Below are 144,179 nucleotides of genomic sequence, written 5' to 3'. Positions count from 1 at the left end.
GCATACCAGGATGGGGAAATTTACCAGTGGCTGCTGCATTTCCCACCTTAGGCTCATACTCGAGTCAATAAGCTTTCCCAGTTTTTTGTGGTAAAATTAGGTACCTTGGCTTATACTTGGGTCGGCTTTTACTCAAGTATATACGGTACTTAGCGTACAGATTGGCCAATATATGAGTGCTCAACAGCCAACGTCAAGGCATCCTTCATTGTTGGGTCCCTGTCCTTCTCTTTCTCTCTTGGGCAGAAATGCAAGCCTGCAATTTATGGGTCAGGACTGAACCAGATAACTACTTAAAATCACCTGAGACTGAAGGGTATGGGAGTGCACATTTCAAAAGAGTTAGGCCTGGACTTAACCACTGGAGGTGAGTGAGACAGAGATCAGATTAAGTGATAAGAAACCTGTGGAGATATTTGTAGGACACTTGAAGAGCATTTTAAGGACCCATCGAACAAGGCTTAGAGAAAGTCAATGAAGCCAATGGTAGAATCACTTGGAGAAATGCTGCCAGTTTACAATAGTGTGTTGGGAATGTCTTGGAGGAAAACTGATTATTTTACACATGCTCGTGTGCACCGGCCTAAGGCTAGTTTAACGTCAGTTTTTTCTTTTTTTTCTTAAACTTGAAAAATAGTTTGTGTTTTTTTTTTAATGTGCTGGACTCATGTTTGGTCCATGTGTCAGTTGTTACAACTCTTGTTGCATTCATTTTTCTCTTTAAAAAAAAACTCTCTTATCTTCTTCTTTTATCCGTCCTGGGCTCCTATGTTCCTCCATCTCAGGTCCCTATGTTTCTCTGTCCTGGGCCCCTATGTTCCTCTGTCCCAGATCCCTATGTTTCTCTGTCCCGGGCCCCTATGTTGCCCCATCCTGTGCCACTATGTCACCTGTCCTAGACCCCTATGTTGCCCCATCCCCGGCCCCTATGTTTTTCCGACCCAGGCCCCTATGTCCCCTCCATCCTGGGCTTTCATGTCACTTGTCCGAGGCCCCTTTGTTCCCCCATCCTGAGCCCCTATCCTGCCCATTCACAGACGAGAGAAAAAAAAAAAATTCTCCTCACCTTCCTGCACTCCCTTGGCGTCCTCTTGTGGTTTCATATCTGGTGCTGTCGTTAAAATGGCCGCCAACCCATCAACCCAACCCTTTGATAGGCAGGCTGACATTTAATGTCACTGCTATGTGCCAGCATGATGTGCCCGGCCTCTAGCAGACCCGTAGTCATACTAACGACCGCTGTTACTGGCGGGCCCCCTCTATGTCCAGCACGGGTGCCCCAGGAGGACCCGAGGCTCACCGGTGGATCTGTCTTTACATTTTGCTGCTCTCAGATTAGGTGGCAAAAACCTGGTGACAGATTCCTTTTTAGCAGTAAATTACAGACAGCAGGCGGATGATATACAGTAGGTGCGCTATCCATTTATTTTCATGGGGTCATTGAATTGCATGGGAAATTTTGATCTACAAAACAGATCAGAGTAGGACATATCTCTAATTTTTATTTATTTTTTTTGTGGGCGAAAATAGACATTTGAAGGTTATGTGCACATCTTTTTCAGGCAGCAAAAGCGCCCACTAAAATGAACATAATATACTGTGCACATGTTCCATCTTATGTCATTTCTTTCTGTTCAAGTTGTGTTTTGGAACATTGAAGTTTTCTGCATCAGAGTAGATCTGTGACCATTTCTGTAGAGAGAAACTCTCAACCACAGCATGTTACTGTAATGAGGAGAAAGACTTGGGCAGAACTGTAGCCATAGCAGTCATAGCAGTGACTTTACCTGACTTTGCTCTGGGGTCCTGTGCTGGTGCTGTGCGGGTCTCCACCTATCCCGAACTACATCAATAGATACCAAAGGGGAGAATCAAACTTCTAACTGGACCTGGAATGGTCCACAGCTACTTTGCCCTTCCGTCCTGACATGATGGTCTGATGCTCTGAAGCCTGGCTAGATTTTGCTAATTCTGATGTTCTCCTGCCCCCTTTCCTACTTGTCCTCCAGTCATCACCACTAACAAGGATTTCACAATGAAAGAATGAGTTTCTTCTAATACCTTTTATTTCATTTTCCAGTCACCCTCAATTATGCAGGTATTCCTGGTTACAATTCCTGTAGATCCTTTGATGATGTCATATGTTTATGATGTCATTAAAAACTGTAAGCTGAATCACCAGACTGGTTTCAGTGATACATTCTCAATGAATGTCTTGTGGCACTCCATTCCTGCAAGGTGAAGAGTAACGTGTCCTTTGAATCGTCCACAATCAGCTGATTGCTTTGATCTGATCATAAATAATATGTCTCTAATACCTGACACATTGGCAGTCGCTGGAGATACAGATGGACATTTAACACACAATTTACCTCTTAAAGGGAATAGTCACAAAAAATGTGTGAAGTTAAAAACAATTAGGCTACTTTGCCACGATGAGATTTTGGTGCATTATTAAAGCTGCGTATATTTTCTTAGTCTAAAATGTGGCGTCTTAAAGCTCCAGCAAAGTGGATGGGATTTATAGAAATCTCATGCCCGCTCTGCTTTTTTTTTACTCAGTGTAAACTGACCTGCGGTGCGTGTTTCAAATCCACAACATGTCAATTTCTATTGTGGGTATACAGAGTTTTCTGTGTAGATTTTCCCCATAGACTTGCATTAGAAGCACAAATCCGAAGGTAAAAAACGCAAATGCGTTTTTGGTGCGTATCCAAGATGGAAAAGCATCAAAAACGTATATAATCCGCTCATAAGTATATATATATAAAGTTTTGTCAAAGCCAAATACCAGGAAGTATGAAAAACCAAATAGCTTTATTTAAAGCATAATGTAACATGCAGAAGTAGTGCTGTTGCTTTAAAAGCATTCAGCAACACAAGCACAGGAGACAGGAAGTGGGGTTAACACAGTCATAGGAGAAGGGGAGTGTTTTAGCAGAGCCCCAGGGGGATTGTGGGGAAGTTGTTTACTGTCTGGCTGGAGACCAAGAGAAAGATGGTGTGTGTGATCTGCATCTCACAGAAGCGCCCCTGCAAGTGAAAAAGATTCAAGTCTGGAGTGGAGCTAAGCACAGGTCAGGTAGAGTTCCTGAACTAGCAGTGCAGAGTATTGTCAGGCAGAAAGATAAGGATTGGAAGAAATGGTGTCACAGGGATCATCTCCCTCAGCAAACCTTCCCCCCTTCCTCCATCTCACTGTGCTGTAAAGAAGGCTGTGTTCATTAATGTCCCTTTGCATTAGAACTGTGCTGTCCTGTACTACTGGGAAGACTGTGAACTGCTGTGCTGCTAAGGAAACTGTACTGTTTGTCACTGGAGCCTGTTGCTCATAAAACTTAACTTGCACTGGCTGTGCTGCTTCTTATTAAATGCTACTGTTCTACCGTTTATGAGGACTCTTGTCAAATGTGTCTGGTCAGCAAGTGAAACAACCTACGTGTCTGTGCCTGAGAGTCAATACCCCTGTGTGCCTGAGAGAAGCTGCAGCACATGGTCTATGGTCGCCCCGAATAACGGTTCCCCCAGGATTCCAAAGAATTAATGTAACCTGTCTCGCCCCTATCTGAACCTAGCAGCGTGCGTGTAACAATAATACACCAGAGACAAAAACCGCAGCGTCAAAAATGCAATAAAAAAACGCAAGTAACCTAATTTAAATAATAGATGCAGAAATTCTGCAGGGTCAAAAACTCACCAAAAGCTCAGTGTGATAACATAGCCTCACCTCTCAGTGGGTCCCTAGCCTAAAAGGTTCAGTTTTGTGCGCAAACCACCATCGCAGCAACAATGCACCAGGAGGGCGGGCGACCTGGTGCCTCACAGCAGCCATGTTGTGAGGCTGAGTCCCCATGACTCCAGGCCACACCGCCCCACAGTCACAAAACCACAGCAACAATGGCTGCCACACAGCACCAACACCTGGTGAACAGATGTAAAATACTTACCTTGTAGGCTAGGAACCCACTGAGAGGGTCACTGTGACACAGTAGTGGGCTTTATACAGTTTGATCTAAATGTTAAACTAAGAACCTCATGTTCAGTTTTGTACAATTTTGTCAAGCGGCATTAGATCAACGTATGATTTTTGGATGCGCGGTCCATGTCTTTTTCTACAGTTCTAGCGTTCTCAAGAAAACAGCAGCAGTAAGAGCTACAGTATAAGGCCAGGTCCACACTGTGCCTGTCGGCCGCATACACTCTGGAGGTGACCACTGTCAGGATAGATGCCGAGGCATCCGTCTAATGGAGGGACTCATATTAGAAAAAATAATGTATGCAAGGAGGCATCTGCGGAAAAATGTCTCCAAACCTCATGGTCCCGAAAGACATCCATTGTTAGAGGCTGTCTTTTTCAAGAGTTACCCGGCTTGTATACTTTATGTGGACTGCTGTTGCTTCTATTTTTGTTCTACTCTTCAGTAAAACTCATTTTTTTAACCTAACCTGTCCTTTCTGCATGTTTCCACTTCTGTGTCTTGTCCAGTGGTGGTTGGGATTCAGCCTTCCTTACCTCGGCCATCTCGATCTTGTACTTCTGAGCCTCCAGGTAGATTGCAGCTCTGGAATATGACAGCACTGGAGGATAATGGCTTCCTAGTCGCTTCACATTTGATTCTTCTTTGTTGGCTGCGGATTAATCTCTGTACTGTGCTCAGCCGTTCAACAGTGAATATATGTTTATTCAGGAACAAAGATAACACAGCTTACAACTGGTATTTCTTATAGCTTAGGATCTTAGCATCTTGTCTGTCAGCTTCCAAAGTGAAAGTAAAACTATGCTCTACACACAGTGAGCAGGAACTTACTGTTTTATTTTGGGGGTTTTTTTGTTTTTTTTTTAACAATGCTTTACTGGCAATATAACACTATTGCTGGAGATAGAAACTCATATGCTGTTAAACAGTAGTAAATAGTAGTTGATGCAGTATATACAATAATAAGCATTATTCCAACATTCTCAAATCTTTGGCAGTTAATGTGCATCTTTTTTTCTCAACACTTTTTAGTGACCTTGTTGACTATTTGGAACAAAACTTTTGATGGCTCTGTGGTCACGCCCTAATATTTTAGCAATTTAAATTTTTTTCAATTTTAGAAATTTGTTGCTTCCCTCTGTAAGAATTTTTGACTTTTCAGAGTCAGTTAAATCTCTTTTTTGGCCCATTTTGCTTGAAGAAAACAAGCTGTCTTATAATTCTGCACATCTTGATAAAGAGGGTTGTATTCTTAAGACGCACCCTCCTCATTACACAAATATACATCACCTGATCTGCTTCATCCAATAAGCATTCAAGTTTATACAGCTTGTGTGGCACCCTGCTGTTCACAGGTACCACAGGACCCAGGGTGCATGGATGGACTTCTCCACAAGAGGCCCTCACTACATACAAACACCTCCACCCTTCCACCTCATACCACCAGAGGGAGCCTGTTAGGGATACATATATGGAGGGTGGAGCCAGGCAGTTCAGATCAGTCAGACAGAGTCAGAGAATCTGAGAGCGTGCTGACACTGAGAGCAGCTGCTGAGTTCTGAGGGCCCCGAGTGTGGCCGAAGGCAAGAGGAGAAAGGAGAGAGGAATTGAAAGGGGCAGAGGAGCATCATAAGGCTCACCCCGAAGATACAAACCGAACACCGGGTCCGCGCCTACAGGGTCCTTTATACCCAGTAGGGATCACCGGCATACCAGGAGGACTACAAGTCCCTGGCCGACCTGAAGCTAGACCCATTACAGGACCAGGAACCACAAAGGCCCCGGCGACCAGGGATAGTCGTTGCCAGCAGAAGGTCCTACTACCGAGCGACAGGTGAAGGAACAGCACGACACATAAGCTAGGCCCAGTTGCAGGCTGGCCAGGAGCATACAGAGAGGCAGACACGGACCAGGAAGCCTTATACCCCCTCACTGGGGAGAAGTCCTGAAGTGCACCCATCCTACTGAGTACCCTGGACCGTACCTGACATCCGCACCAGTAAAGGTATTGAAGCGAATCCCCTATCTCTGTAAGATACTCCTGCTGCGCCATTGTGACGGCCCTCCCTGGGAAATGGGGTTACTTGGAGCCGGGTCGGTGTAAGGGTAGCGGGGGATGCAGTCGTGGCCTGGACCCGGTCTGTGCCCAGGGCGGTCACATAAAAGGGGGGGTTTAATGGGTGTAGCATACCTGGCGGCGTTCTTGCATGGTGTTCCATCTCTCATCATGCAAGATCGCAAACTTCATCTCCCGCCCAGCTTCCTGGTCTGGCTTCTTTCCTTGTGCTCTGCTCTGCTCCACTTTGGCTGCATAGGGCGACGCCCGCTGAACTTCCTGTTTCTTGTACCTGCTGCGGACACGCCCCTGTTGCACCTTCAGCCTATTGCTGTCCATCTTTGGGTATTTATACCACCTTCTTCCTCAAGATGGCGCCTGAGCATTGTTTCTTGTCAGTTGGCTTTTTGTCTCTGACATGCCAGGTTCTATCCTGTTTTCCTGCCTGTTTTCCAGTTCTGTGTCTGAACTGTGGTCTGTTCTTGTGAACACGCTTCTTGCCTGTTCTTTCGCCTTCTAGGGGCCGTATTCCTAGATCTGCCTGTCTGTGCCTTGCGGTATCTGTTCCCGTCTGAACAGAGTCCTGTTTGTGTCTCTGCCTTGCGGTATCTGTTCCCGTCTGAACAGAGTTCTGTTTGTGTCCCTGCCTTGCGGTATCTGTTCCCGTCTGAACAGAGTCCTGTTTGTGTTCCTGCCTTGCGGTATCTGTTCCCGTCTGAACAGAGTCCTGTTTGTGTTCCTGCCTTGCTGTCTCTGTTCCCGTTCCTCTGTTCCCTGTTGTCTGTGCCTCGTTTCTACTTTAACCTTGTCTCCCTTTTCCCTCTATGTCTGTTTTCCGCATCTTTCTGCAGAGTCTGAACCCGCTCCTAAATTCCTTCTCGTCGTCTCTGTACCTCTGTTGTGAATTTAGTGTACGCTCACTACTTCTATGTAAGTACTGTGCGTGCTTCTGGTTCTGCCTTTCCTTCTCCGTCTGTTCTTTGTGAACAGAGTCCTATCCCCTTGCCTTGTTTACCGCTCTGCGGTGTCCGCTCTGCTCCTGCTTAGCTTGCCGCTCTTGCGGTTTCTGCTCTGCTCCTGCCTTGTTTACCGCTCTGCGGTGTCCGCTCTGCTCCTGCTTAGCTTGCCGCTCTTGCGGTTTCTGCTCTGCTCCTGCCTTGTTTACCGCTCTGCGGTGTCCGCTCTGCTCCTGCTTAGCTTGCCGCTCTTGCGGTTTCTGCTCTGCTCCTGCCTTGTTTAACGCTCTGCGGTGTCCGCTCTGCTCCTGTTTAGCTTGCCGCTCTTGCGGTTTCTACTCTGCTCCTGCCTTGTTTACCGCTCTGCGGTGTCCGCTCTGCTCCTGCTTAGCTTGCCGCTCTTGCAGTTTCTGCTCTGCTCCTGCCTTGTTTACCGCTCTGTGGTGTCCGCTCTGCTCCTGCTTAGCTTGCCGCTCCTGCGGTTTCTGCTCTGCTCTTATCTTGCTTACTGCTTCTGCGGTTTCCGCCCTGCCCTGCTTCTGCCCGCTGCTCCGGCAGTCCTGTCCTGCCCTGCTTGTGCTCGCTGCTCCTGCAGCCCCGTCCTGCTCTGTTCTTGCCCACCGCTTCGGGCGTTCCCTCTCTGCTGTGGTTGTCTACCGCATCTGCGGTTCTGTGACCCAGTCTGTACTGGGTCTTAACCTCTCTGTGCTCCAGCCCGTCCTTTCGGCCAGTACCTCCCTGCCTGCATACTCGCCTGTATCCACCCATCTGCATACCTGCCGTGTTTGCTTACATCCACCAGTCTGTGCCAGCCTAACCTGCCTGTTCCAGTAATCCCAGTGTGGGTCAACCCCCGTGTCCGGAGTTTGACCTGGAGTAGCACCTGGTCCCTCTGCCCGGTTTCTCCCTGGTGCACTGGCGTCGTATGCCGTCGTGCCACCTTGGTCGGATCGGCCAGATACTTAGTCACGCCCCTCCAGGCACTCTCCGGTCCATGGTCCAGTGGAACCACAACACCCGCACACGCCAGTCAGTCCGGGCGTGTGCATAACAGCATGCTCAGGCCATGGTTCCCGTTGAGCCCCACGGCCTTCGCTCTCTGAGACGTTTTCCAGCTAATACGTGCATTAAAAATAAATAATTTTTTTTTTTTTTTTCTCTAGCTGAGTTCCAGGCTAATTTCGCACCCGTCCAGATGGAGCTTTCTGCACCCGTTCCTGCGGATCCGCCCCAGTACTATGGGGATCCAAAACAAAGTCGTGCATTTGTGGAGCAATGCATGCTGCACTTCAAGTTCTACCCTCTTTCTTTTCCTTCTGATTGGTCTAAAGTGGCATTTATAATTGACTACCTAGCGGGGGATGCCTTGAAGTGGGTCACCCCCCTATGGGAAGCTTGGGATCCTATCGTCCTTGACCTGCAGGCCTTCCTGGTGGCCTTCCTAATGGTCTTCGATGACCCCAACCCTGGAGTCCCTGCTGAAGCTGCACCTGCACCTGCTCCCGCGGATCCACCACGGTACTACGGGGATCCAAAACAATGCCGTGCGTTTGTGTGGCAATACTTGCTGCAGTTCCGGTTCTATGCTAATGCTTATTCTTCTGATCGGGTTAAGGTGGGATTTATAATGTCCAACCTAGCGGGTGATGCCTTGGAATGGATCAACCCCCTATGGGAAGCACAGGATCCTATCGTTCTTGACCTACAGGCCTTCCTGGTGGCCTTCCTTTTGGCTTTCGATGATCCTAACCCTGAAGCCCCTGCTGAAGCTTCACTTCCCTGTATCCCGGAGCAGCCCCGACGGGTAATGTGAATAGGTAAAGCACAAGTTCTCCTGCCCGAAAAGACTGTTGCTTGCCCTGAATCCACTCAGGATGACTACACTCTCCGGAATACTGCTCCCAACCTCAAGAGGCAGTCCAGACGTGCTAGACGCAGAGGCAAGCCGTCACGCCAGGGTCTGTCCTCCCTGAGACCTCCTGACCCCAACCTTGAAGTCCCTACTGAAGCTTCATCTTCCTGTATCCCGGAGAAGCCCCAGCGGGTGATGTGCGTGGGTGGTGCACCAGTTCTCCAGCCAGAAGAGACTGCTACCCATCCAGAGTCCACACAGGAGAGCTTCCTGCACCTGGCATCAGATTCTACACCCACTTTAACCAGTGTGCATGTCCAAGGATGCTCCGAAGCTGTGTTTACCTCCGAGTCTGTACACCTCTACTACCTGGCGGAGGACCCCTTGTTGCCTCCTGAATCCTCCGGGATACCACTCGATGACAATTGGAGAGAGACTTCCCTACACCCGGTACCCGATACTTCGTCCGCTCAGTCCTGTGGGCCTGACAATGGGTGCCTCAAAGTGGTAGTTACTCCCGAGTCTCTACACCCCTCTGACCAGGCGGAAGACCTCCAGTTGTCTCCAGAACCCTTCGGGGTGCTACCTGGTAGCGAAAGGACAGAGACTCTCCTATTCTCTGTACCTGATACCTCGCCCGCTTCTTCCAGTGAGTCCGACCTAGTGTACTCCGAAGCAGAGGTTACCCCCGAGTCTCTACACCCCTCCGACCAGGCGGAGGACCTCCAGTCATCTCCTGAACCCTTCGGGGTGCTACCTGATAGCGAATGGACTGAGACTCTCCTTTACTCGGTACCTGATACCTCGCCCGCTTCTTCCAGTGAGTCCGACCTAGTGTATTCCGAAGCAGAGGTTACCCCCGAGTTTCTACACCCCTCCGACCAGGCGGAGGACCTCCAGTCGTCTCCTGAACCCTCCGGGGTGCTACCTGATAGCGAATGGACAGAGACTCTCCTTTACTCGGTACCTGATACCTCGCCCGCTTCTTCCAGTGAGTCTGACCTTGTGTACTCCGAAGCAGAGGTTACCCTCGAGTCTCGGTATCCCTCCAACCTGGCGGAGGACCCCCAGTTGTTTCCTGAATCCTCCGGGGTACCACCACATAACAAAGAGGCAGTGTCTTCTCTACACCTTGTACCTGATACTTTGCCCATTTCATCCTGTGAGCTTGACAAGATGTACCCCGAAGCAGAGGCTACCCCCGAGTCTCTGCACCCCTCCAACCCGGCAGAGGACCTCCAGTTGTCTCCTGAACTTTTTGGGGTGCTGCCTAAAAATAAATGTAGAGAGACTTTTTTGTGTGCTGTTTCTGGTACTTCACCCGTTTCATCTGTTGCTGAAGATGGCTGGATGGGAAGTCGCATCCTAGCCATCCAGATTATGAGACCAGTTTTGTCTCCTCCTGTGGACAATAGAAGTAATCTCCTTGAAGAGAGGGATTGGCCCCCAAATTCCCTGCGGAAGATCCTTGCAGGCCTGAAGAAGAGGGGGCGTAAGGGGGGGGTACTGTAGCATACCTGGCGGCGTTCTTGCATGGTGTTCCATCTCTCATCATGCAAGATCGCAAACTTCATCTCCCGCCCAGCTTCCTGGTCTGGCTTCTTTCCTTGTTCTCTGCTCTGCTCCACTTTGGCTGCATAGGGCGACGCCCGCTGAACTTCCTGTTTCTTGTACCTGCTGCGGACACGCCCCTGTTGCACCTTCAGCCTATTGCTGTCCATCTTTGGGTATTTATACCACCTTCTTCCTCAAGATGGCGCCTGAGCATTGTTTCTTGTCAGTTGGCTTTTTGTCTCTGACATGCCAGGTCCTATCCTGTTTTCCTGCCTGTTTTCCAGTTCTGTGTCTGAACTGTGGTCTGTTCTTGTGAACACGCTTCTTGCCTGTTCTTTCGCCTTCTAGGGGCCGTATTCCTAGATCTGCCTGTCTGTGCCTTGCGGTATCTGTTCCCGTCTGAACAGAGTCCTGTTTGTGTCTCTGCCTTGCGGTATCTGTTCCCGTCTGAACAGAGTCCTGTTTGTGTCCCTGCCTTGCGGTATCTGTTCCCGTCTGAACAGAGTCCTGTTTGTGTTCCTGCCTTGCGGTATCTGTTCCCGTCTGAACAGAGTCCTGTTTGTGTTCCTGCCTTGCTGTCTCTGTTCCCGTTCCTCTGTTCCCTGTTGTCTGTGCCTCGTTTCTACTTTAACCTTGTTTCCCTTTTCCCTCTATGTCTGTTTTCCGCATCTTTCTGCAGAGTCTGAACCCGCTCCTAAATTCCTTCTCGTCGTCTCTGTACCTCTGTTGTGAATTTAGTGTATGCTCGCTACTTCTATGTAAGTACTGTGCGTGCTTCTGGTTCTGCCTTTCCTTCTCCGTCTGTTCTTTGTGAACAGAGTCCTATCCCCTTGCCTTGTTTACCGCTCTGCGGTGTCCGCTCTGCTCCTGCTTAGCTTGCCGCTCTTGCGGTTTCTGCTCTGCTCCTGCCTTGTTTACCGCTCTGCGGTGTCCGCTCTGCTCCTGCTTAGCTTGCCGCTCTTGCGGTTTCTGCTCTGCTCCTGCCTTGTTTACCGCTCTGCGGTGTCCGCTCTACTCCTGCTTAGCTTGCCGCTCTTGCGGTTTCTGCTCTGCTCCTGCCTTGTTTACCGCTCTGCGGTGTCCGCTCTGCTCCTGCTTAGCTTGCCGCTCTTGCGGTTTCTACTCTGCTCCTGCCTTGTTTACCGCTCTGCGGTGTCCGCTCTGCTCCTGCTTAGCTTGCCGCTCTTGCGGTTTCTGCTCTGCTCCTGCCTTGTTTACCGCTCTGTGGTGTCCGCTCTGCTCCTGCTTAGCTTGCCGCTCCTGCGGTTTCTGCTCTGCTCTTATCTTGCTTACTGCTTCTGCGGTTTCCACCCTGCCCTGCTTCTGCCCGCTCCTCCGGCAGTCCTGTCCTGCCCTGCTTGTGCTCGCTGCTCCTGCAGCCCCGTCCTGCTCTGTTCTTGCCCACCGCTTCGGGCGTTCCCTCTCTGCTGTGGTTGTCTACCGCATCTGCGGTTCTGTGACCCAGTCTGTACTGGGTCTTAACCTCTCTGTGCTCCAGCCCGTCCTTTCGGCCAGTACCTCCCTGCCTGCATACTCGCCTGGATCCACCCATCTGCATACCTGCCGTGTTTGCTTACATCCACCAGTCTGTGCCAGCCTAACCTGCCTGTTCCAGTAATCCCAGTGTGGGTCAACCCCCGTGTCCGGAGTTTGACCTGGAGTAGCACCTGGTCCCTCTGCCCGGTTTCTCCCTGGTGCACTGGCGTCGTATGCCGTCGTGCCACCTTGGTCGGATCGGCCAGATACTTAGTCACGCCCCTCCAGGCACTCTCCGGTCCATGGTCCAGTGGAACCACAACACCCGCACACGCCAGTCAGTCCGGGCGTGTGCATAACAATGGGCTTTCAAGTAAGAGTGGTATTTTTCGACTACGCCACCTACGGTTTCCAGTGATGAGCACCAGCGCTGCTTCAGTCCACTGAGGCCGGTGTTACCGGCAGCTAAGATGGAATGGCTCCCCGCAGGCAGAGCAGGCCTCAGGGCAGTGTGTGGAGAAATGGTGGATGCAGTGCTGCGCAGGAAATAACAGGCTGAAGTCATCCAGGGCTTTTACTCACATTCAGATGAACTTTTAGCCGCAAAGCTTCCCTCTGCTCCTCATGCCGTACTGCGGCCACCGGGAAGGGGGTCCAGCACTTTCCAGGTAGATCAGGAGCACCTGTCGAGACCCCTCTGGTGTGTGTTCCTCTCCTTGGTGAGTTCTCCCACTAAGTCTTCTCCTGACTGTTTGTGTGGTTAGAACAAGGTGTAAGGCCGGGTCCCACTGGGTGAACGCAGTGTGAGAGATACAGGTGGCGTAGGCCGCTCCGTCCGTATCTCCCTGGGAACCACTAAGCCTCCGGGCTTTTCTGACTGAGACGTGAAGTAACAAAGTCAGATATCGGGGACCGGTCACCCCTCTTGCAGCAGGAATCCCTCTGACTAGGCCAGAATAAAGAATACAGGTGGCGTAGGCCGCTCCGTCCGTATCCCCCTGGGATCCTTTTGCCTGTGGAGCCTATCTCCTCTGCTCCCCTCCAAGCCTTCTTAGGTAAGGACCTTGACCGGGTAGAGACAGTGGTTAACTCTGACCCGCTCCTCGTCTCAAGGCCAGAGTACGAGGACCGTGTATCTTCAGTCGGATGCAGACTCTAGCAAAGGACCACAATCACAGATGAAGATCACAATCAAAAGACCTTGAATTTAAGATGGCCGTAGATTAAATATGAATTAGTAAGTGTTGCCTAAAAGTGTGTCCTCCACCCTCACCCACTACATGGTTCCCCCTATCTTTGGTTCCCCCCATCTCCTCTATCCCGGGCCGGGGCAGCACCCTGGTGCATTTAGGCCCCCTACAGGACGGGAGTGGTGTAGTGTTGAATGGTGAAGTGGTGTCCCGAGAGATGCTCCATCCTTACCTGGAAGAGAAGATACCACACCTCTACTGAGGTGCAGTACCCCTGTGGCGCCTGAACCCTCAGGGGCGCCACATTCCCCCCTGGTGAAACACAGCACGTCCACGGGCTGCAATAGAGTAAAATACAGGTACAGACTTCAATTTTTTTAAAAGTTTTTGTAAACATGAAAACATTCTTCCCTTTATGGGAGGTTAGGACACTTCTAACGTTACATGATATATGTATAAATATAATATAGTATAAATGTAGAAAACATCGAAGAGACATTATGCATGTAGACAGATCAGTAGAAAATACAGCAGAAAGTGTCAGTTCAGCAGCATGAGGGACCTGTCCCAAACCCTCAACGTAGGCCCTGGGGTGGCTGCAGGGCATGAAGATCCCGAGTTGGACCTCCATTAGAGCCACTCCAGACAGGTTTTGCTTCTGAGGTCTGAGGTAGAAGTAGAAGTAGTTTTTGCATAAAACCAATAGGGAGCACCTAAATAGGTGCAAAACTATATACAAAGGAGTCAGTCTACTGCTAGTGTCCGCAGGGACAAATGTCTCTCCAAACTAAATCCGGGTGTAAACAAAAGTTAACTTCTTACATGGAGGTTCAACCTCCTGGGTCGCTTAGTCAAAGTATCCCCACCGGGGAAAAGGCTCATTGTTGCCAACAGAGCCTGACCGATCCTCTGTTGGCAAATGTGTGGGGGCATCCTCTTTAAACACCCTGTGGACATCCAGGGCGTACCACCCACGCTCCTAGTGGTGGCGGGTGTAGGACACCAGGTCACCCGGGTAGAGGTTCCGGCCAGGGTGGCCCTGCTCCAGCCGCGGCTCGGCGTCCCGCCGATTGACAAAGACGTCTCGTGGAATTGTGGGCTGCGAATGAAGCCCCATCCGGCCTCCTGGTGGAAACGCGACTGAACCCTCAGGGGCGCCACACCATCCCGCCTGCACTACAAGTCCCAGCATCACCACCCACCAAACTCCACACTGCCCCGGGGGCACGCTCCACCTGTGGGGAGCAGAAACACCTCAGCTGCCATCCCATCACCCCCCGGAGGTCTGCAGCAGCGCTGGTAAACCTTACTAGGTACCACAGGTGGCGTCATGAACTATTTACTTTATTTTTATTTTCTATCCAAGTTACAATCCCCTTTTTAGTTGACCTCCCTGGGCCACGGACCAGGCCAGCCACTGTGACATACCCCCCCCAGCATCCATAGGCCCGGCTGTCGAGTACCCCATTGCTCCGGGGGCGTGTCAACTTCAATTTGGAAAATGATGATATGATATGGTCAAAATACTCCCTGCCTAAAAATTTTGCACTCACTGTCCATTTGTATGAGGCTTCTTCATGCTGATATATATTTGCGTGTATGGTTCAATCATTGCTGGATGCTATTATATACTTACAGTGGCTTGTGAAAGTATTCACCCCCCCCCCGTCGCGCCCCCGGGGGCCTTACTGTTTGGGGACAGTATATATATATATATATATATATATATATATATATATATCACGGTGGCTGGCCCAGGGCGGACAGTGCACAAAAGGGGTAGCGATTATTAATAAAGTTCGGAGAAATTCGTGATGCCACCTGTGGTGTCTGGTGAAGGTCACCAGCGCTGCAGCAGGCAGTCTTCTGAGGCAGGTGACAAGACAGCTAAAGATGGTACAGCTCCCCACAGGTGGAGCGGGGCCTCAGGGCAGTGTAGATAAATAGTGGAATGGTGGAAGGTGCGCTGGGCATTGTTGTGCAAGTAGAGAACGCAGCAGGAGTAACAGACAGAGACAGGGGGTTTTGCTTCGTTACCTTTACTGGTACAGCTGGTGATACGGTCCAGGGTACTCTAGGTGAAGGGCGCACTTTTGGACTTCTCCCCAGGGAGCGGGTGTAAGGCCTCCTGATCCGTGTCTGCCTCTGTGTAAGCTTCTGGCCAGCCTGCAACTGTGCCTAGCTTATGTGTCTCGCTTTTTCCACTCCACCTGTTGCTCTGAAGTAGGACCTTCGATTGGTAACCACTTTCCCTGGACATCGGGGCCTTCGTGGTTCCTGGTCCTGTATGTGTCTAGCTTCAGGTTTGTCAGGGACCTGTAGTCCTCCTGGCATTCCGGTTATCCCTACTGGGTGTAAAGGGTCCCTGTAGGCTTGGACCCGGTGCCCGGTGTATATACTGGGGTGAGCCTGGTATGCTTCTCTGCCCCCTTTTTGTCACTCTTTTCTTCCTCTCGCCTTCGGCCACGCTTGGGGCCCTCACTAGGCTTCAGTACTGCTGGAGGCCTAGCTTGCCTCACACAGCAGCCTGCGTGCTCCTCTCTGAACACTGACTTTAGACTTAACTCACTGAAAACTATTCTGAAGACTGAGCTGCCTGGCTCCACCTTCCCTTTATATATCCCTAACGGGTTCCCTCTGCTGGTATGAGGTGGAAGGTGGAGGTGTTTGCATGTAGTGAGGGCCTCTTGTGGAGAAATCCATCTGTGCACCCCTCTGGGTTCTGTGGCACCATGCGCAGCAGGGCGACACATCCCCTCCCCCCTTCTTGGCTTTTTTGTTACATTACAACCTGTGTTTAAATTTTTTTGTAATCTGATTTGTGGGTGATGCATCAGCACTAAATAGTCTAAGTTAGTGAAGTGAAGTGAGAAAAATATAGGCATAAATTAAATTTATGGGATCAAATAACTAAAAATTGGCATGTGCATATGTATTCACCCCTTTTTCAATGAAGCCCCTAAAAATTCTGGTGCAAGCAATTTCCTTCATAAGTCACATGCTTAGTGAAAGTAAGTCCACCTGTGTGCAATCTAAGTGTCACAAGGTCTAAGTATATGCACACATTTTCTGACAGGCCACAGAGGCTGCAACACCATTAAGCAAGAGGCACCACTAACCAAACAACACCATGAAGACCAAGGAGCTCTCTAAACAAGTCAGGGACAAAGTTGTTGAGAAGTACAAGTCAGGGTTTGGGTTATAAAAAAATATCCAATCTCTGATGATCCCCCGGAGCACCATCAAATCCATCAAATGGAAAGAACGTGGTACCACAACAAACCTGGAAGATTCATTTAATACATAACCTTTAATTGTAAATTTAAAAACAGTATTTATACCAGACCTTAGACTTAATCCTCGTTGTAAACAGAAAAATATTACTAGGCCCACAACCAGGTTCATAGACCCGCCATCAAGGTCAAGAGGACCTGTAGGTACCGCTTGTAAAGTGTAAAGACTCTTATTTCAAACAACATATAGGAGATAATCCTGGTTACTGAATGAGGTCACCTTCACAGTAAGTACCATGCTCAGAGATGACACGGTCTAAAGCATAGGTTAGGTAACACTGGCAACACTGATGCCTGAGAGGCATAACCATTTATCCCACCCCCGGACAATATATCACGGCAACAAAGGGAGACTAAAATGAGACCACTATAGGGTGAATCTTACCCTTAGGGGTAAACAATACCTGGGTCCATCTAATAATTTAGAAATGGGCCACGATAGATATGGAGTGGGCGATTTACCAGTTTGGGATCGCTGACATGTGGCTACGGTGATCAGGCCTGAGAACCAAAAAGGGTCAAAACTTCACGTCACAAGGCTCATTGGGTGGTACGCAAATGAAGACCGGAGTTTTCTTCCAGGCTCCGTGTAGCGTCGGTGTCCCTGCCTCCTGCTAGGCAGGGACGCTGTTCCCCTCACCTCTCCGCTCCGTGCCCGGCGTCTTCCTCCCGCTCTGCTGGCAGCGCGTGCTGCTTCCCGGCCGCTGTGCTTAGGGCGCGCGCGCTCCCCCTCTCTTAAAGGGGCCGCGCGCGCTGTTCTAAGGAGTCCCCGGGCAATGGCCGGAGGACCTCACCATATATAAGGCACCTCCTCCAAAATGGAGGTGCCCGAGCAATGTTGTTGCATAGCCTATCACTCTGCTTCAGCCCTCAGGTCCCGTTACCAGATACCTGCCAGTTACCTGCCAGTTACCTGCCAGAATCCTGCTTGATACCTGCCTGTTACTTGTCTATCTACTTGCATTCCTGCGGTCCGACAGTCTGCCTACCAGCCCTGCCAGTCTGTCTATGGATCTGATTGCCCGCTCACCTGGCAGCGCTCATCTGCTACCTGCCTGCTAGCCTACCTGGAGGCTCTGCCGTCACGTGCTGTGACCACCTGCCTGTCCAGAGACTCTTACCCGCTCACCTGGGAGCGTCCGCCTGCTACCTGCCTGCTAGCCTACCTGGAGGCTCTGCCGTCACCTGCTGTGACCACCTGCCTGTCCAGAGACTCTTGCCCACTCACCTGGGAGCGTCCACCTGCTACCTGCCTGCTAGTCTACCTGGAGGCTTAGCCATCACTTGCTGTGACCACCTGCCTGTCCAGAGACTCTTGCCCGCTCACCTGGGAGTGTCCACCTGCTACCCGCCTGCTAGCCTATCTGGAGGCTTAGCCGTCACTTGCCGTGACCACCCGCCTGTCAAGAGACTGTTCCCGTCACTTGCCGTGACCTCCTGCCCTTCTACCCAGAGACTGTCCCCGTCACTTGCCGTGACCTCCTGCCCTTCTACCCAGAGACTGCCCCGGTCACTTGCCGTGACCTCCTGCCCTTCTACCCAGAGACTGTCCCCGTCACTTGCCGTGACTACCTGCCCGCCTACCCTGGGAGCCACCCGCTTCCTTACAAGGACTGCCCCTTTGTATCGTTGCTTAGAGGTTCCACCTCCCAGACCCGTTACACTCCGCACGCCGCAGAGCCTGGAAGAGCGCATTAACATAAAGGATCAAAAGATGATTTCTGAACAACAAGACCGCAGATATGAGGCATACCTGCTAACGCTCTCACACCTCTCCAGTCTGTCCTTAACTGCTGCCCGGCTAGTTCATCTCCCCCCTCTGCAAATCCCTTCCCAGGCTGCCAATTCCCCAGTGTATCCAGTTCAAACTACTAACACTGACCTACAAAGCCATCCATAACCTCTCTCCTCCATACATCTCCGAACTAATCTTCCAATATCTTCCCTCACGTAATCTCTGGTCCTCCCAATACCTCCTTCTCTCCTCCACACTTATTTGTTCCTCACCCAATCGCCTCCAAGACTTCTCCCGAATATCCCCCATCCTCTGGAATTCTGTGCCCCAACATGTGCGATTAGCCTCCACATTCGGATCCTTCAAACAGAACCTGAAAACCCATCACTTCAAGAAAGCCTACAGCCTGCCATGACCCCGCTGCCACCTCAATACCACCAGGGTTGCTGCAACCCCCAAACCTACTGTCTCCTTCCCCATTCTTGTACAATGTAAGCCCGCAAGGGCAGGGTCCTCTTCCCTCTGTACCTGTCTATCATTGTTAGTTTGTTTACTGTAAGTGATATCTGTACTTTGTATATAACCCCTTCTTATGGACAGCACCAATCAATGGTGCTATATACTGTAAATAAATAATAATACAGGTATGAATTTTTTAACCATTCTATCACCTGTATGCCCATATTAATAGGTTAAAAACGTCCCAGGGGGTGACAGATTCCTTTTAAAGGGGTCAAACTATGTCTTTTAGACACCAGAATACTCGCATAATTCATTCCAGGAAACACCGGCGGTGTTTTTCTGAAGTGTCTTTTTAGATGTCTTTTCAGATGTTTTTTGAGGTGTCTTTGACACTGGCATTTTTTTTCCTATTTTATATATTAATTGTGAGCGCCTGCCAACATACCCGTGCCTTCTTTTAATCACTTCTCGTCTTTGAAGACCTGGAGCAGTCAATAGAAGCTGGTAAAGACGGAACATATGCACAGCAAGTCAATTTGACAAAGTGCTTGTTCAGGCGGAATACGCTTGAAAAAGTTTGGGCCAGCGGTGTAAACATGCTGCTTGTCTGAATTGTCAATCATCAGGAGCTGGGAGGCAGAGGATTTTATTTTTCTGTTAATTTTATATTATTTTATTTTTATTGGAGAGGCGCCATTTAAATTTTCGGCAGCAGAATGGCCAGAATCGGGGTAAAAAGTCCAATTTCTCTGATAAGATACATTACAAAGTTACTTATTTTCATGTGAATTATTGATCTATGAAGTATAAATTCAGACAACAGTTACTCTTTAATAAAATCTGCGACTAAACAGTATCTCTGCACATGAAACCCTGGGATGGACATTCACATTGTTATGCCTTTATGGTGCCTATAGGACTTTTTTTTAATGCCTAGTGAAAGTAGGAGGCCCACGTCCACCCTTAACCATCTGTGACCAACACTTTGTCATACAATCCAGAGTTATTAATCCAATGAAGATAAACATCTGATGTTCCGTAAAAATTCTGCATATAGACAGACACATAAAAAGGATGGTATATTTTAGGGAACAGAATTTATATTCCCAATGCCCCCATATTGTATAAAGTATGGGGCCTCTAAAATTACTCACATACCTAGTAAAGCTTTTTATAGGCGCTCGAAAGAAACTTACAAACTACATATGTTTAGTCATTCCAAAATTCGCTTCTAAGCCTCCAGATATGGCATCATCAAGTCTAGAAATACGATGTAATGTGTAACACAATCCTATTACTGAACAGGCAAAGCTTGAAATAGATAATCATAGTCGTAATGTATGAATGTGCACTGAGTAGCCAGACACCCATATTTATAGCAGTATATTACGCCATTCCTCTCCCGAGACCTGTGTGTGACCCTGAAGAATTACAACGTGACAATTCCCAGCATAATGAATATTTATTCTAAATAGATCTATAGCTTCTATTATTAATATACACTCCTCAACATTGAAATTATAACACCAAGAAGGAAAAGTCGTGGAATTAGAAAAATCACAGGATCACTAGGCATGGTTAATGATATGAAAATAATGGAAAAATGGAAATAAAATGTAAAAAAAATCTCGGCTTGTTCAGTACTCAGTATAGAGTATTAATACACAAATTATACTTAACGCCTTCACGAAATCCGCTGTACATGTATGGTGCAAGTCGGAAGCGGGTGTATGGAATGGGCTCACATGTTGAGATCCCCCCATACTTGGCAGGTAATGGCTGTGTGTTACAGCCAGAGCCTGCCTCTAACAATCACGGGTAGCGTGAAGCGCCGCCCGTGTTTGTTAACCTGTGAATGCCGCTGTCAAGCTCTGACAGCGGCATTTAATACGCGCTGGCATGGAGGTGCGTCATTATCGTGACATGATCGTGGGTCGCCGATGGATTGGTATGCCAGCAGGGGGTCTGTTGAAGACTTCCATGCTTGTCATTACGGAGCTTCTTTGAAACCCAGCCTGTGGCCAGGCTTCAAAGGAGAACATGATTTTTACTATATACAGCAATACTGTGACAGCAGTGCTGTATATAGCACAAGCAATGAGGCTAGCACAGTTTCAAGTCCCCTAAGGGGACTAAAAAGCACAGTGAAAAGTAAAAATAAATGTTTTAAAAAATGTGAAAAAAAAGTTCAAATCACCCCATTAAATTCCCCCATTAAAAATAAATATAACAGAAAAGAAAAAAAATACAGATGTTTGGTATCGTCCCAAAATGATATTAATAAAAACGTTGTCTCACCCTGCAAGAAATAAGGCCTCTCTCAGTTCCATCAAACGAAAAATGAAAATGTTATGGGTCTCAGAAAATGGTGACAACCTCAAAAATTTTTTTTCAAGTTTCAGATTTTTTCTTTCACCACTAAAATAATAAAAAAAATTGACGCTTTGTATCACTGTAATTGTACTGATGAGGAAAATAATATTGCAAGATCATTTTTACCACACAATGTACACCGTAAAAACAATTCCCAAAAAACAATGTGAGAATTGCATTTTTTTTTTTTCACAATTTTGCTGCACTTGGAATTTTTTTCCCATTTTCCATTACACTATGTGGTAAAATGAATGGCATCATTCAAAAGTATAACTTGTCCCACAAAAACCAAGTCCTCATATGTCAATGTGGACAGAAAATAAAAGAGTTATGGCTCTGGGAAGAAGGGAAGGAAAAAAGCAAAAACGCAGAATCAGAAATTGGCTGCATTGTGAAGAGGTTAAAGGCTGCTATCTATGATAAATCCAAAACAGAAAAAAATATATATTTCCTCAGCTTTCGGGTATAGGAGTCGTTAATTTCCGCAACATAAATTTGACCACTAGAATGTATTGAATGCGATAAATCCACATGGTTCAGTGAACACATGCAAATTTACCTGCGTTCAATAGAATGCAACGTTTTGGATGCAGCTAAAATATGCGTCCAAAGCAGTGCTACGTCCGGATTGTGGGCAAAGAGCCTAAAATAAAAAAAAAATGGCGTGGGCTCCCGCGTCATTTTTTATAACCAGCAGAGGGAAAGCCGACCGCTGGGGGCTGATATTAGTAGCCGGGGAAGGGGCCATTAGCCAAAAATGTTCCCTGGCTATTAATATCAGCCCACAGCTGTTTGCTTAGCATTTACTGACTAGATTACAGGGGGACACAAGAAAAAAATTGACGTAGGGTCCCTCTATAAAATCTAACCAGAAAAGGCTAAATAGACAGCTGCGGGCTGATATTAATAGTCAGGGAAGGGGCCATGGATACTAGTTTCCTCGGCGGCTAATAATATCACCCCAAATCTGGCGCTTAGCCTCCGCTCTTCCCACTGCCCTGTAGCGGTGGCGAGTGGGGTAATGGGGTTGAGGGTTCACGTCAGTCTTGTATTGGTGGCTTACGTGAATCCAAGGTTAGTAATAGAGGACGTTTATAAGACGTCCCCATTACTAGCCGTGTAGTAAAGTTTACGATGCTTTTTCAATAAATACACGGCAATAATAAAGTATTTTAATGAAATAAAAAACACAGTTTTAAAACATTTTTTTATTGTGCTTCAGTCCCTGAATCCCTCTATCTTCTGTAAAAAAAAAGTAAAATAAAAAACAACCATATCCCTCACCTGTCCGTCGTCACGATGTAGTCCACTATTCAGTCACGATTGTCCCTGGGCGATCCGGGTCACTTCTACAGCAGTGACATCAGCAATCACTGATGTCACTGCTGTAGAAGACAGCAATGTACACTGACAGGGGTGTAAAATCACTCCTGTCAGTGTACCTACTGCTGCAGGAGTGAGGTCACTGGGGTTAATCAGCTGAAGATCAGCTGATCAACCACGGTGACCTCAGCACCATACTGGTGGGAACATTCTTAAGAATATTCAAATGCAGCACCGGTGCCGTAAAGTGAGGTCACGTGAGCTCCCCCCACAAATGTATCCCCCCGGGGCCCCTAAGACTTTTTGTAAATACCTTGTGTTGCTGATAATGCCTGTGAGCGGCGCTATCGGTGGCCGCTCACAGGCATCACATGACCCCGCGCTGATGTCATGACAAGTCAGGCGTGACTCAGAGCTGGGGTTCCCGCGGTGGCTGCTGGGTTGTGAGCGGGTTACCCCCCTCTTCACACCCAGCATCCACAGCGCTTTTCCAATGAATGGGGAGAGGCAGAGCGCGCGGTGGATGCCGGGTGTGACGCGGGGGGTAACCCAGCCCATTGTCTTCTGCATTCCAGGTGGATGCCAGGCTAAGACCCCCGGCTGCTGCCACGTGATGCCTGTGAGCGGCCAGTGATAGCGCTGCTCACAGGCATTATCTGCAACATAAGGTATTTACAAAAGTCTTAGGGGCCCCGGGGGAATACATTGAGGGGGTAATATAAAGTAGTGGACAACCCCTTTAATATGTCTTATGGTTCCAGTGATATGGGCCATGTTATTTAGTTCTAATTTTTATGGTCTTTACTAAGTGGGTGTGGCTCATAGGATTCTCTGGGGGCGTGTTTTAGGCTGCTCTGCATTAATACCCTTGAGGCCCGCGCCACTTGGTAAAAAGCATAAAAGTGAGCACTAAATAAAAAGGCCCATATCTCTGGAACTGTGTGGTGGATTAAAAAAATAAATAACTGAATACTCCTGTGTTACATATCCTGGGCAAAGCTGGAGCCTCACAAAACATGGAAAGCAGCACTCGCTCAATTTTCTGGGTCATGGTCTTGTCAAGGAGAGGGGTATGGTAATGCAAATAAAAATCCCCCATCTACTGGAGAAGAATTTTGAAAAGTTGGCATCCCCTGCTTCACTGTCCCCCCTTCAGACAAATCAGACATCTGGAGGACATGAGAGCTGTTGCTGCTCTTTCACTTCCTCCGGATGTCAATTACATCTGAAGGCGAGGTCAGTGAAGCAGCCGACAATTGGCTGCAGGGATTGCATGACATAACAATGACACATGATCCCTGAGAGAGCCAATGCCAACAGCACTGGAATGGCGCCGGCATCGGAGGTGAGTATAGGTGTTGTTATTTTACTGGGGGGAAACATAATGATTGAGAAGGGCTTGTCTGAGTAGTGAATAACACCTTTAAGGCTGTGTTCCCACGATACGTTTTTAAGCGTTTCCGCAGCGGCATAAAACGCTGCATAAACGCTTAAAAAACGCATGGTAGAAGGTCTGCCATGGTGCATAGCGGTAAAAAACGCAGCACTACCAATTATTTTGCAGAAGCGCTGCGTTTTCGCCGTCATTGACTTGCATTGAAACGCATGGATTACGCATCACTTCATCTGTAGATGCGCATTCCACGCGTTTCAATGTGCCGATGGTACCCGGGTCTAGAGGACAGGAGACTCTCCTCCGGACCCGGGTACCATAGTACCTGTGAAAAAAAGAATACACTGTGTGCAGAATTATTAGGCAAATGAGTATTTTGATCACATGATACTTTTTTATACATGTTGTCCTACACCAAGCTGCATAGGCTTGAGAGCCAACTACCAATTAAGTAAATCTGGTGATATGCATCTCTGTAATGAGGAGGGGTGTTGACTAATGACATCAACACCCTATATAAGGTGTGCTTAATTATTAGGCAACTTCCTTTCCTTTGGCAAAATGGGTCAGAAGAGAGATTTGACGGGCTCTGAAAAGTCCAAAATTATGAGATGTCTTGCAGAGGGATGCAGCAGTCTTGAAATTTCCAAACTTTTGAAGCGTGATCACGGAACAATCAAGTGTTTCATTGCAAATAGCCAACAGAGTCGCAAGAAGTGTGTTGGCCAAAAAAGGCGCAAAATAACTGCCCATGAATTGAGGAAAATCAAGCGTGAAGCTGCCAAGATGCCATTCGCCACCAGTTTTGCCATATTTCAGAGCTGCAACGTTACTGGAGTATCAAAAACCACAAGGTGTGCGATACTCAGGGACATGGCCAAGGTAAGGAAGGCTGAAAAACGACCACCTTTGAACAAGAAACATAAGATACAACGTCAAGAATGGGCCAAGAAATATCTTAAGACTGATTTTTCAAAGGTTTTATGGACTGATGAAATGAGAGTGACTCTTGATGGGCCAGATAGATGGGCCAGAGGCTGGATCAGTAAAGGGCAGAGAGCTCCACTCCGGCTCAGACGCCAGCAAGGTGGAGGTGGGGTACTGGTATGGGCTGGTATCATCAAAGATGAACTTGTGGGACCTTTTCGGGTTGAGGATGGAGTGAAGCTCAACTCTCAGACCTACTGCCAGTTTCTGGAAGACAACTTCTTCAAGCAGTGGTACAGGAAGAAGTCGGTATCGTTCAAGAAAAACATGATTTTCATGCAGGACAATGCTCCATCAAATGCATCAAACTATTCCACAGCGTGGCTGGCCAGTAAAGGTCTAAAAGAAGAAAAAATAATGACATGGCCCCTTGTTCACCTGATCTGAACCCCATAGAGAACCTGTGGTCCATCATAAAATGTGAGATCTACAGGGAGGGAAAACAGTACACCTCTGGGAACAGTGTCTGGGAGGCTGTGGTGGCTGCTGCACACAATGTTGATCGAAAACAGATCAAGCATCTGACAGAATCTCTGGATGGAAGGCTGTTGAGTGTCATCATAAAGAAAAGTGGCTATATAGATCACTAATTTTTTGGGTTTTTGTTTTTGCATGTCAGAAATGTTTATTTCTAAATTTTGTGCACTGATATTGGTTTACCTGGTGAAAATAAACAAGTGAGATGGGATTATATTTGGTTTTTATTAAGTTGCCTAATAATTCGGCACAGTAATAGTTACCTGTGACTAGCCCAGGGGATGGGGATGACTCAGTTACCCGGGCCTTTAGCCTTAAGGAGGTCGCGGTGGTCGGCTCCCGGGCCCGTACTCTGGGGTCACTCTTTAAAAAGGCATTGATAGATGTCAAGTTTATAAAAGTTTGTGACGCCACCTATGGTTTCTGATGATATTCACCAGCGCTGCGGCCGATGATAAGGCAGATTGATGGTATAGCTCCCCACAGGTGGAGCTGGGCCTCAGGGCAGTATAAGAACGGGGATGCAGGACAAGGAGACTCAGCCGAGTCGGAGCAAGAACAGGGACGGACACAAAAGTCACTTCAGTACCTTTTACTGATGGAAATTCAGGCACTCCCCGGAGCACTGTAGGGTGAAGGGTGTATGTCTGGATCCTCCCCAATGAGCAGGTTTTGGGCCTCCTGGTTCTTGCTGCTGCGTAATAAGTTTCTGACCTGCCTAGAGCTAGCCCTAACTTTGTCTCTGTCCTGCGCTGGCTGACCTTGTGGTAGGGCCTTTTCTTGGAGTGCACGCACCCGACCTATGGGGCCTATGTGTCTCCTGGCTCTGGTATGTATCAGCACTTTAGCGATCCTGGGACTTGTAGTTCTCCAGGGATTCCGGTTTATCTTACTGGGTCATGGAGATCCCGGTAAGCTTCGGACCCGGTGTCCGGTAACTGCTTCTTCGGGGTGAGCTAGTTAAGCTCCTCTGCCCCTATGAACTAACTCTCTACTCTTCGCCTTCGGCCTACTCGGACCCTCAATAGGCTACTCACACTAACGGCAGCAGACCGCACTTCACCGATCTTATGGCACCGGCACACCTGAAGCTCACTTCACTGAGCTACGACTCAACCAGGCTCAACTCTGTATTTAGGCTTGCACTAACTGAACTCTCCAGAGGAATTGCTGAGTCACGGAGCTCCACTGCAGACTAACCTGTTTCTGCATCTCACTCTACAGGAACTCTCAACTGCCTGGCTCCACCTTCCCTTTTATATCCCTAACGGGCTCCCTCTGGTGGTCTGAGGTGGAAGGTGATGATGTGTGAATGGATATGGGGGCCTCTTGTGGAGGAATCCTTCAATACACCCTTCTAGGATCTGTGATACCAAGCACAGCTGGGCTTCACATTCCCCCCTAGTTAAACTCAGCACTCCCGGGCTGAAGTACATTTTATAAAAACAGTAACAATAGGAAACATAAGCAATACTAGAACATTCTTCCCTTTATGGGAGGCACGAATCTTAAACGTTGCATAACAAAATAATTACGGAGTGTCCTCAGAATCCAAGTCTCCTGTGGTGAGGTTCCCTTACAGGATGTCCATCTCACAAGGTAGGGTACTTTGGTGGTTTTTGAGGGACCTGTCCTAAACCCTCTACGTAGGCCCTGGGGTGGCTGCTGGGCATGAAGATCCCGAGTTGGACCTCCAAACGAGCCACTCCAGACAGGTTTTTCTTCTGAGGTCACCTGAAAGGGGCACTCCAGGGAGCCCAATTATATACAAAAGCAGTTTTTTGGGCTGCGCAGAGTCCTCAGCCACGCAGTTCATTATGCAAATAAAGAATTAATAGGAAAAGCACAAATTAATAAACATAAGCATGCATGAAATCATACAACTATGCAATACATTACAATTTAATACTCAATACCCCAGGGGTAACTATCTACACTCTCTGAAATTTTGCTACTTTACTCAGTGTACCTAGCCGGGGGTTTACCTCTTGTGCTGCGTACTGATCTACGTAGTGCAATAGGTGGTGGGGTGTCAGTGTCTATATCCTCAGTTACTCTACCAGTTCTACGTGTAACCATGTTGTAAAACTGCCTTAACCTCTCTCTTGGACAGGCAAGTCTACTATTGGCTGAGCCCTCTTGCTCCGCTTCTGCCGGGGATCCTTCATCCGGGGATGCTTCTTGAGCTGGCTCTCCTGCAGCACTTACAGGTTCAACTTGCTGTGGAGGGTTTTCTGGCTGTGCATAGAATTGGAGTACTGGAATGATTACTGCACCTCCTACTTGAGGCCAATCCGCTGGGAAGTCTCCTAGGTCAGTGTGTATCACCGCTTCTTTAGGTTCTTCCTGGGTTGTGAGAGACAATTCTTCCTGAGTCTTTGGTAGATGTGGACACAATTTTAGATGGTCCCTGGACACTGTAGCAGATGTTCTTCCTCCATCACGACTAATTAAGCAGGTCTTTTTGTTGTCAAACCTTGACGGTAACACAGTGTAGGGGTGTTTTTCCCACTGGTCGTCGAGTTTGTGGTTGCGTCTTTTCCTTTTTAATACTGTTTCACCAGGTGTGAAAGGTTCTGCGGGTGCGTTTTTGTTGTATTGAATTTCCTGTTTTTCTCTCACCCGAGTAAGACTGTCCTTGACACAAGCTTGTACCCTTTTGTACTGCTCTTGTCTGGTGGTGTCCCAGTCCTCAGTGGTCATATCAGCTTCAGGTTCAACAACACCAAGCTCCAAATCCATGGGCAGCTTTCCTGGCCTTGCCCGCATGAGATATGCCGGAGTGCAATTGGTGGAACTGACTGGTATATGATTGTACAGATCCACTAGGTCTGGTAGTAGGTCTGGCCACTGGTTTCTCTCCTCAAGTGGTATGGTCTTTAACAGGTCGATGATGATGTTGTTCATCTTTTCGCAGAGACCGTTTGTTTGTGGGTGATAAGGCGTAGTTCTTATCTTTTTACACCCGTAGAGATGGCAGAACTCCTTGAACAATTCAGCCTCAAAGGCCGGGCCTTGGTCAGTCAATACTTGCTCAGGATATCCATGGGGTCTGCAGAAGTATGCTTGGAACGTCTTTGCTGCTGTCTCTGCTGTCAGGTCTTTGATCTCCAGAGGGCGAGTCGTCTTGATGGGTTGCAGGGGTGCCTTCTGGCTGCTGAAGTCTTTTCTTCTTAGGCCACAGGGTCCACAGTCCTGGCACCACCTGTCAATGGAGCTGCGCATTCCTACCCAGTAGGGTCTCTAGCTTTTTCCAGCCAAAGTGCCCCGCCTGATCGTGGTAAGCTTCCAATACCATCTGGATGTCTGTCTTAGGGACTACTATCTGCCATACCATCTCATGAGTTTTTGGTTTGACGTACCTCTGGCACAGCTTCTCACGGTAAATAAACAGCCGGCTTCTCTCGTTCCACAGCTGCTTTGCTTGGAGAGACGCTTCCTTCTCCAGGGAGGCACCTTCTTGGGTTATCAGCTGTTTAATGTGGCTGACAACCGGGTCGCTGTCCTGGGTTTCTTTCCAGCTGTGGTGAGGAAGGGGGTTAAACGTCTTTTCACGTGGTTTCCTGGAGGCTCGTTGCTCATGGATCATCCCACTCCGGTGAAAGGCAGGTAGCTCTATCTCTTCCAGGTCATCCACTTCTTCTTCTGTGTCTGACAGGTGAGGCATCCTAGACAGGGCATTGGCGTTGGTGTTCTTGCGGCCCGCCCGGTATTTAATTGTAAATTGGTAGTTTGACAGCCGAGCCATCCATCGTTGTTCCAGAGCCCCCAACTTAGCTGTTTCAAGATGGGTCAAGGGGTTGTTATCTGTAAAGGCAGTGAACTTGTTGGAAGCCAGATAGTGCTTGAATCTTTCAGTGATGGAACAGACTAAGGCCAGGAACTCCAACTTGAAGCTGCTATAGTTCTCTGGGTTCCTCTCAGTCGGACGGAGCTTCCTGCTTGCGTATGCGATGACTTTCTCTTGCCCATTCTGCTTCTGACTTAAGACAGCGCCCAGGCCTTCGTTGCTGGCATCCGTATACAGCAGGAACGGTTGGCTGTAGTCAGGGTAGGCTAGGATCTCATCACCTGTCAGGATCTCCTTCATCTCCTGAAACGACTCTGCTTGCTCCTTACCCCAGTGGAATGGAGGGTTTTTGCCTTTGGGGGACTGCCCTACCAGGAGGTCTTGCAGAGGAGCTGCTTTCTTTGTGTAGTCCTTTACGAACCTCCGGTAGTATCCTACTAGTCCCAAGAACTGACGCACCTCCTTGAGGTTCTTCGGCTCCGGCCACTTCTGGATGGCTGTGACTTTCTCCGGGTCTGGTGCTACGCCTTTCGGACTGACAATGTGTCCCAGGTACTGTACCTTCTTCTTCAGCAGGTGGCACTTTGAGGGCTTCAACTTCATCCCGTACCGGGACAGTGACTCAAATACCTCTGCCAGGTGTTTCAAGTGGTCCTCATACATTCTGGAGTACACAATTACATCATCCAGGTAAAGTAACACAGTCTCGAAGTTGCGGTGTCCCAGGCAGCACTCCATCAATCTCTGGAACGTTCCGGGGGCATTGCAGAGTCCAAACGGCATGCTGTTGAACTCGCAGAGTCCCATCGGGGTGGTGAAGGCCGTCTTCTCCCGATCCTCCTCAGCCACAGCGACTTGCCAGTACCCACTAGTGAGGTCAAGGGTAGAAAAGTAATTTGCAGACTTTAAGGCAGCTAGGGACTCCTCTATGCGTGGCAAAGGGTATGCATCTTTATGTGTAATGCGATTTACTTGATGGTAATCTGCACACATTCTCATGCTCCCGTCCTTTTTCCTAACCAGCACTAGGGGAGCCGCCCAGGGACTACAACTATCCCCAATTACTCCCGCCTTCCTCATGTCATGCAGCATTTCTTTTGCCTTCTGGTAGTGAGCTGGGGGTATAGGCCTATAATGTTCTTTGTTTGGGGAATGGTTGCCTGTGGGGATATGATGTTGAACCCCCTTAACCCTCCCGAAGTCAAGTGGATGTTTACTGAACACCTGCGAGTTACATTCTTAACCCCGAGTAGGTTAAGGGGGAGTCCATTTGAAGCATATACTGACAAATTTGGAGCTGGCGGACGTAGATCGTCCATGGACCAGAACCTCTTGTAGAGGACTTCAGGCATGATGGTTACCTGAGATCCTGTGTCCAGCAGGGCATGCGTCGGGATCCCGTCCAATACAATGGACAGGAAAGGTCTTCCTCCGACGAACCTGTTGTACCAGTCTGATGGGCCTGGTGAGTCTACTCCTGGGTGTCGGCCCTCGGACCCAGGGTTTTCTCGTTTAAAGGACACTTCTGGGCGAGGTGTCCGGTCTTACGGCGTCTGTAGCAGGTTGGTTCCCTCGGTGGGCGGCGCTGGTCACTGGTCCTTGGCGAGGGTGGTGTTGGCCTCCTCCTTCTCCGCATCCAGGGGACATCCTCAGGGCTGTCGGCTAGCAGGATCTTCCCTCCTTCCTCGGGCTCCGTCCGCAGCTGCAGGGCACTCAGCACGGCGGTCAGGGTTTTGCTCAACTGACGCAGCTCAGAGCGCAGACTGTCCAGTTCTTTAGGGGACGTTGCTGGAACCTTAGCTTCAGCAACCACTGGGGAAAAGGTGGGTGTAGTAGGCTCTGGGGCAGCCCCACCCTGGTAACGTTGGATGGCATTTGTCCTGCTCTCCTCTGGAGACTTCAGTCCCCGGACAAACTGTTCCTTCAGCATTCTGTTCTCATTCTCAACGCTGGTTGGACTAACCTGGTTCAGAGCCCGCAGGGCCCCTTGGAGACGCCAGGCGTAGTCCCGAACATTGTCCTCTGGTTGTTGGGAGCAGCTGTAGAACCTCATCCGGAGGTCCGCCTCAGTAAGGTCTGCAAATACAGTCTGTAGTTTTTGGAATATTGCGGACACTGACTCCTGGTCTGCGGCTGACCATGTTTCCACTTCCCGCTCCGCAGCATCGGTCAGTTGTCCTAATACAACGGCAGCTCTTTGTTTGCCGGTCAGAGAGTACATGTCCAAGATACCACATATCTTCCGTTTGAATCCAGACAGGGTATCTGGTTTGCCGTTGTACTGGGGGAGCCACTTTGCTCCAGGAATGTACGGTAAAGTCATAGGAATCACAGGTGTTACAGGCGCTGCTGGTGGAGCGGCGGCTTCTGCCTGCCCATTATCGGGCGCGGGCTGAACTTCAGGGACGTTGACTGGTAGGTCGGCGTTCTGCTGTTCGATGGACATCTTAGCGCCCCCCTAGTTAACCGTGGCCTACCTTCTGGTTTTTCTTCCGGTAGGCCGCAGCTGCACAGGTAACGGTTGTCTTCAGGACCTTGCGTCGCTTGCGTCCTATGTCAGAGCGTTCAGCGATGCTCCTTTCAGGACCTGGCGCTTCCTGCTTTGACGTCGAGGAGTGGGGCGTGTCCGGAACTTCGCGCTCTTTTGCAGGTACGCCCCTTATTTTCCCGCGGTCACGCCCTTCTTCTCGCTCGGCGACCCAACAATGGCGGCTATCTTCACCACAACTTTACGTAAACAGTTCAGAATAAAGGCGCACAGTACCCGGTGGCAACGGGCCAAACACGGCGTCGTTGCAGCGGGCACGCCATCCTGTTCGTGACGCCAGAAAGAGATGACTAGCCCAGGGGATGGGGATGACTCGGTTACCCGGGCCTTTAGCCTTAAGGAGGTCGCGGTGGTCGGCTCCCGGGCCCGTACTCTGGGGTCACTCTTTAAAAAGGCGTTGATAGATGTCAAGTTTATAAAAGTTCGTGACGCCACCTATGGTTTCTGATGATATGCACCAGCGCTGCGCAGTCCACTGAGGCCGATGATAAGGCAGCTTGATGGTATAGCTCCCCACAGGTGGAGCTGGGCCTCAGGGCAGTATAAGAATGGGGATGCAGGACAAGGAGACTCAGCCGAGTCGGAGCAAGAACAGGGACGGACACAAAAGTCACTTCAGTACCTTTTACTGATGGAAATTCAGGCACTCCCCGGAGCACTGTAGAGTGAAGGGTGTATGTCCGGATCCTCCCCAATGAGCAGGTTTTGGGCCTCCTGGTTCTTGCTGCTGCGTAATAAATTTCTGACCTGCCTGGATCTAGGCCTAACTTTGTCTCTGTCCTGCGCTGGCTGACCTTGTGGTAGGGCCTTCTCTTGGAGTGCACGCACCCGACCTACGGGGCCTATGTGTCTCCTGGCTCTGGTATGTATCAGCACTTTAGCGATCCTGGGACTTGTAGTTCTCCAGGGATTCCGGTTTATCTTACTGGGTCATGGAGATCCCGGTAAGCTTCGGACCCGGTGTCCGGTAACTGCTTCTTCGAGGTGAGCTAGTTAAGCTCCTCTGCCCCTATGAACTAACTCTCTACTCTTCGCCTTCGGCCTACTCGGACCCTCGATAGGCTACTCACACTAACGGCAGCGTGCCGCACTTCACCGATCTTATGGCGCCGGCACACCTGAAGCTCACTTCACTGAGCTACGACTCAACCAGGCTCAACTCTGTATTCAGGCTTGCACTAACTGAACTCTCCAGAGGAATTGCTGAGTCACGGAGCTCCACTGCAGACTGACCTGTTTCTGCGTCTCACTCTGCAGGAACTCTTAACTGCCTGGCTCCACCTTCCCTTTTATATCCCTAACGGGCTCCCTCTGGTGGTCTGAGGTGGAAGGTGAAGATGTGTGAATGGATATGGGGGCCTCTTGTGGAGGAATCCTTCAATACACCCTTCTAGGATCTGTGATACCAAGCACAGCTGGGCTTCACACCTGCACAAACAGATATCCTCCTAAAATAGCCAAATCTAAAAAAAAAAACACTCCAACTTCCAAAAATATTAAGCTTGGATACTTATGAGTCTTTTGGGTTGATTGAGAACATAGTTGTTGATCAATAATAAAAATAATCCTCGAAAATACAACTTGCCTAATAATTCTGAACACAGTGTAAAATAAAAAATCTACTATATAATCAGCTTATCCCGTCTGTCTGTCTGTCCAGGAAATGCCACGTCGCTGATTGGTCCGGCTGCGGCCAATCAGCGACGCGGGATTTCAGAACAAGAAGGCAGCCGTTAGCGGCTCATCTGCCGCACGAAGATCAGCGGCGATGCAGCCGGGAGATGAACGGCACTAGCCAGACATCTCCCCGCTGCTCGAAGCAGAAGTACCCTGACCGGCGGCCTAGGCGGCGCCGCTCCCCGGTCCTCCCTTTACACTTGCCATCGGGAGATCAGCGACCCTAGCCGCTGATCTCCCGACGGTAGCCACATGGAGGTCAGCGGCGATGCAGTGGAAGTACCCGCACAGGCAGCGCTGCTCCCCAGTCCTCACTAACACGGTTCGCTGATTGGTGCGAAATTTAAAACACCGCTGTCCTGATTGGTCGCAGCCGGCGGCCGCCACCAACCAGCAATGAGCGCATTCCGGCCGCGAATTGGCGCCGGATTTGAAACACGCTTCGCTGATTGGTCGTGGCCGGGCGGGTGCGACCAATCAGCGATATTGGCGTGAAATTTAAAACACCGCTTCTCTGATTGGTCGCGGCCAGCCGGCTGCGACCAATCAGCGACTGGCGCAGCCCGGCCGCGAATTGGCGCCAGATTTGAAACACACAGGCCACCATCAGGAGATCAGCGGCGACGAAGTCAGGAGATGACCGGTGCTAGACGGTCATCTCCCGGCTGCTAACAGCAGAAGTACCCCGACCGGCGGCCTCGCTCCACAGTCCTCCCTTCACACTTCGTCGGGAGATCAGCGGCCGTAGACGCATGGAGGTCAGTGGCGATGCAGCCGGAAGTACCCGCACAGGCAGCGCCGCTCCCCGGTCCTCACTAACACGGTTCGCTGATTGGTCGTGGCCGGGCGGGTGCGACCAATCAGCGATATTGGCGTGAAATTTAAAACACCGCTTCTCTGATTGGTCGCGGCCAGCCGGCTGCGACCAATCAGCGACTGGCGCAGCCCGGCCGCGAATTGGCGCCAGATTTGAAACACACAGGCCACCATCAGGAGATCAGCGGCGACGAAGTCGGGAGATGACCGGTGCTAGACGGTCATCTCCCGGCTGCTAACAGCAGAAGTACCCCGACCGGCGGCCTCGCTCCCCAGTCCTCCCTTCACACTTCGTCGGGAGATCAGCGGCCGTAGACGCATGGAGGTCAGTGGCGATGCAGCCGGAAGTACCCGCACAGGCAGCGCCGCTCCCCGGTCCTCACTAACACGGTTCGCTGATTGGTCGCGGCCTCCGGCCGCGACCAATCAGCGTTATTGGCGCCAAATTTACAGAGCGCGCGGTGGATGCTGGGTGTGACACGATGGGGGATAACCCCGCCTACAGCCCGTCATTCACCGTGGTACATGGAACAGGAGACCCCTGGCTGCAGCCACAAATAGTCGTGATGTAAGCGGAAGCAAGAGCTGGCTGCAGCCGGGGGAATTATGTGCTGGCTGTGCGTGGCCAGCGATGTTGTCACAAGCAGTATTGACAACATGACGTAATTACAAAATTCATTAGGGGCCCCGGGGGGGATACATTGGGGGGTTAATTTAAAATAGTGCACAACCCATTTAAATACTGCTTCGCTGATTAGTCGCGCTCGGTCGGCCGCATACATATTCTAGAATAACCGATGCGTTAGAATCGGGCAACCATCTAATAAATGTTATACTTACCTTCTGATGGCCCCCGCTGCGCTCGTCCTCCCTTGCCGGCAGATCGCGGTGGACTGAAGGACTTGCGCTGACGTTATTTAGTCATGTGAAGGCAGGTCTTTCAGTGTAGTGTACCGCGAGCTGCCGGCACGCCAGGACGGAGGGAAGCAAGACTCCGGGGGCCATCGGAAGGTAAGTATAGATTTATTTTTTTATTTTTAACCATTCTTTAAGGTCACACTATATAAATCCATTCCGTTTGCATGGATTTATATAGTGTGACCAAGTTGTCAAGCACTTGACAAGTGATGCTAAAATCGCTTGGAAAGCGCTTGTCAACCCGCCTGCGGAAATGCAAGTGAAGAACGCTTCACATCCGATTGTCCCTGGAAGGAAAAATGCATGTACAATCCGCATGTACAATCCGCATGTACAATCCGCATGCGTTTTTTTCTGCCAGGGAGATGCAGAAACGCTCAGGAAAAATCCGGAGCATTTCTGCATCGTGGGCACATAGCCTTAAGGGAATTTGTCAGCAGAATTTCACAGCATAAAAGTATTGATATGTGCATGTAGCTCTGTCAAAGACAAGTCCGTTAATACCTTTACATGGCCAGTCCATTCCTCCGTTACTGAGAAATTAGAGTCCTAATTGATATGCAAATGAGGCTGAAGAACTATGGTAGATCTGAATCCTCTGTCACTCCAGCTCTATTCCCCACCCAGCACCACCTTTGCATTTTCCCTTACATTTACCTGCAGACTGAGATATGAACTTACTTTATAGCCTATAGCCAAGCAGCTGTCTAGAATATCGGTCTTGGTGGAACCTCAGGGGATAAGGTGACAGGGTTTTCCCTGCTCTCTGGGACCAGGATGAAACAGAGGGTAATGCACCTATTTTTAGCATTGAGCTAAGGATAGATCTGAACGCTCCATCACCCCAGCCAAGGAATTCACACACAAATACCGATACTGGGACATGGGTTCATACTTGCATTGATAAACAATGCCATTCATACAGAAAACCGTGCAGGTGTGTGGGTTACCAAAGAATAAAAGGGAACGGATTGGGGATTCCATTAACTGAGAAATAAAGTTTTTATGGGACAAGGTGGAGAGAGGAAAAAGTGTGAACCTGATACAGAAGCGCAGAAGATGTTGGTGTGTTCGGAGCACATCATGGGAAGATTGGTCAGTTTTTTACATCAGTATTTGTAAGCCTAAATCAGGAGTGGAACAACAGTAGAAAAGTATAATAGAAAAATATAATACAAATACAATACAATACAGAATAATACAAACATGTCACCACTTCTGCTTTTCTCACCCACTCCTGGTTTTTGCTTATAAATACTGATGTAAAATACTGACCGAATACTGAACATGTAAATATGGCCTTATTCTCCAATGTGACATACAGTGGCATGTAAAAGTTGGGGCACCCCTGGTCAAAATTACTGTAATTGTGAAACAGTTAAAAAAGTGTGACAGAGGGGAGGTATGTGTCACGCAGGTTGCTGGCCTGTGTGAATTGAAACCAATAGATTTTCTGCCAGCATATTATATGCTGGGGGTTACCTCTTTAAAAGAGTGTGGTTTTATGGGACTGAGGTAGAGATGGGAGGGAAGTCATTCCCCATACCTCCCCTCAAGGTGTGGCTGAACAGTGTTCAGTCAGTTTGTTTTCTGGGTGGAGTGTGTGGTGTGGAGATTGAGGTCTCCAGGCTGTGTGTGGCTGACACCAGAGAGCAACACTGGAGGACTGGTGTTGCAGACACTTCACAGGACTACCTGCAGCTGGCAAAGGCCTTGCTGGCTAAGAGGACTCTGTTATATTTTCATCTTTTGTTTCCCCGTTAACCCCAAGAGGGACTGTTTATTTTATTGGGACGCTGCTGTAGTTCATGCCGCACAATAAACCCACAGGAAGCTTACCCAAACCGTGTGTCCTGTGTCTGCCTCCGGAGAGCCGAGGGAGTCGTCTTGCCACCCAAGTTGAAAATAAAATGATCTCTAAAAGGTCTAAAGTTAAAGATGACACATTTCCTTAGTATTTTAGGCAAATATATATATATATATATATATATTTATAGTCTTTTTTTTTTTCATTTTAAAAATTACAAAAAGGAAAATGGGCTAATGCAAAAGTTTGGGCACCCTTGGAGATTGTGTGCTCAGATAGCTTTGACCAATGTTTCAGACCTTAATTAGCCTGGTAGGGTTATGGCTTGTTCACTATTATTGTTAGGAAAGGCCAGGTGATGCAAATTTCCCAGCTTTATAAAAACCCAGCCTCCTGTAACCAGCTGCCTAGCACTCTGAAAATGAAAATGGTGGAAGCAGGAGAAGGCTATAAAAAGATAGCAAAGCGTTTTCAAGTTGCCCTTTTCTCAGTTCAAAACGCAATTAAAAAATGGCAGTTAACAGTAACAGTGTAGGTCAAGATAAGGTCTGGAAGACCAAGCAAAATTTCAGTGAGAGCTGCTCCTAGACTTGCTAGAGAGGCAAATCAGAACCCCCTTTTTTATTGAAAAAGACCTTCAGAAAGATTTAGCAGACTCTAGAGTTGTGGTACATTGTTCTACTGTTCAGAGACACCTGCACAAATATGGGACTCATGGGAGAGTCATCAAAAGAAAACCTCTCCTGACTCCTCACCATAAAATTCAGCGTCAGAAGTATGCAAAAGAACATCTAAACAAGCCTGATGCATTTTGGAAACAAGTCCTGTGGACCGATAAGGTTAAAATAGGATCAAAGGTATGTGTGGACAAAAAAGGGCAAATAAGTTCAGGAAAAGAACATCTCGCCAAACATTAAGCATGGGGTGGATCAATCATGCTTTGGGGTTGTATTGCAGCCAATGGCACTGGAAACATTTCACGGGTAGAGGGAAGAATAGATTCAATGAAATTTAGAAAAATTGTTGATGCAAACATAACACCATCTGTAAAAAAGCTGAAGTTGAAAAGAGGATGGCTTCTAGACTACCTCAAAAGGCGCAAACTGAATGTTTTACAGTGGCCCTCACAGTCCCCTGATCTGAACATCATGGAAAATCTGTGGCTAGACCTCAAAATAGCAGTGTATGCAAGAGGACCCAAGAATCTCACAGAACTGAAAGAATTTGTCCAAGGAAGAATCAATGAAAATTCCTCAAACAAGAATTGAAAGACTCTTGGCTGGCTACAAATAGCGTTTATAAGGTGTGATACTTTTAAAAGAGGGTGCTACTAGATACTAACCATGCAACAAGAAATCCCAAAGGCATATTGCCCTATAGCACACAATACAAACCACAGGTTGTGTTCAGTTCCAAGTACTAGACTCCAAAGACATATATACCACAAAAAGAGAGAATGGAGCTTTTGTTTAGAGATAAAAAATGTATAAATTTTATTAACACAGAATATGAGACAAGACAAGACACATAATAAAAAGACATGTGCAAGAGGGCTGGAATCAAATAGCAGCAGGTACTGGCAGTACTAGGGGGGATGGGGATTACAGGGGGATACATGCCAAAATAGTAATCACGCATCAATAAATATAGCTTGCACCCATGAATCCCCTGAACCCCTCACTGTGGCAATAAAACTCCACTGAGTAAAGTTCTGCAAATAGACTGTGGACTATGGCAGTATTCAAATTATTCAATCACTAGTAGGTACTTCGGCCATAAAGGTCCAATAGACAGCAGAGAAAAAAAAAAAAAAAAACATTGGGGCATATAGAAAAAACCACAGTAGAGGAGGATGGCAAGTGACAGTGCTTACCCTAGGTCAGTATATCAGCAGATAGAAGGGATAAGCCGCTTCCCAACGCGCGTTTCGCGTGTAAACTGATCGGCTTTCTCAAGGGAAGGTATGTTAGTGTGGCAGCAGGACCTTAAAATACATCAGGTGGGAGGTCAGGTGGTGCACCACGTGACCATCAAGCAGCCAATAACATCCGTGATACTAACCATGCAGGGTGCCCAAACTTTTGCATCAGCCCATTTTGTAATTTTTAAAATGTAAAAGATGAAAATATTTTTTTTTGGGACAAAAATACAAAGCAAATGTGTCATCTTGAACTTTAGCCCTTTTAGAGATCATTTCATTTTCAACTTGCTTAACTGTTCACAACAACAGTAATTTTGACTAGGGGTGCCCAAAATTCTATATGCCATTGTATATATTGTACATCGTGTATCCATTACAAAAGCTACACAGAAAATAAAACCAGTCGTCCCAAGTCTATTACTTGTGAACAGCTTGCTTAACGGTGGTCTTCCTGCTTTAAATGACGCATGCAATGTTTTGTAGTTCTTGGAAATGTCATTGGCTGGCACATTTACTGCGAGGGTTTCCCGACTTCCTACTTGGATTTATTGACTTTTTAGTCTGTATAGTTGTTTTTTTGCATAGACAAATTTTTCCATGTTACATCACTTTTCAGGAGCATAAATGCAAATTTTCCACAAATGACAGCTAGTTAACATTTTAGAAGGGAAATATTTTTGAATTAATGTTTTAAGTATCTAATAAGATCAGTAGCTGAACTGCGGCTAAAGGGGTTTTTGGGAGAACATGACCAAAATAGGCTTTTTCCAGAACTAGCACCATGGCCGTCCTTGAGCTAAATGGGGTATTGCAGTTCTGCCCCATTAACTTGAATAGCTGCATGGGCAAGTTTATGGGCAGACATGGAATGCTTTCTGAAAAAAAAAAAGAAGCTGAACATAACTAAGGGACTTTCCCAGTTATGGAAAAACAGTACTCATTTGATTAGAGACCGTCTCATTATTGTAGCTCTTGTCTCATCCTGATTAGTTGAACTTCAGCTTGTCTATTTTTCTTGGCTACATTTTTAGTATCCAAATATCATGTTAATGTTGTCGGACAACCAGGGACCAGGGGCTCCTACCCTGTCCCTAACACTAGGGGAGCCCTATCTACCCCTGCTCCCCAGGTTACTTTTCATGGTGAAGATGCTGGGGCCACGTACCTTGCTGTTCTCCTGAATCTGCCCTTATTTGTCCCCTCCAAACCAGGGAAGTGAGGAGGAATAGTGTATGTAAATACACCAACCAGACAAACAAGGAAGGACGTGCAGGGATAAAATAAAATGCCAAAACACACAAAATATGCACTCACAAACAACAGAGGGAGACACCAAAGGGATTAGGAAGGTAAACAAAAATAGAAGAGGATGGGACTATGCACACAACCAAAACACATCTACCGAACACCAAATCCTCAACTCCTCTCCTCAACAGGAAGTATAAGACTTAACACTGGCAAACCAGATAGGCAGAGCAGATAATATATAGGAGAGGAGAGTGGCTGATGCTTCACAGCTGAGAACTTCCAGAAGGAAGCTACAGAGACTCAAAGCTGAGCAGATTATCTCCTGCACTGCTGAAAAAAACTAGCACCATGTAATAAGAGGGAGAAGTTCTTATATGCAATGCAGGAGTACGTGAACTCAGACACTGCGGTCTTCTGACTCCTATCTGTCGCGTTAAACCCGTGACACCAAATCTGTCATTATCCCCAACTTTATGGTTCTGAATCAGTTGGCTGCCACATATTCCATCAATTAGTTCCACTGGCCAGTATCTACTCCATGGACACAACATGAGCCTATGTAGCATAGGGTCTATGTACAAGAGTGAAAAGATTAATACCAGAGTGAGGAGTAGCTAGCACCAAATATGTCATGGTAGCCTGTTTATCCAACTGGGCATGGTCCTGAAGAAAGTGCTACAGAGAAGAGTTAAGGGCTATGCCCATTTGACTAAAAGGACTAGATTTATATACTGTATGAGGAAAAGGGGACCATATCTCAGTAATGAAGAATTGTAAGAAAAAAAGAAAAACATTGACAAATTCAGAAGGATTTTACACCAGGTGAATAAAACTTATGTATTTAAGAAAATTGGTGACCACAAAATTCAAACAACTTATCTTTACTGAACAGCACGTGCAGTGGCACATAATGAGTTTTAATTACTGTCACTTTAACAGGCACAAAATGCATATGGGGTTTTAACTCTCAAATAGACCAAACAGGATAAACACAGATCAATAGATTCAATCCCCCTTTTTAAGTCTTTGTTCTTTTCAGAGGCTACACCAACAATGGGTGCTTCACATAGTCTTACACCATGTTCTCAGGTTTCCGTTATGTGTCAGGTGTCAGTCTCTTACTTTCAAAGGCTTTGCCTTCCTCTGTCACCCTTCCCCACATATCATGGGTTCAGTCCATAAGGGCTTTGTCTTTCGGTCATGGTTTATTTCATAACCTAGGATAAAAAGAAAATGAGCAAATGCCCTGCAATAAGTAAGTAAGGCTTCGTTCCCACTATGCATTTTTCAAGCGTTTTTGCCGTGGAATTTCCGCAGCGAAAACGCTTAAAAAACGCTTGGTAATACGTGCCCCGTGGTCCCCAATGATAATCCGCATGTGCTGTGCACATGCTGCGGAAATTTCCGCTGCAGATTATCATTGCGGAAAAATACGCAGCATGTCCATTAATTTTGCGGACATGCAGCGTAATTGCCGCCATTGACTTGAATTGAAACGCTTAATATCCGCATCACTACATGTGCACATGCGGATATTATTATTCGATGTGCGGATGGTACCCAGGTCTGGAGAAGAGGAGACTCTCCTCCAGACCCAGGTACCATGGTACCTGTAAAAAAAAAGAATTTTAAATAAAAAATAAAGATTATACTTACCTTCCAATGGCTGCCAGCCTACTCAGCGATGCGTCCAGTGTGTTGGGCAGCTCGCGATGGTCTAAAAGGACCTTCCATGATGTAATTTAGTCATGTGACAGGCAACGCGACCGCTGATGTCTGACCTCGTAAACCAGGTTAACCAGATGGACCTTCTTCACTACTCGATAGGGTATAGCTTCCCAACGATCCAGCTTGCTCCCGGGCCGCTTGACCCGCAATAGCACATGGTCCCTTGGCTGGAGTTGTCCACCCGAGGTTGGGGACCGACTTGAATGTTCCACTTCCCGAAAACTTCTGATCAACCAATCTCCTCACTGTGTGAAATCGGTGTTGGTGCTCCTGAATCCAGGTACTTGGGCTACTGCCCGGACAGGGGTCTTCTGAGTCCAGGTCCAGTTCAGTGATTTCTTGTCCATTCCGCCCAAACAGCAGCATGTGGGGTGTGTAGCTGGTAGTCGCATGGACTCTATTATTATACACCCACACCAACTCAGACACAAATTCGGGCCACTTCATCTTTTTGTCCTCTTCCAGGGTTCGCAACATTTGCAACAAAGTTCGTTTAAAGTGCTCACAGGCTCAGTTCCCCTGGGGATGATAGGGCGTCATTCGAGATTTATCGATCCCATAGATATGATACAACTCGTCCATCACTCGTCCCTGGAAGCAGGCCCCCTGATCTGAGTGTATTCGCTTCGAGCACCCACATATTCGGATGAAATTCTGACAGATGGCCCTAGCTGCAGCTTTTGGTCTGGTCTCTGGTGGGGGGTCACCACCATGAACTTGGTGAAGTGGTCAGTGATCACCAAGCAATACCCGTTGCCATTGTATGAAGTCCCAATCGTCAGGTAGTCAATCATCAGGACCTCCAAGGGCGCAGAAGTTCGGATGGTCAGAACAGGAGCTCTCTGTTCCGGGGGTTTATTTAGATCACACTGGCTGCATTTTCGGCAGGCTCCTTCAAGTTCTTGCCGCAGTTGTGGCCAATACACCAGCCGTTGTAACCACCAAAAGGTTTTCTCTACACCAAAGTGGGCCGCTTCTCCTTAGCTAGTTGCACTACTAGCGCTTTTGGAGCCACCACTTGCCAAGTAACATTGAACTCCCGAGGTAGTTGAATCCTGCGGCCATCTTTCAGGAAGAGCCTTTCCCACTGGCCCAGGACTTGCAGGGTAGTTGGGAGTGAAGCAACCCTGGCCTCCTGGTCAGGACTTTGCCCCAGGGCGACCCATTTTCTCAGTTTCGCTAGTTCTGGGTCGGACTGTTGCAGATGTACCCACTCGTCTCTTGGGCAGCCCAGAATCTGGGTGGCTCTGGGCTCTTCTCCAGACTTCTGGGTAGCTCTTACAGCAGAGGCAAACTGTCTAAAATCTGGGATCTCATCACCTTCGAGCTCTTTGTCTATGCCTCTCTTCAGCCCAGCTTAGGTAACTCGGGACAGGGCATCTGCATGGGTGTTCAGGGCCTTAGTCCGATAGGAGATCTTGTACTGATACTTGGACATCCTTGCGACCCACCGCTGCTCTAACATGCCCAGCTTCGCTTTCTCTAAGTGGGCCAAGGAATTGCTGTCTGTTCGCACCTGTACTTCTGATCCCAACAAGAACTCCTCGAATTTCTCGGTCATGGCCCATACCAGTGCCAGTAACTCCAGTTTGAACGAACTGTAGTTGCCTGGATTCTTCTCTGTATTCCGCAGTGACCGACTGGCATACGCGATCACCAGCTCTCTCAGCGTAAGTCAGCGTAAGCCAGGATTGGGGCATCCGTCAGTGCCATCTTCAATGCTTGGAAGTTGGAATGCTTCCTCTTGCCTTGGGCCCCACTGAATAGGTTGCTGCTTGGCTCCTCCTGCCGTTCCTCTCAGCAACTCACTGAGCGGTACTGCAATCTTAGTGAAGTCTTCTATGAATCTACGGTAGTATCCGGCGAGCCCTAGGAATGCTCTCAGTTCTCTCAGGTTGGTAGGTGTGGGCCACTTCTGTACTGCAGCTACTTTCTCCGCGGTGGGGTGCACTCCTGCACTGGACACAGTGTGTCCCAGAAATTCAATCTCCCGTTTAAACAGATGACACTTGCGAGGCTTGATTTCTAACCTGTGTCTTTGGAGCCGCTCCAACACTTGCTCCAGTCGGCGGAGGTGATCTTCAAACGTAGCGGAATAAATGATTATATCATCCAAGTATATCAAAGTGGCTTCAAAGTTGAGATCCCCCAAGCATCTTTCCATCAGCCGTTGAAAGATCCTTAGTGCATTTGTCAGTCCGAATAGCATCCGGTTGAACTCGAACAAGCCCATAGGGAGGAAAACGGCTGTCTTCGGACGGTCCTTCTCAGCTACCGGGACTTGCCAATAGCCACTAGCTAGGTCAAGGGAAGAGAAGAATTTAGCGCTCCCCAATGCAGATAGGGACTCTTCAATTCTAGGTAAGGGATAGGAGTCCCGTACAGTACACGCATTAAGCCTCTGGTAGTCCACACAAAACCTCAAGGTACCGTCCTTCTTCCGAACCAACATGATAGGGGCCGCCCAGGCACTCTGACTCTCGCAGATCACGCCATTCCGCAACATGTGGGCCAACAGTTTTTTCACCTCCTGATACATTTGAGGTGGGATCTGCCGATACCTTTCTCGAGTGGGAGCAGTAGTTCATGAAGGTATTTCATTCTGAATGTCCTGGGTGCACTGAAAGTCGTCTTCATGCTGTGCAAACACCCCTTGATACCGCTGTAGTAGTTGCTCCACCTGTCTGACTTGGCTTGGGGAAAACTCGGTAAGGTTAGCCTCCATCTGTTCTAAGAGATGACTTCCAGTCAGTGGTTCTCTTCCATTCTCTTGACTGTTGAGCGACACCTCTAGGGTCCATGGTTCTCTTTTCACAAGTGTCAGTCCTATAACGTCAGCTCTGGTAAGATCTTCTGGCATTATACAAACTCGAGCTACCTCTTCTCGGGGCAACAAATGTAGACTCACTCCACTTAGATTGATGCAGCGCATGGGTACCCGCCCCTGCCGCATGGTGGCTAAGGTCGAGCAACCAAAAGTCTGGAGGGCGGCTCCTCTCCCTCCATTGGCTCAATCTGGATGTCCACGCCCTCTAAGGATACATGTGCCAGTACTGGTATAGTGAGTACAGTCTGTTCCACTGGCAGTGTCACTGTGGCTTCGGGTGGTATTGATACCTTACAAAGATACTGGGAGGCAGCGGGTAACTTTTGGATTTGGCTGACTTGTACAAGATGCTGAAATACTCTCTTACTGGCCAGGTCACGAGTAGCGTGGGTCCAATTGTTTTTCTCAGAGCCCTCAGCCAAGAACTGTCTGACTTCTTTTAGCACTTTCAGGCCCAGGGTTACAATGGGTCGTCCGCCTCCAGACCCCGTGGTCAGTACTATTCATTTTCGGTAGTTGATTAGCTGCCACCAGTCAGACAGTGGATTCTTTCCAGGACTGAGCAACTTCAGGAAAGTGACTTTGGAAGTATGCCTCAGACATAGTGGTCACCTGACACCCCGTGTCCTTTAAACCGCGAATCCTTTGTCCATTAAATTCAGCCCAGATGATGGGCCTCTCAGAGACAATATCCTCAGAGTTCCCCCTTCCACCCTCTGAGGCTCGAAACCCCACGGTATGCTCCACAACTGTGGGACGCATTCATTTAACGGCTGCCCCCATCTTCTCTTTTCTCGACTCGGGCAGTCTTTGGAGATATGTCCTCTACCACCGCAGGTCCAACACTCTGGCCCTCGTTCCACCGATGGGCTGCGTATACGATGTGGTGGAGCTCGACAGGGGCGCCTCTCTCACGCGCTGACCTCCGTCCACATGGGGCTGTGCGGTCCGCCAGAGAGATGGCAGCAGGGGTCCCCTTAATATTGCACTGCTCACTTCGAATATCCCAGATCGCTTGACATATCTCCTGCACCCAGTCAGGCTCATTGTGGATTGATTCAGGAGTGGCCACTTCATGGCTCCGGACTGTGGCCTTGAGAACAGGGACCTCTTTCTCCAAGACTCTAGCTTCGGCCCTGACTGCCAAGAAGCCCAGATCAGGACTCAAGTGCAGTCGCCCCTTTAAGATCTGTTTCAGGGAGGGATCCTTCAGGCCAGCAATCAGTTGATCACGTAGCACTTCGTCTAATGGTCCCAGTTCTCGGTTCTCATCTCAAGCCTTCTTAACAATATGGGCCGTCACTTTCTGCAATGCATTAACATATTGATTTATGGTCTCATTTTCCCCTTGAACCTGCTGAAACAACCGCAGGAGTAAGTGCCCCAGGTCCGTGGTATCACCGTGCATGTCCTCCAAGATTTTTATCACTTTGTCCACTGTCACGGTCCCCAGGTGGGCAGTACATCATGGTCTGTCGGGCCTCCCTATCAAGGGTTAGGAGGGCCAGCTCGGCCTGGGCGGAATGGGTCAGGGGACACATGCGTAGCATACTTCTCAGTCTCTCTACCCAGTCCCACAGTGACACGCTGCTCCACGTGAACTTGGGAAGGTTGCTGAGCATTGCCCCCAAGGGTATATGTTCCTTGCCGGGCTTGGCCACAGACTGGTTCACCATCTCTGTGTCTGAAGATTGCATCCTGCCAACTACGCCAAATGTTGGAATGAAACGCACAGAGACAGCGAGGCAGGAACAATCAGGGGTTGATATAACCACTTTATAGGTATAACAATTATTCTAAAAGGGGTTAGTAACAATGGTAACGAACAGTAACTTGGAATTACAATAAGAAGTCTTCTCAATAAGTAACAGCAAAGTTCTTTGCAAAAATATGATTCACCCAGACGTGGGAGTCATCACTTAAGTTCTCTTTCTATATATATATGGCCCTAGCGGGGGTCACCGGTTCTTCCCGCTAGGCCGCAAGTCTCTTCTGGATATAGTCAATCAGGTCCCTTTTAGCTTCCCACGCACCAACCGGCCCCTCCCAACCTGAAGTCCTAATCCCAACTGTCCCCGATACCGTAGGTAAAAGTTGGAAGTGACGGCCCTGTTCACTGGTGCTGTTCCTCCACAACTGCTGGCGTGTCTCTCCTATCACAGTCCTCTCTGTAACATACCTGGCGGCGTTCTTGCATAGTGGTCCATCTCCCACTGTGCAAGAGCGCGCACTTGATCTCCTGTCCAGAATGTCTCTCAGGCTTCCCTCCTTGCTGTCTGTTTGTCTGTTTTGGCTGCATAGGGCGACGCCCGCTGAACTTCCTGTTTCTTGTACCTGCTGCGGACACGCCCCTGTTGCACCTTCAGCCTATTGCTGTCCATCTTTGGGTATTTATACCACCTTCTTCCTCAAGATGGCGCCTGAGCATTGTTTCTTGTCAGTTGGCTTTTTGTCTCTGACATGCCAGGTCCTATCCTGTTTTCCTGCCTGTTTTCCAGTTCTGTGTCTGAACTGTGGTCTGTTCTTGTGAACACGCTTCTTGCCTGTTCTTTCGCCTTCTAGGGGCCGTATTCCTAGATCTGCCTGTCTGTGCCTTGCGGTATCTGTTCCCGTCTGAACAGAGTCCTGTTTGTGTCTCTGCCTTGCGGTATCTGTTCCCGTCTGAACAGAGTCCTGTTTGTGTCCCTGCCTTGCGGTATCTGTTCCCGTCTGAACAGAGTCCTGTTTGTGTCCCTGCCTTGCGGTATCTGTTCCCGTCTGAACAGAGTCCTGTTTGTGTTCCTGCCTTGCGGTATCTGTTCCCGTCTGAACAGAGTCCTGTTTGTGTTCCTGCCTTGCGGTATCTGTTCCCGTCTGAACAGAGTCCTGTTTGTGTTCCTGCCTTGCTGTCTCTGTTCCCGTTCCTCTGTTCCCTGTTGTCTGTGCCTCGTTTCTACTTTAACCTTGTCTCCCTTTTCCCTCTATGTCTGTTTTCTGCGTCTTTCTGCAGAGTCTGAACCCGCTCCTAAATTCCTTCTCGTCGTCTCTGTACCTCTGTTGTGAATTTAGTGTACGCTCGCTACTTCTATGTAAGTACTGTGCGTGCTTCTGGTTCTGCCTTTCCTTCTCCGTCTGTTCTTTGTGAACAGAGTCCTATCCCCTTGCCTTGTTTACCGCTCTGCGGTGTCCGCTCTGCTCCTGCTTAGCTTGCCGCTCTTGCGGTTTCTGCTCTGCTCCTGCCTTGTTTACCGCTCTGCGGTGTCCGCTCTGCTCCTGCTTAGCTTGCCGCTCTTGCGGTTTCTGCTCTGCTCCTGCCTTGTTTACCGCTCTGCGGTGTCCGCTCTGCTCCTGCTTAGCTTGCCGCTCTTGCGGTTTCTGCTCTGCTCCTGCCTTGTTTACCGCTCTGCGGTGTCCGCTCTGCTCCTGCTTAGCTTGCCGCTCTTGCGGTTTCTGCTCTGCTCCTGCCTTGTTTACCGCTCTGCGGTGTCCGCTCTGCTCCTGCTTAGCTTGCCGCTCTTGCGGTTTCTGCTCTGCTCCTGCCTTGTTTACCGCTCTGCGGTGTCCGCTCTGCTCCTGCTTAGCTTGCCGCTCCTGCGGTTTCTGCTCTGCTCTTATCTTGCTTACTGCTTCTGCGGTTTCCGCCCTGCCCTGCTTCTGCCTGCTGCTCCGGCAGTCCTGTCCTGCCCTGCTTGTGCTCGCTGCTCCTGCAGCCCCGTCCTGCTCTGTTCTTGCCCACCGCTTCGGGCGTTCCCTCTCTGCTGTGGTTGTCTACCACATCTGTGGTTCTGTGACCCAGTCTGTACTGGGTCTTAACCTCTCTGTGCTCCAGCCCGTCCTTTCGGCCAGTACCTCCCTGCCTGCATACTCGCCTGTATCCACCCATCTGCATACCTGCCGTGTTTGCTTACATCCACCAGTCTGTGCCAGCCTAACCTGCCTGTTCCAGTAATCCCAGTGTAGGTCAACCCCCGTGTCCGGAGTTTGACCTGGAGTAGCACCTGGTCCCTCTGCCCGGTTTCTCCCTGGTGCACTGGCGTCGTATGCCGTCGTGCCACCTTGGTCGGATCGGCCAGATACTTAGTCACGCCCCTCCAGGCACTCTCCGGTCCATGGTCCAGTGGAACCACAACACCCGCACACGCCAGTCAGTCCGGGCGTGTGCATAACAGCATGCTCAGGCCATGGTTCCCGTTCAGCCCCACGGCCTTCGCTCTCTGAGAAGTTTTCCAGCGAATACATGCATTAAAATAAATAAATAAATTTTTTTTTCCCTTTAGCTGAGTTCCAGGCGAATTATGCACCCATCCAGATGGATCTATCTGCTCTCGTTCCTGCGGATCCGCTACGTTATTATGGGGATGCAAGACAAAGTCGTGCATTTGTGGAGCAATGCATGCTACACTTCAAGTTCTACCCTCTATGTTTTCCCACCGATCGGGTTAAGGTGGCATTCATTATGTCTTACCTGGCAGGTGATGCCTTGGAATGGATCAACCACCTATATGAAACACAGGATCCGATCCTCCTGGACCTAATGGCCTTCCTGGTGGCCTTTCTAATGGTCTTCGATGATCCTAACCCGGAGGCTCCTGCTGAAGCTTCACTTCCCAATATCCCGGAGCAGCCCCAATGGGTAATGTGTGTGGGTAGCGCAATAGTCCTCCAGCCCAATGAGACTACTGCCCACCCAGAATCCTCACAGGGTGACTACGCTTTCCGGAATACTTCTCCCAACCTCAAGAGGCAGTCCAGACGTGCTAGACGTAGAGGCAAGCCGTCACGCCAGGGTCTGTCCTCCCTGAGACCTCCTGACCCCAACCTTGAAGTCCCTACTGAAGCTTCATCTCCCTGTATCCCGGAGAAGCCCCAACGGGTAATGTGCGTGGGTAGTGCACCAGTTCTCCTGCCCGAAGAGACTTCTGCCCTTCCAGACTCCACACAGGAGAACTTCCTGCACCCGGCATCAGATGCTTCACCCACTTTAACCGGTGTGCATGTCCAAGGATGCTCCAAAGCTGTGGTTACCTCAGAGTCTGTGCACCTCTACTACCTGGCGGAAGACCCCCTGTTGCCTCCTGAATCCTCCGGGATACCACTCGATGACAAATGGAGAGAGACTTCTCTACACCCGGTACTCGATACTTTGTCCGCTTCGTCCTGTGAGCCTGACAATGGGTACCCCAAAGTGGTAGTTACCCCCGAGTCTCTACACCCCTCCGACCAGGCGGAGGACCTCCAGTTGTCTCCTGAACCCTTCGGGGCGCTACCTGGTAGCGAAAGGACAGAGACTCTCCTATACTCTGTACCTGATACCTCGCTCGCTTCGTCCAGTGAGTCCAACCTAGTGTACTCCAAAGCAGAGGTTACTCCCGAGTCTCTACACCCCTCCGACCAGGCGGAGGACCTCCAGTTGTCTCCGGAACCCTTCAGGGTGCTACCTGGTAGCAAAAGGACAGAGACTCTCCTATACTGTGTATCTGATACCTCGCTCGCTTCGTCCACTGAGTCCAACCTAGTGTACTCCGAAGCAGTGGTTACTCCCGAGTCTCTACACCCCTCTGACCAGGCGGAGGACCTCCAGTTGTCTCCAGAACCCTTCGGGGTGCCACCTGGTGGTGAATGGACAGAGACTTTCCTATACTCGGTACCCGATACCTCGCCTGCTTCGTCCAGTGAGTCCGACCTAGTGTACTCTGAAGCAGATGTTTTCTCTGAGCCTCTGCACTCTTCTGACCCGGCGGAGGACCTCCAGTTGTTTCCTGAATCCTCCGGGGTACCACCAGATAACAAAGAGACAGTGACTTTTCCTCATTATGTACCTGATAACCCGTCTATTTCTTCCTGTGAGCTTGACAAGATGTACCTCGAAGCAGAGATTACCCCCAAGTCTCTGTCCCCCTCCAACCCGGTGGAGGACTTCCAGTTGTCTCCTGTACCCTCTGGGGTGCCACCTGAAAATATGTGGAGAGAGACTTCCTTGTGTGCTGTTCCTGGTACTCCACCCGTTTCGTCTGTTGCTAAGGGTGGCTGGATGGGAGGTAGCATCCTAGCTACCCAGAGGAGACCAGTTTTTCCGGTGGACAGTGGAAGTGATCTCTTCGAAGTGAAGAACTGGCCCTCGAATTCCCTGCGGAAGATTCTGGCAGGCCTGAAGAAGAGGGGGCGTAAGGGGGGGGGTACTGTAACATACCTGGCGGCGTCCTTGCATAGTGGTCCATCTCCCACTGTGCAAGAGCGCGCACTTGATCTCCTGTCCAGAATGTCTCTCTGGCTTCCCTCCTTGCTGTCTGTTTGTCTGTTTTGGCTGCATAGGGCGACGCCCGCTGAACTTCCTGTTTCTTGTACCTGCTGCGGACACGCCCCTGTTGCACCTTCAGCCTATTGCTGTCCATCTTTGGGTATTTATACCACCTTCTTCCTCAAGATGGCGCCTGAGCATTGTTTCTTGCCAGTTGGCTTTTTGTCTCTGACATGCCAGGTCCTATCCTGTTTTCCTGCCTGTTTTCCAGTTCTGTGTCTGAACTGTGGTCTGTTCTTGTGAACACGCTTCTTGCCTGTTCTTTCGCCTTCTAGGGGCCGTATTCCTAGATCTGCCTGTCTGTGCCTTGCGGTATCTGTTCCCGTCTGAACAGAGTCCTGTTTGTGTCTCTGCCTTGCGGTATCTGTTCCCGTCTGAACAGAGTCCTGTTTGTGTCCCTGCCTTGCGGTATCTGTTCCCGTCTGAACAGAGTCCTGTTTGTGTCCCTGCCTTGCGGTATCTGTTCCCGTCTGAACAGAGTCCTGTTTGTGTTCCTGCCTTGCGGTATCTGTTCCCGTCTGAACAGAGTCCTGTTTGTGTTCCTGCCTTGCGGTATCTGTTCCCGTCTGAACAGAGTCCTGTTTGTGTTCCTACCTTGCTGTCTCTGTTCCCGTTCCTCTGTTCCCTGTTGTCTGTGCCTCGTTTCTACTTTAACCTTGTCTCCCTTTTCCCTCTATGTCTGTTTTCTGCGTCTTTCTGCAGAGTCTGAACCCGCTCCTAAATTCCTTCTCGTCGTCTCTGTACCTCTGTTGTGAATTTAGTGTACGCTCGCTACTTCTATGTAAGTACTGTGCGTGCTTCTGGTTCTGCCTTTCCTTCTCCGTCTGTTCTTTGTGAACAGAGTCCTATCCCCTTGCCTTGTTTACCGCTCTGCGGTGTCCGCTCTGCTCCTGCTTAGCTTGCCGCTCTTGCGGTTTCTGCTCTGCTCCTGCCTTGTTTACCGCTCTGCGGTGTCCGCTCTGCTCCTGCTTAGCTTGCCGCTCTTGCGGTTTCTGCTCTGCTCCTGCCTTGTTTACCGCTCTGCGGTGTCCGCTCTGCTCCTGCTTAGCTTGCCGCTCTTGCGGTTTCTGCTCTGCTCCTGCCTTGTTTACCGCTCTGCGGTGTCCACTCTGCTCCTGCTTAGCTTGCCGCTCTTGCGGTTTCTGCTCTGCTCCTGCCTTGTTTACCGCTCTGCGGTGTCCGCTCTGCTCCTGCTTAGCTTGCCGCTCCTGCGGTTTCTGCTCTGCTCTTATCTTGCTTACTGCTTCTGCGGTTTCCGCCCTGCCCTGCTTCTGCCCGCTGCTCCGGCAGTCCTGTCCTGCCCTGCTTGTGCTCGCTGCTCCTGCAGCCCCGTCCTGCTCTGTTCTTGCCCACCGCTTCGGGCGTTCCCTCTCTGCTGTGGTTGTCTACCGCATCTGTGGTTCTGTGACCCAGTCTGTACTGGGTCTTAACCTCTCTGTGCTCCAGCCCGTCCTTTCGGCCAGTACCTCCCTGCCTGCATACTCGCCTGTATCCACCCATCTGCATACCTGCCGTGTTTGCTTACATCCACCAGTCTGTGCCAGCCTAACCTGCCTGTTCCAGTAATCCCAGTGTAGGTCAACCCCCGTGTCCGGAGTTTGACCTGGAGTAGCACCTGGTCCCTCTGCTCGGTTTCTCCCTGGTGCACTGGCGTCGTATGCCGTCGTGCCACCTTGGTCGGATCGGCCAGATACTTAGTCACGCCCCTCCAGGCACTCTCCGGTCCATGGTCCAGTGGAACCACAACACCCGCACACGCCAGTCAGTCCGGGCGTGTGCATAACACTCTCTCAGCTCTTCTCGGCTTGACCGTCGTCGGTAGTCTCTCGGGCTTGGGGTAAGGGGGTCCAGGCCTCGGCTCTTGACAGGCGACGTCGGATTCCAGGAACTGGATCAGTGCTGTGTGCAGGTCCTGGCTCTGACCACCGTGCGCAGAACTCAGGTCACTTCTATGAGGGGTCCCGACCTTACCAGGCGGAGTCCGGTTCTTATGTGATACAGGACTCCAGCTGAGGCCTGTCACGCTGGGCTCTGCAGTACCTCTGGAGCACGTTTGCTCCGCTCTGCAGCCTGGCACCAAATCTCCTTGTGCCTTGGCGCGTTTGGCTTTTATATCCACGAAATCCTTCCTGGAGGACACCTGATCAGGTCCGGCACCTGAATTTACTCCCCCTTCAACTCTTCTAGCACAACTTGATTTCGCCTGGCCAGCAGATGGCAATCTCTCCTCACTACTGGCACAAGCTTGATGAGTTCTCCTAATGTTTCATTGCCTTCTACTACACCACCTAATGATTCTGTCTACCACACGTTCTCTCAGTTCCGTTCAGGAGGCACAAGAGGACATTCCTACCATTCTCCAGGGCCTCTTCTCACACACTGAGATTTGGGAAACTTTCTACTCAAGGGTTTTCATGAAATGACCTCTCCAATTGTCTACTATATTGTCAATATAGTTCAAGACTATACTAGCAGGCTACATCAGTGGGCAACCGGTCCTCACTGTCTCGAATAAATACACTAACCCTCACCCATTATTGGGCTGGGCACATCTCTGGGCAACCCCAGCAGATCTTGTGGATGACAATGCCCTACCTTTAACATAATTAGCTTTAAAGGAGCCTGTAATCTCAGACACACTTCACATATGTAACAAAACATATGTTTATGGTATAAACAGAAACATCTGAGTAGTCCCTCAGTGAACTTGTGGCACCCCAGGGGTCTGGTTTCCACAGTAACGGCAATGTTATGTCTGAGAGCAGGTGGGAGGTCTCTTGGTCAGGAATCCTATGCATGCCACACCTCCTGCCCAGTCCTGGGAGGGGAAGGACTTCCCCTATATAAACCTGGGGCTGAGGCAGGGTTAGAGAGTTGAGAGGGAGAGTTCAGCCAGGAGGGCTGACAGGGAGCTGTGGCTCCGGCTGGGCCCAGCTCCTGGGCCATGCCAGAAGTAGAGACAGAGAAGAGAAGCAGCTATGGGAAGAAACATCAGGAGCTCTGTGGGAGCAGTGCTATAAGGAGTCAGGGGCTGGCAGCTGCAGAGCTCGCCCTGACTGAGAAGATTTCTTACCGGACCCGGAGTCCGAGGCTGTGGGGACTAACTCCTACCCAGCAGCAGAATCCGTCAGGCAGGGGATTTCAGGTCCTCTGGCCAAGAAACCCGAAGGCACGGTCACACGCATGGGACCAGCACCGCCGTCGTGGAGCGGAAGCTACTAGAAGGCCCCGAGTCACCGGCCATACGGGTGAGCACCACACGGTACACTCAGGGACGTGGGCTACTTATACTCGCTTCTAGCAAGGTAGCCAGAAGAGTATCGTTAGTTTGGGAGGCCTACAACTCCGCCTGGCCAGGGGAGATCCCATCTGCTCAAGGACTGACCAGGCCCCAACCGCTAGCCAGTACTCCGGGAGGGTCTATCTTTGTCACCAGTAAAGACCCTGAACTACACCGCATCGTCTCTGAGTGGTTCCTGCTACCCCCATCATCCACGTCGGCTGCCCTGAGGCCATACCCCTCCCGTTGGGGGTTATACCATCCACGCTGCACCATCCTTCCACCGGCCTCAGCGGTCTGCCCTGCAGCGGCAGCTCCATAGCTGCATTCAACGGGTGGCGTAGTCGTCCATCATCTACCGCTAATACAGCGCCACTTAGTCTGACTCCCTGGGCACGGACCGGATCACCGCCACGAGACTACAACCCTCAAGAGATCCGGCTCCGGGTAAGCTCCCGCGTGCGCAACGCAGCGCGACACAGGCTCAGGGGCGCGTCAACTTCATATAATAATAGCGGATACATGGGCAGTTCAGGTTTTCTTTTTTACACATTTATATGAAATTAATGAAACTAAAACTGAATGCAAGAAACTTTCTCTTTAATGGTGGAATATCCCTTTTCCATTCAAATGCAGAATCTAGGTAAATGAGAACTTACAACACAGATCCAGAATGTATGCACTGAATCTGAGGAAACAATACTTCCCCCTTCGTTTACTCTAGTTTTGATAAATAAACCCCATTGTTCTCCAGTCCCTTCTCTTCTATAAACATCCACCTATGAGACGCCGACACCAGGGTTTTCACTTGAGCTGCATATAAATGTATATAAAGTGTATGGACATCCCTGTTTACTGTGTTCACATGGCCTTGGACAGAGATCAGAGATCAGAATATTTGCATACTACTCATTTAGGCAATTACCCTTTCATGTACGTTTTTCCTCCATGAACAGGTGGATCAAACGACTCTCAATATTTACCCAGGTAAAAAGCAAAGACAGCTAAAGAAGGAAGAAGCTCCAGAAAGAGCCAGAAGCTTACACGGGGCTATCTGCCCCACAAATCAGCTGGCATATTTTGTTGCCATTCACTTTCTAAAAGAAGATGAGTCTGGAATCAATGGAGTTTATATTAGGAAGTATTGCTGCCGATACGCACATAAAGTAGTAAATGTTCTGCTCACCTTCAATAGTATTTTAAGCAGCAAATTAAACTTAGGTTATTTATTTATTTTACTCACTTGTATAGCTCCAAAATATTCCGCAGCACTTTACAGACATCATTATTATTGTCCTCATTGGGGCTCACAATCTAAATTCCCTATCAGTATATCTAAGGGAATGTGGGATAAAGCCGGAGTACCTGGAGGAAACCCACGCAAACACGGGGAGAACATATAAACTCCCGGAAGATGTTGTCCTTGGTGGGACTGAGCCCAGGACCCCAGCATAAAGCCACAGTGCTAACCACTGAGCCACCATGCTGACAGTGCAAGGATAAACCAAGACTCAGAAAAATAGTCCAGCACTCATTCTCAAAAGATTCTTTAAAAACATTAGTTCTTTTAAAAAAAAAATTTCATACAGATAAGATAGGATATCCCGAAGTATAAAATGTAGTACTCGCCTATGCATTTCTAACCAATGAGTATTGACTATTCCCATTCAAAACAATGCTGCAGATAAAATGATATGGTCAACATAAAGACTGGAAGTGGTCTTTAACCTTTGTCTCTACACTGCATTTGACAGCATGCCCAGAAAAATACATTAGATCAGTGATTCCCAAACTCCAGTCCTCATGGAACTCAACAGATCAGGTTTTCAGGATTTCCTTAGTATTGCACAGGTGGGAGAACCTGTAGCAATTTCTGATGCCTTAATAATAATTCCATCACGTGTGCAATACTAAGGAAATCCTGATAACATAATCTGTTGAGGGCCGTAAGGACTGGAGGTTGGGAAACACTGCGTTACAGTATACAAAAGCTGCAGGCTTATGTTCTGGAGGGACTATTTTGAGACTATAGAACATGGTGTTATGTCAAGTGTTATAGTTTTTATGTGCATGCAGTTCCTCTCTAGACTCTACCGTGTGACTTCTCTGGGTGATTTTTTTGTGTGTTCAGTTCCTTCCTGTAATCTTCCATATTGTGATGATGAAGATAATGGTTGTTGTATGTCCCTAGTAAAATAGTTCTTTCTTCCACAACGTCTGACTGTTGATGATCCTGCTGAAAGCTGAAATCTGCAACTATTTGCAGGCTGGCTTCAGAATCATCATCTGCAATATGCACAAAGCTACATTAAAGAGGTTATCCAAAACTATTTTCTTTTTTTTCTCATGGGGCCAAGAACTGACAGGCAGGTTGCTGCTAACTGCCCACCTGTTCTGCCCAGCGCTGGCTCAGAGTGGTCATTGACAGCTAATGCCAACAATTCTGCTACTTCATTTGACCTCACGTTAACCAAGCAGCTCCTCCTCTTCCAGGCTGCTCTGTTAATGGGAAGTAACTGCTGAAGTCATGCTGATTGACAGCCGGCTCCCCGCAGTTAGTCAGCAGGGAGCTGGCTGCTAATCAGCATGACATCAGCAGTAACACCCCTTTCTACAGAGCAGAACAGACAAGAAAAAGGTGCTTTTTTGATGTGATGTCAACGGAAGTTGCAGAATTGGAGGCAGAAGTGGTCCATGACTGCCCTGAGTTGGCAGAGATCGGAGCCGGTTAGAATAGGCAGGTAGTTAGCAACTACCTGTCTGTAAGTTCTTGAACCAATAAGAAAAAAAAATAGTCTCGGATAACCCCTTTAAGTGTATGATTTCATATCACTATGTGTACATTAGATGTAAGCCACCAACCAAACTTACCCATATTCAACAGGAATAGCTGATTAACGGGTGTATGGGGATGCATGCTGGATGTAAACATGCATTATTTTTCCCATGCAGACCTCTCTGACAGAGGTTTTTTTTCCCAACTGAAAATGTATTTATTTTACTTACATAGCATCATTATATTCCGCAGCGCTTTATTATCACTGTCCCCATTGGGGCTCACAATCTAAATTCTCTATCAGTATGTCTTTGGAGTGTTGGAGGAAACTGAAGAACCCAGAGGAATCTCACACAAAACAGGAGAAGACATACAAACTCCTTGCAGATGTTGTCCTTGTTGAGATTTTAACCCAGGACCCCATGGCTGCAAAGCAACAGTGCTAACCACTGAGCCACCATACTGCCCATGAACACATGCACCCTCACCTAACATGACCATGAATATGTAGGAGGGTATCAGGAGAAAAGCTGTGAGCTACCTAAGGTATACAGAGACCTTAAAGAAGTTTTCCACCACTACTTCGGCAACTTCTCATACCCCACGCATAGCCCCGATAAAATTTAAAAGCTTATACTCACCTCCCATGCTGGCGCCGTTCCAGAGGTGTCGGCTCTCTCAGTCCCTCGGCTTCTGTGCCATTGTTGTGACATGTGAGCCCGGCACACGGGAGCCCCGGGACCGCGAATGCACTGAAACGGCGCCGACACGGGAGGTAAGTATAAGCTTTTTTTATTATATTAGGGCCAAACATTTAGAACAAGAAGGGGTTGTCCTAGTAGTGTGTGGCGCCCCTGCGGGTTCAGTCACCACAGAGGTACTGCATCTCACCCAGAGGTGTGGTACCCCACTCTCAGGTAAGGAAAGAGTACTACCCGGGACCCACCCACCTACATCCAACACTACACCATTCCAGACCAGCAGGAGGGGCAAGATGCACTTATCCACTGCTGAGCCCTGTCCCTGGTTGGAAGGGGGGAACCAAGAGAGGGGGAACCATGTAGTGGGTGTGGGTGGAGGAAGAAGATCAGTGGAGCACCATCAGGAAGAGTATAAAAAGAAGGTAGAAGGTTCTAGAATAGGCCAGTCTCCTGCTCCAGTGCTTGGAGCAGGAGTGCAGTGTGAGTACAGAGGATAAACAGTGGGGAGTGGGAGCTCAGAAGGAGCTCTGCTCAGGTGAGAGGAGAGCAGGTCTGGCAAGAGAGGCCGAGGAGAGAGAGTAAGAGAGGACGGGAGCAGAGGAAAGGCTCCAGAGACAGAGGGGATCCCAGGGGCACGGTGAGTGCAGAAAGCCATCCGTGCACCCGAATCTACATGGACGTGGAGGGATCAGGCCGCAGAGGGGACCGGCCCCTGAACTAGTGGAGAACAACCAGGCTCAGCTAGATAACCAGAGGCTGCTGTACTTGCAAGGTGCAGCGGCCAACGACCACAATTACATCGCCGAAAAGGTGGCCGCGTAGGGTCCAGGGGACTGCACATCGCCCGACAAGATCCGAGGCTACTGGCTTGGGACACTGATTGTGAGGCGCGGGGCAAGAGGGCGAGAGCCAGCGCAGGGAAGAAGACCGATAAAGGAACATAGAACGGGGTCCCATTTAAGTACTCCTGAGAGACTTGAGAGTTGCTGAACCCCTTCCCTGGTGAACACAGGACGACGTGGGAGGTTACACACTGGCCCTGGTAACCTGGAGTCTTGACCAACTGTGAGTAAACCTTGCAGACTGCACCCCACTGTGTCCTGGAATTATTGCTACGCCATCACCAGCCCTGCACTACACAGTACCCACAACATCTACCTCATAGCATCACTATATCCTGCCCTGGAGCTAAGCTCTGCTATCCTCAGCTACAGAGGATCTGCACCCCAGCGGCGGCCCTATATAGCCGCATACCACAGGTCGCGTCATGAACATTATCTCTATAAAAACTTTATTCACTTTTACTTTTCCCCTTTTATTGACTGCCCTGGGTCATGGACCGGGTCATTGCCAGTGTGACATCCCCCAGCATCGACCGGCCCGGCTACCAAGTACCCCACGGCCCAGGGGGCGCGTCGAGTGGACAACTCCTTTAAGTAGTTAAAAAGCATGAAGTGGTTACAAATAGGTGCATTACCTACAGTTACTTCTTAATATACATGGAAGTAAAAAAAAAGGAAGCAATGATGATGCCTCATGTGCCGTATTTCATGATGACATATTGCACTGAATCTATATAAACTCTTTTGCGTATTAGATTTAGGGTGTTATAATAGCACATCTTTTTCTACCTGTAAGAGGTTACCACTCACTTTTATCGGTGGTGCAAACTTCCTACAATTGATAGAACCTCCGAAATTACTTTATACACTGCTCAAAAAAATAAAGGGAACACTTAAACAACAGAATGTAACTCCAAGTACATCAAACTTCTGTGAAATCAAACTGTGCACTTAGGAAGCAACACTGATTGACAATCAATTTGACATGCTGTTGTGCAAATGGAATAGACAATAGATGGAAATTATTGGCAATTATCAAGACACATTCAATAAAGAAGTGGTTCTGCAGGTGGGGACCACAGACCACATCTCAGTACCAATGCTTTCTGGCTGATGTTTTGGTCACTTTTGAATGTTGGTTGTGCTTTCACACTCGTAGAAGCATGAGACGGACTCTACAACCCACAGAAGTTGCTCGGGTAGTGCAGCTCATCCACGATGGCACATCAATTTGAGCTGTGGCAAGAAGGTTTGCTGTGTCTGTCAGCGTAGTGTGCAGAGGGTGGAGGTGCTACCAGAAGACAGGCCAGTACACCAGGAGACGTGGAGGGGGCCGTAGGAGGGCAGCAACCCAGAAGCATTACCACTACTTCCGCCTTTGTGCAAGGAGAACAGGAGGAGCACGGCCAGAGCCCTGCAAAATGACCTGCAGCAGGCCACAAATGTGCATGTGTCTGCACAAACGGTTAGAAACCGACTCCATGAGGGTGGTATGAGGGCCAGACGTCCACAGATGGGGGTTGTGCTCACAGCCCAACACCGTGCAGGACGCTTGGCATTTGCCACAGAACATCAGGAATGGCAAAGTCGCCACTGGCGCCCTGTGCTCTTCACAGATGAAAGCAGGTTCACAGTGAGCACATGTGACAGACGTGACAGAGTCTGGAGACGCCGTGGAGAGCGATCTGCTGCCTGCAACATCCTTCAGCATGACCGGTTTGGCTTTTGGTCAGTAATGGTGTGGGGTGGCATTTCTTTGGAGGGCCGCACAGCCCTCCATGTGCTCGCCAGAGGTAGCCTGACTGCCATTAGGTACCGAGATGAGATCCTCAGACCCCTTGTGAGACCATATGCTGGTGCGGTTGGCCCTGAGTTCCTCCTAATGCAGGACAATGCCGGACCTCATGTGGCTGGAGTGTGTCACCAGTTCCTGCAAGATGAAGGCATTGAAGCTATGGACTGGCCTGCCCGTTCCCCAGACCTGAATCCGATTGAGCACATCAGGGACATCATGTCTCGCTCCATCCACCAACGTCACGTTGCACCACAGACTGTCCAGGAGTTGGTGGATGCTTTAGTCCAGGTCTGGGAGGAGATCCCACAGGAGACCATCCGCACCCTCATCAGGAGCATGCCCAGGCGTTGTAGGGAGATCATACCGGCACGTGGAGGCCACACACAATACTGAGCCTCATTTTGACTTGTTTTAAGGACATTACATCAAAGTTGGATCAGCCTGTAGTGTGTTTTTCACTTTAATTTTGGGGGTGACTCCAAATCCAGGCCTCCATTGATTAATAAATTTGATTTCCATTGATGATTTTTGTGTGATTTTGTTGTCAGCACATTCAACTTTGCACAGAACAAAGTATTCAATGTGAATATTTCATTCATTCAGATCTAGGATCTGTTATTTGAGTGTTCCCTTTATTTTTTTGAGCAGTGTATTATGCAGATGCTCCTTGTTTATCTCTGTTCCAGGGATGAACAAGGAATTAACTTCCTCTATCGATCCTTCTTATAAAGAAAAAAAAAATCAAAACTTTCCTTTAAAATCCTGCAACAAATTGGGCTGCACGGTGGTTTGAACTTCGCAGACACACACAAATCTAGCATAGGGCAGCACAGTGGCTCAGTGGTTAGCACTGCAGCCTTGCAGCGCTGGGGTCCTGGGTTCAAATCCCACCAAAAGCAACATCTGCAAGCAGTTTGTATGTTCTCCCATGTTTGCGTGGGTTTCCTCCGGGTTCTTCAGTTTCCACCCACACTCCAAAGATATACTGATAGGGAATTTAGATTGTGAGCCCCAATGAGGACAGTGCCCATAATGTCTGTAAAGCGCTGTGGAATTATTGGTGCTATATAAGTGAGTAAAATAAATAAATAGATACCAAGAACTACACATATCATTATTTGCTTCCTTGATGCCTCTAGGCTCTTTCACCTTCTGAGTGGAACCAATCTTTTCGCAGAGCTGTGAGCTCCTCTGTCGATCGAATGGGCTGCACCTCTACACTATGCAGATACCTCCTTACACTGTAGAGCCAACCGTCACCGATCCAGTGGGACAGTTCTGTATTTTGATCTTCGTCCTGTCCTGAGCGATCTGCCAAATGTCCCGCTCTGCCCTCAGCATTGTAGCTGCGCAGTATGAGGACTGTCCTGCTGAGCTCAAACAGTGCAGTGCTGTACAGATGAGCTGACTCCGGTTTGCAGCATCTTCCAGCACAGCCAGGATCGTCAATGTCCCCTGAGAAGACAGAAGCGGTTTATCACTACTATCTGTCTTCTCTTCTGCAGCCAAATAAAGCTCAATGATCTTTACTGTCAAGGATTCTCTTAGACCTTGCTGTAACATGATCGCTGGGCCTCTGCCTGCCATAGTAGAGTTGCTGGGTCCTTAGTGTGTCTGTGTGTGCCACACTAAGAATGGAGAACAGAAAGAGGAGTAGAGAACTGTCTGAGTACTTGAGAACCAAAATTGTTGAACAATTTCAACAATCTCAAGGTTACAAGTCCATCTCCAGAGATCTTGATGTTCCTTTGTCCATGGTGTGCAACAGATCAAGAAGTTTACAACTCATGGCACTGTAGCCAAGCTCCCTAGATGTGGACAGTAGAGAAAAATTGATGAGAGGTTGCAACGCAGGATAGTCCCGATGGAGGATAAGCAGCCCCAATCAAGTTCCAAAGAAATTCAAGATATCCTACAGGCTCAGGGTGCATCAGTGTCAGCGCGAACTATCTGTCGATATTTGAGTGAAATGAAACGCTATGGCAGGAGACCCAGAAGGACCCCACTGCTGACGCAGACTTAAAAAATCTAGACTACAGTTTGCCAAAATGTACGTGAATGAGCCAAAATCGCAATGGGCCGCAATGTAGTGCCCAGTGTCAGAAAGCTGGGTTTGCATCCTAGGTCATGGATCTCCCAGTAGACAATGACCCCATATATTCTTCAAGAGGCACCCAGAAATGGAAGGAAACAAAGCGCTGGAGAGTTCTGAAGTGGCAGCAATGAGTCCAGACCTAAATCCCATAGAGCACCTGTGGAGAGGTCTTAAAATTGCTGTTGGTAGAAGGCGTCCTTCAAATATGAGAGACCTGGAGCAGTTTGCAAAAGAAGAGTGGTCCAAAATTGCAGTTGAGAGGTGTAAGAAGCTTGATGATGGTTATAGGAAGCGATTGATTGCAGTTATTGATTACAAATGGTGTGCAACCAAATGTTAAGTTGAGGGTGCCAACAATTTTGTCCGGCCAAGTTTGAAATTATGTCCAATTTGCCGTTTTTTCTGGGTTTTTTTTGTGTTGTTCCAATACACACAAAGGAAATAAACATGTGTATAACAAAAAATGTGTAATTTTCTGGAGCAATTTAAATCTATCTATTTATCTATCACAAGTCTATCTAATAAAAAATAAGAGAACCCACCCCCCCCAAAAAAAAATACAACATAATACAATAACACTTTATTACACATGTTAAATAAAAAAAAACACATATTAATACATATCCACATGACTATAGTAACCTTATGAATTCATTCAGCTGATTATTTAGTGTGCAATGTAAACAGTAAAAGCTAAAAATCAAAAAAAATTAAACACACAGAAAAGGCCAATTTTTTTTTTCCATATTCGTGTCACAAAAAGAAAAAAAATATATATATATGGTTATTACACAGTAATTTATACATACTCTAAATCACTGACATCAATGCTAATGCTGGTTTATTCAGCATGAACTGTTGAGATCAGTGATTGACTACGGCAGTTACAAGCGCAGTAGACATGACGTCCCCATCGCAGCCTTTCATCAAAGACTGGAGCAGCAGCAGACAGCCAGCACTGGAGAAGCAGAAGGTGAGTAGTGCTGATATTTTGAATATCAGATATTAAATAATATTTATTTTTAACATGGGCACGCTGCTGGTGTTCTGAAGACTGAAAGGGGAAAGCCCCTTTAAGGATCTAACTATGAAGACCGTCTCTATTAAGACTTTCCTTTCTGCCCTTAGTCCAGTGCACATTGTGATAAAGTTCCGACGTGACTTGGTTTGTTGCAGAGAGGAACACTGAGACGGGCTGAGGGAAAAGAAGAACGCTGACATGGCCTGAGGGCAGAGAGGAGCGCAGAGGAGATAGCGATAGCCTGACAGCAGAGAGGAGTGACGGTGTGAGTGTGGACTGACAGCCAGTCATAAGAATATGGGTTTGAAATGTGATGGACACCTGGACAAAAAGTAGTAAGTGGAGATAGCTGGGCTGTGCAGCGCATCTGATGAGAAATACTGTCCCCAATTGTTTACCATTGTTCTGCTTCTATAATGGACTGGACAGTAAAAAAGTTTAGCAGTAGTGTGAACACAACCTTCAAGGGGTTGTCCATAACTTTCTACAATGTTCTTAAAGTGACCAGGTGAGAATGAAATTCTTAGTGTGGCTAGGGTGTGGTTAAGGGCATGGACTAAAATTTGCCTTGGCGCTCATAGTCTATCTCTCTTCCTCTTCTGCAAAAGTTGAGAGGTATGCTTACACCCATAGACTATAACACCATTACGATGGGTATTCCTGGTTGGAAACACTTGATGCCTGACACTGACATATCTGATTTACTAGCCATGTTGGCTTACTCCCTGCTTTGAACATTAGTGTATTTTGAGGCCTGTTGACACATAGCGAGGTGAACTACTAGAGTTAGGGAGCATCATGATTGCGTTCACCTTGTCGCAGTGGGATGGCTTTTTCGATCAAAATAGTGTCAACCAAGTACCCCATGTTATTTATACTATTACTTTTTATCTAATTAGTTACTAATTAGAATTTTCTCATTCTTTTAATCATATGTTGTGTCAACTATTATCTCATGGACCTAGAGTTAAAGGGTGCTTTGAAAAACCCATGCCTTGGGTGTCGGGAGAATTTGTCCCTCCCCCACTTACTGAATTCATGGAACTTTTGCAGAATCCAACTGTCCAGATAAAATGGTCATATGCTTAGTGCACTGTATTGGAGAAATTCTAAATAAACTATAGAAGATACTTCACGTGACAGTAAATATTTGTCATCCAGTAGAAGGCATCAAAAGGTAATATTCACCATGTAATTGACTGGATAATCCTTTTCCTTCACGAGTGTCGATCAGCCCAGGGGCAGCAGAAATCCCCTGCTTTTTCATCCTCTATATACACTTCTGGCAACCGTGCCAATAAAAGCAAAATTTCCAAGTTTCCAAAAATTGATTTGGCACGCTGCGTTCTACAGAGTTTCTTTTAAGATCAATCTGAAAATGCTGGCGCTTGGTCAGCGGGGATTAAATGCTTCCAAGTTTCCCGCAGTGAGACTGATCCAGCGACTCTTACACAGGTTGCCCATTCAATATATAGTTTCTTTGCTTCTGTTTTTTTCTTCTCCCGCGTCTTGGCCGCAGGCGCACTTAATGTTTTGGGAGCAAACATTTGAATGAAGAGAGCAAATACAGAGTCTTTCATAGAGACAGCGAGTGGCAAAACCAAATCATCAAAAGTCTGGCAAAAAAAATATAAACAACGGCAAAAGTTCTGCAAAGGTCGAATGGGATTAGACCCAAGCGGGCTGATTTAATGCCACTGAGAACCTGTAGGGGCATTGTGTCATGTAATTGCTGGATGTCATCTGTCATAGGACATACGGCCAAGAATAACATAACATGTGCACTGGGAAGGAAGAGTAAGTCACATTCAATGGCTTCCTAACTGGAAAATCTTTCAGCTCAGGTTGGATATTTTAAGAAGCAGGTATGGTTTGTTGGTAATCTTCCACTGTCTAGTATATGAGGTTGTTGAGCCAACGATACAGGATATTTATTCTTGAACTCCTTGTGGTCTCTTCTACAGAAGGTTTACATTACGTAGAATATTATGTCGGATACAAAAACTGACATCCATAAAGAAGTCTCTCATTCCCTTCCCACCAATTGCTCCCTTTAAGGGCTCATGCAGATGACTCTATAACTCAGACAAGTGCTATCTGTTGTTTTGATGACTATCACTCATCCACACATTATTCTATGGGGCTGTACAGCATGCGCGATATTCCTCCAAGAATCAGATGGCAATCGCCCATTCAATTCTATTGGTCGGTGAAACAAATCGGACCACACTCGGATGACATTATAGAGGCAGTGTCACTCCACCTCCGAGAAAATCAGATCACACTCTGATCAAACTCTGATCAAACTCTGATCAGAGTGTGATTAGCATAATCAGACCGATTTTCTCGGATGAAGAACATATGGTCAACTGCACCTGCCCTAACTATTTAAGGGAGGGTAGGGCCTAAAAGGAATGCCTCATGTATTTAATTTTTGCTTCAAGCAGATTTAGTGCTTTTTGGCAGCTAAAAAAAGTGAGAGTTTAAAGGATTATACCCAAGACTGAAAGTTATCATCTACAGGTGATTCTCACAAAATTAGAATATCCTCAAAAATTTAATTTATTTCAGTTCTTCAATACAAAAAGTGAAATTCGTGAATTATATAGAGTCATTACAAACAGAGTGATCTATTTCAAGTGTTTATTTCTGTTAATGTTGATAAATATGGATTACAGCCAATGAAAACACAAAAGTCATTATCTCAGTAAATTAGAATAATTAACAAAAAACACCCGCAAAGGCTTCCTAAGCACTTAAAAAGGTCCCTTAATCTGTTTCAGTAGGCTCCACAATCATGGGGAAGACTGCTGACTTGACAGATGTCCAGAAGGCCGTCATTGACACACTCCACAAGGAGGGTAAGCCACAAAAGGTCATTGCTAAAGAAGCTGGCTTTGTGAGAAGCATCTGTATCTACAAAACTGTGGAATGGAGACAAAACATTGTCGAAGGGATTGGGTGAATGACGGCTACTGCTCAATTCCAAGGGGACTTTCCAGGACCACGTTCTAGAGATCGGTGAGGGTCCCAGCGGTCTGACCCCCACTGATCAGAGAGTTCCCACCTATCCTCATGAGTAGCTTCTTTAGGGCTGGATTTCATGTATCAATTGGTTAGAAATGAATCACAAATTATTTTATATTATTGCTAATGGCCGCAATATTTCAACAAAACTATGCATTCACTAGCAATAAACAAGCAATTTGCACTTCATATCTAATTTTGCAGTGGAAAGATGCTGTAATTTGAGACCCCACACATCATAATCAAATGAACCATTGTAGTAACGCTCCCCCATAGTGTAATAACAAATCATTAGTTCACCAGTCATAATTTCATACCCCCTAGCAGTGATCATCCGTTATATAATAATTAATCTCCTCCCACCCAGGTTATACCATGCCCCCTCTCTGCAGGAATCACCCACCTCTTCCCTCAGATTATAATCACACACTCCCTGCAATATAATAATTAAAGGGATATTTCCAAAAATGACGTTTTCCCTATTTATACGACAGAGGATAACTTGCTTTTCACTGGGGGTCTGACCGTTGGGGGGCTTGGGAAACTCGGTCCTCAATGGAGTGGAGGTGCACATACACGGCCTCCTTTCAACACAATGTCTATGGGACTGCAGTGTAACGGGCTTGGCTATTTCTGTCTGTCTCATAGAAAATGAATGGAGTGGAGGACAACCATGGGCACCTAAGTTCCATTCAGGAAGGAGCTGCAGAGCGGCAATCTTGGGGTTCCAGAGACCCAAGTTTGGAATCACTGTGAATGCTAATGGTCAGACTTCCATCGATCAGAAAGGTATCTCCTATTCTATTCCGTGCTGCAATACATTGCTCATTAGCCCTTCTATAAACAGCCCTATTGTTCTTCTGCCCCCTCTGTACACAACCCCCATTTGCATTATGTTGCTCTTCAGTCCCTCTACATACAGCCCCATCATTCCTCAACCTCTGTATACAAAGTCATCTGCAGTAAATTAATCCTCAGCCACTTTATATGCAGCCTCCACCTACAGTATTTCACTCCTTGGCTCATGTATACATAGCCCCATCTTCAGTATATCACTCCTCAGCCCTTTTATATGGAGCCTCCGTTTGCAGTTCGCTTCTCAGCCCCTCCATACAGAGCCTCCATCTGGAATACATCACTCCTCAGCCCCCTATACTGCACCTCCATCTGCAGTATATAACTCCTCAACCCTTTTATACACAGCCTGTATCTGCAGTACATTACTCACTCCTCAGCTCCTCTATTAGAGCCTCCATCTTCTGTACATCCCTCCTCAGACCCTCTATACAGAACCTCCATCTGCAATACATCACTCCTCAACCCCCTATATACAGCCTTTATCTGCAGTACACCATTCACTCCTCAGCCCCTGTATCAGAGCCTCCATCTTCAGTACATCATCCTCAAACCCTCAATACAGAGCCTCCATCTTCAGTACATCACTCCTCAGCCCCTGTATTAGAGCCTCCATTTTCAGTACACCATCCTCAGGCCCTCAATACAGAGCCTCCATTTTCAGTACACCATCCTCAGGCCCTCAATACAGAGCCTCAATTTTCAGTACATCACTCCTCAGACCTTCTATACAAAGCCTCCATCTACAGTACATCGCTTCTCAGTCCCTCTATACACAACCTCCACTTCAGTGGTAGGAAGATGTATGTCTTCAGGTGCGCACAGTGTGTATTGTTTACTTCCATAGGCAGCTGGAGATAGGCCTGACTTCCGACAGCACTCATCTCCCATTTGATATCTCCCAGCACTTATGTCCCAGGAAATGCATAATTTATAACAGTACCAAATTTGCTGAGAGTTTTTTCCAATTTTCTCAAACAATTCAGGCAAATTTGGGCATGTCTCAATCTAAAAAAAAACAGGGTTTGCATAAACCCCATCCAAAAATGGGTGATCCTCTCCCTGTTTCATGTGCTCACAGGGAGACCTTGGGGTTGGGGCTAAAACATTCATATTTTACCAATAGAGATGTGTCTGGAGACACTTATGCCTTATCTTATAGCTTGGTTAGAAATTAAACTTTTTCTTTTTTAAGGGCTTTGATGATACCTTGGCCTTGTATTTTATATTTCCTGACAATAATCTTCCCATCCAACCTTTCTCTTGCAGAACCGCTCTACCTGTATCACCTTCTCAAGATGCCTCCTAGAAAAGAAATTATACAACGTCTGATCTCTCGATCTCCGCACCTCAGCTGAACCCTCAGCTGAAGACATTTTGAACCCTATGGTATTAAAGCCTCCATGGGAGAGTAATGTGGACGTAAGAGGTTTGGTATTTAGATCCAGTTTTACTGGACCGCCTTCCAGAAGTCATGTCAGGAATCTTACACTCTAACAATGCCGACTCCTGTATTTATTACAAGTCTGCAGGGTGCACTCCCTCCAATGAGCCCGGTAATTTGGGGCCATAGATAAAAGTTCGAAATAACTTCTAAGTACGTCTTGCCTCTGACAGGCCGACCCCTCCTAGTGACATTCCAGGAGCGTAAGGCACAGTGCTAATTATGGCACAGGAATGACGAATATAAACAACAAAAGAGAAACGCAAGCTAACCTCTTTATTTTGATACCCAAATATGACTGACTTTTTAATGATGTGTCTGACACGTGCCTGGGGTCACATCACAATAATTGGCACTTTAGAATTAACCATCTAACATCTCTCTTCTATAGACAAGATAGATTTGCATAATCAAAAGGAAGTGCTTTCCCCATTTGTTCCACAGCCTAATCACCAGGTCAAAGTCATCAATTTTTCCATTGACAGTCAATGTTCTAAACAGATTAAATGCAAAGGAAAATTTTAGATCCCCTTGTAAGTATAGGCATCCACAGCTCTATTTCCCCAATGGTGCACCCTCTGCTCTGAGCAGTCACAGTGCAGAGAGCCAGAAGACGCTGAAGAGTCCGGAGCATTGCTGCGGCAGCGGGGAATGAGGAGAGGTGAATATTTGATTTTTTTTTCTATATATATGGAGCATATATATGGGGCCCATACTGTATGGAGCATTATATGGGGACCATTCTGTATGGAGCAATATATGGGACCCATACTGTATGGAGCATAATATGGGGCCCATTCTGTATGGAGCAATATATGGGGCCCATACTGTATGGAGCATAATATGGGGCCCATTATGTATGGAGCTATATATGGGCCCATACTGTATGGAGCATTATATGGGTCTCATACTGTGTGGAGTATTATATGGGGCCCATACTGTATGGAGCATTATATGGGGACCATTCTGTATGGAGCAATATATGGGGCCCATACTGTATGGAGCATAATATGGGGCCCATTCTGTATGGAGCTATATATGGGCCCATACTGTATGGAGCATTATATGGGTCTCATACTGTGTGGAGTATTATATGGGGCCCATTCTGTATGGTGCATTATATGGGGTTCATTATTCTGTATGGAGCATTATATGCAGTCCATTATTCTGTATGGAGCATTATATGGGGTCCATTATTCTGTATGGAGCATTATATGAGGTCTATTATTCTGTAAGGAGCATTATATGGGGTCCATATTCTGTATGGAGCATTATATGGGGCCCGTTATTCTGTATGTAACATTATATGGGGCCTATTATTCTATAGGGAGCATTATATGGGTTCCATTATTCTGTCTGGAGCATTACATAGGGTCTATTATTCTGTATGGAGAATTATATGGGGTCATTATTCAGTATGGAGCATTATTTGGGGTCCATTATTCCGTATGGAGCATTATATAGGGTCTATTATTCTGTATGGAGCATTATATGGGGTCTATTATTCAGTATGGAGAATTATATGGGGCCCATTATTCTGTATTGAGCATTATATGGGGTCCATTATTCTGTATGGAGCATTATATGGGGTCCATTATTCTGTATGGAACATTATATAGGGTCTATTATTCTGTATGGAGCATTATATGGGGTCTATTATTCTGTATGGAGAATTATATAGGGTCCATTATTCTGTAGGGAACATTATATGGGGTCCATGATTCTGTATTGAGCATTATATGGGGTCTATTATTCTGTATGGAGCATTATATGGGGTCCATATTCTGCATGAAGCATTATATGGGGCCCATTATTCGGTATGGAGCATTATATAGGGCCCATTATTCTATATGGAGCATTATATGGGGCCCATTATTCTTTATGGAGGTTTATATGGGGCCCATTATTCTGTATGGCGCTTTATATGGGGCTCATTATTCTGTATGGAGCATTATATGGGGCCCATTATTCTGTATGGAACATTATATGGGGCCCATTATTCTGTATGGAACATTATATGAGGCCCATTATTCTGTATGTAGCATTATATGAAGTCCATTATTCTGTATTATATACATTATTGTATGAAGCAATATATGGGGCTCATTATACTGTATGGAGGACTATGTGGTGCCCATAATACTGTATGGAGGACTATGTGGGGCCCATTATTCTGTATGGAGGACTATGTGGGGCCCTTTATACTGTATGGAGGACTATATGGGGCTCATTATACTGTATGGAGAACTATGTGGTGCCCATAATACTGTATGGAGGAGTATGTGGTGCCCATAATACTGTATGGAGTACTATGTGGTGCGCATAATACGGTATGGAGAACTATGTGGGGCCCATTTTACTGTATGGAGGAGTATGTGGTGTCCATTATACTGTATGGAGGACTATGTGGTGCCCATTATACTGTATGGAGGACTATGTGGTGCCCATCCTCTATCCTCCTGTACCAGTCGCTGACTCGTTTTGTTAAGTTTATTGTAAGTGTTTTGCTATGTATACCCCTTTATTTCACATGTAAAGCGCCATGGAATAAATGGTGCTATAATAATAAATAATAATAAAAATAATACATATGGAGTACTAAACTGTCCGGTCTAAAATTAAATCTTTTGAATCCTCCCAGGTGCTGTGAGGATTCGCCATTAACTGAGCTCTTGTAGAATTTACAATAGATATCACTCATGTAATGTAAGAAGTGAAATCTTCGGCATTGTACTATATCTATATTTCTCTGCCGTATCTCTGCATCATGAATGTGTATGTGTTAAAGGGGCCCACTGAGACTCTTTCGCCTGGGGCCCAATGAGACTCTTTCACTCGGGGCCCACGAAAACCTGAAGCCGGCCTACATCTGTGTATGGTCCATGTGCTCATTTTTACCATCAGTGTGTCATCAATGTTTTTCACGTATGGATAAATAAAATATATTACAAAGCATTTCCTATCCTTTGCAATGTTAAATACGGACAGCACACAGATGTCATCCATGTGCTGTACATGTTTTTCACGGACCCATAAACTTGTATTGGCCCTTTTCATCCATGGTGCCGGAAAAAAACGGACATGTCTCCATGTGTTTTGCACACAATGTCTGTGAAAAAACTCCTTGCAGATGTTGTTTTTGCTGGGATTTGAACCCAGGACCCCAGCGCTGCAAAGCTACAGTGCTAATCACTGAGCCAGCCATTGATTACTAATATCTCTACAGTGGAGAGGCAAAATTAAAAAAATAGAAAAAAAAAACACTTTTCTCCCTTCTGCAGCCACTATTAGGCCTCCTTCATACATCAGTGTGTCCGCTACGTGTGGTGACAGTTTCCACACGTACCGGAGACACTGACACACGTAGACCCATTCAAATGAATGGGTCTGTGCACATCTCAGTGTGTTTCCAAGAACCGGGTGTCCGTGTGATCCACACGTAGACATGTCTGTTTTTGGCAAGCAGCATGGATCACACGGACCCATTCAAGTCAATGGGTCGGTGTAAACACGCACATGGTATCACGTGTGACATGTACTGGTGCTTGGGAATCAGTGTACAATTAGCACTGTTCCCAAGCACTGGGTGCTGAACGCTGCCCTCATCATAGTCCCCTGCCAGCGCTGCGATCAGCACCGGCAGGGAATAATGATGAGAGTAGTAGTGTTTGCTCCCCATGTCTCCACCTGTAAAAATAAGAATAAAATAAAAAAATCCATATACTCACCTGTCCTAAGTGTCCCCTGCTGTAATCCATGCGACCGCTCAGCAGAGGAGCCGGGGAGAATGAGTCCTGCAGCAAGCAAGTCCCAGAGCTGCGCTCAGCAAAAAGTGTCCTGCCACTCAATGAGCGCAGCTCCGGGGCCCGCTCGCTGCAGGAGTCATTCTTCCTGGCTCCTTGGTGTGAGTGGTCGCATGGATTACAGCGAGGAACACTTAGGACAGGTGAGTATACAGATTTTTTTTTGTTTTATTCTTATTTTTACATGTGAAGACACGGGGAGCAGACTACGACTCTCATCATTGTCCCTGCTGGTGCTGATCGCAGCACCGGCAGGGAACCATGATGAGGACAGCATTCAGCACCCGGCGCTTAAGAACAGCGCTAACTGTATGCTGATTCTCAAACGCCGATACGTGTGCTCTTGATGCAGCACACGGACGCCATACATGTGCCACACAGGTGCACACGGACATGGATATCTCCGGTATGGGTTTTTCCGGTACCGGAAATACCCGGACATGGGAAACCGGCCTTACATTGTGTGTCCAGTTCAACATGAAACATTTGGTGAAAGTCCCTATCAGCCACTTCCAATATTCTAGTGATAAGGGGTAGCAGAGGAGATTCCTGCAGTTTCTAGGCTCCAAAACAAAATCTGCAATGAGAGCCTCACCTTCTATGCCATTCATAATACTAGTGACTTCCTTTGAGGTACAGAGCTTCTCGGGGTTAAGTGAGATTATCTTGACTGGGGTTTAAATTTTAGCTAGTTCCTTGAAACTTGTATGTCATTTAATTATACCAGCATGTGACCAATTTAACTATTTTAGCAAAAGAAGAAGGCATTTGTTGCTTTTAGAGGAATAACTTACACTTTTAAAACTCTGTAAATTTAGTATGGAACATGCCAAGCTAGCTGACACTGACATGAATGATGAGGCATGGCATGCAGGGGCATACGAGATGAGTTATGGCCTCCCGCATTTATCTGTCACCTGACAGCAACCTGCGGACTTTATGGTCGGGGTGTGTTTCCATTACTGATCCTTCACTGTTTGGAAGATACATAAGTCTTGGAGCGCCTAGGTTTCTGTATTCATAGACACACTGACAGCATTATGTCTCCGGACTGTATGACTACAGCTTATAGCGGTGATGATGATGACCACCCCCATGGTGTAATTGAGAAGAGGATGGCAGTATCACGTCGTGTGGGGACAGAAACATCTCTATTCAGTGATATCATTCACCATGCATTCATATTCCGTCGCTTAGCATTTCTAGAAGATTAAAGAGCAAAATGTCCTAATATATTTTACTTGGACTTCTGAGTTTCACACCTAAGGTGGCCATACGCATTACATGACTGGTGACAGAACATGTCAGTTTTTGGCAGGACCGGATGACCATCTAATGTATATGCGAGTGACCCGATGCTCCTCCGATGGCATATGCTCAAGAAAAGAATGATCTTTTGCTCTCATTGGAAATAATATACCATATCTGCCAAAGGTACAGTATCTGCAATGGCTTAACACTCAGTGATTGAATCGCATCTTCTGCCGAGTTGACCATATGTGTTTATAGGTGGGTCGGAGCAAAAGCTTTTAGCCTAACAAGCATGTGGCTGACAGCTACCTAAGATGTCTGGCCACCTTTAAGCCCCCTTGCACTTTATATAGCTGTTAGCCAAACGATGGTTTAGCTGGCCATTCATCTGACAGCTATCTCAGAAAACTCTCTCACACATAGGAGCTCTCAGTTTGCCAAGTTCTTCTGTATTATCTATAAGAGAACCGCTGCCAGACATCCCTGGCGGTGGCCTATCTTGTAGAGATGAAAAGAATTGACAGTCCAATTGACAGATATTGGCGAGTTCAGCCAATATTAGTCTAATGTGTATGGGGGGCTTTTAGTGTTTGCTCTTTTTAGTTGACTCTGAATATATACATACCTACATACCACAGACGCAGCTGTCATGGCTGCTGTGGATCTCATAGATAGACTTCCTCATACAATGCCTTCATCCACCCTTCCAGAAGGTGGTGGGAACCTACTGAGAGCTTCCTTTTTCTAAAGTTAGCCATACACATGAAATAGGTCTTTGAGATTCGTGTTCGGCAGAAAGCTAATGCCCCTAAATCCCCCCAAACATATGAACGTCCGTCCGGCTTGGCCCGATTATTCATGTGTTTTCAAATTAGAAAAAGGAGAAAATAGTTGCCAGATATCTTTGATAAAGGTTCATCTCTTCAGAAAACAAAAGGATCTGGCATTGAAATGGCAACGGGCCATTTTTTCTTTGCCCCTGACAGTCAGGAGAGTCGAGAAGCCCTCATGCACATCAGAAGTTCCAGTTGACCTTCATGTAACGTGTATGGGGGTCTTAGAGAATATATACAGACAAATTTCATGCTCATGGATTCGGCACTCGTAGGATGAATACGCACATAGGCACATATGGCCATCTGCTGGGCACATGAGGGAGATACTTACTGCCTGCTGGCTCTACTTTCTAAAAAGTTTGATAGAAACTCCTGACAATTTTGATAAATGACTGGAATTCAGTATGCCTATATTTTATTTTATAGAGAAGTTATTAGGAAGGGGTGATAGATCTTAGATGAGGGATAATTTGGTCCTCTTTTGCCAAAGATTTTAAATTCAGAAAGGAAGAAGCCAATGAAATGAAAGTTTTTTTCTTACCAGATAATATTTCTCATTAGGTTGAGTTAAAAAGATGATATAAAATTATAGGTGAATAATAGCTATAAAGATTAGTAATAAATGAAAAAAAAACGTACTCATTATTTTCAGGGTATGTTATTATTATTATAGCGCCATTTAATCCATGGCGCTTTACATGTGAGGTTCAGACGATTACAATCATACTGTGTTATATTGTCATGATTTTCGGAAATTACATTAAAAATGCAATTTTTTTTGCGACGATTATTAAAATGGTGGCAAAAAGGTGGCGATTCTACTGTTATTTCTGGAAAAAAATGCAGCCTAGTTGCATCATGTGAACATGTCATTATAGTCCAAAAACAGCTGTAATGTGGTAGAAGAGGAAAAATATTTTAGAAATATATATTTATCCTCAAAAAACTGCCCATCACAAGTGCAGATCTCTTTTTGCCAGGGTGGTGAACAAGTTGTGTCCATACTGAGGATCTGAAGTCTAAAATAACTAAAAGGTATCTCTGTCCCATTATAAATTACCATTGATAGTTGGGGAACCAGAGAATTTGCTTCAGGACCTGGGAGATTTGGGTCAGTACTGCTTAAAATCATTTAGCAATGTGTGGTCTGATCCAAAGGGTTAATGACAGTTGTGTACATAGAAGTCACAGGGGCCTATAGCAAAAGTACTAATTCTTCCGCCAGCGATGCTGCCACAGTGACCCCAACACAGTATAAAGTTGTGCTCAAAAGTTTACATACCCCGGCAGAATTTTTGCTTTCTTGGCCTTGTTTCAGAGAATATGAATGATAACAAAAAAACTTTCTGTCCACTCATGGTTATTGGTTGGGTGAAGCCATTTATTGTCAAACTACTGTGTTTTCTCTTTTTAAATCTTAAGGCCCCGTCACACTTAGCGACGCTGCAACGATCCCAACAACGATACGACCTGTCAGGGATCGTTGCTGCGTCGCTATGTGGTCGCTGGTGAGCTGTCAAACAGGCAGGCTCACCAACGATCAGGGGAGCAGCGACATCGTGGAAAGAATCTTTCCACGATGTCCTGCTCCTGATTACGAGCCTGCTGAAGCAGGAGCAGGCTCGTAACCACGATAAACAACGGGTTACTAGGTGTGCGTGTGTCCCTAGTAACCCGAAGTTTATCATGGTTACCAGCCTGATCGCTGCTCCCGCTGGTCACATACAGCGATGTGTGCTGACCAGGGGGAGGGGCAACGACCAAAAAATGGTCCAGGACACTTTGCAGCGATCAGCGACCTCACAGCAGGGGCCTGATCGCTGCAAAGTGTCTCACATAGCGACATCGCTGGTGAGGTCGCCGTTGCGTCACCAAAACCGTGACATAGCAGCGATCTCGCTAGCGATCTCGCTATGTGAGACGTGGGCTTTAATGACAACCAAAAACATCCAAATGACCCTGATCAAAAGTTCACATACCCCAGTTCTTAATACCGTATATTGCCCCCTCTAACATCAATGACAGCTTGAAGTCTTTTGTGGTAGTTGTGGATGAGGTTCTTTAATTTCTCAGATGGTAAAGCTGCCCATTCTTCTTGGCAAAAAGCCTCCAGACTCTCTTTGATAGGTTAAGCAGAAAGGCTGTGGCCAAGAATGCCAAGAGTGTGCAAAGCAGTCATCAAAGCAAAAGGTGGCTACTTTGAAGAACCTAGAATATAAGACATATTTTCAGTTGTTTCACACTTTTTTGTTAAGTATATAATTCCATATTGTTGATTCAAAGTTTTGATGCCTTCAGTGTGAATGTACAATTTTCATAGTCATTAAAATACAGAAAAATCTTTAAATGAGAAGGTGTGTCCAAACTTTTGGTCTGTACTGTATATGTATATATACTGCTCAGAAAAATAAAGGGAACACTCAAATAACACATCTTCGATCTGAATGAATGAAATATTCCCATTGAATACTTTGTTCTGTACAAAGCTGAATGTGCTGACAACAAAATCACACAAAAATCATCAATGGAAATCAAATTTATTAACCAATGGAGGCCTGGATTTGCAGTCACCCCCAAAATTAAGGTGGAAAGACACACTACAGGCTGATCCAACTTTGATGTAATGTCCTTAAAACAAGTCAAAATGAGGTTCAGTATTGTGCGTGGCCTCCACGTGCCTGTATGACCTCCCTACAATGCCTGGGCATGCTCCTGATGAGGTTGTGGATAGTCTCCTGTGGGATCTCCACCCAGACCTGGACTAAAGTATCCGTCAACTCCTGGACAGTCTGTGGTGCAACGTGACGTTGGTGGATGGAGCGAGACATGATGTCCCAGACTCTGTCACGTCTGTCCCATGTGCTCAGTGCGAACCTGCTTTCATCTGTGAAGACCACAGGGCACCAATGGCGACTTTGCCAATCCTGGTGTTCTGTGGCAAATGCCAAGCGTCCTGCACAGTGTTGGGCTGTGAACACAACCCCCATCTGTGGATGTCGGGCCCTCATACCACCCTCATGGAGTCGGTTTCTATCCATTTGTACAGGCACATGCACATTTGTGGCCAGCTGGAGGTCATTTTGCAGGGCTCTGGCAGTGCTCCTCCTTGCACAAAGGCGGAGGTAGCGGTCCTGCTGCTGGTTTGTTGCCCTCCTACAGCCCCCTCCACGTCTCCTGCTGTACTGGCCTGTCTCCTGGTAGCGCCTACAGCCTCTGGACACTACGCTGACAGACACAGCAAACCTTCTTGCCACAGTTCGCATTGATGTACCATCCTGGATGAGCTGCACTACCTGAGCAACTTCTGTGGGTTGTAGAGTCCGTCTCATGCTACCACGAGTGTGAAAGCACAACCAACATTCAAAAGTGACCAAAACATCAGCCAGAAAGCATTGGTACTGAAATGTGGTCTGTGGTCCCCACCTGCAGAACCACTCCTTTATTGAGTGTGTCTTGATAATTGCCAATAATTTTCATCAATTGTCTATTCCATTTGCACAACAGCATGTGAAATTGATTGTCAATCAGTGTTGCTTCCTCAGTGGACAGTTTGATTTCACAGAAGTTTGATTTACTTGGAGTTATATTCTGTTGTTTAAGTGTTCCCTTTATTTTTTTTGAGCAGTGTATATAGGGAAGTGCTGACTGGCAAAAATGAGAGTTGGAGCAATTTTTTTTCATCGGCTATGACAGTGGGTCCATGGCTGCTGCACGCAAGATGAAGTATCCCCTCCCACGTGGCGGTATATGCGACTCTTCTTTTGATTAGCCAAAATGGTGCAATGTCACATGTGCGTCACACCACAACAATGACGTCAGGGCAGGTCGCTTAATCGAAAAAAGACGCTGTACTTAAAAAGACTGTAGCTGTCTACAAATATCTCAAGGGCTGTCACATTGAAGAAGGATCATCTTTATTCTCATTTGCACAAGGAAAGACTAGAAGCAATGGATGAAACTGAATGGGAGGAGACACAGATTAGATATTAGAAAGAACTTTTTGACAGTGAGAGTGATCAATGAGTGGAACAGGCAGGCACGAGAGGTGGTGAGTTCCCCTTCAATGGAAGTCTTCAAACAGAGGCTGGACCGACATCTGTCTGAGATGATTTAGTGAATCCTGCTTTGAGCTGGGGGTTGGACCAGATGACCCTGGAGGTCCCTTCCAACTCTACCATTCTATGATTCTATGATTCTACTTCATCTTGCGTCCATCAGCCAATTATCACTGCATTGGCCGATGGAATAGGATGTGCGAATCAATTACTACCAGCTCTAGCAAAAATGTTTAAATTAAGAACATTCTTTCTTTTTTTTAAATTCCATAAATTCCGGCCTATCCCTCTTTAATGACGCCTTAAACATCCGCCTACTCGGCCTACACTTAATATTGATACAGTCCAGTCCTCTTAATCCTGATAATGCAGTGTCATACCAATAGCTGCTTCCACATTTATCCTTCACTAACTTTCACCATCTCTGGAATATGTGGTGACTGGCATTTCTAGGTCAATGTTTTTGGCAATCTTAGATGTCAATTTTTTTACCCTAGTTGTATAAGTTATTCCAGTTTCATCATTTACACAAATTTAATTTTAAAGGACAGTGCCGATTTGTAATATGGGAACAGAAGAGCGGCTGGATTACCCAATTGATGTGAAACATAAACAGAGACTAATGAGTGTCAGGATGCTAATTAATCAGAAGTGTTCCAGGAAAGTGCTATTTTGGGCCCTGACAAGCTTGAGTCTGTCGCCTTGTAAGATGAAGATGACTGCGTTCACACACACACCCAATTTAGTACTAAATCTCACCGAGATCATGGGAATAAAAACTGGTTGGGATGGATCTAACTCCCAAATTATACGCTCTGAAATTTCATTCCATTGCAGCATATGTATACATTAATTAGTATTGCATACCTGTTAAGAAGCAAAGTAAACTGCTCTTCCACTGCCTGTGTTATGCAGACTGTACTTATGCTGGCTGCTGAAAGTTCTAGGATACCCTAGAAACACCATTTACAATAACCTATTTTGTATGATCACTGAATGTCTGGCCTGAAGGTTTTTTTGCAAAATTGACTGATATTTCAAACTGTTCACAAATCCCTCCACTTTGATTAAAAGCCAAGTTCAAGCTGATGAAAAACAGCCTCAAACCATAATGTTGCCTCCACCATGCTTCGCTGTGGCAATGGTGTTCTTTTGGTGATGCGCAGTGTTGTCTTTGCGCCAAACATACCTTTTGGAAATATGTCCAAAAAGTTCAACCTTGGTCTCATCAGACTTGATGTAGGTTTTGGCAAAACATAGCAAGGCTTGGATGTTTTTCTATGAAAGAAAAGGCTTCCGTCTTGTCACTTTACCCCACAGGCCAGACATATGAAGAATACAGGAGATTGTTGTCACATACAGTGCACAACCAGTACTTGCCAGAAATTCCTGCAGCTTCTTTATTGTTGCTGTAAGCCACTTGCAAGCCTCAATCAATTTTTGAGGTATGTACAGTTCTAAGTAATGTCACTCTTGTGACAATTTAAACCACTTCTGGATGACCGTCTTTCCAGGGGTCCATGGTAGATCTAATATATTGGAAATGTTTTTGTACCCTTCTCCTGACTGATAACTTTCAACAATGAAGATCTCTTTGCTGTGTTGTAAGCTGTTTATGGGCCATGGCTTTTATTGTAAAATGCAACTAAGAAAATGTCAGGAAAATCCTACTAGAACAGCTAAACTTTATATGGAGTTAATCAGAATTACTGTAAATGATGGCAGCAGTGTACTGATTACTACGCAACGTGTTAAAATATGATTGCCAAATTCTGAACACAACCACATCCCCAATTATAAGAGGGTGTGCACACTTATGCAAGCACATGATTTAAGTTTTATTATTTTGATTTCCCCGCTCAAAATTATTTCAGTTTATTTCTCAATGTATTTGCACAGATTATAGGTGACATTGAAGATGGAAAAAGTTCGGAAATTATTCTTGTTGGTATGATATTTTTACATGACATTTTAAAAGGGATATGTAGACTTTTTATATAGACTGTATGTTGCTTATAGGACAACCCCTTTCAATAAATGAAGATAAAAGCAGGTACAGGAAAATTTGCAATAACAGACGACTGTAGCTTAACAAACATGCAAGAAAGGGAGAACATATTTAGGTACAAGGAATATTGTAAGTTTTGAGTTATACATGTATTAAGGGGGCTGGCTGGTCACTTGTGTTGAGAATGGGCAACTATACGAAGTGTTGAAGTTGTCAGGTTCACTCTAATATGGACTACACATTATAATAACCAATGACTTCTGAGAGGGATCCATACAGATTATAATCAATGAATAATATGCGCGTTAAAATATGGGTTAACAACTAGATAAATGTGGGTAGTGCTAATTCTAGAGGATCCTCCGATATTCCGGTCTGCCAGTCCGCGTCAACATGCAACTACAATTATCTACTGACTGCTAAGATGGCACGGCACTCTATTACCAACCAGTCAACATTAAACAGTATTTCCGCATTCAAAGACAAGATTTATTCGATACCAATGGAAAAGTGCATATCTATGGACCTCATATGCATGAGTAAAAACCATCATTTTAAGAAATCTTCTGTGTGATATGAAAAAAACTTGTTTTTTTTTTTCATCCCTTTGTATCTTCCTCTGCACTGTCCTGTCCGCTAATAGTTGAACGACATACAAGTGCAAATTTCGTTCATCATGCTCCATACTATTGGAATTTAGATGTTATGTTAAATTTGGAAAATAGAGGGAATTATATGGATTCGGATAACAAAACATGAACAGAATGGTTAGTTATTATTGCAATGGACCTCAGAAACCAAGACTGGTCCTACCATACATGTCATCAAAACCATGACTGGTTCTACCATACATGTCATCAAAAGCAAGACTGGTCCTACCATACACGTCATCAAAAGCAAGTCTGGTCCTACCATACACGTCATCAAAACCATGACTGGTCCTACCATACACGTCATCAAAACCAAGACTGGTCCTACCATACACGTCATCAAAACCAAGACTGGTCCTACCATACACGTCATCAATTGCTAACAATTTTCTTATCCTTTATGGTCTCAAATTTAGAAAATATACACAAGTAAGTCTTAAAGTACACACAGGTTCTATATTAGTCAATCAATTGACTGGGACAATCTTTATCTTGGTTGTTCTTCAGACATCTCAGTCACCTTCACAGATTGCGTCAATGATTGATCCATTTCCTGTGTGTGAATCTACACCGATGCTTATTATTCATCTTGACTAACAAAGTAGATACACAGAGAGCAGAATTCTGGGATATCGGTGGATGAGAACCGCACCTGTCTGATGAACCGAGGTCAAGGAAGGAATGCACCTTCTTTCATTCCAAGAGATCTTAGACTAAAAATTTATAGAAAATGCACAACCTCATACACTAATAGTTGTGTCATACGACCTTGTATATACTACTTACTCTTCCCTCCCCATCATGGTTGCGTCACAACCATTCATAAATTCAATGACAACACATTTCATCATTCTACAGTTCCCAATAAATGCTACTAATGTGTACAGATTAGTATCTGAACCATGCACATGTATTATATATCATTGTTTGCATTTATTAAAATTCTTCTATTTGTCTGTAAAACTGCAATTTTTGGTAAGTAAAAAAAAAACAAATACAGGTTGGAAATCCCCCTGCTAAGGGTAGGGCAGTATGATTATGGCTGGGCATCACTCATTTTACAGGGTGGATAATCTCTGTTTATCTTAAAACTGGACCATGAAGAAGCGTGAGAGTTACAGATCCTCATGGGCGTAGCTATAGGGGTGAAGAGGCAGTAGTTGCACCAAGTCTTGGGGCCTGAGGAGCCGAAAGCCTGTCTGTCACCTAAGAAGACACCACTATTGTAAATAGCACATGGTAAGTGGGCACTTATCAAAGGTTTTTAATTGGGGACTATGAGTAAGTAACACCTTTGTCCTCACTGACATTAACATTAATTGAACTACAGTGTAACAATTGCGGCACATTTTGTAGGATGTGATACCACTCTCACATGCTTTCTTTCAGACTCAAACGTAGGTAATTATACATGAAATGTGTGATTTAAGTTCTACTATAGTATTGCTCATGGGTCGGACTTTCCTCACAATATCCCAATTTCCATACTGCTGGTACTCTGGCGGAGTCCTGTACTTACTTTACATCTTACATAATGGGACCTATTTGACCAGGATTTTACATCTGACCCATCCATTCATAGAATATAATCCTTCATGGTATTGAGGTTTTTCAGTTATATTTTTGCAAATGTGAGGTGCATATTGATGTTATTCATTGGCAGTAGAAGATTTCCTCTCTCCTACTCTACCAATGACTTATTGCATGATTAATGGCATGAGCACGTTAGCTGGAACTAGGGGTCCTGCAGTTTTTTTTTATATATTCTTTAGCATGTTCTGTGACTTTCATTGCAACCTTGAAGTAAATTTGGCTTGGCAGGACAGTCACTATTAAGAAGACGCTTCACTGCTTCTTCAAGCCTTCTCCATTAGGTTCTCACTGCAGTTCAGTCTGTAATATAGGTTACCATTGTTTTTTTATCTAATGAAAATGCTTGGAGGAGTAAAGTAGAGGCATCATGAAGTGTAGGGGGAGACCGTGGGGGCATCATACTGTGTGTCGGGCATCATACTGTGTGCGGGATGCTTTGGCAGCATCATGATGTGTGGAGAGGAAATTGTGGGGGCATCAAAATGTATGGGGGGATAGTGTGTGGGCATCAGGCGGTGGGGAATGTGGAGGGAAGCTGTAGAGGCATCATACTGTGTGGTGGTGCACCATAATGTGTATAGGAGCATCATTGCATAAGGGGAACACTGCTGGGGAATAATAATATGTAATAGGTGCACCATACTGTGTAAGGAGGCACGGTGGGGGCGTCATGCTGTGTAGGAAGAGCAGTGCATAGGTGTCATTCAGCATGTACAGTTGAAACCAGAAGTTTACATACACTATATAAAAAGACACACATGCATGTTTTTCTCAATATCTCACATGAAATCAGAATAAACCTTTCCCGTTTTAGGTTAATTAGGATTACCATAATTTTTAATATTTGCCAAATGCCAGAATAATGAGAGAGAGAGAATGTTTTAAAAGTTAAAAGTTTACATACACTAAGATTACTATGCCTTTAAACAATGATGGACTGCCCATATAATGATGTCATGTGTTTGTAAGCTTCTGTTTTTCGGCAACATCTGAGTTAATTAGAGACACACCTGTGGATGTATTTTAATGCACACCCAAAACACACTGCTTCTTTCTGTAGCATCATGAGAAAGTCTAAAGAAATCAGCCAAGATATCAGGAAGAGAATTGTGGACTTGCACAAGTCTGGCTCATCCTTGGGTACAATTTCAAGATACCTGAAGGTGCCTCATACATTTGTACAAACAATTATACGCAAGTACAAACAATTATACGCAAGTACAAACAAGATGGGAATCTCAGCCATCATACCGCTCAGGAAAGAGACGAATTCTGTGTCCCAGAGATGAACGTGCTTTGATCCGACATGTGCATATCAACCCATGGACAAAAGCAAAAGACCTTGTGAAGATGATGGTGGAAGCTGGTAAGATTGTGTCAATATCCACAGTGAAACGAGTACTGTATCAACATGGGCTGAAAAGCCACTCTGACAGGAAGAAGCCATTACTCCAAAAGAAACATAAAAAAGCCAGATTAATGTTTGCAAATGCACACAGGAACAAAGACCTTAATTTTTGAAGACATGTCTTGTGGTCTGATGAAACTAAAATTGAACTTTTTGGGCATAATGACCATTGTTACATTTGGAGGAAAAAGGTAGAAGTTTGGAAGCCTAAGAACACCATCCCAACTGTGAAACACGGGGGTGGCAGTATCATGTTGTGGGGTTGTTTTGCTGCAGGAGGGACTGGTGCACTTCACAAAATAGATGGCATCATGAGAAAAGAAGATTATGTGGCAATACTGAAGCAACATCTCAAGACATCAGCCAGGAAGTTAAAGCTTGGGCGGAAATGGGTCTTCAAAATGGACAAAGGCCCGAAGCATACTGCCAAAATGGTAACAAAGTGGCTTAAGGATAACAAAGTCCGTGTTTTGGAGTGGCCATCACAAAGCCCTGATCTCAATCCTATTGAAAATTTATGGGCAAAGCTGAAAAGGCAGGTGCGAGCAACGCGACCTACAAACCTGGATCAGTTACACCAGTTTTGTCAGGAGGAATGGGCCCAAATTCCGACCAACTATTGTGAGAAGCTTGTGGAAGGATACCCCAAACGTTTGAGCCAAGTCATTCAATTTAAGGGCAATGGTACCAAATACTAATGAAATGTATGAAAACTTTTGACTTTGCAGTAAGTAATAAAAATGCCTTAAAACATTCTCTCGCTCTCTCATTATTCTGGCCTGTGGCAAATATTAAAAATTATGGTAATCCTAATTGACCTAAAATGGGAAAGATTTATTCTGATTTTATGTCAGATATGGAGAAAAACATGGGTATGTGTCATTTTATATAGTGTATGTAAAATTCTAGATTCAACTGTAGGCCATAAAAGAGGTATTAAACTGTGTGGGAACAAAGTGGCTTCACCAAGGGAAGCACAAAACGGACTAGGCAGGATGAAGGGCATGGTACCGCACTAATCTCCTGCCTTTCATAATTGGAAGGTATGATTTTGTTATCATTGTTAGGCCAATTCACACATCTGAGTTTCAAACGTACAGCACATAGGTGCAACAAGGATCCATGGGCTGTCCATTCACATGACCCATTCATTGAATCCGTCCAAACTCAGATGTCTGTCTTTTTTTTGTGCATGGTTCATAAAATATATTATCTGGAATAGATTTTCACACCACTGTGCATCCAGGCTCACTTAGGCCTCATTCAGCCGTCAGTTTTTCACGAGTTCTATTTGTGGATAAAACACAAAGCCATTATAATCTACAGTGCTATTCACATGTCCGTGGAGGGGGAGGGGGTAAGGGGGCTTCAGACTGTGCCCATGCAAAATTTAAGGAGACGTGTCTGTTTTTTACAGGCATCATCGATGAAAGGTTCCAATACTAGTCTGTAGGTCTGTAAAAATCACAGCCCAGATGATATCAGGGGGCAGTCCGTGTGCTGTCCATGATTAACATTGCAATGTATAGTAACATCGTTTTTAAGGTTGAAGGAAGAATAAGTCCATCTAGTTCAACCCATAGCCTAACATGTTGATTCAGAAGAAGGCAAAAAAAAAAAACATGTGGCAAACACTAAGCTCCACATTGGGGAAAAAAATTCCTTCCTGACTCCACATACGGCAATCAGACTAGTTCCCTGGATCAATGCCCCATCAAGGAGTCTTGTATATATAACCTGTAATATTATACTTTTCAAGAAAGGCATCCAGGCCCTTCTTAAATTTTAGTAGTGAATCACTCATTACAACATCATGCGGCAGAGAGTTCCATAGTCTCACTGCTCTTACAGTAAAGAATCCCCATTTGTGATTATGATTAAACCTTCTTTCCTCCAGGCGTAGAAGATGCCCCCTTGTCCCCATCTCAGGCCTCAGAGTAAAAAGATCAGTAGAAAGGTCTTTGTACTGTCCCCTCATATACTTGTAGAATCATAGAATCATAGAATGGTAGAGTTGGAAGGGACCTCCTGGGTCATCTGGTCCAACCCCCTGCTCAAAGCAGGATTCACTAAATCATCTCAGACAGATGTCTGTCCAGCCTCTGTTTGAAGACGTCCATTGAAGGGGAACTCACCACCTCTCGTGGCAGCCTGTTCCACTCATTAATCACCCTGTCAAAAAGTTTTTTCTAATATCTAATCTGTGTCTCCTCCCATTTAGTTTCATCCCATTGCTTCTAGTCTTTCCTTGTGCAAATGAGAATAAAGATGATCCTTCTACAATGTGACAGCCCTTGACATATTTGTAGACAGCTATTAAGTCTCCTCTCAGTCTTCTTTTTTGCAAGCTAAACATTCCCAAATCCTGCAACCGTTCCTCATAGGACATGGTCTGCAGACCAGTCACCATTCTGGTCGCTCTTCTCTGAACTTGCTCCAGTTTGTCTATGTCTTTTTTTAAAATGTGGTGCCCAAAACTGTACACAGTATTCCAGATGAGGTCTGACCAAAGAGGAGTAAAGACCGATAATGACTTCACGTGATCTAGACTGTATGCTTCTGTTAATACGTCCCAGAATTGTATTTGCCTTTTTTGCTGCTGCATCACACTGTTGACTCATGTTCAGTCTATGATCTATTAGTATACCTAAGTCTTTTTCACATGTACTGTTGCTTAGCTCTATTCCTCCCATTCTGTATATGCTTTTTTCATTTTTACTGCCCAGATGTAGTACTTTGCATTTTTCCCTGTTAAAAACCATTCTGTTGGTTGCTGCCCACTGCTCCAGTTTATTTAGGTCTTTTTGAATCCTCTCTCTCTCTTCACTAGTATTAGCTATCCCTCCTAGCTTTGTGTCATCAGCAAATTTAATCAGTTTACCCTCAATTCCTTCATCTAAATCATTGATAAAGATGTTGAACAATACAGGTCCCAGGACGGAGCCCTGTAGTACCCCACTTGAGACATTCATCCAGCTGGATGTGAAGCCATTTACAACCACCCTTTGAGTCCGATCACTAAGCCAGTTATGAATCCACCTAACAGTTGCCTGGTCCATTGCATACTTGGTCATTTTTTCAATAAGGATGGTGTGAGATACTTTGTCAAATGCTTTGCTGAAGTCAAGATATACTATATCTACAGCATTTCCCTGATCCACCCAGTCAGTGATTCTGTCATAGAAGGAAATTAAGTTAGTCTGACATGACTTGTTAGTTACAAACCCATGCTGACTCTGGTTAATCACTTCATTCTTATCCATGTACTTACATACATGTTGTTTAATAATTTGTTCAAAGATCTTTCCTGGTATAGAAGTCAGACTCACTGGGTCCACCTTCTTCCCCTTTTTGAAGATAGGAACAACATTTGCTCTTCTCCAGTCTTCTGGGACTTCTGTTCTCCAACAATTTTCAAAGATTATGGAGAGTGGTTCTAAAATTTCTTCTATGATCTCCTTCAGTACTCTGGGGTGTAATTCATCTGGACCTGGAGACTTGAACTCATTTATGTTAGCTAAATATTCCCTCACAATCTTTCTGTTTACAGATAACTTGGATTCTTCTATTCCTTTAAAAGGACAGTGAAGATCAGTTGATGTTACATTTTCTTTCTGAGAGAAAACAGATGCAAAATAGGAATTAAAAAGTTCGGCCTTCTCAACATCCTCTCTTACCATTTCTCCATTTTCATCCTGTAAAAATCCTATAGCATCTTTGACTTTTCTTTTACTTTTGACATACCCCCAAAATCCTTTTTTATTGCTTTTGACATCTCTTGCAAGCCTTAATTCATTGTCAGCTTTAGCTAACCTGATACGTGCCCTGCAGGATCTGCAGACTGCATTATAATCTTCTTTAGATATGCCTCCCTCTTTCCATTTAATAAACATTTCTTTCTTTCTTTTTAGCATGTGTTTAAGTTCTGTGTTCATCCATCCTGGTTTCCTTAAATGCTTCCCATTCTTCCTACTTTTCGGGATTGTTAACGATTGTGCTTTGAGAATCTCATTTTTAAAAATTTCCCATCCTTCCTGGACATTTTTGTCCTTAAGGACATCCAGCCATTGGATCCCTCCTATTCTCTTTCTGAGTTTCTTAAAATCTGCCTTTCTAAAATCTAACCTTGAAGTTTGAGTCTTCACATGTCTTCCTCCTCTAGTTATCCAAAATTCTATAATAGCATGATCGCTGCCTCCTAGGGTCCCAGCCACCTTTACCTCCTCAACCATTTCCTCCCTGTTTATAAGGATTAGATCCAAAGTAGCAGATCCCCTTGTTTTCTCCCCTACCTTTTGGAAGATAAAGTTGTCAGCAAGAGAGGATAAGAATTTGCTTGACCTGTTAGTTTTACTTGAGATTCCCAACAAATGTCTGGATAGTTGAAATCTCCCATGACCACTACGTCATATTTTTTGGAGAACTTGGTCATTTGATACATAAAGAGTTCATCCATATCTTCAGCTTGCCCAGGTGGCCTGTAGCAAATGCCTACAATGGTGTCCTTTCCGTTGTTCTCTCCTTGTATTCTTACCCAAACAGTTTCCACAGAACTCCCAGTCTCTGAAGCTTCAATCTCTGTGCAGATATATGCTTTTCTAACATACAATGCGACACCTCCTCCTCGTTTATCAAGTCTGTTTCTTGCAAATAAGTTGTATCCTTTTAGCCTTTTATTCCAATCATGTGTATCGTCCCACCAAGTTTCAGTGATTCCAATGACATCATATTCCTTTTCCTGCATTAGTAGTTCCAATTCTCCTTGTTTGTTGCCCATGCTTTGTGCATTTGTATAAAAACATTTTAGTTTGTGATTGGTTTCTCTTCCTCCCATATTTTTATTATTTAAATTGTTTTGTCTTTGTTCTTCTTTTCCACTTCCAGTAGCAGAGATCTCAATAGTATTTGTCAGCTGTATGGCTTTTTCTGGCCTTTTGCTTCCCTTCCCACATTGTTCTAGTTTAAAGCTCTTCTGATGAGTGTAGCAAGGCGACTTCCAAATACATGTTTTCCAGTCTTCGTAAGGTGCACCCCATCTCTAGCAAGTAGTCCATCGTATAGGTAATTCATTCCGTGATCCAGAAATCCAAATCCTTGTTGACGGCACCATCGACGTAGCCAGTTGTTCACCTGTAGAATCTTGTTCCACCTCATTGTTCCATGGCCATCCACTGGGAGGATGGATGAGAAGACCACCTGCGCTCCCAATTCTTTCACTTTCTTGCCTAAGTCTTCAAAGTCACTGCAGATGGTTTCCAGGTCCTTGTACATAGTAATAAGATCACCCTTAAGCCTTCGTTTTTCCAAAGTAAATAACCCCAAGTGTAATAACCTGTCTTGGTATTGCAGACCCCCCAGTCCTCTAATAACCTGTCTTGGTATTGCAGACCCCCCAGTCCTCTAATAACCTGTCTTGGTATTGCAGACCCCCCAGTCCTCTAATAACCTGTCTTGGTATTGCAGACTCCCCAGTCCTCTAATAACCTGTCTTGGTATTGCAGACCCCCCAGTCCTCTAATAACCTGTCTTGGTATCGCAGACCCCCCTGTCCTCTAATAACCTGTCTTGGTATTGCAGACCCCCCAGTCTTCTAATAACCTTGGTCGCTCTTCTCTGCACCCCCAGCTATGTCTTTCTTATACACCGGAGACCAGAACTGTACACAGTATTCTAAGTGCGGTCGCACTAGTGACTTGTATAGAGGTAAAATTATGTTCTCCTCATGAACATCTATGCCTCTTTAAATGCATCCCATTATTTTATTTGCCTTTGCAGCAGCTGCCTGACACTGGCCACTAAATGTGAGCTTGTCGTCCACCAATAGGAAAAGCTGTGTCATTTATTTATCCATACGTGAAAATCACTTATGAAACACTGATTAACTTGGGACCAAAACACTGATGAAACTTGGATTTTTTTTTTTTTTGTGTATGTGAAAAAACAAGGACGTTTGAATGAGACCTAGTATAGAGGGAAGCCGAAGGAATTCGCCTTCTCTGCAACAGAATCGTATGTTGGATCCAGGAAGACAAAGTCAGGAAGGCAAGAGAAAAACTTAAAAATTTTCTTTTCATGGACAAGGAAAATGGACACTAAGACAGTGAGATAAGTATGGAAATAATACTTTATTTGCAATCTAATTATATCATTGTGCATCTTGTCTATTTAGCCTTCTACAGCAAGTGCGAAACAGTCAGGTCTGGGTCCTGTTCTGCCCTCGTCTATTTTGAGGTCTCCTGGCACATAGCGAGGCGAGTTACTAGCAGGCCTGTGGAGTCCGAGTCGGTGTCCATTTTGGTGGAGTCTGAGTCGGTCCATTTTATACCGACTCAGACTTCTAAAATCTATAATAAATTGGGTACAGTAGTACAATGCAGGATGTGCTGTAAATTTTTACATAAGAATTTGGGAAAGTTATGAAAGGTCCTATAAATGTCTGTTCTGTTCCTGATCTAAGGATCTTGGCTTTTAGTTGAGATGAATCTGCTGCACTTTATGTACACGATCAGTAGTGAGGCAGTAGGGGAGTCGGGAGTCGGAGTCAGGGAAAATGAGGAGTCGGAGGTTCGGCTTACTAACTCCATAGCCCTTGTTACCAGAGTTAGGGACCGTCCCAATTGGGTACATCTTGTCGCGGTGGGATGGCTTTTATGTTTTTTTTTTTAACTAAAATAGTGTCAGCTGAGTACCCTATGTTATTTACATGTACTATTACTATTCATTTACTTATTGCAGGGTGTATGCTCATTGGTTTTCTTCTAGTTTTTTGCGAATTAACAAAGTATCAATAGCAGAAGATTTGCTATCATCTCACCATGTGATTGAGAGAAATGTAGAGACAATCTGGAAATCCCCTTTTTCCCAATGTTGGTGCACAGCCGGGTCAGCACCAATGATACAGGATGTGACCATTTAAATCAGATATTTGGAGAATGACTGGAGCATAAGATTTACCATAGAAATATAAGAAATGTCTCATGGAGACATAGATCATAGCACTGTACTGTCATGTCCCGAGTGACCTAGACAGTGTAGGATGGGACCACACCTTTAAGTCCAGGCAGCTCAGACACTTTTCTATAGTGTGTAATTACTGTACATAGCTGTAAGGAAATAATGCAGACATTGGCCCAGGCTCCACTTACAGGTTATACACTTAGCCACAGATTAATCACAGATCACACACAGGACGGTTGGAGCAAAGACTCTGCATTCCAGCATTTCCAACACACAACTATGTGCTTGTGATAAGCCTCAGTGTAACAGCCCTGCGTCTAAAAAATGTCAACTTGTGATAAGCCTCAGTGTAGCAATCCTGTGCCTAAGAAATAAACTATTATTTCATTGCAACTTCAGTATCCAGTAGAGCCACTAAATTTAAAAAAAGAAAAAAGCTCCTTTATTCCCACCGCACTACATTTTAAAGGGAACCTGTCAGGTCCAAGAACGCTGTACTGAAAGTGTTGCATCCACCAGGGAGAAAAAGTTAATTTCTCCTAAGAACTGCTGGCTTTCAGTCATACAAATGTGCGGCAGCTACAGTCAGCTATAAGCACACCCGGTTCTGCACTGATGCACGGCACTATGAGCTGCAATTCAAACTGCCGGGGCGTGCTAATAGCCGCCATTCACAGTGCTGCGAGCAGTGACTGTAGCCGACTGGTTGACTGAAAGCCGGCGGCTCCTGGGAGAAAGAGTTTATTTTCTCCTAAAAGCCGCAGTTTGAGTACTGCGGTCAGGCACCTTCCTAAAGCTATTACCCTGCCGATTAACCATACATCTACAGGTAAATTGCGTTATCTGACCTGACAGGTTCCCTTTGCGTGCATAAACAAACACATGTAAAAAAGTGTTTTTTTCATAAACAAAAGTTGATTTTAACCAATAGATCTTGGAATAATAATAATTTCCACCATTGGATGTGTTTAAATAAAATGTTCCTGCGCTGAGATAATCTTATAAATGTGCCCCTGCTGTGTACGGTGTAATGGCTGTGTCTGACCGTGCAGGAACATGGTCTGATCATACCACATCTCCTGGGCAGGGGAGGAAGCAAAAGAGAGAATACAGACATTACATGGGACCACAGCTCCTGGGCAGTGGAGGAAGCAAAAGAGTACACAGACATTACATGGGACCACAGCTCCTGGGCAGTGGAGGAATCAAAAGAAAGTATACAGACATTACATGGGACCACAGCTCCTGGGGAATGGGGTGTAACACAAGTGAAAATCATCATGTATCTCTGATACATTGTCCATTTTGACGACATAAAGAAAGTTGAGTAGGGGTGCAATGAATGGGCACCATGTTACAAGGGGCAACGCTAGGTCCTTTGCAGCAATCCTGCCTACTGATTGCATCCTATGATTTCCATATGCCATAATACAGTAAAAATTAACTAGGGCAACGCCTATAACTCAATTTCATAATTAAAGTTTTTTTAGGCAAAAACATTATAATAATGATACAAAATCTGATTATCTTTTTAAAAATATAATTTAAACAAACTATAAAAGTCAAAACAAAGAAATGTTTCTGCACCTTCAGGATCTCCCCAGGAGGGCAGCAGGAGGTTAACTTGTGACGGAGGCCATGCTCCCGCTGTGGGTGAGTCAGGCTGTGGTGACACAGCACAGAGGAATGAAGCTTCATATCTAGGCATGTAAGGAACCAGACTCCACGTGGGCAATGGGAGCGTCCTGACAGTTTCAGGATCCAAAGGAAACCCACTCAAGGGCGGCATTCGGAAAACAAGAAACCACGTAATGCTAGAGACATGGCGGAATCAGGTCTCGCTATGAGTGGGCTATAATACCAGGTTCAATGGTGAAACATGACACATTCTTCACTCTGGGACAGTTGAAAGTGACCCATTGTGCTCGTACTGACCAAGCTGTAAGTCACATTAGACGCCTGAAAAAGTGACAAAGATCTAGTATAACTTTTGAAATGCCTGAGCTGCTTAGGAGTTCATTGCTCAGTCCTATTCAGTGATTTACAGGCTACGAGCTGTGCCCGAGATGGCAGCCATTCACTGCATACAAGACTCTAAAAACTGTAATCACGATGTCCTTGGGGTGTTCTCTTCATCTGAAATGTCCTCGGCTCTCTGCACTGTACACTGCCAAGCCCCACCCCCTACGCACATGAGTGACAGCATCAATATACAGCCAACAGACCAGGAGAGCCACAGGGGAGAAACTGAGATATGATCAATGGACAGAGTCCGGGTCATTGCAAATGAAGAGACAGCTCAAAGGACACCTTAAATACTGCAAAGGGGGGGGGGGGCTAAAACTTTTTCAAGTTTACACACATGGACAAAAGTATTGATATGCTTCTATTAAAGCAAGAAAAACCCACAATGGTCACTGAAATAACTTGAAACAGTAATTTTCAATTTCAATTTACTGAATATCAACTAACGAGAATCAGACATTACTTTCGGAAAAAGTAAAAAAAGAAAAAAAAAATGAAAATGGCCTGCACAAAAACTATGGTACCCCTAGAATGGATTGATGGATTGAAAATAATTTGACCATAGAGACATGTGCAACTAAGGTTTGTCCTGTAAAACGCATCACAGGTGTCTAGAGACTTGTAATCAGTCAGTCTGCCTATTTATAAGGTGAAAAGTAGTCACTGTGCTGTTTGGTATCATGGTGTGTACCACCATGAACTTGGTCCAAAGGAGAAATTTGTCTCAGGAGATTAGACAGAAAATAATAGACAAACATGTTAAAGACGAAGGCTATAAAACTACCTTCAAACAGCTTGATGTTCCTGTTACTACAGTTGCACATATGATTCAGAAGTTTAAGGTTGATGGGACTGTAGAAGACCTCCCTGGTCGTGACCACGAGAGGAAAATTGATGACAAATTGAAAAGGTATTCAAGCTATTTCAGCGACTATTTTGGGGTTTTTCTTAGGCCTCATTCAGACGTCCGATATTTTTGGACAGGTGTTATCCGTGTTTTTCACGGATAGCACTCGTACCTGTGATAGTCCAGGGGGCCATTTGCATGTCTGTGATTTTTTGTGTACCGAGCAGTCTACACAAAATTGGGGAGACATGTCCGATTTTTAAATCAATCAAAAATCGGCAATACAAGTCTAAGGGTCCGTGAAAAAAATTGGACCACACTTGGATGAGATCTGAGTGTGGTATGATTTTCACGTAGTGTCAGAAAGGAAACTTATTTTTTTCTCCACGTATGAGAAAAGCTGATGAAACTCGGACCAAGGTCTGATCAAAATAATCAGTCTGTGAGAAAAACAGACGTGTGAATGAGGCCTTACTTTAACAAAAGGGTAAAAACAATTTTATCCATATGTGTATATGTGTACTATGAAAACTACTGGCTGGTAACCTGTGTGTTTTTATACAAGTTCACTCTTTTTCCCTTATTTACAGCTGGCTGCGTGCCCCTTTATTGCAAATTGTAAGGTAGTGCTGCAATTACTTTGTCCTTAAATACAAGATCTGCTACTAAGAAACTGGCTGTTCATCTATTCACTATACATTGCATTGTTGCCCAGCATGTGAAACACAATCCCTCCTAAGACATAGGGAGGGGGGAAGAGCCAGGAAACTGCAGGTAAGATGTATATGGTGTGACATCCCTTACAACATTAAAGGGAAGAGAGAAAGTGACACAAGCAGGAGATGAACGTCAGTGATTGCATGTTAGATTGGTTTGCAGAGGCATTCCAGCTACAGACTGAACATTAGTGACAAATCTTACTGCATTCAAAATACCTACACATAATTTTTTAAAATTGAAAATCCCCTTCTAGGAAAAATAACATGAGATTATGTATATTTTTGGATCATTTCATTTGATGGACCTCTGAGTGTGACACTGGACCATTACTATATTATACATTGCTATAGTAGACAGCATGACAGTTACTGCAGCTGCAATGTCCGCGCTCATTTTTCACTGTAAATAAGTTTTCTCAGTTTCATATATTCCACCATGAAAATGTAAAAAATACACAGAATTGGGAATTTGCCAAATGGGGGCAGATTATGAGACATCATTGATGAACTGTGCAGATTCTCCTAAACCAATGACAGTATAGGTCCTACTCATGATATCATCTGCAGGGTCAACGCCGAGGACCAAGAGCCTGCGGAAGACCCCAGTAAGGGTTAACCGATCACAACCTCACAGACGCATCATTAGGAGGTCTTTCGGTCAGTTTCAGCCAGAGAATCCTTCAGCTTCTTGGTCATACTGGGGATGAGGTTCATGTGGTCCTCCGCGCACTTCATCACACAACTCTCCAGCTGAGTTCTTGCATGTGATTCCTTACTTCCAGAATCCAGGGAATCCTTTGCTTTGTCATTGCAGTGCATTGTGCAGCGGCCAAGGCGATCCTAGGGGGGAGGAGGATTCAGGGGAGCGACATTAATCAAGACTCTGTAGCATTGAATGTGAATGGACATGTACTATAAGTCTAAAGCGAAATACAGGGGGGTGTCACCAGAAAAGTTACATGCAGCCAATTATGGGCCCGTACAGGCAGTCTTAAAGGGGCTGTGTATGGATCGGAGAAGATCTGACACCTTGGACCTGCACGGATTGGCAGAACCCGATACTTTAACCCCTGTTAGAATGGAGCAGCAGTGCGGATGCCTGACCGCTCCTCCATTTATTCCCTATGGGCCTGCGCTCATCTTTTATGGCAGCCTCATAGGGAATGAATGGAGCATTGGTCACGTATCCGACCTGCAGCTCTGTTTCGTAACGGAGATAGCAGTCCCCATTCTGCTGAGGGTCCCAGTGGTCAGACCCCCAACGATCAGTAAGTTACCCCCTATCAAGTGGATAGGCGATAATTCATTTTCAACAGAAAACCCCTTTAAAAACTGTCCATGAATGAACTCCAGCTGCCAAACGTGATAATGGTACAAATCATAGTGCAAGTCTATGCCAATACCTGGAGTAAATTATAGCAGTGCTGACATCGGTGGAGGCTTTCGCTACATTCTGACCACTTTTCAAGTAAAAAGAGAACAAAAAAAAAATTTAACAGTTCCCAAATTTTTCCACAAAAAAAAACAGGGTGTAGTAAAATTGGTAGATACGTAGGCTAGAAAAAGTGATGAGAACGTGATAAAATTTCCCCAAAATATTGAGGCTCTGCTTGCATCCACATCTCGGATTCAGATTTTGGCACTTTTAACATGAAAAAAAAGGAACGCAAGTGGCGATATTCCTCTCATCAAAACGCTGGATATTTTGACACAGCCCCAATATAAATCAATGGGTACTGCTGCCATCACTGGTAGCACAGATCCGACAGAGCGTGGTGGCTTCTGTTATGAATGTAAGGCACAACGCAGATGTAAACAGAGCCTTAAAGGGGTTTACAGTATTTGTAGTACAACTACAGGACGTTCCCCCCGGAGCCAATCACTGGGCTCAGCGGTCATGCTTAAGTACGCGGCACAAAACCGCTGAGCCCAGTGATTGTCTGTAGTGGTCATGCGCTGTAGTTGTGAGATCACCGATGCTTGTCCTATCAACATGGACCCGAGGCGGCGGCAGTGGGTGGCGGAGTTCAGCTCACTGTGATTTTTACTCAGCTGATACTGATGCACTGCAAAATTATATCTAGAAAACTCCTTGAATTAGTAAGCTCCATCTTATCACATGGTTTCTTTACTAGGACACATAAAACCCTGGGTAATGAACTGTCCCCTGCCGCCCCGGGGTAAAGAACTGTCCCTTGCCGCCCCGGGGTAACGAACTGTCCCCTGTCGCCCCGGGGTAACGAACTGTCCCCTGCCGCCCCGGGGTAACGAACTGTCCCCTGCCGCCCCGGGGTAACGAACTGTCCCCTGCCGCCCCGGGGTAACGAACTGTCCCCTGCCGCCCCGGGGTAACGAACTGTCCCCTGCCGCCCCGGGGTAACGAACTGTCCCCTGCCGCCCCGGGGTAACGAACTGTCCCCTGCCATATGCAGCATTATCCTGAAAACCATGAACACTGGTTACAATAGAACTTTGCTGCCCCCTGCTGGATTATACAGAAAAAAAAAATTGTATTGAGATTATTGTTGGACTTACCTGAAATCTCTCCAGCTCATTGGTGACCAGACTCTGCGCCTGTGCGAGGGGGGCATGGCAGCGCTCGATGCAGCTGTGCACCTGCTGCATGGAGGCCTTCTCGTTATCACAGCATTGTGCACTACACAGGAACATCTTCCCCTGAAAGAAGAACCAGAGTGGAATAAAGTCACGTTCCTGAACACATAATATACAGATGCAGGGCTCTATTTAGGGCAGTGACTGCTGTACCATGCCTTATCTTTTCCCTTCTGCCCCAGGTATACGTACTGGTGGTCTCACAGAAATGTGACGTAATGAGTGACTAGTGGCAAAGATGACAGTGCCACTACGAACGCCACTGAACTCTCAGGTATGACCCACATTACTAACAATCAATATGTAAAAAAAGGTTTATTCCGTGAGCTGAAGGCTGGGATCCCTTTAAAAAACAAACACGAATAAAGTCTCTCAACTTTTTTCATTATGTCCTACTCTCTATCCTTTTATACAGGGTGGTGGAGTCGGTAAGCCAAACCTCCGACTCCTCAATTCTATGACTCAGACTCCCTCATACATGGCTCATGTTTAAGTGATAAATTTACTGTAGCCCAGATTCATCTCAGCTAAAAGTCTAGATCCTTAGATCAGGAGTAGGACAGACATTTATAGGACCCTTCATAACTTTCCCAAATTCTTATGAAAAAATATTCCCCACAAACTGCATTGAACTACTGTACCCAATTTATTATATATTTTAGGAGTCGGACCATTTTATACCGACTCCGACGCCCTGCTTTTACACCAGTATTGGCCTCCAGTCCACCAGCAAGGAGGACCTGGCACCCCTGTACTCACATTAAGACCACCACCTGCTATTAACATGATTTCTGGTGTTTCGGGTTTTTTGTTATTTTGTGCCTTTTATATTTAAGTTCCTGCAATCTAGCAGCAACAGTCAGGTCCTGGGCTGACCGACACAACCGGGGACCCCGCACAGAAGACAGACGGAGCTTATTACGGCTTCTGTCTTCTCTTTTGCTGGCAGCGTAGAACTCATACAACGTTATGTGCTAAATAAAAGCAATAGCAAAGCAGATGCGTAGATTGAATCTAATGATCGTCGTATTTCTGCCCTGCATAGTAACCAACAAATAAAGTAGCACTCTGCAACGCTATAGCATACAAACGGAAATATATGAAATCTGAATTGCATTACTGCTCTAGAAAATATGAAAAATTAAGATACTTAGCCCATGAGAGGATTCACACTAGATAGGTTCCCAGCAGAGAGAGTCGCCTTATTGTGGCTGCCGGGTACACATGAATTGGCCAATTTTTGCGCTAAGTATCTTCATTTTAATTATTTTCTAGAGCAGTAATGCAATTCCAATTTCATATATTTCATGTTTGCATGCTATAGAGCTACAGAGTGCAACTTTGTTACTTACATATGGAGATGGCTACTCTTAATATGCACCTGTACACACCAGTTTTCTGTTTGGAAGTGACCTGCATAGGAGACCCAGATAGGCTGCCAGTGACGTCTGACACAGTAATGGGCTATTGTCCCCTGTATGCGGGGGCTACAAAAGAAGCCACAATTACAATAATAAAAATGCAAAATAAAGAGAAAAAAAAAATAATAACTGTATATGGATAAAGAAACATTATGTAAAAAAAAGATCACATCAAAACATCAGGGCCGAATAAAAATGTAATTAAAAAAATAAAATAAAGTCTCTATCACCAAAAGAATACGTGAATTTTCATATAAATGTGTACTGAAATGCATTTTATAACAAAAAACGTACACACATTAGGTATCCACACAACCGTAATAACCTGAAGAATGCATTCAACTGCTTGTGAAACATGAATCATAAAAGCAATAAAATTAACAAAAAAAATAAAAAAGGATTCAAGAAATTGCTAAATTATATAAATTGCACAAAGTTTATTTGTACCCTGCAAAATAGGGAAGAAAACTAACGTAATAATACTTGCAAAAAAAAAAACAAGGCCTCATACAGACATGTCAGTAATAAAAAAAAAAAATGGCTGCTGAAATGTGGACAGGAAAAAGCTAAAAGCACTGACTGCTCATTAAAGGGATTTTCTCATTGTCCTCAGCTGCAGTTGGTTTTAAAAGACAAACAAACCTGTGCTTAACTCACCCTTCCTGGGTCCAGCGCCGAGTCCCTGCAGCTCTGATGTCACGTTGACAGCCCCACGCATCAGTGAGATCAGCATCTCTGCCTGAGCTGAAGGCATGAGAAACGCTCAGCTCCATTACTGGCAATGTCAACATGACGTCAGCACTGTAGATAGTAACAGACGCCAGAGCAGCGGCGGAGACTCAGCGCTGGACCTGAGGAGGAGGAGTAAAGGACAATTTGTCTCATTTTAATGGGAACCCTTCAGGTGAGTCCTGCTACCCAAACCACAATTGCAGCCAGGTATATTATTCTCCTTAACGCTCAGGCCTTTCAGAGAATATACACCTTGAAACTCCTTGGCCGCCTCTTCCCAGCGCTGCTGCAGGTGACTGACAAGTCTCTCTATGTACACACCGGATGGGAAAGATGTCCGGGAGCGGAGCCAGACCAGTCTCCAAATCGTCCCCAGAAGGATCCTAGTGGCTTTTCTTTGACGTGCCGGAGAATTAAACACCAACTCCATTCATGCTGCCTGTGGTTTAGGCGGCATGAATCGCCTCACAGGTTCCCTTTTAAACAAAACTGCAGCAGAAGAACAGGAGTTTTCCCAAAACCTTTAGATGGCAGATCAATAAGGGGTTAAAAATGATATTGCAGTAGAAAATAGCCAACGATTACTGGAGGCATCTCCGCAAACATTAACCAGACAGTCAAAAGCAAAGAGCAGAGTTCAGTGCAGTCCATCATGGGCCGGCGGCCATCATCAGGACCCTACTGTAGTCCCCTGACGCACAGATTTACTTTCCTAACGGCCTTACATGCCCCTTCTAATGCCCTCTATGTGACTGTACATAATCTGGAGAAGACACCTCTGCACATCTTCTCCGGGGGGGCAGCACGGTCATTACACCGCCAGTGCAGAGGCGATACAGCGTGGGGGCATGTACACACAAAGAAGTATGTCACACACAGCTCTCCTTACAGACAGTAACACAAAAGGTGCAAATTAAAAGAACAAAATACAGCCTCAAAAGTATTCATCATCATGGGTCTGCTAAAATAAGATCAAAGGTGTCTGAGGGTCTCACAAGATAATTATATAAGCTGATCATGAAACCAATGACATTTCTGCAACTGTGGAGACCTCACACAACACTGTATGTCATCATTTGTACACGTCTGCCACCTTGTGGCCACACTAGTGCACTGCAGTGACTTTACATGATGTCTATGGTTGCAGCATGAATATGAATAAGATATATATATATTTCTATCGTGTTAGTGGGGAGATAGAAAAATATTAAAATTTCAGAGTCCTCAGTGGTTGTTACTTTTTAATGGTTATTAAAAAGTATCAACCACTGGGGACGCTGAAATTGTAATAATTTTCTATGGTTGCAGCATAAACCGAATATTGTGTTCACCCTCAAAATAATAAAGCACCTCTGGACCTGTGGTTGCTTGGAGGTCACTAGACTTCTGAAGGTGTCCTATGGTATCAGATACCAAGAGGTTAATAGTAGGATAAAAGGTGTGGCCATGTTATCGGGATAGCCCGCAGAGGCCCGATCAGAATAAGATCTGGGAAATTTACAGACCAAGTCATCGCCATCATCTCTAAGTCATGTTTCTCAAGCCACTCCTTAAAGGGGCTGTCCAACATTGAAAAAATGTTTCCCTTAGACACGGATCTTTTCAAGATAACAATCGGAAGTGTACTCGCCCTTCTGTCATCCCTATGGATCCAGGGCAGTGCTGCACCGGCTGCAAAAGTGATAAATGTGCCATTGTGCAAGTCATAGCACAGATGAATTCTCTGATTGGCTGCAGCGGTCACATGACTATAACAGCACTTCTCTGATGATAGGCAGAATGATAACACAGCCATATTGATATTGCATATAATAACACAGGTCACCAGATGGCTAATTAACCCCTTCCCGCTCCGCGACATATGCATACCCTTCATGGGATGGGTATATGGGGCAGGAGCAGAGCCTACGCCACACAGGGCAGGTGTTCGCTATCACAGCAGTGTCCAGAGCTCGCTCAGATCGCTGCCATGTAACCACCATCACTGGGTCATAAGAGGGCAGTTTTTGCTCTTTTCTGTTCTTTTAAAATCCGCCATACAGTTCCAGAGGTATGGGCCTTATTATTTAGGGTTATATTCTACCAAGGGGGCATGACCTATATCTCTGGGAGCGTATGCCGGATTTTTCCCCTTTTTGATGCTGTGATTCTGAACAGGCAGCTGTGTATTTTATATGTGTTTTTCAGGCACCCAATATAAGTCTAATTCTTTAATGTCTTTAATGTTTTAAGATCTTGAGTTTAAATGGTGGAAAAAGAGGATTCAAATTTTGAAGGTTTTTTTTTTACTTAATTTTTTTAGTCCTCTTAGGGAACTTGAACCTGTGGTCGGCGGATTGCTTATACTATATCCTGCAATAGCACAAATCAGCCTTCTATTGCATCAGCGCCCCACGACTGCGCTGCAGGGGACTGATGTGTGGTTACAGCAGTGCACCCTCGGGCTGCTCACTGTAAGGGTAGGTGCAGACAAGCATATTTTCTATCTGAGGAAAAAAAAACAAATCTCTGCATGACCAAGTTTGATCTGATATTCGGATCGCACTCAGCCGTGCAAGTCAAGGAGTGTGTGGGAAACATCAGACTGCACTTGGATGACATCTGAGTGCAGTCTGATTTCCGCACACTGACAGAATGGAGAAGATTGTGACTATTTTTTCTCCATCTTCTCCTCCTCCAGGAGGATCAGATCCCACCATGAGTTTGATCAGAGTGTGTTTTTGCATTATCGGCCTGATTCTCTTGGATGAGGCGCACAGAACCTCTCTGGGCGCTTGCATTTCTCCATCCATGACAGAAGTTCTGCTATAAAACATTATTGCTCATGTAAGAAGAGCAGGAAAAATAAAAGTGTAACCAATAAAATATATAAAAATCTCCTACGTCCTTAAAGGGTTCATGGTATGCTGGCCATTATTAGTCCCTGCACTGGGCAGGTCCAGGCACTGGTCACACTCTCTCCCACCTGCATCTTCCGGATATTCTCCCTCTCCAGGCTCTTCACCATACCGTCCACCGCATTCTGCAGCCGGTTCTGATACTCCTCAGCCATTTCTATGTAGTAGAAACATGCAGCAGCATGGGCTCCAAGGGCATGGGATCGCGCTTCCGCCCTTACTGCGTCACTTCCTGTATCCTAGGACGCTTCGGCATCACTATCCGCCAAGTTTGTTTCTGGCATCAGGGAGCGATAACAACATGTATAACCTAGAAGCAGGTAGAAAGATGGCGCGGACCAGCTCCTCCACGTACGACGTTATACAGCTGTGTCCACAGCTGCACTGTGATTTATCTCACGTTCCCCTCTGTTACAGTTTGGGTGGCTTCGCCCAAAACAAAAATGTCCGCCCCGTGCAGTCGTCACCGCCTGTTCCGCTTCCCCTTACGTCAATAGTGTGCGCCTTTTGTAAAAACGTTGCTGGTTTCCTGGCGGCTGGAGCTGTTGTGTGATACGAGCCGGCGCCACACGAGGAAGGAAAATGAGCAAAGCACACCCGCCCGAGCTGAAGAAGTAAGACCCCCGGGGATGGTGGAGGGGGCGCGGGGCTCAAGCGCCATCATTACAGTTTGTCTTCAGGCCTGAGGAGGAGACATAACTGCAGCAGGCCGAGTATGGCGCATGCGGCGCAAGGACCCAGAGCTGTCAGGATCCCACAGCGACCAATCATATGGCCTTTTTTAGTCCAAAGTGGAGGGTTAAAACATGAAAGCTGGTTTCTGATTGGTGTCTAGTTATGGGAGTGATTCTGCACATGCGCTTGTGGTGCAGATGCCCATAGCAAAATATGTAAAGGTTACAAGGCCTCAGATGGCCACCCATGTACTCTGTTCACCTGTGTTTTCACAGTGGATTTATATTTTGTGACTATGCCATGCCCATGTATCACAAATCACATTTAAAGGGAACCTGTCATGTCGTGAAATGATATTTAGAAAGGGTTAATCATCAGGTATATAGCGTTACAGTCCTGCCTTCCTAGGTCAGCGGCTTCAGGGAGAAATGGAGTAATATTCTTCCTGCAGCTGCTTGTCACCACTAATTGGAGCTGTCGCGGTCCCCACTCGCTACACAGTGTATTATCTGCAGGGAAATATTTCCCACCATGACTGGTTCCCGTTAAAGGACCAAATCCGTCAGCGACTCTCATCATCCCCATGATAAAACCTCTTTGACCATCCGGCTTTGTCGTAAGAGAAAGCGTTAAGAAAAAAATCACTAATCACAGGTTTTATTCTTCGCACTGTGATTGCTTTCTGGAGTTTTCGCCATCTTCCTCATCACTGTCCACGTGTCCATTACAGTAATAGTGAACGTTATTTTGTGGACATGGCTGATAATGATTTGGTTTGATACCACGAGGAGTGTGGTGATCATCACAGCCAGTCCAAAAAGGGGGCAGTTGCCAGTAGCAACCAGATTTTGCAGAGTGAAAGGGACCAGTGCTCCATTATTTCCTTGATGAAAGTCACTGCAGTGATCCCAGGGACGGGGTCCTATATTCATTGTTATCAGTATGTAATGTAAGTTGTTTTTATATCTACTAACTCTGGATTATTTTTTCAGGTTCATGGACAAGAAGCTGTCATGTAAGTGTCCTCTGTGCGCGGCCTCGCGTCTCATCTACACTTTATATTTTAGCACTGGGCAGAGCCCCCACCTACCGATTTCACTTGTCCTTTATTCTTCTCTCATCTTACAGTGAAACTAAATGGTGGCAGACATGTACAAGGAATCCTTAGAGGGTTTGACCCATTCATGAACTTGGTGGTAGATGAGTGCACGGAGGTGTCTGGATCTGGGCACCAAAACAACATTGGCATGGTGGTAAGTGTGAGAGGAGAACTAGCTCTACAGTCCTTAAATGGCACCTGTCATGCCCCAAAATCCTATGACCCTGCAGCCATTGGGTTATTCTGCATGTTAATAGCGTTCCAAAAGCCGTGTGGCCGGCTATTAGGGGGAAATGAACTTTATTTCTTCTAGCATTTGGTCGTAGAGGCACGGCCGGCACGAGTTCAGTCAGCGCTCAGTACATTGTGAGTGGTGGCTGTAACTACACCTCGGCACTGACTGACAGCAGGCTCAGCACTGTTACATCCGCCACTGTTCACTGTGTGTACTGAGCAGTGACTGAAGCCTTGCCGGCCTCTATAACTGAAAGCCCAAGGAATAAAGTTAATTTCCTCCCGGCGGCTTTCAGTGCGGCGACCACACGGCTTTAGTACGCTATTAACCCCACATCTGCAGGTTAATAGGATTTTTGACACTACTGGTTACCTTTTAATTTAGTTGTATCTCAACCAATCTTCCAAGTGAATGATTCACAGCACGTGTATTTCTTTCACGGATTCACTTAATTTCCTGCACAGCAGCGTTACAAGCCGCCCGCTATGCCGACAACTACTATACAACCCCATTTACTTGCCTCCAGCTATGTTCCTGTTGCTTTCGCAGTAGATAATAGAGATCGCTGTTGTACTGCTGAAGGGGCCTCTGTTTTGGGATCAATTCGTTTTCCATCTATTTTAGCAATATGCCAGCACCTAGTAAGTACAGCAACAGCCCATGACAGTCAGCAGTGAAGTTCAGAGCTGATCTGATTCTCATATCTTTGGATTTCAGGAGGGAGGATCCTTTTGGGAAGTGGTTTTTTTTTTGTTGTTTTTTTTCCTTCCTTGGATAGAAACCTTTTTTATACTAAACATTAATGCGTGATCTGATGCTCCAGTTCTCACTTGTGATACGGCATCCATTCTTGTCTTTTTAGGTTATAAGAGGGAACAGCATCATTATGTTAGAAGCTTTGGAACGAGTATAATACAGTGGATAGAGATGGAAGACCCCGGACACAACCCAGTATATTACCTAGAATCCTGAATGTGTGATGTTTATGGAAGATGCTTTACTTTTCTGTGTAACTTCTGTTGTTTTGTATTAAAACTTTTCAGTTAATGATGAGTGCTGCATTTTATTAACTAAAAATTCTGCTCGCTGAAACAAATGTTTACTATTGGAGGTAGGCAGCAAGACGCAGTCGACTATGTCTTGCTAATCATTTCAACTAGGTATATATGGCTGAAAATGATGCACGACAGAGCACAGTATAATTCCGTCTGCATCATTATAGTCAATAACCTCATCAGCGCATACACCCGAATGCTGTTTTGCGGGGATACGGACGGATGCCCAGACAGAGACCTTGAATGTGGGGTCAAATGCTATGTGAACATGGCTTTATCAGTAGGAACAGAGATCTCCACTACAGAATGGGTCTAGGGTTAGTAAATCAGATTTCTTGGATGTATTCAGAATGGCAATGTCTGAGCTTTGAATAATTACCCCCCTCTTAAATATTTAGATGTAAGAAGTGTTGATGCTGCCAGTCTAGGACCTTGCTCCCTCTGGCCGTTCAGACTGACAGCGTTTCCAGTATGAGCCTGATACAATTCTTAGTGCAGGCCTTGATGGGGTGGTACACGACACAGGGATTCACTGCCCAGAACAGTCTGTTTTTCTCCAATGCTCATTTATTCTGCAGTATACCTTTTTATTTTAATGATCAAGGTGGTTTCACAAAATATTGCAGGAGAAAGTGGAGCAGAAAGACTAGGGCTTGTACTACACCGGCTTCATGTTCATCAGCAGTTTCCAGCCTGTATTAAGTAACACTATATATTATTCCAAAGTCCGTCATGATGAAAATGGCTGCATGTAGCCTGAACATTTAGGCTTTGTTCCCCCTGATGTGAAAAGACACTTCTCACCCCCAGCCATCTGCTGTTACTGCTGGGGTGCGCCTGTCGCCAGCATCAGATTTCCAACCGCAGCACTAAATGCTGGAGACCCAATGAATGACTCTCCACATACGGTAATTTATTAACGGATATTCTGGCCTAGCTCCAAACTGCTGTAGTTTGTCACAATGTATTAGTGTAGAAATACACCACAATATAATTAGTGTCATAAATTTAAAGGGGTTGTCCGGTCTCAATCGATAAGTCTGCGGTCACTGTGTGTGACTGCAGACTTATGAATCCCTGCAGCATACGCACTCTGCACTGCGAGCATTCGCCAGTTCCTGAGCCAGGACCGGCGGGTATGTATGCGCTATACATACTCCCGGCCAGATGCAGCGTGGCCTCACTCCATACGAGTGTATAGAATGAGGCCGTGCCCACTAATCGGGCTCTGGCCTGGAGTATGTATAATGCATACATACCCAGCGAATCCTCACAGTGCATGTGCTGGGAGGATTGATAAATCTGCAGTCACACAGCGTGACTGCAGACTTGCTCAATTTAGACCAGACAACCCTTTTAAGGTAGGTATTCACACTTAGTACATAACATACTACACAGACTAAATGACCACATAGAAAAATAAACCAGAAAATATATAATTTTATTGTATATAAAAATAGTAGGGCGCAAAAAACACAAAGTTCACGACAAACTTATAAGAAAAAGGGTATCCTAACAATAATGGTAAGATAGTCTTCGGCACCATACCATTACAAATCACTTAACCCTTCTGTGAACCAATGCGGTATCAAAAAAAAAAGGAGTGCTGTGGTGCATAGCAAGTTTAGTATTGCAGTTCATCCAGGACAAAGAAAAACAGCACTCACCATTTCCTAAAAACAGTCCTTTATTGCGATTCACGGGACATGCAGGAGGCGTGCGGGGAAATCAATGGACGACAACAGTTTCGGGTCTGGTCTGACACTTCTACCTGGACTCGTAGAAGCATCAGACCAGATGCGAAACGTCCGTCGTCCATTTAACAACCCTCACTTAAATCAGGTACGTTTTTTTCTTAGAAGCTAGGCACAACGAACCAAAGGGGAATATATCTGTTCCAAATATGGATAACCCGATCTGTGGACCCTCAGATATGCCACCGGTCAAAGGCGGTTTAATGGCAGGAAGGGAGGATGCGGGGTTGTTTTTCATGGACTGTAACATCAAAGAGGATATTCAAAGCATGGGCACCAGAAATTTGGAAAATAAAATTAATGTCTTATCAGAGAAAGAAATTAGATTATTTTGGACTATTGAGTCACAAAGCATATGACGAATCAGCACACGTCCCACGTGGTCTTTGGATTTTTAAGGAAATCTCCCAATTTCAGGACCATGCCGAGTTCTGTAAAGAGTGGGAGCAAATCCATTTGGAATACTCGCAAAGATTTCTGAGACTAGTGTTACTACAAAATGAAACCGAATATTTGTCCTTAATGACGGAGATGGAAAAAGCTAAAGCAGAATTAAAAATGAGGCACATGGAGAATCAATTTAAATCTGTCTTGACAAAATTGGACAATAAGTTAATCCCACTGCAAGCAGAGATCAAGGAGAGGAAAAAAAAATTTTTTGGGGACAAAAATGACTGACAATGCACAGGTTTTCTCCTGGAATAAAAATGTGAACAATAGGAACAGACAGAGTAACAGGAATAAATTGGCAAACAGGAATAGACCATCCAAATTCTTTAAAAGAAAGCGGTCTAATAGAGCTGGATGGACGACCGACTCAGACTCTAGCGCCAGTATGGCGGATCGGAACATGGAATTTTTGGAGATGGATACTTCAACATCTAACATCACTCCCTTTAGGAAACGGACCAGAAGAGGAGGGGGGAAGGAGGTCCTGGAAGTAGTGGAAACAAGTCTCATGGAGAAACTAGACAAAGTTATAAATCTCACGGACCACCAGCTCAATAAGAACCATATGACATTATTATCTAAAAGATTACATTTTTGTATACCAGACTCTTTTGACATCACTGAAATCAAAATAGTTATTTATAGATTTTAGGAAATTATATCTTTTTAAGGCTTTTAAACAACAGAAAAATGATACTAAAAAATCTCTGGTAGGCGAGAGTCCGGTAACTCCTAATCCCCTAGGTTTCAGTATTGCTACTTATATAGATCCGATAGAGGTAGATCTACTGATGAGCATAGAAGACCCCGAAAATGTGGAGCACAGAGTAGCCTCCGCTACACCTATTTCTCAATTCTTCACAGGGGGAGTAAAATCCACGTACATGCCGCATATTAGTCCAGGCAATACTATTGATTTATTTCAGGACAGAGTCATTAAAGACGTGGAAGCTGTGTTTATAACAAATCTATTAGCATTCTATCTGAAGGAGAAATAAAAGCCTTAAATGAAATTAAATCCTGGTTTGATACAGTAGTGAGAAAAGGCGGCAATATCGTACTACTAAGGAAAGAGGATTATTTACGAGAGGCTAGTAGACCGCTTTCTGACGACAGAACTTATGCCGTATTGAAATATGACCCAACTCAGGTATAAAAATCAACGGCGTACATTTCTAAGACAACAGCTAGAGAAAGGGATACGGTCCAATAAAACAGTTACCAAATTACTCCATGTATCCATATAAACGTTATTGGTACTACATTTCAAAACTCCACAAATCCTTGACGCCCGTCGGGGATTGGGTCTATTACAGAACCTCTCTCAAAGTATCTAGATTGGTTACTGCGACCCATTCTAATAAGTGTCCCTTTATATCTGAAAGATACTGGAGATTTTTTAAAAGCTTTGTACACCATAGATTGGCAGGAGGATTTTACTCTTGCCTCAATAGATATTGAAACCTTGTATACCTGTATCCCGCAAAAAAATAGGTATAGAGGCAATAAGAACTATATTGGAAAACTTGAATAAGGAACAAGATTTCATTAATTTTGTGACTGAAGCACTGGATTTTGTGTTGTCCCACAATTCATTTAAATTTGGTAAAAAAATGGTACCAACAAGAAGTCAGGACAGCAATGGGGACACCTGTCGCATGGACTTCTGCAAATCTGTTCTTGGCAACTTTTGAAGAAAAATACATCACTAATATCAATAACCCTTACATTAAATACGTCCGTGCATACTTTAGATATGTGGATGACGTATTTATTGTATGGGCAGGACGACGGGAAGATTTTGCAGGTTTTGTAAAATATTTAAAATGAGAGCAACACCGAAAATATGAGTTTTACTGCTAATTGGGGCGGTATTACATTAGAGTTCTTGGATGTTAAAGACGGTAGGATTCACACAGAAACCTACAAAAAAACCAACTGCTACTAATTCGCTGTTGCGGATACGCAAAATCAATAACAACGAGGAAACATTTCAAAAACAAGCTATGGAGCTGAAATCTAACTTTCTCAACTTTTAGAAAGAGCAGCAGAAAATTCACAACATGAGCTGATTTTTAATAAGAATCAAATGCAGAAAAAAATGGGTAAATTTGTGTTCAGTTTTAAACATACTAATATGGACAAAATTATTAAATCGGCAGTACGTAGAAATTGGCGTTTACCAGAAAGTGATAGAGCGATAATAAAACCTGTTATGTCGTACAAAAGATGTAAAAATCTGAAAGACTTATTAGTTAGGAATAGATTGGAGGAGGACAATAAAAAATGGTTAGAAAGACACATTCCCGGTGGGTAATTTTACCATCTACACCTGACTGACAGTGTACTTCAGCTGGGAGCTGTAGAGTGCCGTGTCAATTATTTCATTTCTTGCAGAACCACACATATAGTTTACGTAATCTTTTGTCCCAGTAAATTCTTTTATGTAGGAAAAACAATACTCCCCCTGTTTGTGAGATTTAGGGAGCATTATAATTCTATCACCTCTGGCAAGGGAGCACCCAGGTTAATAAAACACATGAAAGAGGTTCATGGGAGTAATCCTGATCTCTTGCGGTTTGCAGTGATAGCTAAAGTAAATTTTCCTAAAAGAGGAGGCAATCACAATTTAATGCTGTTGAGAAAAGAAGCTAGATTGATTTTAAATACAAATGCCCAAGGTCCACTGGGACTGAATGACAAGTTGGATATGCCCATTGTTTTGTAAAAATGTTTTTGTAATGTTCTGTATTAGAATGACAAACTGTTTCATTATGTATTATTTATTATGTATGTTAATTAGTGAGGAGTGAGCGTGCTCGTTTAATCCTTTAAACGAGTACGCTCGGGTACTCGACAAGTAGTTTTGGCGTGCTCGGCCTTGCAGTTGCAGCCGCCGCGGCTGCACGTGTCGCTGCTTTTACACAGCTGTGACACATGTAGTCTTCTCCTGCATGGTATGTGCTGAGAGGGTTAATAAGCCATATTTAAATGGGCCAGTTTGAGTGAACGACTACAGAGCGGGTGGGAGGTCGTTCACCATATCTCCACCCCAGGGTGTGGTCTGGGATTTAAATACTCTGCCTGCTGAGGCATTTGGTGTTTAGTAGGTCTGGAGAGAGTAACTCAAGACATGTTTGTGTTCAGCTGACCTGAACCATGCGGAGTTGCTGAACTCTGAGCAGGCGGATCCCGGCTACCACAAGGACTGTGCTTTATGTTACCATTTTGTTTTGTTTTCCTGTTTTTGCTCAGAGGGCAGTTTTTTCTTTTATGGACTCAATATTGGTTTATGCTGCACTTTAATAAACTAACAAGAAATTTAAAGAGACAGCATACCTGTGTCTACCTCCATGTGCAGCTGAGTGACCGATCTACCACACCACTTAGACTGTTGTGGCAAAATCTCACCAATTCTAACACACAAGACCTCATCCAAGTACCAGAAAACCAATTGCAAACTACTGCTTTACTACTGAGCATCAAAGAGAATGGGCATAGACAGCTGAGATGTACAGCACTAGTACCCAATGCAGTCATGTATTTTCAGAGCACTGGTACAAAAGTGTTTGTGGCATTAAGATGTCTAAGAAGGGAGAATCTACTATATAATCGGCTTATCCCGTCTGTCCGTCCAGGAAATCCAGCGTCGCTGATTGGTCCGGCCACGGCAGAAGTACCCCGACCAGCGGCCTAGGCGGCGCCGCTCCCCGGTCCTCCCTTCACACCTGCTGTCGGGAGATCAGCGGCCCTAGCCGCTGATCTGACGGTAGCCGCATAGAGGTCAGCGGCGATGCAGCCGGGAGATGTCCGGCGCCAGCCGGTCATCTCCCAGCTGCTCGCAGCGGAAGTACCCGCACAGGCAGTGCCGCTCCCCGGTCCTCACTAACACGGTTCGTGCCGCGACCAATCAATCAGCGATATTGGCGCGAAATTGAGAACACCACTGTCCTGATTGGTGGCGGCCGCCGGCCGAGACCAATCAGCAACGAGCGCAGTCCGGCCGCGAATTGGCGCCAGATTTGAAACATGCTTCGCTGATTGGTCGCAGCCGCCCGGCTGCGACCAATCAGCGATATTGGTGCAAAATTTAAAACACCGCTTCTCTGATTGGTCGGCCGCATACATATTCTAGAATACCCGATGCGTTAGAATCGGGCCACCATCTAGTTTATTTCTAAACAGGGAGGATGCTGCAGGATAGAAGAAAAGCCCAACATCATCCTGCAGAGGTCATCCAGCAATCTGATCGCTATTGTAACGGGTCTGGGAGGCGGAACCTCTGAGCTACTATACAAGGGGGCGGTCCTTGTAAGGGAGCGGGTGGCGACCAGGGAAGACGGGCAGGCAGTCACAGCAGGTGACCGGGACAGTCTCTGGGTGAACGGGCTGGAGGTCACGGCAAGGGACCAGGGTAGTCTCTGGATGAACGGGCAGGGGGTCACGGCAAGTGACCGGGGCAGTCTCTGGATGAACGGGCAGGGGGTCACGGCAAGTGACTGGGGCAGTCTCTGGATGAACGGACAGGGGGTCACGGCAAGTGACCGGGGCAGTCTCTGGATGAACGGGCAGGAGGTCACGGCAAGTGACCGGGGCAGTCTCTGGGTAAAGGGTAGGTACGACCTGTGATGGCTGAGCCTCCAGGTAGGCTAGCAGGCAGATGGTAGATGTGTGCTCCCAGGTGAGCAAGCGAGAGTCTCTGGATAAATGGGTGGTCACAGCATGTGACGGCGGAGCCTCCAGGTAGGCCAACAGACAGGCAGCAGATGAGCGCTCCCAGGTGAGCGGGCAGGAGTCTCTGGAATGGCAGGTGGTCACAGCACGTGACGGCGGAGCCTCCAGGTAGGCTAGCAGACAGGCAGCAGATGAGCGCTCCCAGGTGAGCGGGCAGGAGTCTCTGGAATGGCAGGTGGTCACAGCACGTGACGGCGGAGCCTCCAGGTAGGCTAGCAGGCAGGTAGCAGATGTGCGCTCCCAGGTGAGCGGGCAAGCTGGTCCATAGACAGACTGACAGGAGTAGGAAGGCAGACCGTCGGACCTCAGGCTAGCAAGCAGGTAGGAGGAATGTCAGGCAGGAAACAGACAGCAAACTGGCAGGTTTCTGGCAGGTAACTGGCAACGGGACCTGAGGGCTGAAGCAGAGTAGTGAACAGTGCAACAACATTGCTCGGGCACCTCCATTTTGGAGGAGGTGCCTTAAATATGGTGAAGTCCTCCAGCCATTGGCCGGGGACTCCTTAGGACGGCGCGCGCGGCCCCTTTAAGATGGAGGGAGCGCGCGCGCGCCCTAAGCACAGTGGCCGGGAAGGAGCGCGCACTGCCAGCAGAGCGGGAGGAGGACGCCGGGCTCGGAGCAGAGGGGTGAGGGGAACAGCATCCCTGCCTAGCAGAGGGCAGGGACGCCGGCGCTACAGTACCCCCCCCCCCTTTAGGCCCCCCCTTTTTTAGGCCAGAGAGAAATTTAGCTAGGATGAGAGGGGCATGGATGTTCTCCCGGGGCTCCCACGTTCTCTCTTCAGGACCAAACCCCTTCCAATCTACTAGAAAAAAGGTCTTCCCTCTTACCCTTTTGGTGGCCAGAAAGTTCTCTACCTCAAATTCGTTTTCAGCGGAAACCGGAGCAGGAGGCGTACCTGTAGACTTGGAAAAAGAGTTAAGTACCACAGGTTTGAGGAGAGATACATGGAAGGAGTTAGGGATCCGCAAGTTGGCCGGGAGTTTCAATTTATAGGCCACCGGGTTGATCTGACTGATGACCTCCAGAGGACCGATGAACCGAGGCCCTAACTTATAGGAAGGAATCTTGAGCCGGACATACTTGGACGAGAGCCAGACCTTATCCCCTGGACGGAATTGAGGAGGATCCAGACGTTTTTTGTCAGCATGTCTTTTCATACGCTCGGATGACAGAAGGAGTGCGGATCGGGTACTCTCCCATATGGAGGAAAATTTGTTAACAAGAGATTCCGCAGCCGGATTGTCCACCGAGGTGGAGACGGGAAATGGGATCCGAGGATGCTGACCGAAGACAACAAAAAACGGGGATTTGGAGGAAGATTCGCTCTCGTGATTGTTGTAAGAAAATTCGGCCCATGGCAGGAGATCCACCCAGTCTGAATGGTGGGCATTAACGAAGTGCCGGAGGTAACTGGTCAGGTTCTGATTGATCCGCTCCACTTGACCATTAGACTGTGGGTGGTAAGCGGAGGAGAAGTCCAGGGTGACGTCTAGCAGTTTACAAGTGGCTCTCCAGAAGCGTGAGGTGAACTGTACCCCACGATCCGACACGATGTGGAGGGGCAGGCCATGAAGACGGAAGATGTGGCGGATAAAGTCTTTAGCCAGCTCGGGTGCAGACGGGAGGCCTGGCAGGGGAACGAAATGAGCCATCTTGGAAAAGCGGTCAGCGACCACCCAAATGACCGTACAACCGGCAGAGACGGGGAGATCAGTTATAAAGTCCATTGCTATATGCTGCCAGGGGGCAGCAGGTACTGGGAGCGGAAGGAGGCGACCGGCTGGCAGATGTCTCGGAACCTTGTTGCGAGCGCAGGACACACAGGCAGAAACAAAGTCTATTACGTCCTTGTGCAGGGTAGGCCACCAGTAGTGCCGGGTAATAAGCTGGAGGGTCTTTTTCTGACCGGCGTGGCCAGCTAGTTTAGACGAGTGACCCCAGTGTAGGATCTTCTCCCGATCAGGTACTGATACGAACGTCTTACCGGGAGGGAGACGATTTAGACTCACGGGAGCCACCTGCATTACTCTGGCGGGATCGATGATGTGTTTCGGTTCTTCCTCGAGATCAGACACCAGAAAGGATCGGGACAAGGCGTCCGCCTTGATGTTTTTGTCAGCCGGGCGAAAATGAAGAATAAAATCAAAGCGAGCAAAAAACAAGGACCACCGAGCTTGGCGCGGGTTAAGTCTCTGGGCATGCTGGAGGTAAGCCAAGTTCTTGTGGTCAGTGTAAATTACCGGGTGAAGAGCCCCTTCGAGCAGGTAACGCCACTCCTCCAATGCCAGCTTGATGGCCAATAACTCTCGATCTCCTATGGAATAGTTGCGCTCAGAAGAGTTTGGAGAAGAAGCCACAAGTTACCATTCTCCCGGAAGATGATTTTTGGGTAAGTACCGCTCCGGCTCCAGAGGAGGAGGCGTCAACCTCCAGGAAGAACTGCTTGTTGCCATCTGGGCGATGCAGCACCGGGGCGGAAGAGAAGGCCTGTTTTAAGGAAAGAAAGGCCTCCTCTGCTTCGGGCGGCCACTCTCTGGGATTAGTGCCCTTACGGGTGAGCGCGGAAATTGGGGCAGTCCGGGAAGAGAAGTGCGGTATGAAGAGGCGGTAGTAGTTGGCGAAGCCCAGGAACCGCTGAATGGCCTTCAACCCCTCCGGTCGGGGCCATTTCTCGATGGCAGACAGTTTCTCTGGATCCATTCGTAGGCCGGTCTGAGAAATAATGTAGCCCAAAAACGGAAGCGAGGTCTGCTCAAAGAGGCACTTCTCATATTTAGCGAAGAGGTGATTCTGCCTGAGCCTGAGCAGGACCTGACGAACGTCTCTCCGGTGAGTCTGGAGATCCGGAGAGAAGACCAAGATGTCGTCCAGGTACACCACTACGCAGGAGTAGAGAAGGTCCCGGAAGATGTCATTGACCAACTCTTGAAAGACGGCAGGAGCGTTACAGAGACCAAAGGGCATTACCAGATATTCATAGTGGCCGTCCCGGGTGTTGAATGCAGTCTTCCATTCATCCCCTTGACGGATACGGACCAGGTTGTACGCCCCACGGAGGTCCAGTTTGGTGAAGATTCTAGCCCCCCTCAGACGATCAAATAATTCTGGAATGAGCGGAAGGGGGTACTTATTCTTCACCGTGATCTGGTTAAGGCCTCTATAGTCTATACAGGGACGGAGAGAGCCGTCCTTCTTTTTTTACGAAAAAGAAGCCTGCTCCCGCCGGGGAGGTAGATTTCCGGATGAATCCCCTGGCCAAATTCTCCTCAATATATTCGGACATCGACCGGGTCTCAGCAGCGGACAATGGGTAAATACGCCCACGGGGAGGCGTAGTACCGGGTAACAGGTCGATAGGACAGTCGTATGGTCTATGAGGGGGTAATGTCTCTGCCTCCTTTTTATTAAAGACATCAGCAAATGACCAATAGGGAATCGGAAGTCCAGGTAGATTAGTTGGGGTAGGAGAAGGACGGGCGGGATGAACAGGAACCAAACAAGTCTTATGACAGTCCTGTCCCCAGCGAAGGACTTCTCCGGTCTGCCAGTCAAGCACGGGTGCATGTCTCTGGAGCCAAGGTAGACCTAGTAAGAGGGCGTGAGAGAGTCCAGGCAGAACATGAAAAGAGATGCTCTCAGAATGCAGCATTCCCACCTGCAAAGTTACGGATTCGGTGATGAGTTGGATGGGACGTGGTAAGAGGCCCCCATCCACAGCAGCGACAGATAATGGTATAGCCAGAGGTTTGGTGGGAATGCGGTATTTTTCTACCAGGGCCTGTGAAATAAGATTCCCGGCCGCTCCAGAGTCAAGTTGGGCTAGTTCGAAATAACGATTCTCCCCGCAGATAATTGAGACTGACAGCAGCAGAGATGGAGAGGATTTATTCTTGTCTAGGTCGACCTCTCTGAGCGAACCTAGACACAGGCATTTCCTGACCTCTCCGGGCAGGTACGGATCCGGTGCTCCTTACTGCCACAGTAGAAGCAGCTCCCCTCGGCACGGCGTAAGTCCTGACGGGTTTTGACCATCTTGGTCTGGTCGACCTGCATAGGCTCAGGAGAGTGTACCTGGGGAGAAACGGAGGGAGTGACGGATTTCTGAAAAGTAGGAGCTAGACGTGGAAACCTCCTCTCACGGGTGACTTCTTTGGCACGCTCCTGGAACCGTAGGTCAATCCGGGTGGCAAGAGTTATTAGGTCATCGAGAGTGGTAGGAATGTCTCGACCGGCAAGTTCATCTTTAATACGGCCGGACAGACCCTCCCAGAAGACAGATACCAGAGCGCCGTTATCCCAGGCCAGCTCCGAGGCAAGGGTACGGAACCGTATGGCATATTGGCCCACGGTGAGACTTCCCTGACAGAGGCGTAGCAGAGATGATGCGGATGAGGTCTTCCGTCCAGGTTCGTCGAAGACTTTCCGGAAAGCCATGAGAAAGGCAGGCAAGTCGGACACCAGGGGGTCTCCTCTCTCCCATAGAGGATTTAGCCAGGCCAGGGCCTCCCCGGTGAGATGGGACATGATGAAGGCAATTTTGGCCCGGTCGGAGTTAAACTGGTGGGACAGGAGTTCAAAGTTTAGGGTGCACTGATTTATAAAGCCCCGAGCCTGAGCGGAGTCGCCTCCGAAGCGAGGAGGTGCAGAAAGCCGGGGTAGGATACCATAGTATTGGTGGGCAGCGGAGCTGCCGGATTGCGAGTCATGGCACTGGCGGTGGTTGCTGGTGGAGCAGTCAGAGTGTCCAGGCGAGAATTGACATTCCGCAGGTGACCCAGGATGGACTCCTGTTGGGACCTCTGACGGGACAGTTCATGACACAGGTCCGAGAGTGAGGGAGCTTGGGTGCCACCGGGTTCCATGGCCCGAGCAAACTGTAACGAGTCTGGGAGGCGGAACCTCTGAGCTACTATACAAGGGGGCGGTCCTTGTAAGGGAGCGGGTGGCGACCAGGGAAGACGGGCAGGCAGTCACAGCAGGTGACCGGGACAGTCTCTGGGTGAACGGGCTGGAGGTCACGGCAAGGGACCGGGGTAGTCTCTGGATGAACGGGCAGGGGGTCACGGCAAGTGACCGGGGCAGTCTCTGGATGAACGGGCAGGGGGTCACGGCAAGTGACCGGGGCAGTCTCTGGATGAACGGGCAGGGGGTCACAGCAAGTGACCGGGGCAGTCTCTGGATGAACGGGCAGGAGGTCACGGCAAGTGACCGGGGCAGTCTCTGGGTAAAGGGTAGGTACGACCTGTAATGGCTGAGCCTCCAGGTAGGCTAGCAGGCAGATGGTAGATGTGTGCCCCCAGGTGAGCAAGCGAGAGTCTCTGGATAAACGGGTGGTCACAGCATGTGACGGCGGAGCCTCCAGGTAGGCCAACAGACAGGCAGCAGATGAGCGCTCCCAGGTGAGCGGGCAGGAGTCTCTGGAATGGCAGGTGGTCACAGCACGTGACGGCGGAGCCTCCAGGTAGGCTAGCAGACAGGCAGCAGATGAGCGCTCCCAGGTGAGCGGGCAGGAGTCTCTGGAATGGCAGGAGGTCACAGCACGTGACGGCAGAGCCTCCAGGTAGGCTAGCAGGCAGGTAGCAGATGTGCGCTCCCAGGTGAGCGGGCAAGCTGGTCCATAGACAGACTGACAGGAGTAGGAAGGCAGACCGTCGGACCTCAGGCTAGCAAGCAGGTAGGAGGAATGTCAGGCAGGAAACAGACAGCAAACTGGCAGGTTTCTGGCAGGTAACTGGCAACGGGACCTGAGGGCTGAAGCAGAGTAGTGAACAGTGCAACAACATTGCTCGGGCACCTCCATTTTGGAGGAGGTGCCTTAAATATGGTGAAGTCCTCCGGCCATTGGCCGGGGACTCCTTAGGACGGCGCGCGCGGCCCCTTTAAGAGGGAGGGAGCGCGCGCCCTAAGCACAGTGGCCGGGAAGGAGCGTGCGCTGCCAGCAGAGCGGGAGGAGGACGCCGGGCTCGGAGCAGAGGGGTGAGGGGAACAGCGTCCCTGCCTAGCAGAGGGCAGGGACGCCGGCGCTACAGCTATTAAGCCAGAATTATGCCACAAGACCTTAAGACGTGCAGGAGGTTGCCTTCTTCTCCACATTCCCAACACAGGGCGCAGACCTTGAGGACTCTGTGCAACCGAGACTCACATTTTAATTAAATGTAATTCTCCGACCCCCTCCATTTGATGTCAATATTTATTCTCCCTTACTTTAAATAGGACACAAGACTAAGAAAACTGTGCCATGGGCAGAGATCAAGTGGGAGGAGGTGAGCTCTCCATTACCCGCTATGCCCCATTTTGTTTGCCCACAGAAGGATTACCCTCCATTATAATGGTGCCTGTGATGGTAATGAGATGACAATGTGGCTTCTAGCCATGCTTGCAGTTTTGGTACATTTACAGAAGTTGTCTTTATGGGGCTTTATGTCACATATTTAATAATCATGGCAAAAACGCTGCAATTTTTACAAACATCTTTCCGTTTTGCCTTAGTGTTGATCTAAAAAATGTCTCATGTAAATATATCCTAAATCATCAGATGTTCTTGGTATGTTTGCATCTACGTAAGTAATAAAGTTTTACTTGCCATAGGTAAGGCATGACCCAATCTTTTACTGTAGGTTCTGAAACTGAATTTGCAGTACTTTAAAAGGTTTTCTCATTACAGACAACCCCTTCAATATGGAATTATTTGGTCATCCTCAGGATTGTCTTGTGTTTGCCAATTAAGTTTTCGACAGGTGGGGGTGTTTTATCCTGTAAATTGAAGATATTTTGGCAACACGATAGAGCCTCTTTAGCTCCAAGATTAAAGGGATTGCCAGCTCGGTGCACCCATGGTGTGGCCGAACTGTTGAGTGCACCTTCCTACCCACGCCGCTCTCCTCTGGCTAATACAAAGTGCTGTCAATGAAGTCAGAGGAAGGTGGAGGTAGATGGAAAACAAATAGGTGGGAAGGTGCATTGAACCGTTAGGTTACATCAACTGCTTGGTTTGAACAGTCGTTTTATGCTCACAGATTCCCTGTAAATTAAGGGAGGCTCTTCAGCCTGATTTGCATCTCAATTTAAGACTGATTTCTCAGTAACAGACTGGCCATGGAAAGCTATGGCTTTACTTGTCTTTGAAGGAGCTACATGCCCATATAAATAAATTGGGAGGCTAAATCCTGCTGACAGATTCCCTTTAACCCATTAGTTCAGCTCAGTACACAAAAGACTTTGGTTGTTAATTTTTCCTTTATTTCAAAATTATTGACATTGGTGTTAACAGTTCAATTACTACCGGCAGGATTTGTTGTAATAGTGGTATGTATGCTTTGCTGATAGCACAAAATGAAAACTATGTTAAGGAAGAAGAAAAAAAAAAAAAAAAAACGCTCAAAACAAAGGAGGCTTGGATGGCAGAACCTCAGTTTTAATAGTTTTGAGTTATGCAGGAAGGGCGGATGTCTCAATTCACATCAATACAGGTCGTGTTTTCAAGTAATAAAATCCAAAAATGAGAAATTGAAAAGGTATTAGCGGCTGAGTTCAGACCACGAGTTATATTTTAAGGCAAAGTTAGTGCAGTATCCACAGGCCCTATTGAAGGTCAATGGCGTCCTCCAGGCGTTGACTGTGTCCAGTCTGAGCAAATGTGACCATCGACACTGGGCGCATTTGGGAGACGTTCTGCAAAGAAATTAAAAGAACCCCAGGGGGGCGCCATAACTTGTGTAACAGTGATATCTACACTCGGGAAGATTTTTTTTAAATGAAAATTAAAAAATTGGAATATTTTTGCCTGATCTAAAATAAAAGTTTAGAACAAAGGGAGTATATTGCAGTCAATAGGATTATTGCATTTCAGAAAACTAAGATTAAATTGTATATAGTTTAATTATACGCAGCATTGTCCTGGCAAGACTACAAGCAAAGCTGTGGTGTGGAGGGCATTAATCCACCAGTAGACAGCATTGCTGGCTGCAGTATAAATCACAGATGGATTGGTGCTGGCAGGTTATAGTTACAGGGGCTGTCTGATGAAAGGCATATCCAGAGGTGGGACCTCCATCTATGCATCTCCAGAACTAGGGTTCTCAAGACACTTCCCAGAATAGGGGAGTCAGTGGACCCTTGTTTTTGAGAGTAGTGTGTGACCCTCATCTTTTGAGAGGCAGCTCTTTAACCATTTCTAGCTCAGATGTAATGACCACACTAGGCAAAAAAGCATTGTGTGCAAGTGACTGTCAGAATTACCACTAAATGAAGAAAAAGTTGGCCTTTTTCATTCAGGATGCCATCAGAAAGTGAGGCAAGTTTCTAGGTGAAAATCATAGATGTTATTTAGTTAAAAAAAAAAAAAAATTATAACTCAGACTTGAGACGTTCGTCTAAATCTTCCTGGTCAATTTGTCCATCTTGCCCATACCAGCGGTGGTACGATAAAAGGGCAATATTCTTTGCGGAGATGGCACACATCTCCATGGCACTGGCTGCAGACTCTATACTGTTCAGATAATAAAGGTCATGGTGCAGTATTATAGGGGGTAATTTTTCGGGAGGGTGGTACTGGGGATAAGCCAACCATTTCTTTACAATAACTGCATGATATGACTCGAACAAGAGACGCAACTGTTCATCTGTGAGGGGCTCAGGCGAGAAGATCTTCCAGACTTTAATATCAGAGGATTTAGAACTTTCAGACTCTGGTTTCACAGGAGACACGGGGCCGATGCTATTGATGAAGAGCTTTGGTTCATCTGTGGTTAATATTTCTGATACAGGAAATTGCGATGGCTTCGGATAACCAAAGAAAGAAGTGTTGATCTGCCCGTGGACAAAGGTGGCCACGGTCTGCTGGTATGGCTTGGAAGCCTCGATTGGTAGGTCAAAGTCGAGGAATTTAATGTTGGTAATTTCCTTAGCGAGTGGAGTAGCAATAACTACAATATCATACAAGCCTAGTGAGGGCCCTTGCTCGGTCTCATAATTGACTTCATACAGTTTCACTGTATCTCCTGAAATAAAATGGCAAACAAAATAATGAAAGAAGGATATAGAAAAACAAACATGGCATAAAATATTCATAAGTCATACGTACGGAATGGAACTAGATTGAACCATAATCAATAACTCTGCTCTTTGGAATAGAATTCATAAACTCCTTAGGTGCCTGCCCCTTCAGTGCCATTTTAAGTATATTATATCTAAGAAATATATACTTTTTTTTTTTTAGGAATGAAAAATTGCATAATCAAGTGATTTGAAAAGTTTCAGAAGCCTCCATGCTGGACAAAGTAGTATTAAATAAAATATTATATTATATTATATTATAATATAATATAATATAATATAATATAATATAAAATATATATATATATATATATATATATATATATATATATATATATATATATATATATATATATATATATATATATATATATATATATATATATATATATATATATATATATATATTACAAGTAAAGGGTGAGGGTTTATGGTGCAGGCCCAGGAGGTGAGCCCGCTCCATACAGGGCAGGTGCTGGATGTCTTATGCAGCCGGCATCTTCCTGAAATAGCAGCAATTGGAGCCATGTCTGATCTCTGCTACGTAGCCACTTAAAATTCTGTTATCAATCTCTGAAAACAGCATTTTGAATTGCTCAATCCTAGTTGGGCATCCATTTGAAGAGATTGTGAGGTGCTAATGATTTACTATGACAGCCAGGGGCATGCTGATGGCCACCAACCCAAACATAATGGTTCTCCCATGAAGCCCAGCCACATAAAAATGTGAATCGCCCTCCTTTTCCTCACCTCATAATAATATTAATTAAATAAATAAGCATATTCAGTATTAAACACATCGGTAACAGTCCAATTTCTCAATACTAAATTATTTAAAACAGGTTCTTCCCCCTTCAGAGAATCTTTAAAATGTTGTCCTCCCTACTACAATCCCCTGGCACAGTAAGGTGTAAAAAGTGGAGATTCACTGTTCCCCCATGCAGCCTCTTAATGAATGGCCAGGGTGAGTTGTGCAGCCGGCAAAGAATATAAAAAGAAGATAGAGAAACTTACCTGACTTTGTAGGACGAGCCTTCTCTTGCACAGAGGTGACTGTGCCCTTAACTAGTTGGGCCTTTGAAGCATAGAGAAGCCCAGTGCAAACTAGGTTGTTACCTCCTTCCACTGCCCAAAGTCCAGAATCAGTACCAGCTAGAGACACTGCCCCTAGAAAACAAACATTTAGGAACATCAGTATAACTAAAATAATAAAATTACAGGTTCCGCTACCTGTCGCTTGCGCCAACATATGCAACAAGACTTCATAGTGCATCAGGTTTTAGCAAGAATATTATAATTTCCGCTTGTTGACGGCATACAGATATTTTAATACATTTACTTTAAATATTTTTGTTGAGTTTTAACATTAATACGAAAACGGAACATTCCAATTACATTCAATAACAATAGAAAAGTTGATGTTATTTATATTACTGTAAGCTATTGTTAAACATTATAATATAGCCATAACCAGTTTGATAAGATACTAATATAAGCTATAACATGAACCAAATAATTGTGTGTGCTAGAGGAATGGATGACAGAAAGAGAAAGAATGGGAAGGAAAAGGAGGTGAGGGAATACTAAAAAAAAGAAAACTATAGGGAGGGTGTGACTCTGCTACCGGTGAGACTATGGAATTGCATAAAAACCAACACTAATGGGCATTTCCACCATATATGTAACATAGACCCAGCTGCACCGCCACACCGCCAGCACAAGTCCGACACAGAGAGGAAAGATCTTATTTAGCCTAGTGGGACAATGATACCATCTAGATAGAGTCTTAGGCCATGGCCCCACTATCAGTATTCGGTCAGTATTTTTTCTCAGGAGTGGGAGCTAAAACCATGAGTGGGTGATAAATGCAGAATTGGTGATTCGTTTCTATAATACCTTTTCTCTGATTGTTCCTCACCTGGTTTTGGCTCCTACTCCTGAGAAAAAATACTGACCGAATACTGACCAAATACTGACAGTGGGGCCGTGGCCTTATAGTTTTTCTCCTGAGCACGGCAAGTAATAGGACAGTATGAATCCTTTTTGCCAATCCTCCTTTGAAATTTGACTATCCAATATTCTTTCTCCCAAGCCCCAGTAAAGAGTAGAGGGTCATTGCAGGTGTCTCTTTGTGTTGCTTTGTATATGCAAGATAGAAGTTTAGTACAAGGACCTACTTGAGTGATTAAAGTCCGAAATCCAAAAGTAAATTTAAATTAATACGTTTTTAAAAACTCATAACTGTTGTAATTTAAGTTATGGTAAAATTCCCTACCATTCACTCTGTACGGCAGGCTTAGGGTTCTGTGCATATTACCCACTTCCTATGACGATTTATTTGTGAATCCCCAGTGAATGATGTGATACCCAAACGAATCGTCATCTGCTGGCCGAAACTGCTGTCACTTTCCTTTCCGCCCTGAAATGAAGCGCCATTTACCCTAACTCTCGCATTAGGGTCAGTGTATTAGGACAGAATTTTAGATAGCAAGAAAGGGCTCAACCCAATTTGTCGTAGGGTGCTCTTCAAGAAAGTCCAATGCAGTCTGTCGAAACGCTTTTTCAGTGTCAACAGAAATGAGACACATTGGGTCCCTTTTTTTTTTTGCATGTGACATCAACATTTTATTTGTATCATCGCAAGCTTCTCTACCCTTAATGAAGCCAAGGAATTGAGGGTAGATAGTGGGAGAGCAGTGCTGCCATTACTTTACAGAATACTTTGACATCTGCGTCTAATGATATTGGATGAAAATTAGGGCAGGCACTTGATTCTCTTCTAGACTTTGATAAAACCATTATGTGAGCCTCAAGTGATAGGGGTGCAAAGGGGGATCTTCTGATATATTATTGAACACTTTTACTAAAAATGGTAATAACTGGGGTGCAAATATCTTATAAAATGTAAGATTTAATCCATTTGGCCCATGGCTCTTTCCAATAGGAGAGGCCATTAGATCATTCCATATCTCTTGTTCAGTGAAAGAATCACCTGCTCAGGCGCCTGTAAGGAATAAAAGGGCAGTGTCCATAATATATTTGTAAATTTTTGTTTCAAGAATATTAGATGTTATAGTCCATTAATATTATATAGCGAGCTATAATAGCAATGAAATGCTTCAGTTATGTCAGTGGAGTTATGAATTTCTGATCCGGGTGCCTCTTTTAATTATCATTTAAGTTACAACATCTGAAGCTTTGCTGGGAGTCGGGTATAGTCAGATTACAATATACATGAGCATGATCTGACCATATAGTAGGTCCTATCTGAGATGTAGGTTGCCAAGTAAGCAAGTGATGGCTAATTAGGAAAAAAATCTATGCGTATTGTGTAAAGGAGAATAATATGTATAATTATTTACGTCTGCATGTAGTATCCTCCATACATCGACCAGTTGGAGAGACGTTTAGTAAAGCTTTTGTTTGCGATTTATTAGATTGGTGACTCCTGCCCAGGGACGCGTCTAAAGAAGGATCCAAGACAAAATTAAAGTCACCTCCAATGATAGGGCTCTCTGCAAAAATTTTTAGTTTAATTATTGACATGCCATCTTAATTTGGTCATAATTAGGGAGAGAGAGGTTTGTAAGTCAAAATTTTGGAGTAGATCTAGATCTTAAACACATACCTCCCCTCCGTGTCAGACAGAGTTTCTAAAATAGTATACGACAGTGATTTGTGTATGCCTACTCTCCGACCTTTAGACTAAAACTGTATTTGTACTGTGGCGCCAAGATGAATAGTATCTGTTAGTAAACTGAGGTATATGGTTGCCTCTAAAGTGGGCCTCCTGAAGAAAGAGAAAATGTACATGTTGTTTAAGCATATGATAAAACTCTTGAGCTCTTTTTTTCTGAAACATTAAGTCCTCTGATATTCAATGAGCAAGTTTTGAGTTGCGCCATTGTCATGCTGGTGGGTGTGGACCACTGTGCCATGGGTCGGGCTTATCCTGGTGGGACGTAACTAAGCGGCTACCTGGTTCTTCACTGGAGCCTCTGATAGTGAGGTTAGGCTTGTGCTGCAGGTAGCCACGAGGAATCACTCCAGGGCAGTCTCTGGTACTGCAGCAGCTGACGCCAGGGGTTAGGGACGTAGGGTATGGACTCCATGTCAGGCAGGATCACTGGAGGTATGGATACCGGTACCGGTTCAGACAGGACGAGCTCAGGGTCGTTGGACAGGTACTGGTGCAGGATTGCAGAACAGGTACAGGAACGGACTAGTAGCTTAGAGACACACTTGATAATGAAGTTGCTCAGGCACCTCCCTACAGGAGAGGGTGCCTTGAATACCTAATGCTTCCAAGCTGAGTGTGCGCTGCCCTTTTAAGAAGAGGGGAGCACACGGGCCAAGCGCATAGCCGGGAGACCTGCGCGAAGTGCATGGGGAGTCGCGGCAGGAGCTGGAGATGCCACCGAGCAGCCGTGGCGGTGAGCATGTCGGCATCCCTGCTGGGGGAAGGAGGGGAGAAGCATGCAGGGAAGCCAAAGTTACAGCCATATTGTATGTAAAAAAAAAAAAAAAAAAAAAGGAGGGGGGGGGGGGGGGGGAGAAAAAAGGATAGAGAGATTAAGAACAAGGAGGAAGTATAGACGTTAGATAGTAATGTCTACCTCAGCGTCTAATCTAAGAGGTATAGATTATGAATAAATCGAACACTAGAAAACTGTGAAACAAGCAGATCCCAATGCAAGTCCTTAACTGCGGGTTGTCTACTGGCTTAAGTCAAACTTTCAGACCTAGGTTTTCTATTAGGGGGAAACATGGAATATAAAGCAAGTAATGTAATACACCCTCATAATATAATATAATAATATGAACTCAACTTAAATGCTGTTCTAAGATATTATATGAACTGGGACATTCTGTATAGTGGAAGAGTGGCATATAAAACTCTATTTAGCTATAACTAATTATATGTGTAAAGAAAAAAGTAAGTATCTGCAAACTGTCTCTCCCATCAGGGAAGACCAGATTCATGTCAGGAGCTCATATATTGGCAGGTCCTTTCCCGTCTAGGTGCATCACCCTCTAGTTCCTGATCCATTGAACGCAGTCTGCGACGTGCTGGACCTCTCCGTGGCAATGATAGAGCAGGTGGTCAGTCAGATATATGGATTCTGGGAATGTCCAGGGCATCACAAAATGGTACCATATCGCTTCTATCTTTCTAAGTATACAACGTTCCATTTTTCCAGCCCTGCAGCTGGAATGGGAACCCCCAGGAGTACATCAGGCTATTTTCCCAGAGGGCATCAAGTAGTGGTTTCAATACCCTTCTTGAAGCAAGTGTCATTTGAGATAAATCCCTGAACAATTGTATGTAATTTCCATTGAAATCAACAGAGCCCAACTCCCTTGCTTTTCCTCATAATGGCCTCTTTTACATTGAAAAAATGTGACCCTTGGACACTCAAGACCTAGTGTACAGTGCGCCCTGTCGATCTCCAGCTCTTTACTCAATAATATCCTTGGTGATCCTATTGATAATGTCCTCAGGGTTGGAATAATCGCTTGTGCATTGATGCTTTCAGGTATACCCCTTATCCAGATATTATTGTGGAGATTTTCTTGGTCATCAATAGTGTTGAGCGATACCTTCCGATATCAGGAAATATCGGATCGGACCGATACTCAAAAAGTATCGGATATCGCCGATTCCGATACCGGAAACCAATGCAAGTCAATGGGACAGAAATATCGGAATGAAAATAAACCCTTTCTTTCCTTGTAGGTTAATTCTACATGAAGTAAAACAACTAAGAATAATGTAGAATGTATTATGCGAAAAGCCGGCAATTCATCAGCGGCATACACCGGTACCCGACAATTTACAACAGAAAGAATAGAGCTTCACACATAGATTAGATAGATAGAAACATGTCAGTCACATATATATGAAGTACAGTGACAGTGTTGCTTAATGTACTTGTCATTTAGTGCAAAGGATTTATTAAAAAAAAATAATAGTGTTTTAATGCACCGTCTCTTTAAGAAAGCCGGCCGGCAATTCAGCATCTGTACCCGACAATTTAGAATAGAAGGAATAGAGAATCATACATAGATTAGATAGATAGAAACATGTCAGTCACATATATATGAAGTACAGTGACAGTGTTGCTTACTGTACTTGTCATTTAGTGTTAAAATAAAGGATTTATTTAAAAAAAAATTGGCGTGGGGTTCCCCTTAATTTTAGTCTCTAGCGGAGGTTAAGCAGACAGCTGGGGCAGATGTTTGAAGCCTGGGAAGGGGGTAATACCCACGGAGCTTCCCAGGCTGCTAATATCAGCCCCCAGCGGAATACTTAGCCTTTACTAGCTATTAAAATGGGGGACCCCCCCAAAAAAATGACGTGGGGTTCCCCCTAATTTAATAGCTAGCAAAGGCTAGGCAGACAGCTGGGGGCTGATATTAATAGCCCAGGAAGGGTGCCATGAATATTGGCCCCCTCCCAGGCTAGAAACACCAGCAGTCAGCCGCCCCAGAAATGGCGCATCCATAGGATGCGCCAATTCTGGCACTTAGCCTCGCTCTTCCCACTGCCCTGTAGCGGTGGCAGGGGGTAATAGGGCTGGGGTTGATGTCAGCTTATAATGCCAGCTGACATCAAGCCCAGGTTAGTAATGGAGAGGCGTCTATAAGACACCCCCATTACTAACCCCATAGTCAAAGTTAAAAAAAAAAAACACAAACACCGAGAATAAAGTCCTTTAATTGAAATAAACACACAATTCTTTATTGTTCTAAATTAAACCATACTTACCGTCACGCCCATTCCAGCTGAAGCCAACGATCTCCTGCAATAAAAGAAAAATAATAAAGCAACCTCATCCTTACCTTTCCATGGTTCCCACGATGGCTCCAGCTCTGCTACATCGAGATGACAGGCTGGACCGCAGGAGAAAGCTGCCATCCAGCCTGTCATCCCGCAGACACTGAGAAGCGCAGGCATGCTTGCGCTCCTCAGTGTCTCTCTGTGACGTCATCCAGATGAGCCGAGTTCATGTCCAATGAACTCAGCTCACCTCATGCACGTCACTGACAGCGTGGGAGAATTCGCACGCTGAAGCGCTGAGTGCAGGAGAATTTTCCCATGCTGTCAGTGACGTGCATGAGGTGAGCCGCAGACATCACACACACCGCACAGACACCGCGCACACCCGCACAGACACCCACACACACCAATCATGACCGGTCTGGGAGGTGAGGCTGACCTGTGCGGCCGTGGGAAAGTTCATGTGAGTTCATGCAATGCAGTGAAGCATGAACTCACATGAACCCTCTGAGGGCACCACGGCAACTTCAAATGAACAGCTGATCGGCATCACCTGATACCTCAGCTGTTCATTTGAAATAACCGGCGGGAAAGCGCAGCACAGAACGGGAAAGCCGGTGGTGAAGTCTTTTCACTGCCGGCTTCCCCGCCCCGGTTCTTCGCTCCCCGCTCCTTGGTGCTGCGCTCCCCGCCCGGTCCTAACTTACGATCGGGATGGGAGGTGGCGAGGGGAGCCGAGGATCGGGGTGGGAGGCTGCGGGGAAGCAGTATGGGGCTGTGTGATTGTTTAAAAGCCGGCGGCTTTTTACCGCCCGCCGGCTTTTAAACAATCAGGAGAATTCTCCCACGCTGGGATGGCATTCTGATGACAGGCTGGATCTCAGCTGAGCGCTGCCATCCAGCTTGTCATCCTTCAGAGACACTGCAGAGCGCAGGCATTATGGGAACTTCCGATTCCGGTATTCGATATTGTAAAAGTATCGGAATTAAGTATCGGAATTCCGATACCGCGAATATCGGCCGATACCCGATATTTCAGTATCGGAATGCTCAACACTAGTCATCAACCATATTAAACAGACTATATGCTGGCTGTGAAGTTCTGGTGTTTGTTTATGATCATTATGATGGCCACAACTTGTATGACATCGGCCTCTAGTCTCTGTACCTTGTCAGTGACCTGTGACAGGCTAGAAGTGAGGGAATGTATTTCAGTTTTGTATGTAGTCTCCAGCCTCTCTATATATTGCTCCATGTCTTGTTTAGTAGAGATAGACGCTATATGATGTTTAAAATCAATGATGGCGTTCCCCATATCAGAATCCCCTGTGCCGCACGGGAAGAGGAGCCCTCTGATAGGAGACACTGCATCCCAAGCGTGCTGACAGAGGTGGAGGACCTCAGATTAACCTCTGGTCTCTTGTCTTTCTTTCCCATAACAGATTGCGTGTGGGAGGCTGTAAATTGCTTGTAATTCCAGTAGGAACACCATCTGAGGAGAAAGCTCTCAATCTGTGCATCCTCTTGGTCAGTGCTGTGGAGTCAGTATGAAATGGACTGACTCCTAAAATATCTAATAAATTGTGTACAGTAGTTCAATGCAGTATGAATATTTTTTCATAAGTATGAGGGAAAGTTATGAAATGTCCTATAAATGTCTGTTCTATTCCTGATCTAAGGATCTCGGCTTTTAGTTGAGATGAATCTGTGCTGCACTTTATGTACACGCTCGGCAGTGAAGATCCTCCAACCAGTGCTGTGGAGTCAGAGTTGTGGAGTAGTTCAATGCAGGATGTGCTGTAAAGGTTTCAGAAGAATTTGGGAAAGTTATGAAATGTCCTATAAATCTCTGTTCGGTCCCTGATTGAATGATCTCGCCTTTTTAGTTGAGATGAATCTGTGCTGCACTTTATGTACACGCTCAGTAGTGAGGCCGTGCTGTGGAGTCGGAGGTTTGGCTTGCTGTCTCTACAGCCCAGCCCTGTTCTCGGTGCCATGTCCAGGCCACGTCCTCCAGAGATTAATAATTGATGAGGATTTGAGAAACAAAAAGTATATTAGAAAGTTGTAAAATGTTTCGTTTCACAGCCATCAAGTGTGCTCCCTACATATTTTGATGCCACCGGTCTCTGCTACATGCAGCTAGGCGATGCTTCCAGCTGCTGGCTACATTCATTTTACTCTCTAAAGCATAATGATAATTACAAAATTTGCAAAGTTTTGTACTTGGCAGGAAGACTGAGGGGAGTTGTGCACTTTTGCACTCCAGTTTGAGCACTTACCAACAAAGCCGTTGACTTTCGCTCCTTGTCCGTAGTTGACTCTCATAGCCGGAACCACAATGTCATCGATGAACCTCTGAGAGAAGCCAGCTTTCTGCATAACTTCATCTATGGTCACATTTACCTTTGTAATGAAATCATTTCCACCCATAGCGTGAAGCATAGACTCGGTGCTGGAGAACGAATAGTCAAAGGTCTGATACCGGTAGATCCTGTCAACAAGAAAAGATCTGCAATAACTACATATGACCACAGCCGACTGGACAAAAGAAGTGAAGAATAAAAAGAAAAATCAGACAGAGGGTGGTAATGTGGAGCTTCAGGTACAACAAGAATAAAAAACAATATTCTTTATTCCAGAGAAGAACTAGAATGAGGACGCGCGGAGCTACTTACCTACATCCAATTTACACAATAAGCAAGTGCATAGTAGAATAATTGTTCTGTGTTTCTAACGTTCAAGAACGTAACAAAATCCTTAGCACTTCTATCAAAAATTAGGTCGGGTGTTTAGGAAATACAATGGGAAATACCTGAGTGCCAATTAGTGATGGGGTTCTGAGAAGTGACATGGTAAAGTGACCCAAACATCTACGGTGTAATTCATCCAGTGTGGTGAAACCACAAAAGCGGATTAACCCCTGCAGTCTTTCAAAAATCTAATTGCAGTTGCTATAAAATTGCAGCAAAAATAGGTATATTTACAGACAGCGGTGCAGCGAGTGTACAGCACGCTGTTGCACCATTCTATCCAGTGTGAATACACCCTAAGCCTATGCTCCCATTTAATTTTTTTATGATCAGTTTGAAGAAATAAAACAAATCAGATACAGGACCAATAAATTCAAACTGGTTTAATTTTTCCTAAAATGTCATCAGTTTCCAATCGTTCTTGGATGCATTGCAGACAGAATGGACACTTCTGTTCTGTTATTTTTTATTGTGAAAGGGAATCCGTCACCCCCTGGGCAATATCAGACCTCTACTATGGCCATACAGGTTATAGAAAAGTAAATCTATACTTACCAGTATGGCCCATAGCAGAGGTCTGATTGCAGAGAAAAGCACTTTAATCAATTTTTCTTTCCACAGGGTTGCCGTGTGCTCCCTGACTTCCGGGCATGCGCAAAGTGCCGCTCACATAGAAAGCATTTTGCTTCATCCCGGCCCGTCTCTCTGTGCACTGCGCCGCAGGTTTCTATTGCGCAGGCACCTGGGGGGGGGGGGGGAGAAGCACTGTCACTTTCCGGCGCCTGAGCAATAGAACCCTGCAGCGCAGTGCACGGAGAGACGGGCCGGGATGAAGCAAAGTGCGCTCTATGTGTGCATGCACGGGAAGTCAGGGAGCACAGTGCACATCACAGGGCCCTGTGACGTGCAGGGGAGGGTGGTATATGCTAATTAAGCAGAGAGGAAGTGATTTGAGGGAATAATAAGCAGATAGGCGGGGATTGCTTGGCGTCCCCCGGACACCAAGTTTGTGGAAAAAATAATTGATTAAAGTGCTTTTTTCTGCAATCAGATCTCTGCTATGGGCCATACAGGTAAGTATAGATTTACTTTTCTATACCCTGTATGGCCATAGTAGAGGTCTCATATCGCCCAGGGGGGGGGTGACACATTCCCTTTAACATTAAGGGTTATAGGAAAAAGGATCATAACGGATGGTTAGACTTTCATGGATATGTTTATAAAGGGAAGCGGTCACTTCATTTATGCTACTCAAACCATGGGCAGCATGAATCAGTGCCTGCCTACACGATTGCAGGAATGTCTATTTTTCTATGAAATGCTCCGGCTTCTCCAAGCGCCGTTGCATATGACTGTCAGGTCTCTCCTGACATATTGAAAGACCTGTCAATCAGCTAGAAAAGCCGGCTGGTGGGTGGCGCTGGACTGGTCTCTTTCCTGATTATTGCCCCTGGCCAGTATGACCGGATCTTAAATGGATGTGTGAACATTGCCTAAGGTCACTGGCTGCCAGGCATCGCCATGTATACAGTCATGGCCAAAAGTTTTGAGAATGACACCAAAATGATATTTTCACATGATCTGCTGGCCTCTGGTTTTTATTAGTGTTTGTCTGATGTTTATATCACATACAGACATATAATTGCAATCATATTATGAGTACCAATAGGTTATATTGACAGTTAGAATGAGTTAATGCAGCAAGTCAATATTTGCAGTGTTGCCCCTTCTTCTTCAAGACCTCTGGAATTCTCCCTGGCATGCTCTCAATCAACTTTTGGACCAAATCCTGACTGATAGCAGTCCATTCTTGCATAATCAATGCTTGCATTTTGCCAGAATTTGTTGGTTTTTGGTTGTCCACCCGTCTCTTGATGATTGACCACAAGTTCTCAATGGGATTAAGATCTGGGGAGTTTCCAGGCCATGGACCCAAAATCTCTGTTTTGCTCCATGAGCCATTTAGTTATCACCTTTGCTTTATGGCAAGGTGCTCCATCATGCTGGAAAAGGCATTGTTGGGCGCCAAACTGCTCTTGGACGGTTGGGAGAAGTTGCTCTTGGAGGACATTCTGGTACCATTCTTTATTCATGGCTGTGTTTTTAGCCAAGACTGTGAGTGAGCCGATTCCCTTGGCTGAGAAGCAACCCCACACATGAATGGTTTCAGGATGCTTTACAGTTGGCATGAGACAAGACTGGTGGTAGCGCTCACCTCTTCTTCTCCGAATAAGCTGTTTTCCAGATGTCCCAAACAATCGAAAAGGGGATTCATCAGAGAAAATGACTTTGCCCCAGTCCTCAGCAGTCCACTCCCTGTACCTTTTGCAGAATATCAGTCGGTCCCTGATGTTTTTTCTGGAGAGAAGTGGCTTCTTTGCTGCCCTCCTTGAAACCAGCCCTTGCTCAAAGAGTCTCCGCCTCACAGTGCGTGCAGAAGCACTCACACCAGCCTGCTGCCATTCCTGAGCAAGCTCGGCACTGCTGGTAGTCCGATCCCGCAGCTGAAACAGTTTTAAGATACGGTCCTGGCGCTTGCTGGTCTTTCTTGGGCGCCCTGGAGCCTTTTTGACAACAATGGAAGCTCTCTCCTTGAAGTTCTTGATAATGCGATAGATTGTTGACTGAGGTGCAATCTTTGTAGCTGCGATACTCTTCCCTGTTAGGCCATTTTTGTGCAGTGCAATGATGGCTGCACGTGTTTCTTTAGAGATAACCATGGTTAACTGAAGAGAAACAATGATACCAAGAACCAGCCTCCTTTTAAAGTGTCCAGTGATGTCATTCTTACTTAATCATGACTGATGATCGCCAGCCCTGTCCTCATCAACACCCACACCTGTGTTAATGGATCAATCACTAAAACGATGTTAGCTGCTCCTTTTAAGGCAGGACTGCAATGATGTTGAAATGTGTTTTGGGGGTTAAAGTTCATTTTCTGGGCAAATATTGACTTTGCAAGTACAGTAATTGCTGTTAAGCTGATCACTCTTTGACATTCAGGAGTATATGCAAATTGCCATTACAAAAAATGAAGCAGTAAACTTTGGAAAAATTACTATTTGTCTCATTCTCAATACTTTTGGCCATAACTGTAGACAGCACCTAATTGTCACTGATGAGGTGAGGATGATAAGAGGCAGATATAAACAACGCAAGATATCCTGTATGATGTGCGAATCTAAAATTTACAAACCTCATGAATTTATCCAATATGTCTTCCACCCACATGTACATTCGCATGAAATTGAGACCATAGTTCCAGAGCATTTTGAAGACATTAACCAAAAACCATTCACTCTCTTGAAAAACGAACTCATCTCCATTATAGATTCCAACCAGATCGTCGTTCAGTGAGCGAGCATTGAGACCTAGAAGGGAAAAGTCATCGGTTACATCCAAGCCTGGATGCTTAATTACAGGAAAAAAGGCTGTAAAGACTCAAAAGCTTTACGTCTTATTGTCTGACATAAAAGTCTATTACATACTGACTACGGCAGGATCTAATACAGCTTAAGGGAATAGTCAGACAGCCGTACAACTCGGATGAGGGTCGCAATGCAATGCTCGGACTGGCCTCCTAACTCAAGCGTAGAAATACATGCTGTCAGGCTCAAGTCAGGAGAGCCGACGGCAAGTCCGAGAATTGCGATGTGATCCTCGTCTGACTCTTCCCTAAGGCTACGTGCCCACTATGCGTTTTTTCCGCAGCGAAAACGCTTAAAAAACACTTGGTAATACGTGCTCCATGGTCCCAAATGATAATCCGCATGTGCTGTGTACATGCTGTGGAAATTTCCGCTGTGGATTATCATTGCGGAAAAATAAGCAGCATGTCCATTAATTTTGCGGACACGCAGCGTAATTGCCACCATTGACTTGCATTGAATCGCATAATATCCGTATGAGCACATATGCACATGCGGATATTGTGCGATTCAATGTGCGGATGGTACCCGGGTCTGGAGAAGAGGAGACTCTCCTCCAGACTCGAGTACCATAGAACCTGTTAATTTAAAATAAAAAATAATTTTTTTAAGATTATACTTACCATCTGATGGCCCCCGGTGTTTTCTCCGCTGCGTCCGGTCTGTTGTATGGGTCGCGGTGGTGTGAAAGGACCAGCCATGACGTCATTTAGTCATGTGACAGGTCACGCGACCCATAAAACAGACCGGACGCAGAGGAGAAAACACTGGGGGCCATCAGAAGGTAAGTATAATCTTTATTTTTTACCATTTTTATTCTTTTTAGCTATTAACTTGGTCACACTATATAAATCCAGGCCTTTTGCATGGATTTATATAGTGTGACCAAGCTGTCAAGCACTTTCCAAGTGATGCTAAAATCGCTTGGAAAAGCGCTTGATAACCTGCATGCAGAAATGCATGCAAAAACGCTTGACAAACCCTTCTACCTGGCGGGAAAAACGCATGTAAAATCCGCATGCGTTTTTTCCTGCCAGGGAGATGCAGAAAAAATCTGCAGCATTTCTGCATCGTGAGCACTTAGCCTAAGAGTCCAACTGTTGACATTCCCTGCAGAATGGACCTACGCTTTATACACAAGTCTTCCATGTTCACTGACTGACTATGACTGCTGATGAATAAAGCAGCCGCCCAGCAGTCCCACTTATACTCTGTCAGTGATACAGTCTGTGCATTTATCCGTTCTAAACTAAAGGTTCTTATGTGTCTTATTTTAGTTGTTACTCACCCAACTCCTTCACGAATGATTTCATGTGCAGATTCAGAGGGTGTATAACGGACCCCCCAGACTCATAATGCTTCCCTTCCATCTCTATGGTTGACAGACGACCTCCGATCTCTCCCTTTTCAATTATGTCAATCTGGACGTGGTTCCCAAACTTCTGTCGCAAGAAATAAGCTGTGGATGTTCCTCCGACCCCAGCTCCCACAACAGCTAGAAAAATAAATGATATTAAACATTTCAGAACTTCAAAAAGCTGATCTTTAAGGTCCTGTTCATATAGCCGTATATGTATACAGCAGAAAAAGTTACCGACATATCCAATAAAGGGAGTGCCCATCATCGGCATCAGTCACCCACAGGCTAGGGTGGCATCCATTAAACAGATGTTATGGAAAGCAATTAAAAACTGCATGACATATACATCTAAACAATTAACGCTCGCCTGTGACGGGTACTATCAGTGGCTTCCGTCACCTATGGGTTAACTTTATACATTATCCCAAACTTTTTTTTTTTTTTTTTTTTTTTTAAGTATGCTGACATTAATTGGCAATGGAGTCCAAAATGACCCTTCTGTCCTCCACGTGACTAATAGATATCTATGAACATGTAGAGGGAGTATGTCGGGAGCTTGGAGCTTTCCTAGTGGACCTGCTCTTACTTTATAACATTTCTGTTGGGGGAACAGGGACGTTTAAATTAAATGGGTATTCCTATCTCCAAGATCCTATCCCTATATGTAGTAGATATAATAATTATAATATGAGCAAACACCTCCAATTAAAAATTTAGTATAGTTCTTCTGATTCGCTATGTCGCTTTCCCCATACAGGGCACTGCAGTAGCTTAGGTATCCATGGTTACGGCCACCGATATAGTGAGATGTTAGTTGTTGTAACCATGGATACCAAAGCTACTGCAGTGCGGGTACATGGGGTAAGCAACATCGTGAATCAGAAGAACTATACTATATTTCTAACTGGAGGAATTTGCTATTATAATATATTATTATTACCATATAGGAATAGGATCTTGGAGATGGGAATACCCCTTTAAGTCCCACCAACCAAACCCCTACCATGAGTGTCCCCAACTCTCCTGAGAACACCCTCAACCCATCCATTTTTATTTATTTTTTTATGAGTGGGGTTTGCATAATTTTCAGCAAGGGACTCAAATTTGCAGGGACAGTGTCTGAAAATTCTAGACAGTCCTGCAAAATTCAGAAAAGTTGGCAGGTTTATGTGCTAATAAAAGCCAAGTGTGAACAGACGCTGTAAGGGCTGTGTCAACCTTTGAATAATTTTTTTTTTTTATAAATCTAAAATTAAAAAATTAAGCAAGTTAGAAATCTGAAGTTTTGTTTTCAGGCCTATGCATCGCCATGGTAACTGACCATAAGCAATCTGTCGGTTTTGTCTTATTAACATACATTTTGGTACCAGTGGAATAACAATCACAGTCACAAAGGGTCCAACTGTGACTAGACCCCGAAAACCACTGGTTCCCACCTGCACCACTGCTGTATGCTTACTAGAGCGGGGGAAGGGTTGGGCGCCACGATGACATCTAGTCCTTGCACCGCCTGCGCTGGGCTGAAAACTTCAGGACGGAGAAGTGAAGCTGTGGCTCATCATGGGAGTGGGGTTGTGAGCTTCAGGTTTTTGATTCACTTAAAAAAGGCAATATCATACCGCAGGCACAAAGCGGGCATTACTAATATATGAAGGCACAGGAGGGGACCATTATTAATAGAAGACGAATCCCTGATCGAATGGACTCGTTCACAGGGAATAACACGTTACAAATCTAAATATAGGTTATCTCACTGCCAATACTTTAGTCATAGGGCTCTACATGCTGACTTAATAAGGAGAGTAGACCTAGCTGCCAATCTAATATCAGTGGAGGCGGCAGCCAAGGGATCGGCAGCTTTCTGGTAGGGAGGAGAAAATCTGACCCCCTAAGGGCCTGTGCACACGTTGCAGATTTGTCACATTTTTCACTGCACAGATTTGTCACAAAACCTGAAGGCTTCCATGATGGCAGCAAGTTGAATGAGAATCCTAAAGTCTCATGCACACGTTGCTTATTTTTGACTTCCAGACTTAAATCTGCAGCATGTCAATTCTGTCAGTCTTTGCTGCAGATTTCACTCATATTAATGAGTGGAGGGAAATCAGCACCAAAAACGCACTTATTTTACGCAACATTTTTCCTACCAAGAGATGCAGAAATTTCTGCACCAAATACTTATGCACATACCCTTAGTCCACGTACACATATTGGGTATTTGGTGAGGTTTTTTTACCTCAATATTTGCAAGCCAAAACCAGGAGTGGAACAGTCAGAGGAAAAGTATAAGGCCACGTGCATACCTTCAGTATTTGGTCAGTATTTTACCTTAGTGTAAGCCAAAACCAGGAGTGGGTGATAAATACAGAAGTGGTGACGTGTTTCTATTATACTTTCCCAATGAATGTTCCACTCCTGGTTTTAGTTTACAAAATACTGGAGGTAAAAACCTCACCAAATACTCAATGTGTGAACGTGGCTTTAAAGGTTCCCTCACATCTTATGGTTTAAGTAGCTTGTTTCAAAGCTAAGGGATACAATTGTACATGTACTAGCGATACCAGGTTTAAAAACCAAGGACCCCCCCGATACCCAGGCCCTCCTCAGAGAACTTTATTCCTTCCTATAGGGTCTATCGGAGAGCCAGTGTCAAAAAGAGAGAAGACTTTTAGAAATCTAGAAATAGTGACATCAATTTTCAATGCCTTGTCCCAACAACCCAAAATAAGATTCCTCAAATGGATAGTTGCGTTTTACACTTTTGGGAATAAAACATTTTTTTTTGTCAAGTTTCTTCCATTCTCTCTCGATGAGGCCAGCTACACTTTTTATGACAGAAGGCTTTCTCTTCCCAACATCCAGGCTACAAAACATATCGTCCTGAACAGATCTTGACTTCTTAGGCTCTTTAATGATCCTTGATCATCATTTTAGACAATTGATGAATGTCTTCAGGTGAATAAAGTAAAGGATTTTCCCATCTTTCCATCATCAGAAGAGGAGGGTGGACTATTTGAATCTAATACCCCACTGTCCGCTTCCTCAAATTCATCCTCCGAGCTACCAACAGATGTCATAGGGGTAAGCTTTATCCTGCAAAACAGAATGGACTTCACTTCTCATCAAAAGGCAATATCTTTCCTTAGTCTAATAAAAAGCTAGAATTAACAAGGCAGAAAACCTTTCCACAGCAAATAGGCACTCACCCATACCACCCAAAGCACCATGCGAGGTGGTAGAGGGATCATGATTTGGTTCTTCTAGACTCTCCATGTTCTCAGTCCTGGAAGCTTTCATACGTAGCAGCCCGAATAGCCCTAAATCCACCTTCTTTATAAATTGAAGGTGAGCTTTGGGCTGCGTGGAAGGTCTCTGTCTCTCCTCCAATTAACAGAGGAGCTCTTGTAATGGTGGTAATCTATTAAAATTCCACAGCGCTCTGCACATGTGCTACACTACCAGTAGCCCCTGCCACAGGTCTGGTGAACTGTGTCCAGCTTCTACAACCCAGAGCATCGGTGTTGGATATGTCACTTCTGGAGATGTACTCCTGGTGGTGATCAGCAGCACCACTGACTCTCCACTTTGGGACTCATCCTTCCAGACAAGTGCCAAAGGAGAGGAAAGGATTTTGGGAAGTGAAGGTAGGTTCTGAGAAACTACTCACTAACAGGAAACTACCCATGCCTCACCGGGGAACATCCTAGATTCATAGATCTCCATGTTCTAGGACAGGAAACCACTGAGGGAAAGTGGGAGACTCTACCATTTTTACCCACAGGCTTCCTGTCCTAGATGGCCGACCCGCTCTCGTTGTGCTGTCATGAGCGAGGGGAAATATGCATTTGAACCTTGTTGCGGGTGGCGATTTGATAGCACTCACTGCCTCCATAATCATAATGCAATAGATAAATCAGAAAGATGTGATCGGGATCTGGCGGTAGGGCAGTCTCAGGCTTCCGGCCAGTACGTTTAAGCAATCACATTTCCACGTAGAAGATACTAAAAGCGTATTTCACATAAATGTACACTGAGCGGCCTTTGATAAACTTTTTCTGGTGGATCGTGAACTTTAGATGGTTTTGTACAAAACAGAATAACTTTGTGTTCTTACTTGATCAGCAGCTCTATTTTTACAGGGAGCCCACAAGTTCAGTAAGGCGCTTCCTTTTTTTTTTTTTAAAACAAAATTACAATAAATTTGCCAGCCAGTTCCCATACACGTTAATGGTAGTCTGTAACCCTCAATATTCACTTTCAACTAATCAGATGGTCATTTAGAGGACTTAGCCCTTCTAAAAATCATCCATGTTGTTTAGTTTTCTTAGCTCGCTCTAGACAGGAAAGATAGATGTGTGCGCTCCTGCACCGGGTGCGCACGGCTGTTTTCAGTTCAGACAGCACTGTCAATCAGCAAAGGGGGAGAGGCGGAAAGGAGCACAAAGTTTTGGCCACGCCAAGGGTGCGCAGACTACATTTGCATCAGGATTAAAGATCATTTTCTGGATAAAGATAAAATAAACTAAACTAAGCAGACTTGATTTTTATTAGGACTAAGGGTGACAGACTAAGTTTATTCACGTCCTGACATGTAAAATTGTTTATGCAATTATGGACTTATTCCAACTAAAATGTTGCACAATTTTCAAGGACAAAATGATTTTACTTATGTTCATTCTTCTGCCAATCAGAAACCCAAGAGAATATGAAGCCAAAAAAGTCATTTTGGACCCTGGCTTCTGTCTTGGTAATTAGTGTTGAGCGAATGTGCTCGGATAACGTGCTATTCCAAGCATACTCGCTCTTATCCGAGTATTTTCAGCATCCTCAGATAATACAGGTGCATCTCACTAAAATTAGAATGTCATCAAAAAGTTAATTTAATTCAGTTCTTCAATACAAAAAGTGAAACTCATATATTATATAGAGTCATTACAAATAGAGTGATCTATTTCAAGTGTTTATTTCTGTTAATGTTGATGATTATAACTTACAGCCAATGAAAACACAAAAGTCATTATCTCAGTAAATTAGAATAACAAAAACCACCTGCAAAGGCTTCCTAAGCATTTAAAAAGGTCCTTTAGTCTGTTTCAGTAGGCTCCACAGTCATAGGGAAGACTGCTGACTTGACAGATGTCCAGAAGGCCGTCATTGACACACTCCACAAGGTCCCAGAGATACAATTTTCATTTGGAAATCAAGGTCCCAGAGTCTGGAGGAAGAGTGCAGAGGCCACAATCCAAGCTGCTTGAGGTCTAGTGTGAAGTTTCCACAATCAGTGATGGTTTGGGGAGCCATGTCATCTGCTGGTGTAGGTCCACTGTGTTTTATCAAGACCAAAGTCAGCGCAGCCGTCTACCAGGAAATTTTAGAGCACTTCATGCTAAAGTTGAATATTTTTTTTGCCTTTGAAATTTTAGGCCCAGAGCAACCGCCTCTTACGCATGTAGTCTATGCTGCTGCACTGGCTATAGGGATCTACAATGAGTGACTGGATGAGAAATTTTTAAAAAATGTAACAAACGCATTATTTGTGTTAAGGGTGTACTAGGGTGGGATTATTATTTCTTTTAAGGGGGAATGATTACTTGGTTAGGGGGCACAATAATCTGGTTTCCTCATCACCGTTTGTATTAATTTAATCTCTAGGATGGGGAAAGGAGCAAAATATATACTACAGGGTGGCCATAATCTGCTTCTGAGAGTTTATATGGACTTTGTGTGTACACTGCACGGGTATTGTTACTGACTACAGACGTCCAGGGGTCCGCGTGTGACAACACGGACAGTCCTGTGATTTACAAAGCGCTGATGACCCTCTGAAGGAACAGCCAAATGGTTGTGGAATAATGTGGGGGCTGCAGAGCTCAGGTGTCCTGCTGCCATCACCCAACAATGCACACTGGCACAATACACATATGTCTGCGCCATGCACCCCCGCACATATGTCTGCGCCATGCACACTGTCACCTGAACATATGTCTGCGCCATGCACACCTGCACATATGTCTGCGCCATGCACACTGTCACCTGCACACGTTTAGGGAAACAGAATTGCTGAATAGTGGACACACGTCCTCCCCTGTCCTCCCCTGTCCCCTGGAGCTCAGTGTATCGGGACAGACCTGCAGAGCTCCTTCTGCTTCTCTCGTTACCCGCAGGTTAGCGCCTGCACTGCTCCCAGCCCTCCCCTGCCTGTACAGACCACCCTCATTACTACCATGCTTACCGATCTTGTTGGGTGCATGCCGCAGGTCCGGTACCGCTGCCGCCCGCAGGCTGCACAGTATAACACCGCACAGCATAGACGAGACGGCGGCCGAGAGCTGCATGGCGTCCTGCAGGCTTCCTAGTCCGGGCCACTAGTGCGCATGCGCGCCTCTTTCATCTGCAGCTGTCATATCGCGGTTTCCTGTGTACTTTGTTCCCGCTCACATTACCATCTACAGATCCCCAAGGTGGGAGGACCTGTCCAGGGCTTTTCCCTTCATATCTGAAGGGGGCAGATTTTGCTGCTTCAACTTTATTTATTTGGTAAAGTTTTTGCGACAGTGAAAGGGGCGCCCTCCCTCCAGGGGTATTCCCATCTCGTACATGTATGGCACATCCACCCAGTCTGCCATAGATGTATGGCTATATAGGGGTCCTACCAACAGGAAATGCCCCTATCCTTCGGATAGGGCATCAATGTCTGATCGGTTTGGGTCCGACACTGGCACCTCTGACGATCAGCTGTTAACGGTGATGGCGGCGGGCGCCATTGCTGTGTGTCAATCAGGCTGACCGATCACAGCATGTGATCAGCCCGTCTGATTAACCCTCCAGATGCCGTGATTGATAGCGATCGCGGCATTTGGAAGGTTGTGAGAGGGAGGGGGGCTTCCTCTCTCATCCCCATCGGCACCCCCTCGACAAAATCACGGGGAGCCAAGGGTTCTCATGGCACCCGGAGGTCAAACAATGGTCGCCAGGTACGGTGGCCTGTGAGACCCAGCCATAGGCAGGGTGTAACAGGCAATCTGCCTCTGTAATATCATAGGTCTCATGCATTGCAATGCATGAGACAAGTGATCAGACTAATAAAAGATAAAGTCGGATAGAGGGACTAAGTAAAAAAAGTTAAGAAGATTGAAAAAATGTATTAAAAAAAAAAAACACAAAATGAAGAACAAAAAATATTACACCAATAAATACGTATATTTTGGCGGCTCTCCAAATGCGAAACGGCGTCCAATCTGTTCCAGACAATTTCACACTCCTAACAATCAAATAGCGCTCCTTGCCTTCCAAGCCCTGCCGTTTGCCCAAACAAGAGTTTCTGAGCACATATGGGGCATCCCTGTACTCAGGAGAAATTGCACAACAAATTCTGTGGTCTATTTTCTCCTGTTACCTTTGTGAAAATGAAAAATTTGGGGCTAAAACAACATTTTTGGAGGAAAATCGTCATTTTTAATTTTCACGGTCGAAATGTTTTAAAATTCCTTGCCTCACCTGTGGGTTCAAGATGCTCAGCATACCTTTAGATAAATTCCTTGAGGGGTGCAGTTTCCAAAATGAGGTCACTAGTGTGGGTTTCCACTGCTTAAGGCACATCAGGGGCTCCCCAAACGTGACATGGTGTCCGATATCTATTCCAGATGATTTTGCGCTTCAAAAGTCAAATGGTTCTCCTTCCATTTCGAGCCCTGCTGTGCACCCAAACAGTAGTTTTCCTCCACGGATGGGGTATTGGTGTACTCAAGAGAAATTGCACAGTAAATTGTCCTGTCCATTTTACGGGATACCCTAAAGGCCTGTTTCAGTTGCGTATCATCACCATATGCTAGTGTTCCAGAGCAATTGTAATGATAATTGTCCTGTGGGACTGAAAGCAAAAGTCAACAATAAAATTGTCCTTGATCTTCACTGACCGTACTGCCGCACGTGTACACAAGGCATCACAGCCCAGTACAGAGGCAAACGAGCTGCTGCGACACAATGACTACTCTCCTCGGTGCCAAGTATTTATTGGTGGTTTCAAGGTTTATGGTTTATAAAAGACCTGAAAGTCCAGGTTTCTGATACTGATGACTGGTTATGCTAATCAGACCCTGAACAGAGTGTGATCTGATTTTTTTTTGGGATGTGAAGATGGGGGGAAAAAAAAATTCTCCATTCTGTCAGTCCGTGAAAATCAGACTGTACTCAGATGTCATCTGATTGCGGTCCGATATTTTTAACAGACTCATGGCCGAGTACTATGCAAATCGTACATGCTGTGATTTTTGTCCTTGGAAAAACTCTGTCTGGGCAAAATAATCGGACATGTGACTAGCCCCATAGAATAACATTGGTCCGAGTGTCATCCGATGTTTTCTTACATCACACTTAGACCAGAAAAAACTGTTGTCTGCAGGAGACCTTAGGATAGGCTATTAATATGGGATATGCACCCCCACGATCGGCTGTTATTAGCGCCATCGATGGCCGGATGTGGCCA

General features: G+C 45.9%; 3 protein-coding genes across 4 annotated transcripts; 1 reads left to right on the top strand and 2 right to left on the bottom strand.

Moving 5' to 3' along the window:
* Positions 1–90,207: 90,207 nt before the first annotated feature.
* On the bottom strand, positions 90,208–102,690 carry FAM136A (family with sequence similarity 136 member A). 2 transcript variants are annotated; one of them, XM_073653594.1, is made up of 3 exons: positions 102,381–102,690; positions 97,185–97,325; positions 90,208–95,489 (listed from the first exon to the last, which is right to left on the bottom strand). In XM_073653594.1, the coding sequence occupies exons 1-3, from the start codon at positions 102,465–102,467 to the stop codon at positions 95,292–95,294; spliced, it is 426 nt and encodes a 141-aa protein (XP_073509695.1). In that variant the 5' UTR covers positions 102,468–102,690; the 3' UTR covers positions 90,208–95,291. The 2 variants fall into 2 exon arrangements, with proteins under 2 accessions (XP_073509695.1, XP_073509696.1); XM_073653595.1 differs by lacking the exon at positions 102,381–102,690 and adding an exon at positions 99,737–99,924.
* An 81-nt stretch (positions 102,691–102,771) lies between these two features.
* Positions 102,772–105,368, top strand: SNRPG (small nuclear ribonucleoprotein polypeptide G). The gene is made up of 4 exons (XM_073653596.1): positions 102,772–102,926; positions 103,980–104,002; positions 104,116–104,240; positions 105,184–105,368. The coding sequence occupies exons 1-4, from the start codon at positions 102,895–102,897 to the stop codon at positions 105,232–105,234; spliced, it is 231 nt and encodes a 76-aa protein (XP_073509697.1). The 5' UTR covers positions 102,772–102,894; the 3' UTR covers positions 105,235–105,368.
* Positions 105,369–119,535: 14,167 nt separating this feature from the next.
* Positions 119,536–142,106, bottom strand: PCYOX1 (prenylcysteine oxidase 1). Its single transcript, XM_073653593.1, has 6 exons — positions 141,927–142,106; positions 135,623–135,829; positions 134,103–134,277; positions 130,436–130,647; positions 122,387–122,539; positions 119,536–121,317 (listed from the first exon to the last, which is right to left on the bottom strand). The coding sequence occupies exons 1-6, from the start codon at positions 142,027–142,029 to the stop codon at positions 120,665–120,667; spliced, it is 1,503 nt and encodes a 500-aa protein (XP_073509694.1). The 5' UTR covers positions 142,030–142,106; the 3' UTR covers positions 119,536–120,664.
* Positions 142,107–144,179: the final 2,073 nt, after the last annotated feature.

This window comes from Phyllobates terribilis, unplaced genomic scaffold, assembly GCF_046119375.1.
Source record: "Phyllobates terribilis strain yellow unplaced genomic scaffold, ASM4611937v1 Scaffold_11__3_contigs__length_659146591, whole genome shotgun sequence".
Classification (NCBI taxonomy): domain Eukaryota; kingdom Metazoa; phylum Chordata; class Amphibia; order Anura; family Dendrobatidae; genus Phyllobates; species Phyllobates terribilis.
The sequence above is the reverse complement of the archived record's forward strand: the minus strand, read 5'-3'. Positions and strand labels throughout refer to the sequence as shown.

Bases quoted from the DNA above. Each gene is read 5' to 3' on its own strand.
- SNRPG (XM_073653596.1), top strand. From the start codon at position 102,895: ATGAGCAAAGCACACCCGCCCGAGCTGAAGAA. The intron at 102,927-103,979 runs GTAAGACCCCCG...TTATTTTTTCAG, and splicing joins CACCCGCCCGAGCTGAAGAA to GTTCATGGACAAGAAGCTGT. The intron at 104,003-104,115 runs GTAAGTGTCCTC...CTCATCTTACAG, and splicing joins CATGGACAAGAAGCTGTCAT to TGAAACTAAATGGTGGCAGA.
- PCYOX1 (XM_073653593.1), bottom strand. From the start codon at position 142,029: ATGCAGCTCTCGGCCGCCGTCTCGTCTATGCTGTGCGGTGTTATACTG. The intron at 122,540-130,435 runs GTAAGTGCTCAA...TTTGTTTTCTAG, and splicing joins GAAAGTCAACGGCTTTGTTG to GGGCAGTGTCTCTAGCTGGT. The intron at 121,318-122,386 runs GTAAGTTTCTCT...ATTTTATTTCAG, and splicing joins GGCTCGTCCTACAAAGTCAG to GAGATACAGTGAAACTGTAT.
- FAM136A (XM_073653594.1), bottom strand. From the start codon at position 102,467: ATGGCTGAGGAGTATCAGAACCGGCTGCAGAATGCGGTGGACGGTATG. The intron at 97,326-102,380 runs GTGGGAGAGAGT...TTCTTCTTTCAG, and splicing joins AGAATATCCGGAAGATGCAG to GGGAAGATGTTCCTGTGTAG. The intron at 95,490-97,184 runs GTAAGTCCAACA...CCTCCCCCCTAG, and splicing joins ATGAGCTGGAGAGATTTCAG to GATCGCCTTGGCCGCTGCAC.